Source organism: Bos grunniens, chromosome 3 (assembly GCF_055505025.1).
Source record: "Bos grunniens cultivar Pamir isolate PY7600 chromosome 3, Bosgru_T2T1.0, whole genome shotgun sequence".
Lineage (NCBI taxonomy): Eukaryota > Metazoa > Chordata > Mammalia > Artiodactyla > Bovidae > Bos > Bos grunniens.
This window is the reverse complement of record NC_141167.1, coordinates 3,273,050-3,415,794: the sequence shown is the minus strand read 5'-3', so window position 1 is coordinate 3,415,794 and position 142,745 is coordinate 3,273,050. Positions and strand designations below refer to the sequence as shown.

At 51.3% G+C, this 142,745-nt stretch overlaps 1 protein-coding gene and 1 long non-coding RNA gene across 4 annotated transcripts; one reads left to right on the top strand and one right to left on the bottom strand.

Annotated features, from left to right (window-relative positions):
* Positions 1-80,792: 80,792 nt before the first annotated feature.
* TWIST2 (twist family bHLH transcription factor 2) lies at positions 80,793-133,636 on the top strand. Its single transcript, XM_086394187.1, has 2 exons — positions 80,793-81,440; positions 132,902-133,636. Exon 1 carries the CDS (start codon positions 80,923-80,925, stop codon positions 81,403-81,405), a length of 483 nt encoding a protein of 160 aa, XP_086250313.1. The 5' UTR covers positions 80,793-80,922; the 3' UTR covers positions 81,406-81,440; positions 132,902-133,636.
* A 1,690-nt stretch (positions 133,637-135,326) lies between these two features.
* Positions 135,327-140,119, bottom strand: LOC147374851 (uncharacterized). Of its 3 annotated transcripts, XR_015161472.1 has the most exons (6): positions 139,640-140,119; positions 137,259-137,344; positions 136,205-137,018; positions 135,960-136,050; positions 135,629-135,719; positions 135,327-135,452 (listed from the first exon to the last, which is right to left on the bottom strand). It is a non-coding gene; the product is annotated as an uncharacterized LOC147374851 (long non-coding RNA). The 3 variants fall into 3 exon arrangements; XR_015161473.1 differs by lacking the exons at positions 135,327-135,452; positions 135,629-135,719 and adding an exon at positions 135,741-135,869; XR_015161474.1 differs by lacking the exons at positions 135,327-135,452; positions 135,629-135,719 and having other exon boundaries at positions 135,956-136,053.
* Positions 140,120-142,745: the final 2,626 nt, after the last annotated feature.

Below are 142,745 nucleotides of genomic sequence, written 5' to 3'. Positions count from 1 at the left end.
CGGCCGCTTCCCGGTGTTTGGCACTCCCCCTGTGCTTGACGCTCCCCCAGGGCTTTCCCCAGGCTGCACACCATCCCCTCCGCCATCGGAGGCCTTGCACCTCCACACCTCCTCCACCACAAGGCTCCATCTCCCTGGGGTTCTGCTCAAGGACTTCGGGTCCCTGGATGCACGCCTCATCCTCAGGGTGCACCCTTGGCTGAGCCTGGTTACGGGAGGGCAGGAGCGCCCACAAGAGCCCTCGGACGGCAGTCTCGGGAGTGAGGGAGGAGACAGGAGCTTCGCGAAACACGCCGGCTCTCTCTTCATTCGGGTTCTGTGGGTGCAGTTGAGGCAGTTGCTGGCCAAGGGGTCAGGTCCGTGGTTGGTGGTCTTTCTAAGTGGGCGGGGGAGCATGTCTGCTTCCTCCATTCTCAGTGAGCCCAGACAGTGACCACTAGGGGCTTCATGTGATACAGTGTCAGGAGGAGGAAGCGACTGGTCCTCTCAGTACAGATGGTCCAACCTAGTCACCAGTTTGTGGGTGGCCTGCACCGGCCACGGTTTGGGGCTGCAGCAGCCTGAGACCGGGGTGCACGTTCACAGCCACCGTGCTGGTGCCGAGTGGGCTCAGATGCACGGGTGAGTCAGGGCCTGGGGCCAGCTCTGCAGACCCCGTCTCTGGGCATCCCGTCCACCGCCACATGGCCGGGTGTGCGGGTGTCTGCCCTCCCCTGCCCCTTCCACTGCCCACTGCTATCGAGACCCCCTCCCAGATTCCGCTCGCCTCTGAGCAGGCTCGTCTCTCCTGCCCGCCCAGCTGCGCCCACCCTATCCTCAAGTCCAGTCCCACCTGCCGACCCGTGCCCCACCCTGTGGCCCCGATGACTCCTCTGAACTCAGACAGGCCCTCCCTGCTCCCCGCTCCTCCCCGGCCCCTGAGGGTGGCTTCCCCTGCCACGGGGTCCTGCTCACGGCCAGGCTGACGCCCCTCACTCCCCCACCACGGCCTGTGCCCGCAGCTGAGCCCCGCTCTCCCTTCCTTCCTCCGTGGGCAGCGCTTCCCACCTCTCGGATCCCGTGCTGGCGCTCACTCTCCTAGAACCTCCCTCAGCTCCGATGACCGGCGGAGGTCCCTGCTTGACCCCCACCTCGCCCGGTACTCCTGGTGAGGATGCACCCACTGCTGTCCCCAGGAGGCCTCACACACGTCCCCATGTGTCCCCCTCTGAACTCTGGGTTCCCAGGGGTGGGACAGCTGGGCCCTCTCTGACTGCGGGATCGGGAGGCCGAGCCCAGAGCCCAGTGAGAGGGCATCTGGGACTTGACCTGTGCCCTGGAGCCGGCGGGCTGCCTTCCTTGGGAGTCCTGATGCTCCCACTGTCCCCTGAGAGCTCCCCAAGGGCCAGGCCTTGAGGGCCCGGGGCAGGGGGGCCTTGACCAGGTTCTGCTCTGCTTGGTCAGCCAGCAGGGTCTGCGGGACAAGGCGGGAGGTGAGTCCACATGTGAAGTGGTTTATTTCCTGTCAGTGCCTCTGATCCGTAGCAGGGGGGCAGGGGTGAATCGAAGGGCCAGATTCCGCCAACAGGTGTAGCTCCATCTCCCTGAGCCTCAGTCTCTCCATCTCAGACAGGGGTACTCATCCGGACTCTGTCCCTCGGCGGTGGTTTGAGGATCAACTGACACCAGAAGCGCTGGTGGAGCAGCGTGCTGGGAGCACCAGGGCTGGGAGCACCAGGGCTGGGAGCACCAGGATCAGGAGTACTACGATCAGGAGCAACCCGGAGGCCAAGGTCACAACAGCCGAGGGCAGGAGCATGGACCCTGCTGCCCTGGCAAGTCTGGAGTTGGGTAGCAATATACCTGGAGGGTGACCCGGCTTCTGGGGGTGATACCCGATGGAGGCATCTTGTTCCCATTCATGACTCTCCAAGCACGACTGTCTGCTGTTTACCTCGTAAACATACACCTCTTTCTCTGACTGTCTTTGGTTAGATCTTGTACATGATGTTGCAGGCAAAGTAAAAGCGCCACAGAACCAAAAAGGCGAGGCAGAGAGACCCCGCTCCTCATCGTCCTGGAGACAAGAGTTGGTTCCACTTAACGGCCTGGCCCCGAGCGCTGGCACGGACCCCCGCCCCGGTGCTGCTCTGGTCCACGTGTGAACCTCTGCCGCCCGCAGAGCAGTCACCCCAAGTCACTCCGTAAATCTGCATGACAACCCGGCGAGCTGGGAGGGGCCAGCAGGTTTACGAGGTGCCGTGCCTTTGATTAACGGGCCGGAGGCTGTGCAGGAGGGAACGGGGAGGGGTGAGGGAGGAAGAGCACTGCTTGTTGAGGGCTCATCAGATGCTTATTCATCAGAGGGGAGCCAGAGGAAGGCGTCGGGGACCGAAATGAATTTTTCTCAATTTTATGGTTGAACAGGTATATTTGTTAAGTTTCGGGTTATTAGAAATGAACTCATGTGTGAGAAGAAATTAAAAGATGCTTGCTCCTTGGAAGAAAAGCTATGGTAAAGCGAGACCCATATTAAAAAACAGAGACATCACTTTACCAACAAAGGTCCATAGAGTCAAAGCTATGATTTTTCCAGTAGTCATGTATGTATGTGAGAGTTGGACAATAAAAAAAGATTTTTTTTTTACTGAGTTTTTTTGAGTGCTAAAGAATTGATGCTTTCAAATTGTGTTGCTGGAGAAGACTCTTGAGAGTCCCTTGGACAGCAAGGAGATCCAACCAGTCCATCCTAAAGGAAATCAGTCCTGAATGTTCATTGGAAGGACTGATGCTGAAGCTGAAACTCCAATAGTTTGGCCACCTGATGGGGAGAACTGACTCATTGGAAAAGACCCTGATGCTGGGAAAGATTGAAGGCAGGAGGAGAAGGAGGCAACAGAGGATGAGATGGTTGGATGGCATCACCAACTCAATAGACTTGAGTTTGAACAAACTCTGGGAGATAGTGAAGGGCAGGGAAGCCCAGCATGCTGCAGTCCATGAGATCACAGAGAGTCAAACACAATTTAGTGACGGAACAGCAGCAATAAGACCATGTTATCTGACCACGTATTTTCATCAAATTGCAATTAAGTTATAAATCAATAACACAAAGATACTGTATCTATGAACCTGTGACTGATTCTTGCCCAAACTTGCTGATAGGTGGGCCCAAGAGGTTGAGGAGCCCAGATTCCACCATCCCGTCTACTAATGGTCTGGAGGCAACTGGGGCAGCAGTCAGATCTCCGCAAATGCTATGATTTATTTAACAAATATCAATCAGACATTCTCAAATTGAAAATGCTGCCATGCTGCTTTCTTATTCTTTTATGGTTCCCAGGTCCTCTCTGTACACCAGAACTCAGACTTAAAGTCACCCTGGAGCCTGGGTGCAATCACTCCAACCTGCTTCCATTTGGACCCCCTCCCTGGGGCTGGAGGTCCCAGCAGGCTGTTCCGAGGCAGTCAGTGGGGAGCAGCTGGGCCCCTGTAAGGAGAATTACTCCCAGGTTCCTGACACCTGCTCCCCCCAGGAAACCAGCGCACCCCGTCTCCCCTCAGGCCTGGAGGCAAAACAACTGTGTGGCAAGGTTTCCTGCTCCCAAGCTTCCGTTTATAAGGGATTTATTGGAGAGGCATGGCGTGAGCAGCAGGGTGCATGGCTGCAAGAACCACTCGAAACATCTGCTGAGAACGGAAGAGAATCCTGATGAGTAGCCTGCGTCTTCCTGGTCTGGGCAGGTGGGGGAGGGGCCCCAAGTGCCCATCACCCATCCCCTGGCGCCTTTGCATTTTGGTTATTTGCTGGTTGCATTCTGAGTTTTACCAACACGTGTGCATCCTGATGTGTATCAGTTAGGGATCTCCAGGGAAATACACCCGTAGCATACGCAGGTGTCCAAGGAGATCTGTGAGGGCAGTTGGTATCATGTCATTATGTTGGCAGGGAAATCCTGCGACCCGCCATGTACAGGCTTGAGAACCGGAAGAGCTAGTGGTTCAACCAAGCCACGTGCCAAGGCCTGAGAACCGCAGGGGCCGCTGGTGTGAGCCCCGGAGTCTGAGGGCCTGAGAACCAGGAGCTCCCACGTCCTAGGGCAGGAGAAGACGGATGGCCGGCTCAAGCGGACAGCAAGAAGTCCCCTTTCCTCTGCCTCATTGGTCTACTCGAGCCCTCAAGGGACTTGAGGTTGCCCACCCGCGTAACTGGGTCTACAGATTCAAAGGCCAATCTCTTCCAGAAAGGCCAAACTTCTCCCAGAAGTAATTTCACAGAAACACCCAGAAATGATGTCTGACCGCCCATCTGGGCTAAGCTGGTGCATACAGTTGACCATTCCGTGACAGTTCATTCACTCAGCCTTTCCTGAGAGCCTGCCAATGCCTGGTTCTAGTAAGACAGAGATGAAAAAACGGGGCTCCTTCTTCCTGAGTTTGTGGACAGATCGAGGGGCTAGGGGATAGACATGGGGGGGATGGTCAGCCGTGAGAAGCGCCACCCCAGGGCCTGGCAGACTGTGAAGGCTGACTTCACCTGGTGTGTGTGGGCGCACACGTGTGTGTGTGTGTACACACCTCAGCTGTTACAGATTTTGCAGAAGTGGTGACATTCATGGGGGGATCCTGCAGGGTGACTAGCAGTTTTCTAGACCACAAATGAGAAGAACTTGTTGCAAAGAAAGAAGAACTAAGGAGAAAGATGAAAACCTGGTTTTACAACGATAGATCTTTCAATCATTGATTCGTCAGCCTGAGATGAGCTAGGACATCAGTGTCAATCTATCTGGGGTCTGCAGAAGTGTTCTCTAACAGGATTTTGTATTTATTCTATTTTGATTTACATACTTATTTTTCGCTGCACCATGCAGTTTGTGGAATCTTAGTTCCCCAACCAGAGATTGAACCTGGGCCCCAGCTGTGAGAGCGCTGAGTCCTCGGGCAATCAGTCAGTTCAGTCGCTCAGTTGTGTCCGACTCTTTGTGACCCCATGGACTGCAGCACACCAGGCTTCCCTGTCCATCACCATCTCCCAGAGCTTGCTCAAACTCATGCTCATCGAGTCAGTGATGTCATCCAACCATCTCATCCTCTGTCATTTCTTTCTCCTCCTGCCTTCAATCTTTCCCAGCATCAGGGTCTTTTCCAACGAGTCAGTTCTTTGCATCAGGTGGAAAAAGAATTGGAGTTTCAGCTTCGGCATTAGTCCTTCCAATGAATATTCAGGACTGATTTCCTTTAGGATGGACTGGTTTGATTTCCTAGCAGTCCAAGGGACTCTCAAGAGTCTTCTCCAACACCACAGTTCAAAAGCATCAATTCTTTGGTGCTCAGCTTTCTTTACAGTCCAACTTTCACATCCATACATGACTACTGGAAAAACCATAGCTATGACTAGACAGACTTTTGTTGGCAAAGTAATGTCTCTGCTTTTTAATATGCTGCCTAGGTTGGTCATAGCTTTTCTTCCAATAAGTAAGCATCTTTTAATTTCACAGCTGCAGTCACTATCTGCAGTGATTGTGGAGCCCAAGAAAATAAAATCTCTCACTGTTTCTGTTTTTTCCCCATCTATTGCCATGAAGTGATGGGACTGGATGCCATGATCTTAATTTTCTGAATGTTGAGTTTTAAGCATTTCTTTTTACTCTCATTTTTCACTTTCATCAAGAGGCTCTTTAGTTTCTCTTCACTTTCTGCCATAAGGGTGGTGTCATCTGCATATCTGAGGTTATTGATATTTCTCCTGGCAGTTTTGATTCCAGCTTGTGCTTCATCCAGCTGGGCACTTCCCATGATGTACTCTGCATGTAAGGTAGACATAAATAAATAAGACATAAATAAGCAGATTGACAATATGCAGCCTTGACGTACTACTTTCCCAATTTGGAACCAGTCCATGTTCCTTGCCCGGTTCTAACTGTTGCTTCTTGTCTGCATACATATTTCTCAGGAGGCAGGTCAGGTGGTCTGGTATTCCCATCTCTTCAAGAATTTTTCACAGTGTGTGGCGATCCACACAGTCAAAGGCTTTGGCGTAGTCGATAAAGCAGAAGTAGATGTTTTTTCTGGAGCTCCCTTGCTTTTTCTATGATCCAGCGGATGTTGGTGATTTGATCTGAGTCCTCAGCACTAGTGAAAGTGAAAGTATTAGTTGCTCAGTCGTGTCTGACTCTTTGCCACTCCATGGACTGGTAACCCTCTAAACTCCTCTGTCTATGGGATTTCCAGGCGAGAGTACTGGAGTGGGTTGTCATTTCCTATTCCAGAGGATCTCCCCAAGCCAGGAATCGAACCCTGGTCTCCTGCATCACCGAGCCACATGATTTGGGCACTAAGCACTGTGTTCTCGGTGGAGAGGCATAGGTGTATAACTGCTCAAAGTAAAGAGGAAGAACAGAGGTGATCTGTGACTAAGCGATGCGTTGGCACCAGATGAGAGCCGGTGGAGTCCATGCTTGGAAAGTAAACAGGGGTGAGAGAAGCAGCTTTTCACAGAGCGCGTGGACTTGGGTCTGTGTGAGCCATGGGACCAGGCCCTCACCACCTAGGATGGCGTTCTCTTTAGAGACAGATTAATCTTAGCAAAACATCATTATTTATTAAGGTGATGCTATAAATAAGGATCTCTTTCATCTGTTCTTGTGATGCATATTTCTTTTCATTATTTGCTGTATAATAGCTACTATAAAGCGTCAATACGTTGGCTTATATTTATGCCTATTCAAGCACCATCATAATAAAAGTAATTCAAAAAATGCTGGGCATCCATAAAAATGGTTTTTCCTTAAATGAACCCATATATTCTTCATTTGAAAAACCCTGATCACTTTATTTTTCTTTTTAAAAAATAATTGCATCAATATACCATAACACTAATATTCCATAACATATTGTTTTTTTCTTATTTTTTTTTAATGTTTAAAACTCTGCTTTTCATTATCAAAAAAAAAGCCAGGCTGTTCTCTTCTCAGATCCACACTGTAAAACAAAGAACATGACATTCCATTAAATTTAGGTTTTATAAAACGTTGCGGTACAGCTTTTTCTTTAAAGATGATGAAAAACGTGAAGACATCAATGACTTTTTTATCAGAGAAATTTCTTTCACCTCAAAAAAAGACTGGAATTAATTTATGGAGCCCTGAATGTACAAGAAGGGGACTGTACTGGCCAAGTTCTTTTTTAAGTAGTAAAATGAAAACTCTCAAAGACAAATTTTTGTCATAGTTCTCATGCAGGCAAAGGTAACCTCACGGGTCCCCACCACCCTCTCTAATTTGGAGAAATCACGTAGTTGTCAGGTGAACAATAACTTGTGGTGGATGTGGGTAAAAACCAGCTCACCCCATGAATCGAGCAGATTTCACTTAGAAGTCATTTCAGCTTTTCAAAAGGAGAGTATGTCTCTTTGAAATTCCCTTACAGAAGAAATTCCATCTCTGCTTTTTATTATACCATTGCATTAACTCTTATATGAGGATAAAAAGAAACATATTTTGTTCTTTAAACAATAGAAAAGGGAAATGTTGCTCTCACCCGTCCTTCTTTGGGGGAAATTCTAACACATTCACATCCTCAAAGGCATTTTTATTCTGTGGGGGAGATCTGCTGGCCAATTAATGTTAGCTCCTTGGAAACAGAATAAGTGTGGCTTAAAAACCACCCACACCCTCTCAACTTTATCTTCATAAAGACACAGACACCAGTGAAGAAGCTTGGGATCCAAATGGACAGAGACAAGGAATGCTGAGATCGTTTTGTGTTGAATTATCTGGAAGCAGAACACATACGATGATGATCTAACTGGAAGTGAGGAGGCTTGGCCCTCACGATGCCTCCTCGGTTTACCAGCCAGCCCCACATGGATACTGTGGGCCTGTGGGCAGCACAGGGAAGAAGGATCATTCTGCTTTGATTTTGCTGTGAAAGCCAATCCTGAATATTCAGCATGGGTCCTGATTATTCTTAGGAGAAGAAGCAAGAACTTCTTCGATTAGAAAACTAGTTTTGAATGGAAATATTGGAGGAGAAGGAGACCACAAAGGAAATGGGCTGTGAAGTAAAGCAGAAGGTTTAATATTATTCTCAAGTAACTGTTTTACTGGCAGTGACACGTTTTTGCTTTGATGTGTGGGGCTTCCTGTAATTTTTTGTCTTCTGTTCATGCCTTGCATGGCCATTGTAGAGTCTAGAAATGTTTGTATTGAACATCCGAAGTGCATGCTAAACCATTATCAGTTCTTTTCCTTGGTATATTGTTCATTATAAAATATGTAAAAATGTGTCATTCAATAGATTTTATTCACGCACATTATTGCTGCTTATTGCTGTCCTAGTTGCTAGCTGCATGTCCATGCGTATCTGTTGTGTATGTGTGTGTGTGTGTGTGTGTGTGTCAAACAAGCCAGATCCTCATGGAGTTTATATTCAAGACAGAGTAGAGAGACAGAAAGCAAATGCTCGCATATTTAATTAGGTGACAAGTGCAATGGATAAAAACAAGACAGGGAAGGGGTGTAAGGAGTTCCTGGGGGAACTTTAGATAGGATTATCAGGAAAATCGTGAAACACTGACCTGTGACCTGAAGGAGCCATGTGGATGTCTGAGAGAAGACCATTCTGGAAGGTTGGGACTGGGACGCTCGAGGGCTCCGGGCCCGGAGGAGACAGGTGTCTGGGGACCTGCAAGGGGGCCGCTGTGGCTGTGTGAAGGGGCCCAGGCACAGAGCGGCCCAGGACACAGGCAGATGGGCGCCGGGGCCGGGCTCACGGGGACCGGGCAGATCGCTGCAAGGGCCTCCGTTTTCACTCCCAAATAAGAGAGTTTTCACGGACAAGTGATGTGATCTGACTCAGTTTTGAAAGAATCATACTGGCTGCTGTGTTGAGACAAGAGTTGAAGAGGCCAAAGCAGAGTGGCCTGCATGTGTCTGTGTGTGTGTGCGTGTGTGTGTGTGCCTGTGTGTGCTTGTGTGTGCGCCTATGTGTGTGTCTGTGCCTGTGTGTGCTTGTGTGTGTGCCTATGTGTGTGTCTGTGTGTGTGCGTGTGTGCCTGTGTGTGTGTGTGCGCCTGTGTGTGCTTGTGTGCCTTTGTGTGAGTGTGTGTGCGCCTATGTATGTGTCTGTGTGTGTTGTGTGTTCCTGCCTTGCGATTGGACAAGATGTGAGTCGATTTCAGGAGGAAGTCTTCATCTCCCCATGTATGAAATGAGTGTTTTAGCTTATAGAGTGATTCTGGGAGAATCTGTGCAAGCCTGCTGTGGATTGTAAGACAGTTCACACCCTAAGAGGTCCCAGGGTATGTTAGCTCTGCAGCTGAAGGGGAGCTGTATTGATACTTCTTGAAACATAGCAAAATTTTCTGTTCTTTTCCTGAGATTAAGACCAGGTGGAATCAAGGTTGCTGGGAGAAATATCAATAACCTCATGCAGATGACACCACCCTTATGGCAGAAACCAAAGAGGAAATGAAGAACTTCTCGATGAAGGTGAAAGAGGAGAGTGAAAAAGCTGGCTTGAAACTCAACTTCCAAAAAACTAAGATCATGGCATCTGGTCCCATCACTTCATGGCAAAGAGATGGGGAAACAGTGGAAACAGTGGCAGACTTTATTTTCTTGGGCTCCAAAATGACTGCAGATGATGGCTGCAGCCATGGAATTAAAAGACATTTGTTTCTTGGAAGAAAAGCTATGACCAACTTAGGCAGCATATTAAAAAGCAGAGACATTACTTTGTCAACAAAAGTCCGTCTAGTCAAAGCTATGGTTTTTCCAGTGGTCATGTATGGATGTGAGAGTTGAACTGTGAAGAAAGCTGAGCACAGAAGAATTGATCCTTTTGAACTGTGGTGTTGGAGAAGACTCTTGAGAGTCCCTTGGACTGCAAGGAGATCCAACCAGTCCATCCTAAAGGAAATCAAGCCTAAATATTCATTGGAAGGACTGATGCTGAAGCTCCAATACTTTGGCCACCTGATGAGAAGAATTGACTCACTGGCAAAGACCCTGATGCTGGGAAAGATTGAGGGCAGGAGGAGAAGGGGATGACAGAGGCTGAGATGGTTGGATGGCATCACTGACTTGATGAACATGAGTTTGAGCAAGCTCTGGGAGGTGATGATGGACAGGGAAGCCTGGCATGCAGTCCATGGGGTCGCAAAGAGTCAGACAGGACTGAGTGACTGAGCTGATGTAAGACCAGGTAGCAGTGGGGAGAGAGTAGTTGGCAGTGGTTCAGAGTGACCCTCTCTTAGGATCTGAAACACCATCAATAAGGGAAATGGTTCAGATAACTTGTTAGGATCTCTGCTCGTGGAGTCCCCTCAGTGTAACCACATCTCCTTGTGCTTCCGTGATGGGCAGAGGCTGTGTGTGGGGAGACACTGGGTGTTCTCAGTCCTGGGTAGAGCGGGCGCTCTTACGCTGTTTTTCAGAGCTGTACTCTCACTGCCAGCAGGGTGGAAGCAGGAGACATCTGACTGCCTCCCATGTGGTTCTGACTGCTTGTGGATTGCGGGTTGTTTCCCAGTCTGCTGCAAGCTGCATCTGTTATCACTTCATGGCACTAAGAACGTCAGATCATTCTTTCTCACTTCTCTCTGCCCTCACCAACAGTGAAGCCCATGCTTGTGCATCTTCACAGGGTCCCTCCTGTGAATGTGTGCTGGTAATTAAACTTAGGGCATGGGATTAGAATGTCTTCAGTACACCTTTCAGTTGAAGGCTGGCAACGCTTCAGTCCTCTCATTCTTGTCTTCTGCCTTCTACTGGGGTCACCAGTGGGAAGCAGCGAGCAGATGCCCTGATGCCACGTGAATGCACTGGCAGAGTGGTGAGGCCCTGACTGATGAGCGCCGCTATCCCAGCGGAGGGGCTTGTTTCAGCGTCAGCTCTGCCAAGTACATTCTTGCTGATGCCACACCAGTGACAGTCTCTCTAACAAAGCAGATGGTTGAGGTCATTAAAACAACAAGTCATGGATCATCTACCTATGATTTTGAGCAAGACTTCTTTCAGTTGGATTTCTGGAGCCAGTCTTGAACCTCTCAGCATTCCCCTTTGGCTGCCAATCTGGGGTGGATCGATGGGACCCGTGGCACACCCTTGGCTGCCCACCTCTTCCGAGAATCAAGCTGCTGTCCAGTCTGGGTGCCCAGGTCTTGCTGCGGGAGAGTAGTGCTGAAGAGGACAGCTCCCTGTGGGCCCCTTCGCAGGATGGCAGCCCCAGGCTTCAGAAGGTGGTGGCCCGCTCCCTCCCGAGGTGCAGAGTCAGGAGCCAGCCTCCGAACGAGGAAACAGCACACACCACCACCCCCATCTTCTATGAGCCGAGATGCCCCATTCCGACCTTTCCACAGGAAATCCACACCCTCTGCTCCCAGGCTGCCTGTGTTGCCTTAACCAGAGACATTCTCATCTCAGGTTCCGACCCCAGATCACACGTAGACCAGTGTGTGCAAAATGACTGCAAGTTTCAGAAGAATGCCGTCTGGAAAATGAGTGGGGAGATGCTAGTCCACAAAACTCAGCCAACATCATGTAAACAGAGGCTGCTTTGCAGAAATTAAACCATTAAACTAACAATGGAGACAATTTAAATGCATTTCAAAATAATATCCCATGGAAGGGTATACTAATAAATGTTATTAAATGAACATTTAAATCAACGTATTTTATAAATTATTAGAAGACAGTTGTAAGTCATTGATTTGAGGGCTGCCACAAAAAGCTGGTATTTATCTTTGCTTTTTTATGGACTTTATAAATTTGGATTTGAAAGGTCTTTACAATTCAAACACGAATTGACAGTATATATTTCAGTATCAATGGTCTTGTGGTTTTCTTCTTTGAATTTTCAACAGTTTTAATGATGCCAAAATGAATTATATTCATCTACCAAAAATGTATTAGAGTAGACAATGGAAATTTTGAACTGTATAACAGATGAAAATCTAATTACAGGAGAAGTTATCCAGTGGTTATTCTTCCGAAACACTGTACAGACCCACACAAAGTCATAATTCACTCATTAAATTGTTTGGGGAACCACTGACCAAAATTGCCTGCCCTGGCCAGGCAAGATAGTAACCACTGGCATGAGTTATCTTAAAACAGGAGGTCCTGGTAAGGAACTCGGAACCAAAAAGCTACCACCAACCAGAATAATTTGGGAAAAGTCAAAAGGATAGTGGTGATGCCAGTCCATATATCCAGTCTCCAAGAATCCGTCTCACTGAGATCCTTCTTGCTGAGCAATGCATGGGCCACCAGGAAGGACCTGGAGTCAGAGTGAGTGGCCAGAGAAAGCCTGGAAACTAACCCCATCACCGTACAACCCCAGACTGTGAGCCACGGGGCGGAGCAGTCCTTGTTTCCTCACCCTGCTGCTCTCTGCCTGGGTGCCCCTTCACAATAAAGTCTCCTGCCTTGTCAGCTCATGTGTCCTAGGACAATTCAGTTCTGAGCGTTAGACAAGAGCCCACTCCTGAGCCCCAGCAGGGGTCCCCCTTCCTGTAACACTTCAAGGTCTCACTTGTGTGTCTACTCAACTGAGCATCCACTTTTATATAATTAAGATCATACTGTTATGTATCTTTGCTGTTTAGCCAAATTCCTATTTTTCCCCCTCTCCAAATCCTTTCTTCCTGCAGCTCTGATTGGAGTTGACCCCAGTCTCATTCCCCTACTGCAAGATCCCACCTCAGTGGTCCCTACACCTATAGCCCAAACAGTCTGCCGTAACCTTCTTTAGCAGGAGTCAGAATAAGTTCCTTTCTTCCTCATCCCACAAATCCTCTGCAAATATATTTTATTGGACTTCCAACACTACAGATAGATATTTTCTTTGACCATGGGATAATTCTCTTCTTATATCAAATATAAGGGGCTTCCCTGGGGGCTCAGTGGTAAAGAGTCTGCCTAGAAATGCAGGAGACACGGGTTCAATCCCTGATACAGGAAGATTCCCCAGTGCTGCGGAGCAACTAAGCCCGTGTGTCCTTCAGCCCGGGCTTCTGGACAAGAGAAGCCCCCCAGTGAGAGGCCCACTCACCATAGCTCGGAGAGTAGCCCCTACTCCCTGCAACTTGAGAAGAGCTCCAGTGCAGCCACGAAGACCCGGAACAGCCAAAAGTAAATAAGTAGGCAGGATTATAAAACAGGCAAACTAAAAAGATGGGGCTAAAGACGCTGTGAAGGAACAGGGTTTCGCAGGGGCACAGACCTGTCAGCGGCTCCCTGCTCTGGGAGCCCCCAGGCGGGGAGCTACGGAAGTACCCGGATTTGGAGGAGACACCCTGGCTTCCTGTTTGCCGGTTTCCTTTCCTCTCTCGCCCCCAGGACGGGTCTCATGTGCATAGGCTCACAGGGCAGTGTCTTCTCTTTGTGTTTGTGTACATTAAGTGGCACCCACTCCGGGATTCTTGCCCGGAAAATCCCATGGATGCAGGAGCCTGGTAGGCTACAGTCCATGGGGTCGCAAAGAGTCGGACACGACTGAGCGACTTCACTTCTTCATATATGAAACCTAATGTTACTGGCAGTTTTCAATTCGAACTTCCTCCCAGCACTCCCAAGAGACAGATAAAAAGACTGATTGGACGGCGGTCGGGAAGAGTAACCCAGGTTCTCATCACGCCCGCGGTCTGGTGCCCTCGGGAGGACTTTCCTGGTCCCTCGCTGCCCTCGTCCCTCCCTGCCCACCACCGTCGGCTCCCAGCCCACCACCGTCGGCTCCCAGCCACCACCGTCGGCTCCCAGCCCGGCACCTCTGCCACCTACACACAGGCACTTGCCATCCACCTCTACAAGGATTAAATCATGAGCCGCTGCAGCCGCCCATCTTCAACACCCCCTGAAAGGAGTTCAGGGTCGAGAGCAGAAATGAAGCTCTCTGTGCTCTGGGGAAAACGGGCAGAACAGGTCTTCAGATAGTTAGGCATTTTCAGGAGAAGATTTTATAAGCCCAATTCTTGCATCTCCTCGTGTCTAGAAAAGCACCGAAACCATTAGCAGACATCTGCTCCTAGTGACGAGCAGCAACCTTCTGCCAAAATACGGGCTCGATGCACGTGCCCCTTCATGAGAGTCGCGCATACTGACCTCCCTGCACAGTCTCTTTGGAGCTGTTTCTCAGAACCGTCTGAAACACTGGCTCCTGGGCCATTGTCTTCATTTTGTCCCAGATAAAACTTAATACACAAGTCTCACATTGCACATTTTTTTTTGTCAGTCAACACCGTCATGCCTGCCTAGCTTACCTCTCTTGTCCTTCTCCCCATCTCCCTTTCAAAGCCAGCTATCACACCCCCTCACCTGGTCTGGCCACAGAGGTACATGTCCAAGAAAAAGCTGTGACATGATGACCCTTCCCTCTACACAGGTCCCGCGACTCCAAGGCTCCAGTTGCTGTCTTGCTCCCCAACAATGACCTCACCTGCTCCTCCCTGTTTTGTGAGATGTCACCATGCCTTCCGGCCCCAGTTCTCTCCGCAATAGGAGTCCAGGCAGGCCGGGAGCCTCCTGGGTCCCAGACATGACTCCTCCTTCCCTGGCTTCCAACAGGACTGGCAGGAATGAGGAGGGGCCCAGAGCTCTGCCGGCCCCTAGCCAGACCCACCGCCTCACATCCCCCGACGTCCTTTCCCACCTCCTACCTCTGCCACGGCCTGGACACCTCCATCCACCTCGCGGTGATCAGCACTCACCCCAGGATGCGCTGCTCAGCCACTCCAAGAGCCCAGGATCCAGGCCACCTGCAGACCGGACCCTCCTCCTTAACCCGCGGGGATGGAGGCCTGGCCCCCAGCACTCCCCCATGCCCAGCTTCACGTGCCTTCATAGCACTTAATCAACAACGGCGTGCAAATCTTTGTCTGCATCCCTAAAGTGTGCACTCAATGGGGGCATTTTATTCACGGCTGTTCCCCAAGTTCTTCGATCGGTCCTGGGCAGGGTACGTAGTTACAGTACTTTTGTGATGGATGAACACATGAAAGTTCACTCTGCACTGATGACTTTGCTTCTATTTCTTGAGAAAATAGAAGCAACCAGATGAGAGTGTCCACATGCCCCAGCACTCTGAGCGCCGTGTGAGTGGGCCTGACGTCCTCTGTTTGATTGTGATTCCATCTTGCCTGCCTTGCCGGCTCATTGCTGCGGACCCATGCTGCTGTTTGCGGCACGGATGGGTTTAGCAGACCCCATCTTTGGGCAGTGCTGTGATTCACCCTCACACGCAGCGTCAGCTGACACCAGCCATCCCTCCTTTTACTTCTACGTTTGTTACGAACCCACAGTGCAGTTCGTTGATTTTGCTGACGCTGGAACAGTTAAAGCGTCAAACGTGAACGTACTTGGTGCCATTAAATTGCTTTAGAGACAGTGTTGCCTCAGTCCCTTCTCTGTCCTCACACAGCGCTCTCCCCGAGGGCCTGCGTGTGCCTGCCAAGTCGCTTCAGTCGCGTCCGACTCTGCGACCCCATGGACTGTGGCCCACCAGGCTCCTCTGTCCTCGGGATTCTCCAGGCAAGAATACTGGAGTGGGTTGCCAGGCCCTCCTCCAGGGGATCATCCCGATCCAGGGATCGAATCTGTGTCCACATATTTCCCTTTCATAAGGACACCTGTCATATTAGATGGGGCCATTCTCCTCCACTGTGACCTCATGTCCACCGGTTACATCTGTAACGACCCTGCTCCCAGATGCAGTCCCATTCTGTGGTCCTGGTGGAGTGGGCTTCAGCCTAGGGATTTTGAGGGGGACAGTTCAGTCCGTAGCAAGCGCTGTTTCCGGCCCAGAAGCAAGCTGCCCTGGGGTTTCCTTCTTTTCCACCCCCCATCCCTGGCTCCCCATGAAGGAGGCTGGGAAAAAGGCTGCAGGCCCCAGGCCAGGGGCAGGTGTCAGGGGACCCACCCCTGAGAGAGAGAGAGACCACCCATACCAAGAGACCCACTGGCTGCACCGGTCTCAGCGCCAGGTCCTCTGGAAAGCAGGTCTTGTCACGTGATGCCGCTGCCTCAAGGACGCCCACCCCCACCCGCCCCTTAATCTAGAAAGAGGATAAGGGCTCTGGGAGACTTCCCCGGACTTTGAGAACCAACCCGTTTGTTCCACAGTTCACCTGTCTCCTCTGAGCAGGTGAAGACAGGACGGCAAATGGCCCCGACCTGTCCCAGGCACAGACCAGGAGCTGGTGGTCGCCTGCAGGCTCGGAGCACTTCTCACTCAGCCTCCTTCCACCCAGCCCAGCACCCACTTCCACCCCCCCAAGCCCGCAGCTCCCTCCTGTAACACAGAGCCCCACCCCCACCCCATCACTTCATTAGCCTTCATTACCGAACCAGTGGAATTTGACCTCTGGCCCTCAACCCCGCCCACCTGGCTATCAGGCCAAATTCTAATTTCGGTCTCGGAAACTGCTGAACACTGCCAAGAGGGATCCCTCGCCCCAGCCCCCACTCAATTATAAATACTTCAAAGGACCGTGAATGTTTTCAGAAGAAATCACAGCCAATCGAGAAGCCAGATGGAGAGCCTCTGGGTTAAAACTATCACACACGTGAATGATCCCAGTGGCCAAGTGCACCGCGGAGCTCCGGCCAAGACGGTGGCCTGTGGGGTGCAGCATGCCCCTCCCCACTGCCCCCTAGCTCCTGCTCTGCGTCCTGCCTGCTCCGGACACCCACCAGGGCCTCTGCTGTGGTTCAGTCACTCAGTCGTGTCCAACTTTGCGACCCCATGGACTGCAGCATGCCAGGCCTCCCTGTCCATCACCAACTCCCGGAGCTTACTGAAACTCATGTCCATCGAGTCAGTGATGCCATCCAACCATCTCATCCTCTGCCGTCCCCTTCTCCTCCTGCCTTCAATCTTTCCCAGCATCAGGGTCTTCTCCAATGAGTCGGCTGTTCACATCAGGTGGCCGAAGTATTGGAGATTCAGCTTCAGCATCAGTCCTTCCAATGAACATTCAGAACTGATCTACTTTAGGATTGATTGGTTTGTTCTCCTTGCTGTCCGAGGGACTCTGAAGAGTCCCAGGCCTCTGGGCACAAGTTTTTGAGACGTGAATGGCACTGGCCTGCCTCTGTGACCCCCTCAGGACGGCAGACGTCCAGTCTGCTTCCTTGGGACACTTCGATGACCCAATGCCGGAGGCAGCCACAGCCTCCAGGGTCCAGGAAATCCAGACACGATGTCTTTTCTGTGCAACACATGTCAGAAAAGACCCAGCTTCTGAGATGAAGGCTCCCCAGGTCCCACTGGACTCCCCAGCTCAGGGGCTGCATCTCCAGAGGCGGCTCAAAAAAGACAAGGCTTCCCACGTCCAGCGCTTGACAGAAGAGCAGGAGAAGCGACGAGAGACAGCCAACAGTGCTGGAGCACATCCCCGAGGGTTTCCCTGGGGGGTGATCTCCAAGAGCTCGAACGCAGGGAGCATCAGGGGAGAGATTTGATCGAGCAGGACTCGTTCCCCTGATCGGTAGGTCTTTGTCGTGCTGACTGCGTGCAGGGCAGGCTGCCACGGTTGGGGTGGAGGAAACAGACCAGCGCTGACCTGTGGGCTCCTACTCTTGTAAGAGGAGACCGAGCCAAGACTGGTTATTACAGAAGTAACGGGCAGCTATAAACCACTTCAGGCGCTACTGGCAAGAAACGAAGGCTGTGACAGGAAATAAAGGGCTGGGGGGGCTCCTCCTGAGATGGGGGGTCACAGAAGGCATCCGGAGGGGCTCAGACCTGGAGTCTGGGAGCTGGGGGTGTCCCTGGGGGCCGCGAGGGAAGGGGGGGGTAGCTCCTGCCAGCGAGGAGACGGCAGGCTCTGCTCAGGTGTGCGGGGTGCCGGATGACATCTGCACCTAGCCGCCACAGCTGTGCCCTGAGACCAGCGGAAGCGAGGTCAGAAACCGCCACCGTCCAAGCTCAGGGGTGATGGGCATGGAGGGATGGCAGTGGGGCCAGGAGCCGCCGTGGGTAAGGAACTGACTGGCCGCGGGAGGGAGGGAGAAGGAGAAACTGAGGGCCCCGTGGTTCTGTGTCCAGTGGCTGGGCGGACAGCGGACCGTTTGAAGCGATGGAGTCGTGGGCACTTGGCCTGAGATGCCTTGGGTCCAGCCGAGTGGAGATGCTGAACCGACACAGGGATGCATGGTGAGTCTGGAGCTGGGCTCTGGGACCACCCTGGGGCAGGGGGCCTTCAGAGAAGGGCCTCCAGAGGGGGAGGCAGGCCAGGGCTGCGCCAGGCCAGTGGCTGATGTGCCCAGAAGGCTGCTGAGCATCGCAGCACTTCCATCTGCCTGCCGAGCCAGCCTGTCTGCTGCTGTGAGGGGAGCCCAGTGCCCGCCGAGAGCCACACCCTCAGAGTTGGCTTTTCCTCAGAGCCTAGTCTCGGACCCCTGTGGGAAGGAGGGGGTTCAGACCCTCAGACGACACATGGAGAGCGGCAGAGCTGTCAGACACACGGACCACACGTGAGCGATAAAGCGGGCTCCACACTGCAGTCACGGCCCGGCTCTCCTGCTCTGCTAATTTCCGAGAAGGCCGACTTCCCGGGGCATCTGCCCTGTGGCTCCACCAACAGCACCTTCCAAAGATACCCCGGACACTCGGAGCCTCGACCACAACGCCTGCCCCCCGCTCTCCTGTGAGAGGGGGTCAATCCAAGCTGGAGGTGGTATAGACCTTCCGCAGGGTCAGGAGGCTTGCCACCCTCTCTCTGGCCTCTCAGCTGTGAGGAGGGCACTTGCTTTCCGCAGTCATGTGCCGGTCAATGATTTCTTTCAGGAAACTCTCTGCGGAAGGCTGGAGGGACAGGCGGTCCCCCACCCCCTGCCCCCACAGGGAACGACGGGGCTCTGCCCCGAGCTGCCCTCGGGCATCCACGCGGCATAACCTGGTTAATGAGAAGCACACCCTACATCTTCGCCTAATTTAGTTTCCTGCCAAGACAGGTCGGCCTGAGTGGTTCCCACCTCGCTGGGGGCTGGGGACTCCGGTGAGCAGGAGGAGGAAGGGTCACCTTTGATAATTAACCCGGGGTTCTGCTGAATGGAGTGGGAGTGGGGGAGGGCCACCCTCTCTGCCCCGCACTCGCTGGAAGCACCGGCTAAGGAAGGTCAGGGAGAGAAGGGAGTTGGGAGGCGCTGCGGGGGCCCCACAGAAGTCACAACATGACCCAGATCGCTGTCCCCACCTTCCCGCTTCATCTGAGGCCACCTGGTTCTCTCTTGGAACCCCCTGCTCTCCTGTACCTTAGATGGGCTGGAGCCACACCCCCACTATGCTCAGAGCCGAGGGCAGAGCCAGGGTTCTGCTCAGGGGGTGGGTCCCATTCTTCCCCATGGGGGCACCAGCACCCCTGGCCAGCCCTTTAGGGGTACAGCCACTCTGGGCAGCCTGAGGCCTTGGCTTGGCCGTGCTTCTCAAATATAGCTGCTGAAAGATCCGGGGTGTGATTTCACAGCATGAGTCCAGATGACTCAGAGCCAGGGCCTTGCTCACTTACGACCCGGCACCTGCCCCAGGGCCCTGCCTGGGCAGGAGGCCAGCGAGCAGGTCTCAGGGCTGTGGGGGCTGAGGCTCGGTCCTGCCCCCTCCCACGAGCACCAAAGACCACAGCTGGAGCTGGGGAAAGTCAGCTTCAGTCTCAGGCCAGCAGATGCCCGTATGCCCGGGTGCATCTGGGGGTTTGTGCATCAGCTGGGCATTTCAGATGAAGCTCTGACCGTCGGCTGAGAACAGGGGGACACTGTGTGACTCGCTGCAGCTGGCCTGGGACTCTGAACTCCGGGACTTGTCTGGAGGCTGCTTCAGGCAGAGGAAAGGGCCTGAACAAGACCCAGGAAGAGGAGGTGTGCCATGTGCCGCAGACAGTGAACCCAGAGGCGGGCGGTCCAGCTACAGGTCTTTGGTGCCTCGGGCCGAGATGGGAGGAGACCGCACCACGGTCTGGTTGGACAGACCTGGCAGAACAGCAGTGCAACTGGAGAGGACAAAGTCAGGGTCAGAGTTCAAGGTGGGATGGAAGAGTGGGCGGGTGGGTTAGGCCTGGGGCTGGGAAGGGGTCACAGGTGGGCAGGGACAGTGCTTGTCTGTGACAGACCTTTCTGTGCTTTGCTAATGGAAACTGTTCTCCTGGATTTTGTTGAGTTTCCAGAGGATGCTTCCTGAAATTAACTGACAGGTCCTAGAGCAAACCGTTTCCAAAAGCACGATTTTTCCTTCGCATCTCAGTCTTTTCTCCTTTTGTTCTGGCAGGTCTTTTCTGAACCTCCCTGATTACAAAGCCCCGGGCATTTTCCATCAGCTGATGATCTGGGAAGTGAAGTTTCTGGACTGATAGGTGTGCTATGGTCCTTTCTGGAAATTCTGGGGGCCAGGAGACCGCCATCTTGCAGAGTTTCTGAGTTGAGTGAAGACTTCCTGTTTCTGCAGCCTGTTCTCTGACTTTGGGCAAGGGGTTTCATCTGTGGCTAACCCAGATTCAAGCTCTCATTATCTGTGGTTCTTTTTTCAGAAATCAGTTCAGTCGCTCAGTCGTGTCCAGCTCTTTGCGACCCCATGGACTGCAGCACGCCACGCCTCCCTGTCCATCACCAACTCCCGGAGCTTGCTCAAACTCATGGCCGTAGAGTCGGTGATGCCATCCAACCATCTCCTCCTCTGTCATCCCCTTCTCCTCCTGCCTTCAATCTTTCCCAGCATCAGGGTCTTTTCAAATGAGTCAGTTCTTCCTGTCAGGTGGCCAAAGCATTGGAGTTTCAGCTTCAGCATCAGTCCTTCCAATGAATATTCAGGACTGATTTCCTTTAGGATGGACTATTTTCAGAAACAGCAAATGGAAAACTTCAACCCCCAGACATAGCCTCTCGGGGTCTTTCCCCATGGTTACAGAACTCATTTCTTCAGATGTTGCAGATTTGCTCCTTCAACACCAGCTGCATTTGTTGTTGGAGAAGAATTGCTGAGTGAGCTTTGATAGTTTGTCTTTCAAGGAATGGTTCGCTTCATCAAAGACCGTGAACTTACTGGCATAAATTTTTCATAGAATTCTGTCCTTCTTTTAATAATTCTAATAATCTAGAATGGCTAAGTTCTCTTGATGCATTGACCCTGTATCATTACCATATAACTTCCTTTATCCTGCGTGATATTCTTTGCTTCAAAATGCCTTTGTCAGATATTAAGGTTACCACTCTAGCTTTATGTAAATTAGTACTGGCATAGCATGGTGTTATCTTTTTACCATCCTTTTACCTTCAATCTATTTGTGTTTTTATATTTAAAGTGCGGTTTTTGTAAGCAGCACGGAGTTTGAGCTTTGCTTTTTATCTAATATGGCAATATCTGCCTTTCAATAGGGGCGTTTAGGCAATTTACATTTAATGTGATTACTGACAGGATTCAATTTAAGGCTATTTTCTTGATATTCATCTGTTTTTATTCTCTCATTCTGCCCTCTTTGGAATTAATTGAGTAGCTTTTATGACTCCGTTTTGTCCCCTTATAATGCTTGTTAGCTGTAGCTCCTTGTCTTGTTATCTGAGTGTCTGTCTTAGGGTCTAAACTTTAGATCTTCAAGTTATCACAGTCCATTTTCCAGTGATACTATATCATACCAAGCAGGGTGTAGGAGCCCTAAAAGAGTGCACTTCCATTTCTCCACTTTTTTTTAAATCAAAGGCTTTGTTTTAACTTCATTTTGGAAAGATAATGTAGTTGGGTATAAAATTTCAGGCAAATAGCTTTTCTATTTTTGTAATTTAAACTTGCTGCTTTACCATCTTCCCACTCACATTGTTTCTGATGATAAATCTGTTCTTGACCTACTTTTGTTCCTCTACATAAAATGCCATCTGTCTCTGGCCATGGTGTAGATTTCCTCTCCTTTACTGCCTTTGAGCAGCAAAGAATGTGATGTGATTTGCCGTGTGTGTGTGCACAGATGCACATACTCAGTTCAGTTCAGTCACTCAGTCATGTCTGACTCTTTGTGACCCCATGAATCGCAGAATGCCAGGCCTCCCTGTCCATCACCAACTCCCAGAGTTTACCCACACTCATGTCCATCGAGTCACTGATGCCGTCCAGCCATCTCATCCTCTGTCGTCCCCTTCTCCTCCTGCCCCCAATCCCTCCCTTCATCAGGGTCTTTTCCAATGAGTTAACTCTTAGAATGAGATGGCCAAAGTATTGGAGTTTCAGCTTTAGCATGATTCCTTCCAAAGAAATCCCAGGGCTGATCTCCTTCAGAATGGACTGGTTGGATCTCCTTGCAGTCCAAGGGACTCTCAAGAGTCTTCTCCAACACCAGTTCAAAAGCATCAATTCTTCGGCGCTCAGCCTTCTTCACAGTCCAACTCTAGGGCCTGACAAATTTGTCTTGTGTACTTTGGTCTTTTAATAAATATTTGGCCAATGGAAAGACAAATAGGAGACACACATGTTTGTAAATGAATTTGGGTTGAGGTGAGAGTACCACAGACTTGTCCCTAAGCTCAACAGCTCTGTGTCTGTATTCTCTGCCTGGTACTGTGCCTTCAAAATACCAGTCTCCACCCATGAGCAAAGGGTGACTTGAAAGATGTAGCAGTGCACGGCAGCAGTGCCGTGGTAACATGGTGTCTTAGGCTTTTCAAGGTTCTCCGATTGTTCGGGGATGGAAGGAGCACAGGCTAGAGATAGTGAAAGCAGAAATGTTAGCTGCCACTGAAAACTGGTCACAAACAGAATTATAATGCAAGTCAGTTGGAAAACACAAGTGAGTCTCCACAAGTGGAGAACTTAGGGCAGCCCGGTGGGTAGTCACTGCTTACAACATCATCTGAGATTGGGAGACTGGGGTTAACATGCACACACGGCTGTATGTAAAACAGAGAATTAATAGATAACTGCTATATAGCACAGGGAATTCCACTCAACACTCTGTAATGGCCAATATGAGAAAAGAATCTAAAGAAAGGGGGGATTCATGTATGTATATAACTGGTTCACTTTGCTCTATATCTGAAACTAATACAACGTTGTAAATCGACTGCACTCCAATTAAAAACAAACGAACAGTTACTATAAGCCCAGGCTTTTAGAAAAAACTCACTCATCTCAGGGACAATCTTTCATGCAGGATCCATGACAAGGCTGAAAGCAAGGGCTTCGAATCAGGGGTCCAGGTGCAGGTGTGGGGATGCAGGTGTGGGGAGCTGGTGTGGGGGTGCAGGTGTGGGGAGCATGTGTGGGGGAGCTGGTGTGGGAGAGCCAGGTGGTGGAGCAGGTGTGGGGGAGCAGGTGTAAGGAGCAGGTGTGGGGGAGCAGCTGTGGGGTGCAGGTGTGGGGAGCAGGTGTGGGGGAGCTGGTATGGGAGAGCTAGGTTGGGGAGCAGGTATGGGGGATGCAGGTGTAGGAAGCAGGTATTGGGGAGCTGGTGTGGAGAGGTGTAGGGGAGCAGGGATGGGGAGCGGGTGTGGGGAGCAGGTGTGGGGATCAGGTGGTGGGGAGCTGGTGTGGGGATCAGGTGTGGGGAGCAGGTGTTGACCTCAAAGGAGGGGAGGTCATGATCAACCAGCAGGACACGGTGTACATGCCAACCTGACAGGCAGCTGTACCTTTCAGTTTGGGGAGGAGGGACTGGGACATGAGACACAAACAACCCCTCTGGCTGGACCAAAGGAGGAGTCTTGAGGACAGGAGGATGGCCTGCTTGGGGGAGGAACTTTTCAGTGTATCTCCCCTTACGGACTCATTTTGCCTGTTTCCAGTCTGGTACCAGAATGGCTCACCAGCACAGAGTTCAAATGGTCTGTAGAGCACACTGTGATGAGACCAAGCTCGTGGCAATGTGGTGAGCCAGGGAGAGCCTGACCCACTCCAAAGTTTGGAAGTCTGCAAGTTGAGGGGTATGACATTTGATTTTTAAGCCCTGGGCACTTCCTACATTACTTTGCAGTGAAATCAATGTGTGTGTGTGTGTGTGTGTGTGCAGTTGCTCAGTTGTATCTGACTCTTTGTGACCCTAAAGACTGTCACCCACCAGGCTCCTCTGTCCAGGGGGTTTCCCAGGCAAGAATACTGGAGTGGGTAGCCATTTCCTTCTCCAGGGGATCTTCCAGATATGGGGATGGAACCTGTGTCTCCTTTGCTTCCTGCATTGGTGGGTGGGTTCTTTACCACTGTGCCACCTGGACACACCCTGGACAGCGGTCAATATCTAAAATATTTTATAGCTAGTTTTATCGTTAAATAAGTCCTATTTGGTGAGGATAAGATATCCTATTTTTAAATAGTCTCAGCTCTATCGCTGCCTCAGTATGTGTCCTCAGTCCCTTGAAGAAGCTGTGGCAGGCACTGAGCCCCAGAGAGAGACCCCAGAAGGCTCCAGGAAAGAACAAACAGCAAATCTGGCTTCAATATGTGCTGACCAAATCTGCTGCCCGCACCGCCCTCTTGTGGTCACGCAGGAGATGAAAAACTTCAAAGGCAAGCTACAAGGAGGCCATGATTTTGCACCAATGGAAACACATTCTCCATCAGGGAAAGCATCGCCGCTGGGCACCCGTTTTCCCACACTGTGCACGCACACACAAGTGTAAGCCAGAGAGATGCTTCGTCAGGATTACCTTCCTCTGTCAAAAAGAAATGGCATAAACATGACATTATTATTACTTTTTAAAAAATGTCAGAATGGTAGGTCATCACTCTGGCTGTCCAAAACCACAGGATGTCCAAGCTGGAAGGAATTTCTGAGATGATCTTGTTCAAATCCTTCCTTTGAAAAAAGTAGAGAATTTGAAGTCTGGAGGTATGGGTATCTTCCCTGAGATCGCACAGCGACCTGCTGGCAGTCTCGAGAGTGAAGCAGGAGAGCAGTTCCGGCAGGCAGGCAGCTCCGTCCCTTGCTCTGCCGCAGCAGGAGGCACGGGGGTGGTGCAGTCCAGGGACGGGGGCCAGGCATGGGCGCTTGGGGCAGGGCCTGGCACTGCCTCAGCTCTGAGGCATCCCGCGGGCAGGTGGTCACTCTCGCATCTGCGTCCAGACCCCTTCCTGAGCTGACACCGTCTCTCCCGAAGCCTAGCCTTGTGCAGAGCCTGTGTGCCAGGACCCGACAGGAGAGACCCAAATATCTGGGCAAAGGCCAGGACCCGGGTCCCCGGTATTCTTGGGAAGCCCTCTCTTAGCTCCTCTGACCACTTGTCCTGATCGGAAGATGGCTGCTCTGTGGCCTCATGAGGAACAGTTCACGAGTTCTGGTGCTTTTTTTAACTTGGTCTTTAAAAACATATTTTTATTAATAAATTGTAGTAAAATGTGAGTGCCTTTATAAAATGTGTTGTCTTAACCAACTTTTACCATGCAGTCCACCGGCATCGAGCATCTTCGCATGGTTGTACCACCATCCTTCTCTAGAATCTTCTCACCGTTGCAGCCTGAGACTCCATCCCCACTGGACACTGACTCCCTGTCCTCCTCCGCGACTCCCATCTGACTTTCCGTCTCCATGAATTTGACTATCCTGGGACCACCTCGGAAGCATGAAGTGTTGTCCTTTCGTGACTGTTTTAGCTCACCGAGCATAAGGTCCTCAGGCTTCAAGGTCCTGTGTTGTAGCCTGTACCCAAGTGGCCTTCCCTTTAAGGCTGTGTAATATGCCACCGTGTGCAGGGACCACAGCTTGCTTTTCCATTCGTCTGCTGCTGGACACGTGGCTTGTTTCCACGGTTCCTGGCGAGGGAGCCACCATCGCGTGAACTGCCAGGGACAGGAAGCCGGGCAATCACATCTCCCCTGGGAGGGGCGCGTGTCCCCTCCCAGCCAGGTGTCCAGGAGCCCTCCCCTGAGTCACAGGTGTGCTGGTGCAGCCTGGATTCCTTCCTTCTTGCCTGGGAGCTCGCCCATCCTGGCATCCGGCATGGGCTATACAGCCTAGGATCAGATGCTGTTTGAAATTTGGAATTGGATTTAAAAAAAAAAAAAATCCAGAACGTGAAAAGAAATGTCCTTTCACATGATCTGAAAGCACAGAATAAGTGTCAGTTTGCTGAAAAGGTACTTCTCCAGTGGGCAGTTACCAAATGCACCAGAGGTCATCGGAGAGGGTGGGGTGGGGTGACAGCTCCCTCCTGCACAGCCTGTGGCTCAAGAGGCGTGTGCCCCGTTCCGGGCACTCTCGCCACAGCCTCGTCGTTCTCCTGATGACCGAAACCCTCCTCAACCTGTGCCTTTGCTCACCTCTCCCTGCCCGCTCGTCCTGAATGTAAACGCAGAGCAGGGACAGGACTGTCGCACAGCCCTCACCCTGACCGTGTGCTTTCTGTGTGCACTCGCATCTCCCTGACACCCCAGGGCTGCCTTCCCTGCAGCCTTCCCGCCAGCCAGGCCCCCTCCCCGCATCAGAATCACAGCCTGAGGTCAAAGGGAATATGACATCGCCCTTGCTGCAATTCTTCCACACCTCCTGGCTCTAAGCAAACATCCCTTTTAAAATCCTGCACCCGGCTCACCCTTTCCTATGAAAACAGACTTCCTGTGTTCCTTCTGCATCATTGAGCACTCAGGAGAGACAGGTCCAGCTCAGCCTCCCTCTGGTTTTATTGGACATCCTTGGTCCAGAGAAGGGCAGCGGCCTGGGCAGACCTGCGCCGGGCAAGTGGCGTGTCCAAGCAGGGGACAGCCCAGGACACACGGCCAGCAGCCTCCAGGCACCCCTGGCCCTCTCTCCTCTGCCTGTAGGCACTGGTGGTTTCAGCTCCCCAGAACCCATCAGGCAAAGCCCCAGGGGCTGACCTGACGTTCAGACGAGCTGCTCAAATAGCAAGTAACTGCAATGAGACAAAGTCACATACGGTTAAGTAAAATCCTCACGGGGAACCATAAAGCTGTTCTTCTCTTTATGAACTTCTGAAGCAAATTGCTTCAGAAAATGAAAGTGTCATAAAAGATGGATTTCCGTGGAAAACCTGGGGATGGTCGCTGAGAAGTCATCTGGAGAATGAGCTATTTCCGTGACTCCAAGTTTTGGTGCTGCTTGAAACTGCAGCCTCTGTTAACCACGACTGGATTTTTTAATGAACAGACTTCCAGTTTTGCTACCTAGATGATATTCTCCTTAAGTCTTTGAAAACTAATTTTTAAAACTGGAAATATGTTCTCATAGCAGTTCATTAATTTCTAATAAACTCAGTATGGACTCTTTTGTAGTTGGTGGAGTTCTTTTGAATATGAGCCTTTTATTTGCACTCCTTTGAGCTCTTGGAAAACTGCAAATTGCTAAATTGAAGCTTAAATGAATTTCTTCTTTATAATCCTTCTAAAGGTACTGAGACCTTAGCAAACAATGCCATGTCTAATTAAAAATAAAAAATAATTTAAAATCATGCAGGATAAGATATAGAGCTTTAAATCATAGAGCTTTCTTTAAAAAAACAAAATCTCTGGTTTAACTGAAGGCTCTCTTCAGACTTTACGTTTTGATAGAAATGTGGGTAATTTTGAGTGTATCTCCCTGAAAGGGTTTCCTCAATGAAAAAAGGCTTTCAATCCTGCCTTCCTATCTCCACAGGAGTGTTTCTAACACAGCACGGTGATATTTTTTTTGATGAAAATGTCATCCCAAATCTCTGGGTTTTCCTGAATTTGTCTAGATAAAAGAGAAGGACAAAAATATTTTCCATCTGTAATTTTTTTGAAGTTATAAGGCATTTTTAAAAACCTGCATTAAATTAGCAACAGAAATCACATTCTCTGTCTCCAAACATTTCTAAAATTGAGAATGATTTCATTTTTGTAATTCTGGAATGTATAACTCTTTTAAAACGTGTGTGCCCACACTGACACAGATACACACACACAGGCATTGCAGAGTAGAGCATGTTTCTAATATATATACCCACAGTGTTTAAAAGTGAATGCTTTTGGCTCATTGACTTGTTACACAATAAAGGTTTTATGGGGCAAAAATCAGGCTTCGGATTCTTGGTTCTTTACTGAGCCTTGTTATAGAAAGTATATCTTACAATGAGAAAACTGTATAGCAGGAGTGAGAAGTTTCCTGATGCTAAGTTGATGCAATATTCCAGTGGACATTCTCTGTTTAGGGTAAAAATGCAGATTCAACCCCATCCAGCCTAAACTCTGCGTTTAAGTGGTCTTGGATGTTTGGAGAATGATTGTCCAGGCACGAGGAAGCCAGCCTCCTTGCCTGGACTCGTATGCGTTGCTCTGTCTTCGCAATTTCCTGGAGCTGTCTTCTTGAAGCAGCCTCTACACTCTTCTTCTATCATGCAAGCGCTCCCAACAGATTTATAGCAATGGACACACCTGCAGGGAACCTCCCGCCCAGCCTCCAACCAAGCACATCTGAAAACCCTGCCATGTCGCCTCTATCTTTAAGGGAAAACAAGTTGTGTCCTTTTTCCTGGATGCATTGCAAGCACGGACTGCCCCAACTCAGTCTCCAGCGCGCTCCTGCTTGTAAAGCTCTGCAGGTGTGTCAGCTGTCACCTAGCCCAGCAACGGAAACCGATTCCCGGGTCGCTCGGTAATTGGCAGGGCTTTCTTTTGCTCCTTTAATCAGTTGCTAACACCTCGCTGTTCAATATCACAGCGAGCATACCTACAAACAAAGGACACAGTCCTGAAATAATAATAATTTTTAAAAAGCCCTCTGCTTAGTAACAAACGTAAAATCCATCATTATTCAATACAGAGGAATTATAAGGTTTCCTTGTAACAAAATAGCAATTCTCTTCCTGATGTTTTATTTTGATTGCAGAAACTCTTCTTTTTGACAAACCAAGTTCTCTATACAAAGAAACATTGTATCTCTTGTTTATTTTCATCCCTCTGATCTGACACAAAATAAGGAACAATCTTTTACTCAAGAGCAATTAGTCCTGTCCCTGTTTCAGAAAATGGTTGAACACATGGGCTTAGAGAAGAGAATATTCCTTCAAAAATTACTAGCCATTAAGTCGTAAAGACAACTTAGAGGTTATTTTCCTCTAGCAAATAACCATAATTTCCTTGAAATCTAGTGCTTTATGTAATTAAAGTTATTTATTTAAGGATTTAAATTTGCTTTAACAGTTTAAATGGCCTTAGTGTCTGTGTAAAATTCAGTATTTTGAGCCTGGTCGGTGTTGGGTTCGACTACACATATAATTTTACCACTGCTCTGTAATGCAGCCCGTTGTTCTTGTAATAATAGTTTAAAATACTAGCCTGCCAAGGGAAAGAATCAGGAGATAATTCGAGCTATACCCAGGCTGGGGCTTCTCTTATCCTGGACTCCTCCAGAGTCTCCTAAATGAGTCTGCAAGTTTGATTTCTAATGGCAAGGCAGGGAGAGGGTCTCGAGCATGTTTATTGATACAGAATGTTCAAGATCGACAGCCAGAGCTTCGCCTATGATCAAGCGACTTTCTGTGCGAGTCTTATGGAATGTGGCATTCCAGACTTTAAAGGGAAGGGGAGATTGCCATGGTAACGGCACAGGGGGGTTGGGGCTGGGGGTTCCCCTGGGAGCTTAAAGGCCAGCAGAATTTTAAGCATTTGCAACTTAAAAAAAGAAGAGGAGGAAAGCTCCATCACTCTGCCAAGTCTGTCTACAGAAATGGATACGGTTAGAGGGTTCCTCGGAAAGATCCAAATAAACACAGCCCCAGCCTGTGTGATGTGAGCTGGAAAGGACAGATGCTAAGAAAAACTACAGATCCTGGTCTCCTTCATCGAAGATGGAGCCACTGTGGCTGCCTAACCTCCAAGAAGGAGCAGAGCTTGGTTGGGAAAGAGGCCGGTGACTGGTCCGGGCGGGGGGCTGTCTGCCTCGGCCCCCTCCTGCCCCCCAGGCTCCCGTGGCCCCCAGCTGGAGCACACAGCACCTCCTGACGCTGATGGAGACCCAGGCTGAGGACCGCACGGCCCGGCCAGTGCACCGCTCCAAGTCTCGCAGAGCCTGGCCAAGTGCAGCTAGCGGTTGGTTTGCGGCTCCGGTTGCTGGATGTGTAGAAACAGTTTCGATTACCAGAGAAATCTCCTAGGATTGCAGATAATAAACATAAGTGGAGTGGAGTATAAAAGTGAGCGTAAACCAATGTGATTTGTGGTTGTCGTATCTGAGGGAGGAGAAAAGATAACAGATTTACAAATGGGGCTCAGACACAGTAGAAACTGACCTTTAGTATAGCCCCCACCAAGACCATTCTGAAAAGCTAGAGTCCAGTGGTAGCCGGCAGTCTGAGTCAGCAGTGCTGGCTCCAGAGGGCCCTGTGGTCTGGGCAGCCCTGGCCTCTGCAGGGTCAAGGGTGAAGTTCAACCGGGTGGGAAGTGAGGGCCTGGCTGCCTGTTCCCTGGATGACACAGTCAAATGTGCGGCTGGTCTGCACATTTGAGGGGCGAGTGCAGCCCGGCTTTCCACTGGGTGCTGAGCACGCACCCACACCCCACACCTAACCGGACACTGCCTTTGTTGCACAGGGCCCCACCCTTGCAAATGAGCACGTTCCCCATAGACATGCTAAGCTGGGATCAGGGGTCCAGCGATCTGCTTCTTGGAGGAAGGCAGCCGGGGCTGGGGGAGTGAGGGGCTGGGGGTGGGTGTGAGGGGTGGGGCGGGAGGTTCTGGCCTCCCCAGTAGGGCCTGATGGAGTTGCCTCTCCAGTCTTCAGTTTGTTGTCTGCAAAATGGGCCTCACTGCATTTTGCCCCCTCCATGGAGGACCCATCAAAGAGAATCACAAAGGCAGATGTGAATGGAGGCAGGGGTAGGGAGGAAGGGCCGGGGGAGCGGGAAGAGACTTCAGCAAATGGCCTAGAGCTGTCGTAAAGGTGCGTCAAAAAGCATGGAAAGTGTAACGGAGGAAAGAAAGGTCGTTCCTCATCGAGGACACACCAGAGACAGTATTTGATCATCTCTCTCCTTCCTTCCTTCTGGGCTTGCAAATAGGTTCATGATATAAAACCTCAACATTTTGATAAATGTACACAACAGATATACGTACCATCTCAATCATTTGTAAGTGTATATTCCGTGGCCTTACGGGCATTCACACTGTTGTACAACCATCACCACCACCATCCCCAGAGCTTTGTCATCTTCCCAAACCAAAGCTTGGGCCCCGCTGAACACGACCCCTCCGCCCATCCCCTCCCCTCTTCCCTGGCCCCTGGCAACTGCCTTTCTACTTTCTCTCCCCACAAATTTGACTATTTTAGGCACTTCACATTAAGTGGAATCAGACAGATTTGTCCTTCTGCGAATGGCTTCCTTCACCAAGTACAACGTCCTCGAGGCTCTTCTGTGTCGCAGCCTGCAGCAAAATGTCTTTCCTTTTTAGGGCTGGATGGTATTCTATTGTGGGCAGATCACATTGCATTTATCCACCCATTCAACTGTAGATGGGTTTTGGATCTCTTCCCGCTCTTGGCTGGAGTGAATAATGCTGCTGGGAACACGGGTGCACACCCATCTGCCTAAATCCCCGTTTTAAATTCTTTTGGTTTAGACCCGGACCTGGAGCTGCTGAGCCTACGGTAGTTCTACCTTTACCGTGTCGAGGAGCTGCCACACTGCTTCCCGTGAGCCCCGCACCCTTTGCGTTCCCACCAGCAATGCACAAGCATTCCCATTTCTCCACTTTTTTGCCAACACTTTTGTGTTTGTTTGTAACAGCCACCCTAATAGACATGAAGTGAAAGATAGGAGGACTTGCATGTCCTGAACCATCAGGGATTTTGAGCTTCTTTTCTTGTGCTTCTTGGCCACTTGCACATCTTCTTTGGAAAAACGTCTACTTACGTCTCTTGCTCACTTTTAAACTGGACGGCTTGTTTTTGTTGTTGTTTGGTGTACCTAGATTCGTAGTGGTTTCTTCTCACCTTACACATGGGGAACCTCTTTCCTCGTAGATTAATGAACATCTATTTTTATGGTTTCCAGCTTATTTTTCTGCCTCCTCACTGTGCCTTCGCTCATGAAACAGGGGGTCATGTGGTGGTTAAAAACACAGACATTGCCACAGACCTCACCCCACCCCTCACCAGCTGTGAATTCCTGGGCAAATGGCCTCCTGTTGTACGTCGGTTTTCTCATCTGTAGGATGGAGATTGAGCAGGCGTTGTGTGGATTAAAAGAGCCAGTCTCCATTAAACACTCGGAATCCTGCTCGGAGCACAGACAGTGCCGTGGGAGAGGCAGCTGTGCTGCTTGCCGCTTGCTGCTGCGGCTCCCTATTCCTCGCAGCGGGCCTCAGCTCCAGCTGAGACGCAACCCGGCATCTCAGGCTGAGGGCAGACTCCTGCGTGTGCTGATGCACAGCTCGGTGCCCGAGGGAGGCTGATGACAACACATGCCCGGAGATGCCTCCCTTCTTCCCATCAGCTCCTCCCTTCCTTACACGCACAGCCCCCCTTTAGGTGACCAGTGCTGTCCTCTCCCCCTGTAGCTGGGAAAACCCTACTTATCCAGAGTCACTCAGCTGCCAGGGGCATGGCCAGGACGTGAAGCTGAGCCACGTGCTGCCAGAGCCGTGTCTGCAGTGGGAGTAGCTTGTCCTGACCTTGAATTTACTCCGTGACAAACCAGAATTTATGTCTTGATTGTGGTGGTGGTGGTGGTGGTTTAGTTGCTAAGTCATGTCTGACTCTCTTGAGACCCCATGTCGTAAGTATGTGCATGCGTGTTAAGTCACTTCAGTTGTGTCCAACTCTTTTTGACCCTAGGGACCTAGGGACTGCAACCCATCACAGGCTCCTCTGTCCTTGGAGTTCTCCAGGCAAGAATACTGGAGTGGATTGCCATGCCCTCCTCCAGGGGATCTTCCTTACCCAGAGATCAAACCTGCACCTCTTACATCTCCTGCATTGACAGATAGGTCTCTTTACCACTAGCACCACCTGGGAAACCCATGTCATGAATATGTATTGTCAAAAGTAAAAAGGATGACTTTTACTGAATGCAAACTGTGCTTTAATAAAAAATTGGAAAAATAGGCTACACAATTTCCCTGAGTTTGCAAGAACTCCTTCTTCTAGTCTGAAGGCATATAATGACCTTTACTGTGCTGTTCGCTTGGTAAGAGCCCTTCACCTTGCAGACGTGGAAACATCAGCTGCACACGGCCAGCACGGCCGTTCCTGGGAAGACACAGGGCTACCGGGGATCCCATACGCTGGCGGCAGAGGTTCCAGGCGGGCTTTGCTGCATCACCGGGGCTGCCTCTGCAGGTCTGACATGGAGCAAACACCTGCCAGAGAGCTGGGGGGCTGCATCCTCCTGCTTGCCTTCATGCTGAGTGCTGTCCCTGAACCCAGAGGCCTGTCTTGTCTGCCTCTAGATGCTACCCTTCTTTGAGAATAAAAAAGTTTCATCGGACTTTCACACTGCCTTTACCCAAGAGGTCTCTGTGCTGCAGCTAGGTTCTGGAGGCCTTCATCATGAAAGGTTTGCTTTTCGGGGAACGGCCTTTGCAGAGAAGTCACGTGTGCGATCACACATGTGTGTTAGAGAGAAACAAAAACACATTGGCCAAGTGCTCTCCTGGTGGCCCTGTCGTCATCTCTGAGAGGCTTTACTCAGACCAGCTGGCCGGCTGTGCCTAGGCGGTGGGCGGGGAGAGCTGGCCACTGCTCCCACCAGCATCGCAGCCTCCGCTGGGCCCCTCAGCCCGGGCCCCAGCCCACTCAGCATCTCCTGCCTTCTCTTTGCCCTGATCTTCTCTGGTCCACCCCAGCCCCGCTCTGTGCCGGCTTCTCACCAAACCCCTTCTGCTCCTCTCCCTTCATTCTATAACCTTTCTCCTTTCTTCAGGCGCTAAGGCATTGGTGGTTCAACAGCATCCTTCTCGCCTCCCTTCCCACGGGTGCCTAATCCACTTCCCTCTAAATGGAACTTCTCCTTTGCTCTAAATTCTGCAAAGGGACGTGCAACTCAACCTGGGTGGGCATTTCAAGGACGTGGGGCTGTGAAATGTACGTTGGCAGGAGAGAGAATACTTGGGTGGCTTTTGAAGGCAATTTTGTCGAATTAGGATTGCTGGCGTTAAATACACGCACACATTCATTTACGGGCCCCATTCTAAACTTGTTAAATTTAGACAAATTCAATTATAAATATGATGGAGGAGGACTGTGACTGTTTCTTTACATATTAAATATTTTAAAATGAAATCTCATTTTTTTGATGCACCACTGGTTATAGTATCTTGATTAAAAAATAGGTTAGGGATTTTGGAAGGTGATGGAATTGTTTTATATCTTGACTGTGCTGGTGGTTACACAGCTATATATGTTTGTCAAAACCAAAAGGGATTACTTTTACTGAGTAAAGTATGCTTTTATAGAAAACGGAGAAACAATAGGTTACAAACTGAAGAATTCGATGGATTTGACAGATATTTGAGCCCCAGGACACCAACAAACTATTGGCAACATTTTTTCATTTCATTAACTGACTCAAGCTACTCTGGAACCTTGGAAAGGACCAATGTTCAATTCTAAATACAGACCAGACTGTGGGTGCAAACTCTTCTCCTCTTTCCAGCTCTCCTCCCTTTCCTGGGATCCACCCTCTCTCCTTCTGGGGAACTCATCCTTCCCTCCATGAACCAGTGGCTCTGGAGGGGCTGATCATCCGTGCGGAGGGACCTCAGGCCAGGGGATGGGCATAAGACCCAGCAGAGCTGGTCAAAACGCTTCCCCTGGAGGCGGGAGGGGGCTGGTCTTCTGAGAGAGTGCAGCCACAGCTCTGAGCCAGCAGATTGCTGGGGCCAAAGCCCTTACCAGGTGAAAGGAGACAAGACGAGGGAGAAGGAAGTCCTGAAAGAGAGCCACGCAGAACCTCAGATCTGGTCCAAAGCAGTGGTGGCGGGGGTGGGATGGTCAGGGTATGTCAGAGAAAGGAGGAGATTCTAACAACTACGGGGACAGGGAAGGTGGACCGAGGAGCAAAATGGATGATCAAAGCACGCTTTCCCCCAGAAGAGAGCGGGTGTGATGGGTGAGAGGGTGGAGAGTCCTCCACCCGCGTGGCTCGCCCGGTTACTCCCAGCTCTGTGTCTGCACCAACCGTGTGGATGTGGAGCCTCGGGGGGCAGGTGCTGGGGTGACGAGACTAGAACCAGCTGCTCAGCGAGGGGAGAAGTGGCCGCGTGGAGGCTCCGGCCCCTAGTGGACACAGAGGACCCTGAGGCCCCCCACAGTGGACACAGCAGACGCCGAGCTCCCCTGTGAAAGGTGAACCTGTAGCGAAGAAAATAAGCTTCTGAAATGTTATCTCGAAAGGCAGATTAAAATAAGAAAATTATGAGAGAGAGAATGACAAAGAGACAGAGAATGAAGATCCATGAAACCTACGTTAAAAAATACAGGCAAATAGAAGGCAAATCAAAGTTATAATTGAAGAAAACTTTCATAGGCTCTTTGAAAACACCTGAATAGGCAAACTATCAACTCATGACCCAAAATGTTGCATATATTTGAACGAACATTTTGAAGGAAAAAGAAAGTGTAAGAGTAAACAGCAGAATGAGGGGCATGGAATGTTGGGTTGATTGCACTGTGTTTCTAAATAAAGAAGACTAAATATCCTATAAATAAAATTCCTCCTACATTAATTCAAATTAAAATTCTCACAAGGTTTCTCTAACTTCACAAAAACAGATGCCTCTGGAAAAAAGTTATGTAAAAATGGGAAAAAAGGAAAGAGAAGAAGAAAAAGAAAGTTGAGAATGGGAAGAGAAAGGGCTTTACGGCCATTTTCAATTCATGATAATTAAGTAGATTCTAATCCTTACAAAAGACTCAGCAGTCATGAGATTTGTTCATGCCTGTTCCAAACACTTAGAACTGCTGATTTAAATCTAAAATACTGAGCCAAGATAAAAGCAAGAACGGCAAAATCTCCAGTTCCCAGAAGTAAGGAGGAAAATTTCAGCTAAAAGCAGGAGTTTTGGCCTCGTACTCCACAGGGGGTGTGGGCTGGCATTTTTACAGCAACAGAGGCCACACGTGATCCTAAGCAGCGAGAATCTGGAACCGCTCTTCTTATCTGAATCTAGGAGACGGGAAATTAGAAAGTTCTTCTCCACACATGAACAAAGAGCAGAAAAATCCCTGCATTTGGCCCCACATCATATCCTGGGAGAAAACTTCCTTTAACAAGCTGTGAGATTGTTAGGAAGAGGAGAAGAAACTCAGGCTGTGCTGTGCTAGGTGTGAAACCCAGATTCCCGTCTTCTCCAGGGGAAGCACCATGCTGAAAACGAAGTCACAGGTGAGAGTGGACTGCAGATAAGTCCAGAGTCCCCTGAGATGGACCACATGGAATCCACTCCCCAAAACGGGAACACTCATGTCCAAGGAACTGGACTTAACAGAATAATATGTATGAAACTCTAAACCAAAAGTACTCAAAATATTCAAAGACTCAAAAAAAGTAAGAACATTTAAAACAAGAACAGGTGATAATGAAAGAGAAAAATAAAACTGAAATACGATCAAGTAGGAAGTGTAGGTTAGTGAATTTTTCAAAGTTCCAATAGTAGATATAATGTAGCTGAAGAAAGAAATAACAAACTGGAAAAGAGTCTGGAAACTCATCAGCACACAGCACGGGAAAATAAAGAAGTGGACATACAAGTAAGAAACTGGGAAACTTAAGAGAATAAGATGTTGCTGTTGTTCCCTCACTAAGTTGTATCCAGCTCTTTGCCACCCCGTGAACTGCAGCACACCAGACTCCTCTGTCCTCCACTATCTCTCGGAGTTTGCCCAAGGGCATGTCCATTGAGTTGGTGATGCTAGCCAACCATCTCATCCTCTGCCGCCCTCTTCTCCTTTTGCCTTCGATTTTTCCCACCATCAGGGTCTTATCCAATGAGTCGGCTCTTCGCATCTGGTAGCCAAAGTATTGGAGCTTCAGCATCAGTCCTTCCAATGAATATTCAGGCTTGATTTCCTTTAGGATTGACTAGTTTGATCTCCTTGCTGTCCTAGGGACTCTCAAGAGTCTTCTCCAACACCACAATTTTAAAACATCAATTCTTCGGCACTCAGCCTTCTTTATAGTCCAACGCTCACATCCATACATGACTACTGGAAAAACTGTAACTTTGACTATATGGACCTTTGTAGGCAATTAAGATGCTTAAATATATATCCAATAAGATTTCTAGGAAGAGAGAATGTTGAAACTTGGGCACAGATGGTATACGTAGAGATAACACGTGAAATTTTTCCAGACTTGAGAGAAAACATGAGTTCTGTGATTTTAAAATATGCTCAGAAAGGATAAATATCCTAGACAGGATAAATAAAAGGAAATTTAAATGAGGACAGAGCACAGCAAACTTCAAATATCAAGGATAAGGGGGAAAAAAATCTGAAAAGCTACCAGGGATAAAAAGATAGGTTACGAAAGATGCAAGTGATTGACAGACACTCAGTGAAGAAATAACAGTGTGACAGTTGTCCGTGTCTCATTATGGACCAGATGTCAGAACACAGAGAAGTAATACCCTTAACCATGATGTCGGTTGACTGATCCAGGACAGACAGTCTGAAAGAATAGAATAGGTAACCCAGAAAGAGAGAAGAGACCCAAATATTTGACAAAGAAGGTGTCAGGAAGCAGTGATTGGGTCAGGGTAAGAGTTAGTCGCTCAGTGCTGTCTGACTCTGCGACCCCAGGGACTGCAGCCTGCCAGGCTCCTCTGTCCATGGGATCCTCCAGGCAGAATACTGGAGTGGCTTGCCATTCCCTTCTCCAGGGGATCTTCCCGACCCTGGGATCAAACCCTGGTCCCCTGCCTTGCAGGCAGATGCTTTACAGTCTGAGCCACCCGATGAATGGTGCTCATGGAAGTAGTTAGCTACTTAGAAAAACCCATTCTGCATCTCCCTTATATGGTCATCATCTTTAAGATTAAGGAGTTCATTTTAAAAATAAGGGCAGTACAAAATGTGATATGAGTAAGTTAAAAATATGTTTAACTTTGCTGATGTTCAAAGAAATGCAGATCAAAGCAATGTTATCATAATCAAAAAAATTTTTTTAACATTAATGTCCAATGCTAAGGGCAGGGTGGAGTGAACGGCAGGTATTTTCCTAGGTTTTGGCAGGGGTGGGGTTGCAAATTGATAGAACACTTTAGGAAAGTGATCGGAGGTACATATTAACACTGATCAAGTGTCCATTGTCTTTGACCCAGACTTGCCATGCTAAGTCATCTCCTTTAGAGAAATAATCAAAAATGGAGACAATGATTTATGCCTGAAGATATTAATCACCACCTCATTTATAATAATGACATCTGAAAATAACCACAGAGTTCGTCATCAGAGATACGTCTCCAAATAAATCATGAAAATTAAGTGATGAAATGTTGCACAGGCAGTATAAACAATTTCCTAAGAGTTTTGAATAACAGAAAATGTACCTGGGATAAAGTTAAGTGAAACAAAAGCAGACAGTGATACTGCATAAGGAAGGACCATGAGCACACAGCTGCTCGATAGTTTGGGTGGTCGTCTCTGAGCCTAAATTGTTGAAGACTTTTTTTTTAATCTCTTTACATTTTTCTGCATTTTCCAAGTTTTCTCCCACAAGGCTGCTTTATAATAAGCACAGCAAAATAGTGAATATTGAAGAAAATTAAAACCCCTGATAGAAAGAGAATCCCTTTGACCTGAAGAATGGCTCAATGACCCTGTGTTGCTGGTACCAGAAACTTTTCTCTAGAAGAGATAAGATCCTGTGTGATTTTGAGGACAGCAGGTCCCTGTTCTGGGACTCGTCCCTTGGTGAGAAGGTTCTAGAATAGTAAGTGCAGTTATCCATGAGCTCTCTGCCCTTGACCAAGGCCACCTATCACTTTCTCTCCTTTCTACACAAAACTCAGCCTCAGCTCCAAGAATTGGGGCAATCACAGGGGGTTGCCAAGAGGGAGACCAATTAGTACAAAGCAAACATTTCTCCGCTACGAAAATGGATGAAGGCCACCAGAGCTCGCCTCTGCAGACACAAGACTCGAGGTTTGCTACACCCTGGGCAGCAATGACCAGAGATGGGAGAGACGGGAGGACCCACTGTCTCCCGGCCCGGGCTGACCAGGCAATCAGACCTCAGCATTTATTTATGGAGCTCCCATTTCCGCCTGCAGATAAAAAGCAGAGATAATCAGCTTGGCGCTGGCCATGGCCGCTGCAGGAGCCCTGTGCCGGGACTGCCTTAAAGCAGAAGGATTCCACAGAGCCTGGTTCTGAATCCGGTCAAAGAACGCACTCCGCTGCAGCCTCACAGGCTCCCTGCTCATCATCACGTGCTCCAGCAACAGGTCTGCAGAGGGGGTGTCTGCAGCGTTTCCACCACGTGTGGGAAGCACTTTTGAAAGGAAAAATAAGGCTGTGATGTGCTTTCCTACTAAGAGCTCTTGGCCACCATCATTCCCCCTTAGGTCTCCAGTTCCTCCCTGAGAAGGAGTCAAAGCTTTCCTGAATCTCTGTCCCACCACAGTTTGATCAACCAGCTCCTTTCCTGAGTGTGACTGTCTCAGAGATCATTAACAGCTAACAGGGAGAAAGCCCCCTCCCCAACCATGTTGCAATTTCTCCTACAAACGTGTGTCCCTTTAAGAGTGTTTGTAGAGCTTTGCAACACACCCCCGCGCAGTACAGACGCTGTCCAGCCACTCTGGGGACCACTGGGAGTTTGGTAATGTATAGTTTGTTCTCACAGAATTTCTTCACCTGTCATTGGACCTAATTTTATTAGTATTAAGGTAAATGCTTAAAAAAAAAAAAAAAACTCACACCTTAAAAATCAGTGCAGTAGTAGCTGATGAAATAATTATAAAATTATTTTTGTGCTAATTGAAAAAGAGAATGGTCTTTCCTCCACCCCCCAAAAATAACTACTGCCTCTTCAATCCTGAAATTAAAATACCAGAGACAAAAACAGATTACCTAATATGTTTTGAAATTTAAACTTAATTTTGTTATTTTAAGAATTTGGAAGAGTATTTTTCCTGCTCAAACAATCACATATCCACCTCCCCTAGAAGTTTTCAGAAGTCCCCTCATACCAACGGTATTGCCTTTTTCAGTTAAAACGTATTCAGAGGAAGCATGAAATGACTAGTTAATTCAAACATTCTCTGTTAATCAGCTCTATAGTGAAGACTTTTAATACTGATGAAAACACGCTTTGTGGGACAAACAGACTCCCTCTCCACTACATCTCTCGGGGCGTGGGATCAGATCCAATAACTTGAGAAAATAAATATGACGAGTCTCCTACAGACCTTAAAAGCTGATTTGTGGGAGCTCTGTTGCACTGAAAAGTAAAATTAAATGGGCTTCAGACGTAGAGTAGCCTTGTGATTTGAAGCAGACAAGAAAAACGTGGACGTCTGAAAGAATGAACAGGGACGGTGGGCCAGTAAGCAGTTCATCTCAGTTTGCACGGAGACAGGTTTAGGTGATTGAAAAAGGATACTCTCTCTCATGTTGGTGCATTTCACCCCAAAGCCAAGTAAAGCACATCTTTTACACTTGCCCACTAGCCTTCCAAAACGCACAGGCATGTCTAACTCATTTTTCTGCATTAGCTATGTCACTAAACAGTTGTTAATCATTTTATGGTGGTTATTGTTATAAGCAGACTCTTATCTTAAAAATGATGAAGGAATTAAAAGAAACAGCTGCTTGAAAATTTGGTTGTGAGTATTTTGTAATGAAGTGTCGCCTTGGCTGAAAGCAATCCCCCCGGCTCTCTGTTCATTTAGGGGAGGAAGAACAGCCTCTGAGCGCCTGCTACCTGAGGCGTGTGACACCTCCACCCCACGCACTTCCTAGGTGGCGCTAGTGATAAAGAGTCCCCCTGCCACTGCAGGAGACGAGGAGACACAAGAGACCGGAGTTCAATCCCTGGGTCGGGAAGCTCCCCTGGAGGAGGAAATGGCAGCCCACTCCAGTACTTTTGCCTGGAAAATCCCATGGGCAGAGGAGCCTGGTGGGCTACAGTCCATGGGGCTGCAAAGAGTCGGACATGACTGAGCGACTGAGCACCATCCCACACCCAGGTAAAAATTCTCCCGAGTCTAAGTCTATGCACATACACGGGAGAAGGAGCAAGGGTCCACCGCAGGCTCACCCGGCCTTCGGGAGGGGAGAGCCTCACAAACCGCAGACCCAAGGACCAAGCTGGCTCGCAGTCAGGGCCGGGGAGAGCGCCAGTGCCGTAGCTTGTCACCCCCGCCAACCCCTCGCCCAGCTTTAGGTTCACATGCGTGCCCCAGAGTCCAGGGGCGTCCAGCGATCTGGGGGCGGACAGCGCTGTTGCTGGGGGGCTGACTCCTCCCTCCCTCCCACCTCCTAAAACAGCCCCTGGGAGCAGGCAGGGTGAGGCAACAGTCGGGGTACTGCCCATGCAGGGCAGAAGCAGGGCAGGAGCCCACTCAGAGCAAAGGAAAGGGACTGGCACCCCCACCCCTCTTTGCTTCTTCCCTGGAGTGACTTAGCTGACTCTCACCCACAGTTCTTTCTCCACACTGAGCCCCGGGAGTGGGGTTAGGGGTGGCGGTCCTGCCTGACACAACAGTGCCCCATTGGGACATCTGCTAGACAGCCGCCTACACTGGAGGGCCACCGAGCATTTCATCTGGAGGCAGACGTGTGCGTCCACTGGTGGCTCTAAATCAAGGAGAAGATGATTTCTCTCTAGCCCACCCCATAACAGGATGATACAGCCGACCTCTCCTGTCCCAGAGATATCAAGCTCTGTTCGCACTCTCTGGCATCCACTTTAAAGATGCAGTTGGTGCCACGGTACCCTTCTTAGAAGGTGAATCTTCAGCTTGGCAGGGCAATGAGATTCTCCAACATATCCAGATTTCACTTATGTTTTATTGTTGAAGGACCTTTCTTCATCGTTTAAAAGTTTAATGACACACAGCATACATTGAAAAGAGTACAGGTGTAAATAAAGGTAAACATGCCTCTGAAGCCAGCCATCAGAGCTAACAGTGCCCAGAATCCCTCACACGGCCTCCTTCCAGGCCTTAATGCTGCCCCCCCACCCCGCGAAAAAAACTCCACAGTCAAAACTGTTGATAACACACGTTCGTCTGGCCACAGATTTGTTTTTATCCTTTCTAGGACTGGAAGCACGGAGCATATATGTTTTGTGTCTGGCTTCACTCGCTCACGTTGTATATGTGGGGTTTGTATGTGTAGACACAGATCATTCTTTCTCACGGCGTATAGCACACGCCTGTGTGAATACACCATCATATAGATATTAAGTTGTGCAGCACTCTCAACACCAACATGAGCGGACCTGTGAGCAGGTGCCAGACAGGAGCAACAGCCAAGGCGCTGATGTGACTAAACTGCCTCACTGTTACTGTTTATATGGTGTTGTTCAGTCCCTAAGTCATGTCCAACTCTTTACAAACCTATGGACTGCAGCACGCCAGGCTTCCCTGTGCTTCACCATCTCCCAGAGCTTGCTCAAACTCATGTCCAATGAGTTGGTGACGCCATCCACCATCTCATCCTCTGTCGTCCCCTTCTCCTCCTGCCTTCAATCTTTCGCAGCATCAGGGTCTTTTCCAATGAGTTGGTTCTTTGCATCCGGTGGCCAAAGTATTGGAGCTTCAGCTTCAGCATCAGTCCTTCCAGTGAATATTCAGGACTTATTTCCTTTAGGATGGACTGGTTGGATCTCCTTGCAGTCCAAGGGACTCTCAAGATTCTTCTCCAACACCACAATTTGAAAGCATCAGTTCTTCAGTGTTCAGCTTTCTTTATGGTCTAACTTTCACATCCATACGTGACTACTGGAAAAACCATAGCTTTGACTGTATGGAACTTTGTTGGCAAGGTGATATCTCCTCTTTTAAATGTACTGCCTAGGTTTGTCATAGCTTTACTTCCAAGGAGCCAGCGTGTTTTAATTTCATGGTGGCAGTCACCGTCTGCAGTGATTTGGGAGCCCCCAAAAATAGAGTCTGCCACTGTTTCCACTGTTTCTCCATCTATAGTCAAAAGACTATATATGCCTTTTTTTCCTTTTGTGATTTAAACCAGCATCCACCCATTACCTCATAGTTCCTGTGGGTCAGGAATCCAGGCACAGCTTAGCTGGGTTCTCTTAGCTGAGCTGCATTCTCAGGGAGACTGCAGAGTCCTCCTCTCAGCCCTTTCAAGTTGCTGGTAGAATTCAGTTCCTAGCAGTGGTAGGACTGAGTCCTTAGCTCCTGTGGACAGCAGTTCACAAGAGCTTCTCCAGAGTCATCAGGCACATCTCTGAGCTCTGGACCATCTTTTCCAGGGATCAGCTGGTGAGGTCAGGCTGTCCAGGATAATGGCCCCACCCATTCACAGAAGGTAGGAATAACAAGCATTGAGGCTGTACTGGAATTCTCCCTACTTCAGCTTCCTGTCTTCATGTGGCTCTCTGCATGGTGGTTTCAGAGTAGTCAGATTCTTACTTGCTGGCTCAGGGCTCCAAAATACCGAGATCCAGATTTTTGCTTTTTCAGTTCTTCTCTCTCCCTTCCCGCTGCTCCAAGAGTTTTTCCACTCTTTCTATTTAGAGGAATTCCTTTCTTCCAAAGCAGGGTTGTTGGCAGTCAATCCCTTTAGCTTTCCTTTGTCTGAGTGTGTGTTTCCCCCCTTCTTCATTTCTAAAGGAGGTAGTTTTGTCAGATACAGAATTAGCAGCTGAGTTCTTTTATTTCAGCACTTGGAAATATGTTGTACCATGTCCTTCTGGCTCCCGTGAATTCTGTCCAGATACCCACAGTCACTCAAGCTCTTTTTCCCTGGGTAAAGCATCATTTCTATCTCACGAATTTCAAGATTTTTGCTTTGTCTTTAGTTTTCTGAAGTTTGGTTATAACGTGTTTTGGCATCGGGTTCTTTGAATCTATCTTATTTGGGTTTTTCTCAACTTCTTGAATCTGTAAACTTATATATTTTGCCAAATTTGGGGAATTATTCAGCCATTATTTCTTTGAACACTTTTAGGGCTTTCCGCTCTCTTTTCTCCTCCTTAGAGACAAAAGTCTTAGCTCTTTGGTTGTAAGCCCAAAGATCCCGAGGCTCTCTTTTTCGGTCTGTTTTTTTCTCCAGTGTTCAGATGGGGGTAATTTCTACTAATCTCTCTTCAAGTTAACTGATTCCTTCTTTTTCACTTTCCATCGTGCTATTGAGTCTATCCGTTGTGTTTCTGATTTTGCTATTTCAGTTATATTTTTCAAGCATCATTACTGTGGATTGTATCTTTGTTTTGAATAGATTGCTGTTGTTGTTCAGTTACTAAGTCCTACTCTTTGCCACCTCATGGACTGCAGCATGCCAGGCTTCTCTGTCCTCCACTGTCTCCCCAAGTTTGCTCAAATTCTTGTCCACTGACTCGGTGATGCTGTCCAGCCATCTCATCCTCTGCTGCCCCCTCTCCTCCTGCCTCAGTCTTTCCCAGCATCAGGGTCTTCTCCACTGAGTCAGCTCTTCCCATTAGGTGGCCAAAGTATTGGAGCTTCTGCTTCAGCATCAGTCCTTCCAATGAATATTCAGGCTTGATTTCCTTTAGGATTAACTGGTCAGATCTTCTTGCAGTCCAAATGACTTATCAAGAGTCTTCTCTAGCACCACAATTTGAAAGCATCAATTCTTCAGCATTTAGCCTTCTCTATGGTCCAAATCTCTCATCGAAACATGGCTACTTGAAAACCCATAGCTTTGACTATATGGACTTTTGTTGGCAAGGTGATGTCTTTGCTGTTTAATATGTTGTCTAGGTTTATGAAAGCTTTCTTTCCAAGGAGTAAGCATCTTTTTGTTTCATGGCTGCAGTCATCATCTGGAGTGATCCAGGAGCCCAAGAAAATAAAATCAGTCACTGCTTGCACTCTTTCCCTATCTATTTGCCATGAAGTGATGGGGCCAGCTGCCATGATGTTAGTTTTTTGAATATTGAGTTTTAAGCCAGCTTTTTCACTCTCTTCTTTCACACCCATCAAGAGGCTCTTTAGTTCTTCTTCGCTTTCTGCCATTAGAGTGGTATCATCTGCATATCTGAGCTTGTTATTTCTCTCGGCAGTCTTGATGAAAGCTTGTGATTCATCCAGCATGGCGTTTTGCCTGATGTACTCTTCATATAAGTTAAATTGTATTCCTTTCCCAATAGGGAACCAGGCTGCTGTTCCATGTCTCGTTTTAACTGTTGCTTCTTGACCCACATACAGGTTTCACGGGAGACAGGTAAAGTCGTCTGTTACTCCCATGTCTTTAAGAATTTCCCACGGTTTGTTGTGATCCACACAATCAAAGACTGTAGCGTAGTCTATAAAGCAGAAGTAGATATCTTTCTGGAACTCCCTTTCTTTCTGCATGATCCAACGAATGTTGGCAATTTGATCTCTGGTTCCTCTGCCTCTTTGGAACCCAGCTTGTACCTCCAGAAGTTTTCAGTTCATGTAGTGATGAAGCTTATCTTGAAGGATTTTGAGCATGACCTTGCTAGCATGTGAAATGTGTGCAATTGTACAGTCATTGGAACATTCTTTGGCATTGCTCTTCTTTGGGATTGGCATGAAAGCTTACCTTTTCCAGTCCTGTGGCCACTGCTGAATTAAACAGATTACATATGACTTTTAAAATGGTGTATTTCTCACCATGTCCTTCCAAGTCATATTTCAAACCTTACTTAAGGCAGAAATGCCTTTGAGTGAACCCTGTACACCTTTAAAGCTGCAAAACCAGACCTCCATAAACAGTTAACTCACATGCACTGGTCCACCCTGTAGTGAGGATCCCCCTGTATACACAGGTTACTCAATCCGTGATTTCCATGCTTGAATCTCCGGGGGCTTCTGCTCAGGCACAGGTCCTCCCACCATGAGGCTTGCGGTCTGCCTGGTGATCAGTTCAGGTGTGAGGTCTTCCTCACTATTACTAAGGTTGATTCTAATCTAAGGATCCTAAAAGTAGAGCCTGGAGTCCTGGAGAAACCCATTTTTGGAGATTGGGTGCCTCCCCCTGACAACAAATAAGACAAACTTCCTTTGGTTGCCCGTCTCCCTACTTCAGTTGAAGCCTGTGGATCTTAAGGTAAATATGGCAGCTGCTTCGTGACTCAATTTCTAGGTGCTAACCCTGACAGGTATGGGTTCTGCTCTCTGGGGAGGCTGAGCCCGTAGCCCACCTCATCTGGGTGGTGATCTAGGCCTCTGCTGGGCCCCCTGATGAATGTGCTGGTCCTCCCCATCTGAGCCAGCAGGAAGGTGCTCAGAACAGTCATCCCCTCTCTCTGCTGGTCAGAGCCTGGGCCACCTCCATTCCTTCTCTGCTCAAGCCCCACTTCCTCCCCTCCAGTGGGTCTAAGAGACAGGAAGGTGACCCCAGTGGCTCCTTTACTTACCTATATTCTCTGTATTAGGCCTGTAATAAGTTTCCTGGGGCCACCATAAGGAAGTATTACAAACCTGGTGGTTTCAAATGCCAACTAAATGTTGCAACTTGCCAAGGGCTTGCCTAGTGGCTCAGTGGTAAAGAATCTGCCGCAATGCAGGAGGCCCAGAAGATGCGGGTTTGATTCCAGAGTCGGGAAAATCCCCAGGAGAAGGGAACAGCTACCCACTCCAGTATTCTTGCCTGGGAAATCCCATGGACAGAGGTGCCTGGTGGGCTGCAGTCCGTGAGGTCACGAAGAGCTGGACATGACTTAGTGATTAAACAGCAGCATCAGCAGTGATCTGCCTCCACGAGGGATGAGTCACCAGCCACTGCAGTCTCTGACCTTCAACAGACCCTGAAGGGTTAGAGGTAGATACGAGGAGTGAGGTGCTCCCAAAGGAGTGCATTCACTCCCAGTTCTAGGTGCCGGAACTCCAGAGTCTAGGTGTCAGCAGGGCCATGCCCTTCTGAGGCTCCAAAGGAGGATTCTGCCTCTTCCAACTTCCAGAGGCTCCAAGTGCCTCTTGGTCATGGCTGCGTTGCTCCAAACTCCTCTCCTGCCTTCACATGGACTTCTCTTCCCTCTGTGTCTCTCCTCTTCTGTTTCTTACAAGGACACTTTAGGTTCCGTGGTGGAGAAGACTCTTGAGAGTCCCTTGAGCAGCAAGGAGATCAAGCCAGTCCATCCTAAAGGAAAGCAGCCCAGAATATCCATTGGAAAGACTGATGCTGAAGCTGAAGCTCTAATACTTTGGCCACCTGATATGAAGAGCTGACTCATTTGAAAAGACCCTGATGCTGGGAAGATTGAAGGCAGGGGAAGGGGACAGCAGACTATGAGAGGGTTGGATGGCATCACCGACTCAATGGACATGAGTTTGAGCAAGCTCCAGGAGATAGTGAAGGACAGGGAAGCCTGGCGTGCTGCAGTCCATGGGGTTGCAAAGAGTCAGACACGACTGAGTGACTAAATGGAACTGAATAATCCAGGGTGGTCTCATCTTGAAATCCTTGTCTTAATCTCCACAGTCCCCTTTTCCAAATAAAGTCATGTTCACAGGTTCCAGAGTTTAGGGCATGGATATACTTTGTGGGGGCAACTGTCCACCTTACTCCAAGACCCAATCATACCGAGAGAAAGGTTTGACCTCTGGAGCCCTAATGCCAGTTCTGAAAGCCCTCCTCCTGGGACAGTCCTTTCTTCTCTGGAATTTCATGCTCTTGGTTTAGTTTGTTCCAGGCCCCTTCCAAGAACAATAGAAAAGGCCCCCAGGCAGGAAAGATGGCCTGTTTCATTCTGACAGTCCCCCCTACCCCACCATGTAGCAGGAAGTTTTCACCATCTCCTAAGCCTGATATGATACAGTCCAATGATAAAAAAAAAAAAAAAAAGTTGTGTGCTTTTTTTTAAAGTCATCTGGAAATCAGAACAAGAAAGTTCTCCACTTAACTCTGCCACATCTGGGTGTGAGTGATTCATGAAGACGCAGCCTCGTTCTGGTTTTCATTTCAAATGATGTTTACAAGGAGTTTAAAGCGGTTGCCTCTCAAAGAGTCCTCGTTAATATATGGCCACTTGCTTCTCACAGAGCCCAGCTTCTCCGCTTAAAAGCAGAATAAGATTTTCCACAACCATATCTTAGGAAACATTGAAAGGATTAACAAAACTCCTATTTGCAAATCAATTTCAGATCTACTGGTCTGAGAGTGGAAGATGTTGTTATTTCATTCGCTAATTAAAACCATTTCCCTAAAATTTTGCTTTCCTCCCTAATTTGAATAACAAAGAGACACAGAGATAGAACCACATCTGTTGACTCTTCTCAAATATTTCTGAATAGGGGGTGGAAGGAAAACATGAGACATCAAGAGTGTGACGCACAGACGCGGACGGACTCGGAGGAGATGTAGACACGCTGACGGCAGGCAGTCCGAGCCCCGGGAGCAGACGTCTCCGTTTCAGCTCTGCAGGCTCCAGCGCAGACCCGGGACTTGTGTTCCCTCTTCCTCCTTTTGTCAGGATCAAATCAGCATTCACCCGGCCCACGTTCATTTCTAAGTATTCTTTTTTCTCCCCTCCATCCTCAACTTCAACATCAACTCCAAAAAAAAATGTTGATTACATTAGAATGTCTAAGGATCAAACAGAAAAGGAAACAGATGGACACGCAACAATTCATATTGAGTTAATCCCAGGTTAAACCTAAATATGTAAATGGTCTTGCTGAATACAATCTTTGTAAGATTTTTTTAATGGAAACAATGCAAGTGGTGATTCCATATGGCCGAAGAAGCCAACGGATGTAGCTTTTCCACTTCCCATTTCAGCCATTTGGCATCGTAAGACGCCAGTGCCCTTTCGGATGCCTTTCTTTGCCTTGACCTCAGCCGCATCTGAATACAGCTAGGAAGCACCATAGACCCGAGCGTGCCTGCAGCCTCTCAGCTCCTCATTCCTGCGCCAGGACCCACATTCCCGGAGGCCAGGGTCTCCAAGGAAGCAGCCTCAGCCAGAGGGCTCTTGCTTGTAACTTGTTTGTTCGTGTTTGGAAACCTGAGTAAGAAACACCCCTCGCAGGAGACAGTCCTCTGGAGGGCAGCTATGGACGTGAGGCACGCGAACCAGCTCTCCGGCTTCTTTCCATTATGGAACTGCCAGAGCGGACGGGGAGAGCCGGACATTTGGGAGATAGAGTGGGCAGGATGGAGCTTATGGTGGCGCCCAGCAGATCCTCTTCCTCTTTCAGACAGTGGCAGGAAGTCACACCCCACTACTCAGAGTCCACTAAAAAGATGTACAGCTTGAGAGTTGTGAGTTAAATTTTATTTGGGGCAAAATGAGGACTGCAGCCCGGGAGGCGGCGCATCAGATAGCTCTGAGAGCCTGCTCCAAAGCGGCAGTGCAAGGAAGGTCAGTATATAAGGTTTGGGGGAAGTGGAGCTCAATACCATGAAGCACTCATTTTACAAAAGGTTTTCTGCCAATCCCAAGGATCTGATGTCACCATGGAGGGATTTAGAGCTTCTCTAGAAGTGAGGCGATGCAAGGATTGAGATCATAAAATCTGTTCCTAGAAACATCCAACTATCTAAAGACCTGCCCCACCAGGTTCCCTGGAGCACAGAGCGGGTCACTCCACCCTGAACTCCCTCAGGGGTTGCTGATGGTCAACAGCTATAGCAGAATGGGGTTCAATCTCTGCAGATGGCAAATGCCGTTGTTGTTCAGTGACTGGCAATTTGTAGTCGACATCACCTTGCTCTGGGTGAGACAGAGGGGACCAAACCCCCCGCCTCGCCCAGGAACTGTCCCATCCTTGGTTCCTGTACACATGGCTTCAGTGCATCCATGGTGACCCCTTCTTTCAACTTTGCAGCCACTGAGTCACTGGTCACAATGAGGCCTCCTGGATATGGACGCCAGTGGTCATCTCTGCCCTTTCATTCAGAGCTATGTGCAAGCTATCATCCTGGGCCCTTTACCTACAGCTTCTCATAAAGTCCTTGACACACACATACTTCTGCATGGCAGGAGGGGGAGGAGGGGAATGGGGAGGAGGGGGAGACGAAGGAGGGGGAGGAGGGGGGTGAGGACAAGGGGGATGGGGAGGAGGAGGAGGATGGGGAGGAGGGAGAGGAGGGGGTGAGGAGGAGGGGGATGGGAGTAGGGGGATGGGGAGGAGGGGGAGGATGGGGAGGAGGGAGAGGAGGGGGTGAGGAGGAGGGGGATGGGAGTAGGGGGATGGGGAGGAGGGGGAGGATACCTACATTTTAAAGATGAGGAAGCTGTGGCTCATAGCAGTTGGGCAATCTGTGCTGGGAGGCTGACAGTAACCAGGATTTGGACAAGCCTCCCTCTCTTTCCTCTCCTGCTCACTCTCCTGTTTCTTCCCTCTGTTCCTGCATCCCGGTTTCATCAGACTCCCTCATCCTCCCTCTCCCTCAGGCTCTCCGAGCATCTTCCTGGCCAGTACCCCTATTCTCAGCATTTCCTAATCTAAAGTCCTCCATCCATCATCAGCAGAAGCAGGTCCTTCTCGACCTCTTTAAGCAATTGAGCTCAGAGCCTTGGTCCAGCTTCGCATCCCTCCTCAACCTGACCCCTTCCTGCATGCTGGCTGCTTCCCTTCAGCTCCCGACACCAACTTCCTTCCCAGGGAGATGGTCCTAATCACTATCTCCGGGACAGCTCTCCTGCGCCTTCTCTCAGGAGTCTGGTCCCAAAGGAGAACCCACTGCTGGCCCCTGCTCCTGGAGGAGGGCTTTCCCACATACTCTCCTCCCGCTCCCATCCTGCCCACCCCGCTCCCTGAGAACCCATCTCTGGAGGCCTCTCCCTCAGTGCTCCAGGATGGAGCTCTGGGCATCCATCCTGCCTCACTCTGGGCCACGCCAGAACTCGTGTGATGTGCGGTCTCTGCTCTGCCCTTAGTCTGAGCCTTGCTGAGCTCAGGGTGTAGGCTCCCTTCTCTCACTCCCCGTAGCCGTGTCTCAGCATGCTCTTCGACTATTAGACCCCCAGCCCCTCAGCACCACAGCGCAGCTTTGTGACCCTTCATCTGTGTCCTCCTTGATGTAAGGAGACTCTCTCTGGGATGTTCATCTCTCCTTCTCTCTGTCCTGGAGATTCTAAACTGTGCTTCCAGAGCCTCTGTGTCCTCTGGGGTCCCCTGAGCTGCTGGAATGGGGTCCTTACTGTGGGGGTCTGAGCCTCCACCCCTGACTTCCTACATCCAATCAGAGCAGGAAGTCTTCTTCTCCACTCCTGTCACTGAGCACTTGCCAACCTGCCAGGGCACACGCCTGGCCCAGGGACTGGCCCTGCCTCTTCCTCTCTGCCTGGTTCTTGGGCAACAGTGTTGGTTACACTGCTGCCTCCCTTTCCTCACCTGCAAACGGAGAGAATCGGCCCTGCCTTGAGGGTGCGGAGGGGATGGAGGGAAGCGGAGAACGCTGAGCTGAAGCTTGGGGAGAGGACAAGCCACAGAGGCTGGTCTTGCTTCCTGCCTCCCTCCCACTCTTAAGAGTTCACAGCCTCTTGGAGGTTATGGCACATCCTTGGCAAGGGTTCGGAGTGAGCTGCAGGCCAAGTAAGTCGGCCTCCTTGCTTCCTCTGGGGGAGCTAGAACCAGCCACTCTGGCTGAGGGCACTCAGTGGTGGTGAGTCCTCGGGAAGGCAGAGCCAGTGGTTACTGAGTACTTGTTCTGTGCCGAGTGCTGCCCACCTGGGCATCGCGCACAAGCTCAGGCCACCCCAGAGGCCACACTCTCCACCTCTGATGAGGCTGATCCTCTGATGCCATGCTGGGATCACAGTGCTTCCTCCTGGCCTGCCTCTCCAGATCCTGCTGGGCTGTCATCTGGACCACTGTTGTCCCCTTTCTCTTCCAAGGAGGTGAGTGTGTATCCTCGGCATCAGGGTCAGCTGGCAATCTGATGGCGTGAAGTCGAGATACAACTGGAGATGTGAGTCCGGGGTTGGGCTGAACAAGGTTATGTGTGTAACAGTGGATCGTTCTTGGGGTGTAAGGAACAAGATTCTGCTGCTGCTGCTAAGTCGCTTCAGTTGTGTCCGACTCTGTGTGACCCCATAGACGGCAGCCCACCAGGCTCCCCCATCCCTGGGATTCTCCAGGCAAGAACACTGGAGTGGGTTGCCCTTTCCTTCTCCAATGCATGAAAGTGAAAAGTGAAAGTGAAGTCGATCAGTCTTGTCCGACTCTTAGGGACCCCATGGACTGCAGCCCACCAGGCTCCTCCATCCATGGGATTTTCCAGGTGAGAGTACTGGAGTGGGGTGACATTGCCTTCTCCAGAACAAGATTCAGACTTCAGATAAAACTCACCGGCGAAGCAAGTCCTCAAGAAAGCAAGTCCAGGAACTTATGAAGAAAGACGACTTTATCAGGTTTGGGTGTGACTGACAGGTGGTGGTGTTGAGCGGGGATACATCGCAGACGAGCCACCGAGGATGGTGGTGAGGAAGGCGAGTCGGTCTGAGGCTGGAGCAGGTGCCCTCACGCGCTGGAACTGGTCCAGGACAATCTGGAAGAACCCTGGCTCTGGCTCTCTTGTTTCTTTATCATACTGTTCTGCTTTTCTTGGAGAAAAAATTTCTTGACTTTTATCTTCCAAATATTCTGTTGAAATGTTTATTTCAGTAATCACGTGTTGGTACCAGCTTTTTAATCATTCACACATTTATTTACTTTCGCAGCTCAATCAACGTTTTATTGCCGTTTAGTCCCTCAGTCGTGTCTGACTCTTTGCGACCCCGTGGACTGCAGTCCGCCAGGTTCCTCTGTCCGTGGGATTTCCCAGGCAAGAATACTGGAGTGGGTTGCCATCTCCTTCTCCAGGGCATCTTTCCCACTCAGGGACCAGCACACATCTCACGTCTCCTGCGTCGGAGGCGGGTTCTTTAGCACCGGCGCCACCTGGGAACCCCGTGCTTGGTCGTTAGGAGCCTTCGATTCAAACTGATTCCAGCTCTTGTTGCTTTCGTGAGCCTGGGGAAGTAACTGGATCTTTTGAGGTCTTTCAGTAAAAGGATCTCGACCAGCCCATCTGATCTTAAATGTTACGATTGTAAGTGGTGTCTTGGGGAAGGGATGGCATGGGAGGGGGAGGCGGGCTTCGTGCCCGCTCTGGCCTCCAATATGCTTTTGTTTCCAGGGACCCCCTGTTTCTATCTACAAGGTGTTGTATTAATAACCGAGGCTTCCACGAAAGAAGGCTCATCAGAACTTTAAGAAAGGGAGGCAAGAAGTCATTATTTACTTCTGATTGCATCCTGCTCTGTTATCAAACTCTCACACTGGCTCTTCAAAGCAGACTTTGAAAAGAACTTTTTTTGAACATTTTTATTTGTCCAAAATGGAAAGAATGATCTCATTAAGGCCAGAGCTGTGATTTCACTTTAGGTTCAGGGGAGGATAAACCAGCTCCTTGGTAACAAAGCCAGTGAAACACACACGTGTTCACTAAATAGCCAGTGGATGCTGGCAGAACCTTTCTCATTCAGTTCTACAAAATGCTCTCAGCTCTGTATTGTAGACTTTAAGAAAGAATGTGCCTGGGATATGGTTTCAAGTCGAGGACAGTGTGCTGAGCACGCACGGAAGGCGGGTGCTCGGTGCATTTGCTGGGGGTGTGGAGTGCTGTGTGAAGTGCAAGGCTTTTTCCCCTCTAGGGAGCACCCACCTTGTCTCAGAGATGAGACTACCTCGCATCTGTGTCTCAGTAGTCATCGCAGTGACCTTAACCAGTAGCCAACACTGACTGGACACGTACCGTGCCCAGTTCCTGTCCAAGGCCTTTCCCCAGGCTCACAGGAGGCCTGGCACTTGGGACTCAGTCAACACTGAATTACCATCCTTGAGGCTTTGCTGATGTGCCATGTCCTAGAAGGGGCCAACCCTGACTTGACAGTGACTAAAAAGACCTCAGATATCATCTGGGCCCTGGAAGCAGCTCCAACACTGGCCCCGAAGCTGACTCAGCACTACTGTTTCAGACAAGTGTTACCACTGTGGACACTTTAGCTCCAAAGCCAGCCTCTGGAGCACTTGGCCTGCGCCTGCCTTTGCAGCGTAGAGAGGGCTGACCGCCTGCTGGGAGGGCCCAGGGTGCTGCCTGGTGACCAAACCACACAGATGGCGTGCACCCGAGCCTCCCAAAGGCCCAGGTGGCTCAGAAACCCCTGTCCAGCGACCACTGAAACATGTCCAGTTTGGAGAAGACCTGTTTATCTTGCACAAGACCCTGAGTGACACAGGTTTTCATGCCCAGTTCGCTTCTGTTATTATTCTCAATGAACTGTCAACTCCTCCTAAAGTTGGCAAGGTTTATTGAGTCGTATTCCTCAGTTCTACACCGCTGACAGCAGCTCTGAGTGTCAAAGCTAGGGCAATGCAGAGTGATTGTTTTTATTAATTTTAAAAACATTTTATTTTGACTGCATTGGGTCTTAGCCGCATGTGGGATCTTTCACTGAGGCACATGGATTCTCTAGTTGTGTCGTATGGGTTCAGAAGTTGTAGCACTCAAGCTTAATGGCCCTACAGCATGTGGGATCTTAGTTCCCAGACGAGGGATTGACCTCCATCCTCTGCATTGCAAGGAGGAGTCTTAACCACTCGACCACCAGGGAAGTCCCCAGAGTGATTTTTTAATTGACAATAAATTTTTACATTTCTCTGGGGCAAGAAGTGTACAGCTTCCTTTACCCCGGGTCCTACACTGTTTTTGTAAATATTTCCTAAATTATTTCTCTAATGTGCCTGGAGGCTGGTATACTTAGGAGAAGGCTCCGGGGCAAATGTGTAAACAGTGTTGGAAGGATAAGGCATTTCTCCACAACCCTCATGCTCAGAACCACTGCTGGTATAAATCCAGGGCATCAAGGACAAGCCCAGCCAGATCTTTTTGGAGCAGATTTTGATTGTGAAAGGATAATTATTGATCTTAATGAGGTTTCACTACAGTCCATGAAAGCCATTATCATATTTGGTCAGAGGCCTCCTGGGAGGGCCTGGAGACGGTGACTCCAGGAGGAAAATGAAAGCAAATACAGCAATTAAGCAAATCCAATTGTCTGGTGCGACAGGGGCTCCCCCGGCCAGACTTCAGCCAGAAAGCAAGCAGCATTGACGGGGCTGCAGACACCAAGCCACTTGGCCTCGTCAGCTCGGGCTTAACCTGGGTGATTAATCCCGAGGAGCCGCCTGTTTCCTGTGGCTGCTGTACAGGTTGCCACAAGCCTACAGGTTTTCAGCAGCACACTCCTATTATCTTACAGTTCCAGAAGTAAGAAGTCTGGAGTGGGTCTCATGTGGCTAAAATCAAGGTGGCCACAGGGCACTGATCCTTCTGGACGTTCAAGGGGAGAGTCCATTTCTTCATCTTTTCCAGTTTCTAAAGCATTCTTTGACTCGTGACCTCATCATATCATTCAACTTCTGCTTCTGATGTCCTGTCATCATCTCTCTGACTCAGACCACCCTGCCTCCCTCTTTAAGGATCCCTGTGATTACACTGGACTCACCCAAATAATCCAGGGTAACTTCCCTGTCACAAGACCCTTAACTTAATCACATCTGCAAAGTCCCTTTTGCTGTGTGAGGTAAAGAGTTCACTGGTCCTGGGGATTAGGACATGGCCATGTTAGGGAGCTACTATTCTTCAAGAGAGCTCCAGAAAAACATCTACTTCTGCTTCATGGACTACACTAAAGCCTTTGACTGTGTGAATCACAACAAAGTGGAAAATTCTTCAAAAGATGGGAGTACCACCTGACCTGCCTCCTAAGAAATATGTATGCAGGTCAAGAAGCAACAGTTAGAACCAGACATGGAACAACAGATTTGTTCCGTACTGGAGAAGAAGTACAAGGCTGTACATTGTCACCCTGTTTACTTACTTCTATGCAGAGAACACCATGGGAAATGCTGGGCTGGATGAAACACAAGCTGGAATCAAGATTGCTGGCAGAAATACCAATAACCTCAGATAAGCAGATGACACCACCCTTATGGAAGAAAGTGAAGAGGAATTAAAGAGCCTCTTGATGAAGGTGAAAGAGGAGAATGAAAAAGCTGGCTTAAAACTCAACATTTAAAATACTAGGATCATGGCATCTGGTCCCATCACTTCATGGCAAAGAGATGGGGAAACAGTGGAAACAGTGAAAGACTTTATTTTCTTGGGCTCCAAAATCACTGCAGATGGTGACTGCAGCCATGAAATTAAAAGATGCTTGCTCCTTGGAAGGAAAGCTATGACAAACCTAGACAAGGTATTAAAAAGCAGAGATATTACTTTGCCAACAAATGTCCAAAGCTATGGTTTTACCAGTAGTCATGTATGGATATGAGAGTTGGAGCATAAAGAAGGCTGAGCACTGAAGAATTGATCCTTTTGAGTTGTGGTGTTGGAGAAGACTCTTCAGAGTCTCTTGGACTGCAAGGAGATCCAACCAGTCCATCCTAAAGGAAATCAGTCCTGAATATTCATTGGAAGGACTGATGCTGAAGCTGAAGCTCCAATACTTTGGCTGTCTAATGTGAAGAGCTGACTCACTGGAAAAGACCCTGATGCTGGGAAAGATAGAAGGCAGGAGGAGAAGGGGACAACAAGGGTGAGATGTCACTAACTCAGTGGACATGAGTTTTTGCAAGCTCTGGCAGATGGTGAAGGACAGGGAAACCCGGCGTGCTGCAGTCCATAGGTTTGCAAAGAGCTGGACACAACCTGGTGACTGAACAACAGTTCTGCTTCGTTGGAATGGCGGTCTAAATCAGAGGATGATGATACTCCTTCTGGGAGGGGAATCATGGGAAGTGATGGTCTGTATTGGCTGTGGGCCCAGCTGGGATCACCTGTGAAGAGGGAACAAGGTCAGTCAAGGAAAAGCCTGAAAATCTTCAGGCAGCACGTGTGAGAATGAAAATGAGAACAATATCTAATGCCTACGTTAGGCTTCACTCTTCTGCTTTCTTTTCTTACTCATTGCAACAGTTTGTTGGAGTACATACCATCATCATCCTAATTTACTGAAGAAGAAATTGAGGCTACAAAACATTAAGTTACTTGCCCAAGATCACAACTCTGTGTGCCTCCGTCATAAGGGGCAGAGTCTGAACACAAACTGAGGTGTGGGTACTCAGTTTCCTCTCTCACGATGTGGTTAGATTTTCAGAATCATGAGAGCAGAAGTTCGATCTAATGCAATAAGACAAGAAAAAGAAATAAAGGTATACAGGATAGGAAAATGAAATACACCTGTCTTACTTTGTAGATAACATGACTGTCAATGTAGAAAATACAAATATACCTACCAAAAAATGGAGCCTCCTGGAACTAGTAAGGTATTAATTACAACAAGGTTGAAGGATACAAGGAAGTCAGTTTCTTTCCTATAAATCCACCAATGATCAAGTGGAATTGAAAGCATAGTACCATTCATATTAGCACTCCCCAAATACGAAATACTTAGGTATAAAACTAACACAACATGTACAAGATCTATATGAAGAAAACTTGACGACAGAAATCAAAGAACTAAATAAATGGAGAGAAAGTCCATGTTCACGAACAGGAAGACTCAGTATTGTGATGACGTCAGTTCTTTCCACGTGTATCTATGATTTCAAAGCCATCTTAATGAAAATCTTAGCAAGTTATTTGGTGGACATTAAGAACTGATTTTAAAGTTTATCAGTCAGTCCGTCAGTTCAGTCGCTCAGTTGTGTCCGACTCTGTGACCCCATGAATCACAGCACGCCAGGCCTCCCTGTCCATCACCAACTCCTGGAGTTCACTCAGACTCACGTCCATTGAGTCAGTGATGCCATCCAGCCATCTCATCCTCTGTCATCCCCTTCTCCTCCTGCCCCCCCAATCCCTCCCAGCATCAGAGTCTTTTCCAATGAGCCAACTCTTCGCATGAGATGGCCAAAGTACTGGAGTTTCAGCTTTAGCATCATCCCTTCCAAAGAAATCCCAGGGCTGATCTCCTTCAGAATGGACTGGTTGGATCTCCTTGCAGTCCAAGGGACTCTCAAGAGTCTTCTCCAACACCACAGTTCAACAGCATCAATTCTTCAGTGCTCAGCCTTCTTCACAGTCCAACTCTCACATCCATATATGACCACAGGAAAAACCATAGCTTTGACTAGATGGACCTTTGTTGGCAAAGTAATGTCTCTGCTTTTCAATATGCTATCTAGGTTGGTCATAACTTTCCTTCCAAGGAGTAAGCGTCTTTTAATTTCATGGCTGCAGTCATCATCTGCAGTGATTTTTGAGCCCAAGAAAATAAAGTCTTTCACTGTTTCCACTGTTTCCCCATCTATTTCCCATGAAGTGATGGGACCAGATGCCATGATATTTGTTTTCTGAATGTTGAGCTTTAAGCCAACTTTTTCACTCTTCTCTTTCACTTTCATCAAGAGGCTTTTTAGTTCCTCTTATACATAGAGACAAAAAATCCAGAGTAGTCCGTACCATACAGAAGAAGGACTAAGTCAGAGGGCTAACAGTACTAAATTTCAAGACTTAATGGAAGATTTTCAGAACCATGAAAGTGTAAGTCCTACGAATCAAGACAGTATCTAATTGGTGAACGAAAAGACAAATAGATCAATGGAATGGAATACAGAACACAGATAGGCTCCACAAATATAGTCATTGATCTTCAATCAAGGGGTAGAGGCAACAGGATGGAGCAAAGATGATCTTGTCAACAAACGGCGCTGGACCAATCGGACATCCACAAAAAACTGAATCTAAGGTCTGCGTGAGGCGCAGACCTTACACCCTTCACAAAAACCAACTCCGAATGGATTGTAGACCTAAACATAAAACGGAAAACTTTGAAACTCCTAGGAGATAAAATAAGAGAAAACTTAGATGACCTTAGGTATGGTGATGACTTTTTAGGTACAATACTAAAAGCACCATTCATGAAAAAAAGAATTGATATGCTGGACTTCATTAAAATTAAAAACTTCAGCCGTGCAAGTGTGTTAGTCACTTGGTCGTGTCTGACTCTTTGTGACCCCATGGACTGTAACCCACCAGGCTCTTCGGTCTATGGGGTTCTCCAGGCAAGAATACTGGAGTGGGCTGCCATTCCCTTCTCCAGGAGACCTTCAATGCAGGGATTGAAGCTGGGTTTCCTGCATTGCAGGCGGATTCTCTGCCGGCTGAGCTACCAGGGGAACTCAAGGACAACGTTAAAGGAATGAGAAGACAAACTGTGGACAAGAGGAAAATACTTGCAAAAGAAACATACAGGATTGTTTTCCAAAATGTACAAAGAACTCTTAAAATGCAGCACTAAAAACGCAGTCAGCCTAATTAAAAAATGGACCAAGATGTTAACAGACACCTCACTAAAGATGTGCTGATGACAAGTAAGTAGAGATACCCCCATCATAGGCCACCAGGTAAATGCAAACAACGAGATACTACCACATAGCAATCAGAAAGGCAAAATCTGAACCCTGGCAACAGCAAATGTGGCCGAGAATACGCAACAGCAAGAACTCTGATTTACTGCTGGTGGGAATGCAGAGTGATACAGCCACCTTGAAGACAGTTTATTTTCTTACAAACCTAAGCATACTCTAGCCATAGGATTCAGCCAACATTCACCTTGATATTTACTCAGAGTTGAAAACTCACGTTCAGATGAAAATTAGCACAGATATGTATAGCAGCTTTATTCATAATTGTCAAAATGTCCCTTAGCAGGTGAATGGATAAATACACGAGGGTACATCCAGACAATGAAATATTATTCAGTTCTAAAAAGAAATGAGCCTTCAAACAACGAAGTGACATGGAGGAAACTTAAATGCTTATTACTAAACAGAGGAAGTTAATCTGAGAAAACTACGCACTGTAGGATTCCAACTTTATGTTGTTCTGGAAAAAGCAAAACTGTGGAGATGATTAAAGGACCAGCAGCTGCCAGTGGGTGGAGGAGGCATGAATGGGAGGAACACAGATAATCTTTAGGGCAGTGAAAATGCTTTGTATGATATCATGTATATAATGATGATACTTGTCCAAACACACAGAATACGCAGCAACAAAAGTGAGCCTTATATAAGGTATGGACCTTGGGTAATTGCGATGTACCAGCATAGGTCCACTGAAGATGGTGTCTGCAGCCATGAAATTAAGAGACGCTTGCTCCTTAGACAGAAAGCTATGACAAACGTAGACAGCATATTCAAAAGCAGGGACATCACTTTGCTGACAAAGGTCTGTATAGTCATTGGTGGGTTAGTCACTCAGTCGTGTCTGACTCTCGCCTCCACATGGACTGTAACTCACCAGGCTCCTCTGTCCATGGGGTTCTCCAGGCAAGAATACTGGAGTGGGTTGCCATTTCCTCCTCCAGGGCATCTTCCCGACCCAGGGATCAAACCCAGGTCTCCTGCACTGCAGGCAGGTTCTTTTACCAACTGAGCTACCAGGGAAGCTGTATAGCCAAAGCTACGGTTTTTCCAATAGTCATGTATGGATGTGAGAGTTGAACCATAAACAAGGCTGAGTGATGAAGAATTGATGCTTTTGAACTGTGGTGTTGGAGAAGACTCTTGAGAGTCCCTTCAACAGCAAGAAGATCAAACCAGTCAATCCTAATGGAAATCAGTCCTGAATATTCATTGGAAGGACTGATGCTGAAGCTGAAGCTCCAATCCTTTGGCCACCTGATGTGAAGAGCTGACTCACTGGAAAAGACTCTGATGCTGGGAGGGATTGGGGGACAGGAGGAAAAGGGGGTGACAGAGGATGAGATGGCTGGATGGCATCACTGACTCGATGGACGTGAGTCTGAGTGAACTCCGGGAGCTGGTGATGGACAGGGAGGCCTGGCGTGCTGCCATTCATGGGGTCGCAAAGAGTCGGACATGACTGAGTGACTGAACAACCACACAAAGCATGGGTCCATCAGCTGTAACACATGCACCACCCTCCGGTGGGGGCTGTGGATGGGGGAGAGGCTGTGCTTGGGGTGGGGGGCAAAATGTACATGGAAATTCTCTTCCTCTCTATTTTATTGTGAGCCTAAAACTGCTCTAAATATAAACTTGAAAAAAATAAAAGAATTGGGAAAGTACCCTTTCATTTTTCGTGATGCTTTCCAAGGGGCAGTCCTTACTGGAAGAAGCCATCAGGGTAAGACCGTCAGAGTCTGGAATGAAGCATTTTGCCTGTGATGCAAAGATCTTTCACCCATGATTCATGATGCCAACAATTTCCTGCTGATTCCTCTAAGTTTAAATCAATCTGACAATACGCATTCTCTGTCTCATGTGTTCTTCAGATCCAGTCTCTTCACAGGACCACGCTTCATGATGTAAGCCACAGACAATGCAAGTCTGTGAAGGATGATCAATGCGCCATGTGTCAGAGAAAGGATCAAAGGTTGTGTGTGTGCGTGCTCTAATATGATAGGATGTCCTTCCAAAAGTCCAGAGCTCGGGGGCTCCCTTCCCTATGGAGAAGAGGAGGGGGGAGACAGCTCCTCTGAACAAAGGAGAAAGACTCAAAGGAAAATGTACATCGTATGAAATCTCTTTATGACCCAAAAGATAAGGAACATCAGAACGAAGAGAGGAAACGTGCCAGAGGATGATGTGAGTTGCCATGTGACTAGCATCAGGCGCCTCTCTCTGTTCATCCGGAAAGAAGGGAAGATGCTTCATGGCTCCTGGGTCTGTACAGATCCCTAGCTCAGAGCCGCCCTCAGCATCCGACAAGCTTGGATTTCAGGATAAATCCACAAATGTGTGGGCCAGCTGTCTCACTCAATGCAGACTCTGCACGTGAGAGTTCTGCCTCTCTGGGCTCTGGATTCATCATGGCAGCGCTGAGCCAACCCTGTCCCTGTGCAGGAGAAGCCTGGGTCACTTGAGTCAGCCCCTGGGAAGGGACCTCGAGGCAGAGGGGAACAAATAGGACCCTTCCCCAAGGCTGCCTCCAAAAAAAGTGTCATGGCCAAGAAGAGTGAGGGTCTGCCCTGAGCGGTCATCACTCAGGGTGACAATGGGACCAAGCAACAGGCTGGGGGTTGGGAGAACCCAGGAGCAGTTCAAGGGCAAGACGCACCGAATGCCAGGGCGTTCCGGCTGAGTGGGGCCACCTGATCCCCGAGGACAAGGGTGCCTGCTTAATATATTGTCCAAAAAGTGACACTTCTGAGAGCAAACGGGAGTGTTCTAATTGTCGCACTGGGATCCGTGATTCACACCTCCTGCGAGGTGGTAGCCCCGGATGAGTGTTCTGGGTGGAAGGGGGAAGGCAGAGACTAGGGACCTCTCTGGATGTGCCCATCTGAGTCAGAGATGGGCAGACACAGGCAGAGAGAGACACGACTCATCCATCTGGGTCCTGGATAGGACGAGGGGTGCGTGGATACAGTGCACTTCCTGATACTAGATTTCACACGGGAAAGAACTCTCACTTGGAGAGCTCCCACCTTTGAAAATTTACAAATTAGTTTCCCCTAAGCCTTGGAAGACTAACAAAATTACGTTGACAAAGAGACTCATGAGATGCAAGTTGAATATAAGCTCTGGTAACAAGTGATGTGGAGAAGGCAATGGCACCCCACTCCAGTACTGTTGCCTAGAAAATCCCATGGATGGAGGAGCCTGGTAGGCTGCAGTCCATGGGGTCGCTAAGAGTTGGACACAACTGAGCGACTTCACTTTTACTTCTCACTTTCATGCATTGGAGAAGGAAATGGCAACCCACTCCAGTGTTCTTGCCTAGAGAATCCCAGGGACGGGGAAGCCTGGTGGGCTGCCATCTATGGGGTCGCACAGAGTCGGACACGACTGAAGTGACTTAGCAGCAGCAGCAGCAGCAACAAGTGATGTAAAAGGCAAGCTAGATGCTTCTGTTGACCACAAACAGCCATGAATGGGTGAGGCCACCACACGGCATGTCTCATGTATGCCTATAACAGTGACCAGCAGGGGGACAGTGGCGGTGAGACATGGCTGGGGAGAGCTTTCAGTGGAATCTGCTTCCATCTGGGGCTTCCCAGGAGAGGCAGGGGTAAAGAATCCGCTGGCCAGTGCTGGGGACACAGGAGACCCAAGAGTTGTGAGTTTGATTCCTGGATCAGGAAGATCCCCTGGAATAGGACATGGCAACTCACTTCAGTATTCTTGTCTGGAAAGTTCCACAGAGAGAGGAGTCTGCCGGGCTACAGTCCGTAGGTTGCAAAGAATCAGACACGACTGAGCGATGGGGCAACTGAGCTTGCACGAACTGTTTCTACTTGGGTTATAAAAAGTTGCCGGGACCACTACTCTTACTCTGACAGTGAGAAGTTGGATAATCTACAGGATCATCATGTTCCTTTAGTCCCTAGTGAATTGAATTCAAAAGGCCACAGAGAAACTAAATCCCAAGTGTGAGGAGAGGTGGGCCACACGGATTACCCTATGTTTGTTAGAGCATAAAAAGAGGTAGTCAGCATCAGTTCAGTTCAGTCGCTCAGTCGTGTCCGACTCTTTGTGACCCCATGAATCGCAGCACGCCAGGCCTCCCTGTCCATCACCAACTCCCGGAGTTCACTGAGACTCACGTCCATCGAGTCGGTGATGCCATCCAGCCATCTCATCCTCTGTCGTCCCCTTCTCCTCCTGCCCCCAATCCCTCCCAGCATCAGAGTCTTTTCCAATGAGTCAACTCTTCGCATGAGGTGGCCAAAGTACTGGAGTTTCAGCTTTAGCATTATTCCTCCCAAAGAAATCCCAGGGCTGATCTCCTTTAGAATGGACTGGTTGGATCTCCTTGCAGTCCAAGGGACTCTCAAGAGTCTTCTCCAACACCACAGTTCAAAAGCATTAATTCTTCGGTGCTCAGCTTTCTTCACAGTCCAACTCTCACATCCATACATCACCACTGGAAAAACCAGCCTTGACTAGATGGACCTTTGTTGGCAAAGTAATATCTCTGTTTTTGAATATGCTATCTAGGTTGGTCATAACTTTCCTTCCAAGGAGTAAGCATCTTTTAATTTCATGGCTGCAGTCACCATCTGCAGTGATTTTGGAGCCCAGAAAAATAAAGTCTGACACTGTTTCCCCATCTATTTGCCATGAAGTGATACAACAGGCAAAAAGAAACAGTTAGTGAAAGTTAATAATTTCTTAAACTCAGAACATGGTGCATTAGGTTGAATGTGTGTACTCAGTCACTCCGTCATGCCCAACTCTGCGAGCCCATGGACTATAGCCAGCCAGGCTCCTCTTTCCCAGGCAAGAATACTGCAGGGGTTGCCACTTCCTCCTCCAGGAGATCTTTCCGGCACAGGGATCAAGCCCTCATCTCTTGCATCTCCCGCATTGGCAGGCAGATTCTTTACCTGCTGAGCCGCTTGGGAAGCCCCAGTGGTGGGCCCCAAAAGCTATGTCCACATCCTGATTCCTGGAACCTGTTTCCTTACTCAGAAAAGGGGTTTTTGCAGATGTGAGTTGAGGATCTTGAGATGAAATCACCCCAGATTATTCAAGTGAGTCTTAGATCAGATGGCAAGTTACCCTCTAAGAGACACACAGAGAAGACAGACACAGAGACACAGAGGCGGTGTGAAGGCAGTTGCTAAAGTGCGGCAGCCATAAATGGAGGATGCCAGCAGCAGCTAGAAGCTCCAGGAGGCAAAGAAACAAGGTCTCCCCTAGGGCCTAAGGAGGACTTCTGTCCTGTAGAACTGCCAGAGAACAAATTTCTGTTGTTTTAAACCAACAAGCGTGGTAATTCCTTAAGGCAGCGCTAATCAGCTAATACAATGGCTCAGAAGGCAGCTCAGCATCCCTGGTGATTCCGGACGCAAGGGGAGTCTGCACTCGGTCCCCAGCATCTTCCCAGGAGCCTTTACCAAGTTCTTTCTAGAAAGGTCGGGGGAAGGCTGGAGGGGGCAATTCCCTGGCAGTCCAGTGGTTAAGACTCCATGCTCCCAATGTGGGGGGGCGTGGGTTTGATCTCTGGTGGTTTTTCCAATAGTCATGTATGGATTTGAGAGTTGGACTATAAAGAAAGCTGAGCATGGAAGAATGGATGCTTTTGAACTGTGGTGTTGGAGAAGACTCTTGAGAGTTCCTTGGACTGCAAGGAGATCCAACCAGTCCATCCTAAAGGAAATCAGTCATGGGTGTTCATTGGAAGGACTGATGTTGAAGTTCCAATACTTTGGCCACCTGATGTGAAGAGCTGACTCATTTGAAAAGACCCTGATGCTGGGAAAGATTGAAGATGGGAGGAGAGGGGGATGACAGAGGATGAGATGGTTCAGTGGCATCACCGACTCAATGGACCTGAGTTTGAGTAAACTCCAGGAGTTGGTGATGAACAGGGAGGCCTGGATGCTGCGGTTCATGGGGTCATAAAGAGTTGGACATGACTGAGCCTGAACTGAACTGAACGGGGAACTAGGATCCCACATATTACGTGGCCAATAAATAAATAACATGTAAATTACAATTTCAACCTTCCCATTTTAAAAATAAATATTAAAAGAAAGATCAGGGGCAGAGAAGGAGACCTAGGAGGGTCTCTCAGTGGTGCAGAGGCATGAAACCCTTCCTGCTTCCTTTTCTGTGACGAAGCAAAAGACAAGCTGGGGGGAGGGTCAGCCCCCAGGGCCCAGGAGAAGATGCTCTGCCTCAGAGACGGGAAAGAAGCTAAAGCTGTCTCCCCCGTAGAAGGGGCTAGATCAGCTCAGTAGGAAGAGGGTCAGGAAACTCTCCAACCCAAGAGCCTCCCCCATGCCAACAAGGGAGGATCTGGCAGTCAGGAGGGAAGGGCAGGAGTGCTGAGAAAGCCTCATGCCTGAGACCTCGGTGCAGACGTAAGACAGACCCAAGCGAGAGAAGAGAAACCTCTCTGAATCCTGCCTGCAGGGTCTGCAACCACAGACCACCACGGGGAGAAGGTCAAGAAAGCTCCTCTTTGCGGAGCAGAAGTACAGGGAGAACGGAGCTGAGGGTGCAGTGTGAAGATGGGAGAAGATTCCACAACACTGCAGGCCTGAAGTAAAGAGAGGGAAGAGGCCCCCTTCAGGGAAGGGAGTTTAGCAACAAAGACTCCACACCTAACTCAACTACTGAACAGAAAGACTCAAATCCCCTCCCAGCAAGTCTCTCAGGAGATGCATGCCCATTCCCAGTCAGAGCTGCTGTTGTTCAGTCACTGAATCACGTCCAGCTGTTCGTGATCCCGTGACCTGCAGGCTGCCAGGCCTCCCTGTCCTTCACCATCTCCTTGAGTGTGTTCAGACTCCAATCATCTCATCCTCTGTTGCCCCCTTATCATAAATACTATTAAGTTCAGTCTCTACTGTTCCTTCTCATACAATGTCCCAAATTTAAAAGCGTGTCTTAAAATTTTTTATTTATTAGAAAAACCTTTTTTGACATAGAAAGATTAAAAGAGATGACTCACTGTCAAAAGATAAATAATCAGAAAACCAGACCCAGAGATGATCTAGATGTTAGAATTATCAGATTGTTGTTAAGTCATGTCTGACTCTTTGCAATTCCTTGGACTGCATTGCTGGAGAAAGCAACGGCACCCCACTCCAGTACTCTTGCCTGGAAACTCCCATGGATGGGGGAGTCTGGCAGGCTGCAGTCCATGGGTTTGCTAAGAGTCGGACATGACTGAGCAACTTCACTTTCCCTTTTCCCTTTCATGCATTGGGTGTTCTTGCCTGGAGAATCCCAGGTACAGGGGAGCCTGGTGGGCAGCCATCTATGGGGTCGCACAGAGTCGGACATGACTGAAGCGACTTAACAGCAGCAGCAGCAGCAGCATCCATGTATCTGAGGTTATTGATATTTTCCTGGAAATCTTGATTCCATCTTGTAAGTCATCAAACTCAGGTTTTCACGTGATGTGCTCTGCAAATAAGTTAAATAAACAAGGTGACAATAAACAGCCTTATTGTACTCCTTTCTCATCCTGAATCAGTCGGTTGTTCCATACAGGGTTCTAACTGTTGCTTCTTGATCCATACACACGTTTCTCAGGAGAGGTAAGATGGTCTGGTATTCCCATCACTTAGGAGTTTTCCACAGTTTGTTATGATCCATACAGTCAAAGCTTTACTATAGCCAGTGAAACTGAGGTAGATGTTTTTCTGTAATTCCCTTGCTTTCTCTATGATCCAGCAAATGTTGAAAATTTGATCTCTGGCTCCTCTGCCTTTTCTAAACCCAGCTTGAACATCTGGAAGTTCTCGGTTCATGTAATGCTGAAGCCTAGCTTGGAGGATTTTAAGCATAACCTTACTAGAGTGGGAGTTGAGTGCAGTCGTCCGGTGGTTTGAACACTCTTTAGCACTGCCCTTTTTGGGAACTGAGATGAGGACTGACCTTTTCCAGTCATAGCTGAATATTTAAAAGCAAAGATAAAGACAAGATCTTAAAAGAAACTGGAGGGAAAAAATATACTTTGTATACAGAGGAATGAAGATAGGAATTACAGAAGTTTCCTTGTCAGAGATTTTAAAAGCCAAATGACAGTGGAGTGACATCTTTGACAGATGAAAGGCAAAGCTGCTGTCCACCCAGGATTTTATAAACTGTGGAAATATTAATACCTTTCAAAAGAGAAAGCAAAACAGACACTTTTTAAGACCAATTACAACTGAGTCAATTCTTTCCTCATCTTCTTTCACTACAAAAAAAAAATATATTAAAGAAAGTTCTTCAGGCAGAAAGTGTGATGTCAATGATGCCAGATATATATCTGAGTCTACACAGATGAATGAGGAATGCCAGAACTGGTACAAATGAATACATGTAAAATTATATTTTAACCTCTTTCAAAAGTAAACAACTGTCTAAAACAAAAAACAGGAGTGATATGGCAGGGCTTTTCACACACATGGAGGTAAAAGGTATGACAACGAAAGCACAGGGAGTGAGAGGGAAAAGGGGAGATAAACCATTGTGAGTTTCGTGCAGTAGTGTGTGACGCGGAAAATGGTATTTGGAGACAGACTATGGTAAGGTAAGGGTGCATATGGTAAAGCCTAGGACAACAACAGAGAGTTGGGGAGAGGAAAATAAGCCAATTGTAAAGCAGAACTGAATACACACCAATATTTAATTAATCTGAAAGAAGACTCAAAAACAGGAAAAAAGGAAAGAAGTACAGAATAGAAGGAGAAGGCAATGGCACCCCACTCCAGTACTGTTGCCTGGAAAATCCCATGGACGGAGGAGCCTGGTAGGCTGCAGTCCATGGGGTCGCAAAGAGTCAGACACGACTTAGGGATTTCACTTTCACTTTTCACTTTCATGCATTGGAGAAGGAAATGGCAACCCACTCCAGTGTTCTTGCCTGGAGAATCCCATGGACGGAGAAGCCTGGTAGGCTGCAGTCCATGGGGTCACACAGAGTCGGACACGACTGAAATGACTTAGCAGACTTAGCAGCAACAGAATAGAAAACAAGATGCAAGATATGGATTTAAATTCAGCTATGCGAATGGTTACATTAAATGTAGATTCTCCATTTAAAAGACAGAGATTGTAAAGGCGGAAAGAAAACAAGACAACTATATACTTAAAAAAAAAAACCTTTTAAGTATATTGCCACAGAAAGGTTAAAAGTAAAGAGACAGAAAAATATATATATCATGCGACCACCAGTCAAAAGAAAGCTGAAGTGGCTACTTGACTATTAGAAAGACTAAAATTTAGAACAAGGACTATTACAAAGAAAAGGGGGGACCTTATAAATGGACACATTAGCCAATCCATCAAGAAGACATAATCTTAACTGTGTCTCTCCCTGCTAACTGAGCCTCAAAATATATTCAGCAAAAGCTGAGAGAATTAAAGTGAAAAATGGACAAACCCACAAAGATAGCAAGAGATTTCAACACTCCTCTCTCAGTAGCTGATACTAACAAAATATACAAAAAATTAATAAGGCTGTAGAAGATTTGAAAAGATCAACCAATTTGAACTAACTGACATGCTTTAGTACACTGCACCCAATATTATTTTCAAGTGTCTACTGAATATTCACCAAAATAGAACATACAGCCATAAAACCAGTCACAACAAAATTTAAAAGATTGAAGTTGTACAAAATATGTACATGTTCTTAACTGTAATGTACCTAACCCAGAAACCAGCAACAGAACGACATCTGGATATCCCAATATTTGACTGTTAAGCAGCAAATAATGCAGTCAAAGAAGATACACGTGAGAAATTAGAAAATAATTTGAATACTCGGAAAGGAAAATATGTTAAAATTTGTAGGATGGAGGTACAGCAATGCTTCAGGGAAACATATATCATTAATTACTTAGATTAGAAAACAGGTGGGGTTCCCTGGTGGTCCAGTGGCTAGGACTCCACGATCCCCTTGCAGGGGGTCTGGGCTCAATTCCCGGTGAAGGAACTAGTCCTACATGTCGCAACCAAGAGCTGCAGGAACTGAGGACCTTCTTTGCTGCAACCAAGACTGGGCCGCTAAATAAACAAAAACACAAACAAATACTGAAAAGAGGAAACTCCTTGAACCAACTCCCCAAGCTTCCAACTTAGAAAACTATAAAAAGAAGAGCAAATCAAAGCCATAGCAAACAGAAGGAAAAACAAAGACAGGACCGGAAGTAAACAACACAGAAACAGAGGAGCAATGGGGAAAATCCACAGAAGCATTAAACGGATAACCACTTGTACAGAGCGAAGAAGAAAAAAGAGTATACACAAGGTACCAATGTTAAGGGTAAGGCAGATAGCACAGAAATTGAAGGAACGATTAGAGAATGTTATTAACAACTTCACAAATTTTACAAGGCAGGTGAAATGAAACAATTTCTTTAAAGGCACAGCTGCCAAAATTCTCCCAAGAAGAAATAGATAATCTGAATAATCTTACGTCTGTAAGAGAAATCAAATTCATAGTGAATTGAATTTCTTTGGATTCTACAAAGAAAAGTACAGACTTAGATGTCCTCATGAGCTTATATTACCAAACATTTAAGAAAGAAATGGGGCTTCCCAGGTGGCACGAGTGGTAAAGAATCTCTCAGTGCAGGAGATGCAAGAGACGTGGGTTCAATCCCTGGGTTGAGAAGATCCCCTGGAGTAGGAAATGGCACCCCGCTCCAGTATTCTTGCCTGGGAAATTCCATGGGTAGAAAAGCCTGGCAGGAAGAGGTGGACTTGACTGAGTACAGCAAGAAAGAAATAATATCCATTCTCCACAAACTTTCCCAGAAAATACAAGTGGAGGGGACGCCTGCCAACTTATTTCATGAGGCCGATATGATCTCCACGTCCAAACCAAGGAAAACAGCTACATTAGACATAAAAACTCTTAACAAAATGTTAGCAAATTAAATCCAACAGTATATAAAAAGAATGATCAATCATGTCTAAGCAGACTTCACCTGAGAGATGCAAAATTGGTTCAACATATAAAATCAGGGAATGTAATTTGCTGTATCAACAGACTGAAAAAGAGAAAACAAATGATCAACTCAAGAGATGTAGAAAGAGAATTTGGCAAAATCCAACACCTATTTATTACAAAAACTTTAAGAAAACTAAAAATGGGAGGGAATTTCCTCAACCTGATAAAGAGAACCTATGAAAATCTTACATCTAATATTATACTTGATGGCAAGAATCTGAATATTTCCCTCCTGCATTTGGGAAAAAGGCAAGGGTTTCTGCTCACAACGTTTTTTTTTTCTTTTCAGAATTGTATGGAGGTCCTGCCCAGTGCAATAAGACAAGAAAAAAAAAGGCACATAATAAGAAAGAATGAATGCAAACATTTTATTCAGAGACAACATGACTGTCTACGTAGAAATGCAAAATACAGAATAAAATTTACCCTTAGAAACAATTAGCACATTCACAATGCTGAGCAGCCATTACCACTACCTAATTCCAGAATATTTTTATCAATCCAAAGGGTAAACCTATACACATTAAAGTCACTTCCTATTTCCCGTTTTAAATGTTCCTGGGGTTTGTTTTAATTAGGTGAGCTGAGGCACATACAAACAGATGCGACTGTCAGGAAGCAGGGACTCTTTATACTCCCAGATTCAAGGAAAGAGACAGCAGGGCCACTGGAGAAAACGCCGGGGTGGTCAGGAGGCAGGTGAGAGGGGACGTGTGGGCGGGAGCCTGTGTCCTGGTGCATGCGGGACTGGTAAGGCACGGTGGGGCAGCAAGTGGAGCAGACTTCGGGCTGGAGAGTGAATCGCTTTGAGCAGCTGGGTCTTGAAGATGGTCCTGAGTTGTTGGTAACTGGTCCTGGGGTGCTTTAGAGAAGGAACCGCGTTCCAGACAGATGATCTGGGTTGGTTTACATATCAAAGGGATGTCCTCAGGCAAGCTGTTTGCTATCTCCAGGAATCAGCTGACTCTGGGAGGGGCAGTCCCTCTCTGCGCCCAAGAGGCCTCAAGATGTCAAAGCATTATAAAATACAGAAAATGGAAAACACGATTAATACATCCCCTCCTCCTAACCCCTGGCAACTACTAATCTGATTTCTGTCTCTATGGATTTGCCTCTTCTGGACATTTCATATAAATGGAACCATACAATACGTGATTTTTTTTTCCTGGCTTATTTCATTTGATATAATGTTGTTAAGGCCCATCCACTTTGTAGCATACATCAGTATATCATTCCTTATTTTTAAGAATTCTGTTACATGATGTTGAAAGGTTACTTTCCATTTACAGTTATTACCAAATATCAGCTGTATTTTCCAAGCTGTACAATACATCCCTGAGCCCATCTTACACCCAGCAGTTTGTGCCTGCCACTCCGCCAATGCTAACTTTCCCCCGCCCCCAGGGGTGAACGCTGGCTTGTTCTCTAGCTCTGTGAGTCTGCTTTTTTGTTATTGTCACTAGATTGTTATATGAGTGATGCCCAACAAGTACTCCACTTTTTTTAAAGACTAAATAATATCCCGTTGCGTGGCGGCACCACGCTTGGTAAACCCGTCCATCCATCAGTGGACGGTTCTGCTGTTTCCACGTTTTGGCAATTTCGAATAACTCTGTTATAAACATTTGTGTACAGGCTTTGCTGAACACCTATTTTCAATGATTTGGGGTATTTAGTACCCAAGGGTGGCATTGCTGGATCACGTGATCATTCTATATTTAACCTATTGAGGAATCACCAAACTGTCATTCTGGGTAGCTGAGCCATTTTACACCCCAATCAGCAAGCTGTGACTTTGTGTCTGGAGACTTCCAACGTCTCCACATCCTTGCCCACTCTTGCTGTTTTCTGGGGTTTTGTTGTTTATAGCCATCCCCAGCTGAAATTTCATACATTGCTGGTGGGAATGCAAAATGGTCCTGCCATTTTGAAAAAAAGTTGAGCAGTTTCTTCTTAAGTATCTACTTATATAGGATTCAAGAATCCCACTCCTAGGTATTTACCTGAGAGAGAAGAAAACAGACTTAAACGCAGCTTTATTCATATCACCAAAAGCCAGATACAACCCCCACGTCCATCAGCTGACAGATGGATGAACAGACTGTAGTGTCTCCATACGACAGAATACTCAGTGTGCATGCACCGTGTGGATGGATCTAAAAAGCAGTGTTCTAAGCGTAAAAAGCCAGACACAAAGGGCTGTGTCCTGTACAACTTCCTTTTTATGACTTTCTGGAAAAAGCAAAACAGGCACATAAATTAGATCTGTGGGTGCTGGTGGCTGGGGAGGAGGAGGTGATTGACTGCAAGGGCATAAGGGAACTTTCCAGAGTGATGGAAATGTTTGCATTGAAGAGATGGTTCCGCATTCATCAAAAGGCACCACATTTTAAATTCAAAATGGATGCAGTTTATTGGGGTAGGTGATCGGTGGGCCATGTATAGTCCATGAGGCCGCAGAGTCGGACACATCTGAGCGACTAAGCACACACACACATGCCTTCAAAAAAGGATAAAGACCCAGTTCTTCACTCCGTAACTTAGAACCACTTTCCTGCTTGAGTATATGGAATATACTTGCTTACTGACTGGGGGTCTCAGTGTCTCGAACACACATAAAGGAGCCAGAGAAGGACATGGGGAGGGAAGCTGGACCATTCTCCATCCACCCCAGCGACGAGAGCTGGCAGGCTGGCTTCTGTTTCCCATTTTGTTTTCTTTCTTAATTAACGTAACCAGCACCTTCATCCTCTTCTCTCCTCCTCCTTCACCTTGCTCTTCATCAGTCTGATCAGTAAGAAAACACCTAATTACTTGAGGATCTCCATTCTTTGCATTGCTGTCATTTGAATATTAGTATATCCAAAAACTTTTCCTGTGGGATTTAAAAAGCACAATACTCCACAGTTTTTACATGAAGACTGTAAAAATGGAAAATGAGTGCAAACATTTTCCTCTTCAGCTGCAAACCTCTGTACAGCCAAAAATATAATCGATTATGATCCAGGCTGTTCAGCCGTGAGCCAGCAAGCCACAGATTTCAGAATGGATCCAGAGTATAGAAGTCACACCCAAAAGATGTGCCATGTTGGGGCACAATACTTCCTGTGTGGCCCAGGGAAATAAAGGTAACGCCTCCATCCTTTGATATCAGTGTCCATGAATTGTTCCTCAGTGCGGGGAGGGGGAGTATCCGTCAGAAAAATAAAACAAAACCAGCTTTCCTTTATATTCAGAGTTCAGAGAGCATCTCCTTGGAGTTAGGTGTGAGGGCCTCTTTGAAGAGGAGGAAGGGAAAGTCAGCAGAGCCAAGGAGGGGGAAGGCGAATTAGAGGGGGAACCTGGGGTGGGACTCAGGCCCCTGCCAGCTTCCGACCAGACTTCCACCCAAAAGGAGGGAAACGGAGGCATTCTTGGTTGTTATTTACCATCTTCCCTAAAGTACGAGATAAAGAAATGAAGCAGGAACATAAAGTCAAGTAAAATAATTAAAAACGCTTAAAAAATGTGTAGCCTGGGGAAGTTCATCTTGCCCTTTATCCCTACGTAAACACACACACACAAACACACATTTTCTTCTTTAAACAAGGGCAGCCAATCGCTCCGTCTCCCGGTCACTTGGGAGAGCCCTGCAACCCACTTCCTCACCGCTCTGGTGACCTCTATAAAAGAGAAATTTGCCATACACCCTGAAGTGTTTTCCCTAGAAGACTTCTTTGATGAGTTTTTATATTTAAGATATAATCAGAGTTTTAACACACACATTTAATTCCACATGTGTTCTCTAAAACATTTGGGGTCGAATTTGTATGTTTATTTAGATATGCGTTCAGGACCTTATCGAATTTTCAACTTGTGCATTTCAAGTTTCCCAAAGAACATTTTGAAACATGTATACAGTTTTAATTTAAGATCTGCTAGAACTCAAAAGTGTCATGTGGAAGGGAGACCGTAGTTTCTAATTATAAAGTATTGGGGACGATAAATTCACATGACCTTTTCAGGAAAGTTTATGACCAGGCCACAGGAGGGCAAGGGCTTTATGAGGGGTCAGGGCATGTGTGGTCACCAAGGCTCCCCTGCACATTACTTAAAGAAAATCAGAGTCCCTAGGTTCTGGAAGTAGCCACCCTGCCCCTGCCTTTCTAAAACTCCACAATGCATCCAAGTGTGACAAGAAGCTTACATTACCAAAGTTGGATTTCAGTTTCTGAAAACAGAGCCTAGACACTGCCATGCTCAGGGAACCTCAGGAATCTTTCACCCCAACCTATTATTTCACAGAGGGGATACTGAGTCCCACTGAGAGGAAGAAACTAAGCCAAGTCCCTAATCCAAGGACTAACCTTGGCCCTAACCCTGGTCAATGGCAGGACATCGAATCCTGACTCCTCCTCAGAATCAAATCCTGCAGCCTCTCTCTCTTAAATCCCTCCTCATCCTCCCCACCTCATGCCTTGCCTTTTCCTGGTTCCCTGGTCCCTTGGTTCCATGATCCTTTGGTTCCGGGTCTCTTGAGTCCCTGGTCCCTGGGTTCTTGGACCCTTGGTTCCTGGTCCTTTGGTTCTGGGTCTCTTGGTCCCCTGGTCCCTGGGTTCCCCGTTCCTTCAGTTCCTGGTCCCTCAGTTCCCTGGTTACATTGGTTCCCTGGTCCCCTCGGTTCCCTGGTCCCTGGGTTCCCTGGTCCCTTGGTTCCCTGGTCCCTTGGTTCCCAGTCCCTTGGTCCTCTGGTCCCTCGGTTCCCTGGTCCCTTGGTTCCCAGTCCCTTGGTCCTCTGGTCCCTCAGTTCCCTGGTTCCTTGGTTCCCAGTCTCTTGGTTCCCAGTCCCTTGGTCCTCTAGTCCCTTGCTTCCCTGGTCCATTGGTTCCCGGGTTTCTTTGTTCCTGGGTCAGCTGGTTGGGCTTTTTCAACAGCCTCCCAGTTGGCTGTCACCTCCGACTTGGCTGTCAACTTCTCTCAAAGTAAAAGTTGGTCATCACATCTTTCCTTAGAACCCTGTTTTGATCTCCATCACCTTCAGAAGGAAATCCAACCTTGGTAACTGCTCTTCTGAGACTCTGGAGAGCCTGGGCCCAAACTTCATCCATGGTGCTGCTGCATCACGCCTTGCTCATGGGCCCAATGTCTCTTCCAGGGGAATCTACCCACTCTCAGGGCCCTCAGCCACATGGTGGAGTCCAGCCAGATTGGGTTCCATGCTCACCTTTTATGCTGAAGCAAGAGGAGAAAACTGTCGAATCAGCGATGCCACCCCAGGGGGATATGACCCTGGAGTGTGATGCCTGTCACCCTCAGGCAGAAGGGGGAGGCCCCCCTGCACCAAGACAGAGTGAGGCCCACACACAGAGGGAAGCACAGCTGCAGGGTGGAGAGGGAACAGAGAGACACAACATCACTGAAACCTCTGGGTCCAGCTAGCCCTGAAGCCTGCTGGAGCCTGAGCTCCCCGAGGAGTGAGCAAATTCTTTTTCGGTTAAGCAGGTACAGGCTATACATGTATCACCTGTAACCAGGAGTGCCGGCCACTGATCTTCTGAGCTCCCAACTGCAGGAGCCCACCCACAGTGGGGGCACCCATTGCTCTTTCACATCCTCACCTCTCCTGGTGGACTTGCTCACCCTTTGCTGATGTCTTTCCCAGCCTACCTGACCTGCCGTGCTCTCCCTTCTCAGCCTGGGTTCACCACTCCACCACACCCCTCGATGTGCTGCATCATGAAGTCTCTGTTATGGGGTTCCTACTCCCCTTCTTAGCTTCGGTGCTAAGCACACAGTCAGTGATAGTTAAAAGGCCTGTACTGATACTCCTCTGTCTTCTGTTCATTTTTCTCTGCAGTGTACAACAAAGTGCATGTTTTTATTAGAGTGTGACCACAAATCATATTATCTCTGCACCCATCAGAGTCAACAGGATCTGCTGGGCTCCACTGGAAAGTGCAAAGTCTGAAGAGCAGGGTTTGATGGTGAGGGGGAAGGAGAGGGCAGAAGATGTATGTAACAGATTTTAAGATTAAAAACCAACAAGACAGGGCAGTGAGAACTCAAAGGAACTATTTAAAAAGGGTGGGGACGGGGAGAGAAAACAAGCCTTCCTGAGTCATGAATTAAAGTGAAGCTCATTAAAGTTTCGTGCTTTCAAACTGTGGTGTTAGAGAAGACTCCTGAGAGTCCCTTGGGCTGCAAGGAGATCAAACCAGTCAATCCTAAAAGAGATCAGTCCTGAACATTCATTGGAAGGGCTGGTGCTGAAGCTAAAGCTCCAATCTTCTGGTCACCTGATGCGCAGAGCCAGCTCATTGGAAAAGACCCTGATGCTGGGAAAGATTGAGGGCAAGAGGAGAAGGGGGTAACAGAAGATGAGATGGTTGCATGGCATCAACAACTCAATGGACATGAGTTTGAGCAAACTCAGGCTGGTGTGCTGCAGTTCATGGGGTTGCAAAGAGTTGGACAAGACTTAGCGACTGAACAACAACTCCTAGAACCACACTGGATGATAGCTTTGCCCAGTCCACCATGGTTGGGAAGCTCTTGTGCAGTGACAAGATCCTTGCAAGACCAGGAGTCGCCGAAAGCTCCCTTGCTCTCTAGTGGAACAGATGCACCCTGTCCACCTTGTCCACACCTTGCTTCAGCCCTTAGTTCAGCTATTTCTTCAAGGAGAGACCATCAACTGGACACCAGTGGTGGTCTCTGCCCCTGGGTCACTCAACACTTCTGTGACTTTTTAATGGCCAGGGTCAGCAGATGCATGATTTAAGAGGAAGTACTAAGTGAGCTCACACTGATATTTCCAGCAAATTTAGCAAGACACGTTCTTACTTCTTTCATTGTATATTTGTATCTCTCTCCTTTTAGGCTGGAAATCTTGACTCTCAAAGATGTAAACATAATACCTTGCTTCAGCTCACAGTTTCAGAATGACAGCAGCAATCCCGTTCCTAGGAATATGAACACCAAAAACAGATTCAGACTTGATGCGCTTCTTTCCTCTCTCCTTTGCAGTGTACCCCTCCAGGGATGCGTGCAGTCAAATCACAGCGTTTAAAGTGATCTTCAGTTATTCCTGCCTGCTTGGGTAAGCCACCAAGATGATACAAAATTAGGTACATCTGTCTGATTTTGCTTTTGACTTTTTAGGGATTTCTATTTTTTCCTCATTTTGCTTCAATTTTTAAATAATTATGTGGAACACTTACATGGTTCCAAAGTCAAATCTACAAAACAAGGTGTATGCAGAAGAGACTGGCTTCTGTCCCAGAGTCTTACACGCTCTTCTCTCTTTCCGTTCTTTTTAGGCCACTGTTGATCTTTCCAGTGTTGGTTTTAAATTGAAATTTGGTGTGTATGTTCCACGCGAAAAGAAAAAAAAGTCAGAGCGTGAGTCGGTTGTTGATTTGACCTTAAAGGCATTCCTAAATGTGCGGCAAAGGCCCGGGTTATCTCATGTTACGAGTGAGTGTTGTCAAGAAAACAAGGCCCCCCGGGGAGAGCCCTGGTGTTTGTCTTCCACACCCCAGTCCAGAGTGGGGGTGCCTTGGGGTTCTTTGGCAGAGAACAGGGCCCACGCTGTGGCTGGTTTCTGTGGGAAACAACTTATTAGGACCATGACATAATTGCAGTGGGACTGATGACAGATTCTACGTAGAGCGCTTTGGACTGACTTGCAAACTGTGGTGCGGAGTGGAGCCCTTAACTCACCGTATCAGGAAAACTGGCTCCAGAACCCGGCTGGAATCAGGGAGCGACTGCCACCGCCACCTCTGCCAGCCCCCCGGGCTGCTGGGTTCCGCGCCAGAAAAGTGACGCCTTCCCTCCCCTCTAGATGTGACCAGACACTGCATTACCAGGAGCAATCAAACACCTCCACCCTGGGCTCACCAAGGACGGGGTAGGCAGGGCCGCGGCCCTCGTCCCTCCCACACCCCATGAGATGACATCTTGCAGACCAGGGCTGCCAAAGGCCGAGCGAGGTCATTCGCAGCCTGTCATCCCCTGCGATTCAGGAAGGAACAGGAGAACAAGGATGCAAAGGACAGTGAGCACCTACCTCTCCACCATACCCACCGTGTACAGCGGGAACCATGCTTTTAAGCCTTGTTGTGCTATGACTGGGAAGATCCCCTGGAAGAGGAAATGGCACCCCACTCCAGGATTCTTGCCTGGAGAATCCCATGGACAGAGGAGCCTGGTGGGCTGCCGTCCACAGGGTCACAAAGAGTCGGACACGACTTGGCGACTTAGCATGCGAGTGTACAAGGCAAGGGCACAAGTGTCATAATGAGGGCTTGTCCTGTGCCCTCCTGAGCAACTTTTCAAGGAGAAATTTTTAAAGCGTATTTTCCTACAGGAGAATCTTACCTGTGCACAACAGTGTTACTTGGACACCAGTTGTCAGCCCCTCACAAGCCCACTCCACCTACTGCGGCAGCTGAGGTACACGACTGACTCTTAGACCCCAACTGCCAGACATTATTCTTAGGCCCAAGCGCAGTGAGACAGACAGCCCGGTGGAGCAGGCTACCAGGCCGACTCCTCTTCTCCTTAGACCGCCGGGTTCAAGGGTAGGCGGAGGGCGGAGGGATGTCTCCGGACTTATTTAAGCTGGGCGGAAGCGGTGCTCTGGCACTGACTCCCCACACTGAGTGACACAGAGGAGGTTAAGAGCAGCAAGTCCTTAATGTCTCTGGAAGGCCAACGTCCGTCCTTAGAGGAGCCAAGCCTCGGCGAGGCTGGGGCCCTTCGAGGCCAGATCGCTCCCTGGGCCTTTCTCGCCCTCTCTTTTGTTCCTTAAGTTTTTATTTTAGACTTTTTTTTTTTTTTTAAAGAGACAGGGAAAGCGCTGCTCTAGATAATGTGAGGGCTATAGCAGAGCTGGAGAAGGGGGCGGGCGGTCAGGCGGGGCGGACGGGGCGCGGCGACTCCCAGGACGCTGCAGTCCTAGGACCCTGCGGCCCGCGGGCCCGCCCGGGAGAAGCTGCAAGCCCAAAGAGCCGGGCCGCGGCCGCGTTGTGCTGGGCCTCGCCCCGCTGCTCTGCCCCGCAATCGCCGGCTGTGGGGCCGCCCTGAGCCGTCCGGCCGCAAGCACAGCCCTCGCCCTCGGGTTTCCTAAGGCGGGGGTCGCGGCCCGCCTAGGAGCAGCCGAGGCCGAGCACCCCCGGCCCCGAGTTCAACTGCAATATAAGGGCCCAGCGCGCTCTTGATCACGAGGCTCGCCTGACAGCCCGCTCAGGCCCGGGCCTAATTGAGCCCGGCTCACCTGGGAATAGGTTCAAAGGCATCCAGGCCGTAAACCACCTCCAGGCCCCGAGCCAGAGCGGCCTGGCGAACAAAGAGCCCCCGAACCACTTCAAACGCGCCCGCGCTCGGCGTCCAGATGGCGCGGGGCCGGCGGCCCCCGCCCGAGGTCGCCCGCTGAAGCCGGGCCGGGCCCCGCGCCGCGGCCGCTAGGGCTGCCCGCAGGCGCCCAGGGTAGGGGAGGCCGGGCGCCTCCCCAGACCTCCCTCCGTCCCCGGCCGATTCGCAGAGGGGGAGCCCCGGCCCCGCGGCCTAGCCAGCGCCTTCGCCGGGCTCTCGTACCCCAGGCTGGGCCAGGCAGGTGGGCTCTGTGGGCACTGGGCGCTCCAGCGGAGGCGCGCGCTGGTGCTGAGGTTTTAATCCACTTAGAAGGACAGCCTGCGAAGGGCGTCGGGGGCCGGGGCTCCTCAGCAAGTTGGGGTGAGACACCCCCCTCCCATGTAACAGCTGGGCAAAGCGGGCCGCGCGCCTCCAAGGATCCCCGCGGCGCGGCCGTAGGTAGCCGCGTCTCCGAGGGCACTCGAGTGTCAGCCCGCCCGCGGACCGGGCCACTGGTCCCGCACTTCCCCCTCCCCTGGCCGAACGTGCGGGCCACCTCGCCAACTCTCTGTGCGCCCGGGGACAGGCAAGGCTCACACTGGCCCGGGCGTCCCCGGGGGCTCCCCGCCGCGTCCTCACCTCCTGGGAGCGCATCTAGGGTAGGACTTGCCTCCCGTACCCCTCGCGCCGCGGGAGAGACCCCGCAGCCCGGCGGGGCCCGATCTCCAGTTAAGGAGCAGACAAAGCGGGATCGGCTGAGCCCGCGGCGCGGCCGGAGAGCGGTCAGAGCCCGGGGCGGAGGCGCGGGCGGCGCGCGCGAAGGCCGGGCAGTCCCGGGTGCCCGCCGCGGCCGGGGCCGAAGGGGGAGGCAAAACTGAAAGTGCCGCGCCGGGGGGCGGGGGCGGCCGGCGGAGGCCCCAGAACTCGTCCTGCCCCCGGTCGCGGCGACCAATCAGCGCGCCGCCCTCGCTACTGACAACTATTTAGCAACCCAGCCCGGCTAGGGTTTCCAAAAAAGTTAGAATAACTTCCTCTCCCGGAGACCTCGGTTTTGCACAAGCCGGCCTTGAAATCAGAGCCTTTCGAGCAACTCGGGGAGCGTGTGCTCGGCGACCGCGGGCTTGGCCAGCGGCGCGCGCTCTGCGCCCGGCGCCCCCAGCCCCTCGCGCGCCGGGCGGGCGCCATGGAGGAGGGCTCCAGCTCGCCCGTGTCCCCCGTGGACAGCCTGGGCACCAGCGAGGAGGAGCTCGAGCGGCAGCCCAAGCGCTTCGGCCGGAAACGGCGCTACAGCAAGAAGTCGAGCGAAGATGGCAGCCCGACCCCCGGCAAGCGCGGCAAGAAGGGCAGCCCGAGCGCGCAGTCCTTCGAGGAGCTGCAGAGCCAGCGCATCCTGGCCAACGTGCGCGAGCGCCAGCGCACTCAGTCGCTCAACGAGGCCTTCGCCGCGCTGCGCAAGATCATCCCCACGCTGCCCTCGGACAAGCTCAGCAAGATCCAGACGCTCAAGCTGGCCGCCAGGTACATAGACTTCCTCTACCAGGTCCTGCAGAGCGACGAGATGGACAATAAGATGACCAGCTGCAGCTACGTGGCCCATGAGCGCCTCAGCTACGCCTTCTCCGTGTGGCGCATGGAGGGCGCGTGGTCCATGTCCGCCTCCCACTAGCGCCGCGCCACCCACGTCCGGACCGGCGCGCCAGGGTAGGTGCTGCGCGCGCGGTGGGCGCAGGCCCGCAGGCCGCGGCTGCGAGGATGGGGTGCGCCTTTCCTCCTAGCCAGAGATGGGGGTTGGTCGGGAAGCTGCCAGGTCCCAGGGGCACCCCTGTGGTTTGGGGCAAGCTCCCAGGCAGGGTATCGGTCGGGAACGGGCGGACTGGTGACAGTCGTTATTTTCCATCCTTGGTGCTGTGGGAATGGTGGGTAAAGGTCTGTGGTTGACCGTCGGGGGAATGGACATCAGAACTGCCTGGAGCCGGCTTGGGGCAAAGGGCTGAGGACCAGTTGTTCTTTGCGTCCCTCGGAGCTGAGGCCGCCCGCGAAGTTGCCGGGCCTGACGGTGCTTTGCCCGGTTCCCGGGGAGAGGCAGCGCGCTTTCGTCGTGCGGACACCCAGTTCTCCTTGGCTGCTCGTGCAGGTACCCCGGCCCGCGCCTTGGGGACCCGGCAGTCGGCGCCCTGGCTGCCCAGGTGGGCGCAGAGGCGCGGACCGGCGGCGCCTCTGTTGGCCTGGGGAAAGCCGGAGGACCCTGCCCCGCGCGGGCGGCGCCGGGGCCGGTGCAGCACGGGAGCTGAGGACCGTCCGCATCGGAAAGGCGGAGGACAGGGCCGAGGCGGAGGCGCGGAGACCCGAGCGTGGAGGCCGGAGGCAGACATCGCCACGGGGAACCCCGGCTGCCAGCAGGCAGGTGGAGTGGACTTCGGAGCTGGCGGGCTCTGGCCCCAGCTTTGACCCTCGAGAGTCTGGGTGGGGGCCGAGCATTCGGTCCAAAGGGTCCAGGCCGGGAAACAGGTTTGCGAGGGGAAAGGGAGGCGAGGCGGTGCAGCGGGGGCCTGCGCGGGAGCCGGCGGAGTGCAGCCGCCGAGCCCGGCGAGTCCCCGCTTTCTCTAGGGGAGCGCTCGGGGTGTCCCGCGCCGGCCCCCTTTCACCAGACACTTCTGGAGACCCTCAGACCTTCCCTAACCGCGGAGATGCTGTTCTGTCCCTTCCAGAAGGCTCTGTGACCGTGGCTCTCTCTCGGGCGATGAAAGGAAGGGCTCACGATTTTTGGTGGGGAGAGGGCCCAGTTAAAAATCCCTCCCTCCTTGGTCTGTTGGACTTTCCTGCTCATCTTGCAGTGTTTTTCTTCACGTCTCCACTTCACACAGAAGGAATTTAGATTAATCACGGGCGTGCAGCCGCCCACTCTCCCAAGCATATCCACTTCTTTCCTATGTGCTCTATGATATATGCACATGTTTTTGCTGTGGAGAGGAAAGGCTCCTCTAGCACAGGTGGATTTTATTTCTTTTTCTTCTTTTTTTTTTTAGTTTTTATTTCTGTGCCACGGAACATTCATTTGTGAAATAGGCCCCTAAGATAATAATTATTTTATAGGCTTTTTTTTTGTTTGTTTGGAAGAATTTTTAGTAGAGAGTCACTTAGGGGGATCTTCTCCGATCTCTGTCGAAAGCAGATGGAAAATGTCTCAATCACATATTTTCCCAGGAAAGAAAGTTTGGATTGGCGAGTACTAAAATGCTACAGTGGGATAATACATTAATTCTGGTTTTTGCTGCCTAAATTATGAGCGTCCATTAGTTAATTCCATTTACCCTTTCCACCATGCATAGTTTATAGCACATCTAAAATAAGAACAAACAGATGAGGAAGGTCATCTTTTTAAAATGTACACATATATAGCCTTGTTTAAGGAAAATGTCAACACAATTATCATTAAGGCTTCCCTCCAGAAAATTATTGAAAGCAAAAGCAAGAGGTATTACCTTAATGCAAGAATTTCTTAGGATCATTTAAAATTCACTTAAAAAGAATTGCATTCCTGAAACTTATCAGACATAGATCACAACTGAACAATATATGCAATGAAAGGTATTATTTGTAATGAATAAACGAAAAGCGTTAAAGAGTTTGCTCGGGGGAAAAAATCTGCAAAATGTAAGAGAGAAACACATTTAGCTGGAGAGCAAATGATCTTTGTGGGACCCACTATTTACTTTTATATACTTGAGTGTAACTGACTAGGTCTGATAAAGCAGTTTCCTTAGTAGACAGATGCCCACAGTGTACAGGACGAGAAGGGAAATGTGAAAATTGCTGACACACGGATGATTCTGGACTTGCCGTGTTTTTTTTATCAGGCGTGTTCGACCAACTTTTGCTTTCTTTCCGTTTTTAACCCGTTCGTCTGTATGAGTGTAGATACAGGCATAATTGGTTTGATTTCCTGCAAATGTTGCTACATAGGTTATGTTAATGTTAAAACATAGGCATATGTATTAGTAAAGACTTTCTAGACCTTCCCATCAGAGGTATGCGATTTTAGTGTCTGCTGAGATACATGAGAAAGTCTGTGTTGAGATGAGCAGCAATGCTATTAAAAGCCGAAACTGTCCCTTAGTACAAAGAGACACAGGAAATGTTGAGTTTGGCTGGTGCTAACGTTTATCCTGACCTTCTTCTTTGGCCTGGTATTTAAAAATGCAAATACACAATAAATCAGGTGTCTTTGGACAGTCATCTGCGTTCATCTAAGCAGAAAATCTCTAAAGGAGTTTTCCGTTTTCTCAATAAATGCCAGAGTCCCAGTGCATGGTCAGAGGCACCTGGGTGAGGTGGCTACTTACTGGACGTTTTTCCTGTTCCGTGCTTTGTGGATAAAGAAGACATCTCTCTAACTTCAGCACCATGTGCAGGTTTCCCATAGGTCCCTACTCTCAACATACTAGCTTTGTTTCCCTAAGAACTTTTAGTTACTTTGGAGAACGGAGGGTGACCCTCTAACCATCCAATACATGTAAGCCTTTTCCTCTCTTCAGAAAACTGACTTCTTGGAGATACCTGTCAACAGCTACATTCGGAATGCTAGCTGGTCTCGAAAGAAAATGAATTGCCTGTGGAGAATGGAAATGCAGAACCCTAATCGACCTTTTGCTTGGTCACGGGAAGAAGTAGAATGAATGACCCAGCTACTTGAAATATAGGCAACATTTTGTTATAAAACACCCATTGAAAAGATCTGATGTAGGGCTGACCTCCCTTTCTGGATATTGTTCCCTTAAATGTCTGTAGTTACTCTTTCCATCTTGCAGGAAGCAGGTCTCGCTGCCCATCTGGCCAGAGTGGGGGCTGGAAGCTTGGGACTTTGAGAGTGGCTGTTTGAGGTCATTTGAAATGTAGTACTTTATTGAGGTTTTCTGAGGGCTGTACTCTTTTCAGACAAGTCTTGAGCCTGAAAGAATTGAGTTTTCATGCTCGTTGCTTCTCTATATTTTGGACAGACGGCAGAGATGCCAGATCCCTTTCGCCTGGCAGAAAGATCATAAAGTAAACTCTTTCTGAGTGGAGTACTATAACTCATAACTGCAGTTTAAATCTGGGCTTTAAAAAAACAAATATTTTAATAAGCCAATTTTAAAGGCTGAACTTTTATGACAGTTTTTAAGCTTAGTATTTATATTAATCTCTTCTCACTGGTGTCTTAAAAAACCCTGTGAATGTATGCTGGAATGTCTGTTTATGTTTGTGTCTTGTCCTGGGAAAGGATAAATGTGCTGCAAAAAGCAAACCAAAAACAAAGCCTTCTGCGAGAAAGAGTTCATGGATGAGGCAATAAAATTCAAAGAAGAGATGACTAAGTTAGCGTAGCCAAGATACAGAGAGAGCCATAAAGTAGACATAGAATCTGAGGGAGACGGACATGGATGCACTCAAAAGTAAAGCCAAGATGGAACACTAAAAGCAGAAACTGCCTAAAAGCATATTTTACATGGTCACCTGAGTCTACATATGTGATAAAACTGTGTAGAATGAAATATGCACACAACGTGTGTGCGCACACACACACACACATACACACATGGGTACATGTAAAACTGGCGAAATCTATGTAAGATCTGGAGAGTGTATCAGTGTGAGTCTCCTGATTGTGATATTGTATATAGTTTTTTGAGATGTTACACTGGGGGAAAGGGAATGAAGAATGTAAAAGAATCTCTGTGTATTATTTCCTACAACGTCATGTGAATCTAATATTGTCTCAAAATAAAAAGTTTGAAAGAAAAGATATTCCAGGGGACTTCCCTGGAAGTCCAGTGGTTAACACTTTGCCTTCCAATGCAGGGGGGTGTAGGTTCCACTCCTGGTCGGGGAGTGAAGATCCCATGTGCTTCATGGTCAAAACACCAAGTGTAACAACAGAAGCAAATTGTAACAAGTTCAATTAAGACTGTAAAAAATGCCCCAATTAAAAACACTTTACAACAAAAGAAAAGATACTCCACAAGAATTTTAAAAGTTTCTTTCAAATGAGCAAATTATATAAGGAAGGATTATACCCATCTCAGAGTAATAAGCCAAAAATACGCTTTGAGCTTTTTTCCTGATGTCATTAGCATTATTGCACTTTTCAGAATATAAGGGGACTGCTCATATTTTCAACGTGTAACTATTTAGAAGTGGTTCCTTATCATTCAGAAACAAAGAGTAAAAATCCTAGAAATCTGAAGGAGAAATACCAATCCATATATTTATTCCTATGCTAATCAAGAATATATTTTTCAGAGGAATTTTAGGAAATATTCATCGAAACTGACACATTTCCTTGAAAGATACTAAGTCTGAAACTGATGACATTTGCTTGTAAGATAACTGTCTATATTGACTTACATTTCTCTCTCACACATACAACTGTTCTAAAGGCAATGACTTATCAAATTATTCATCCAGGAAGTGGAGAGATTGAAATGTTAGTATTTGGAGTCATACACAGTTGAGGGGTGGGGAGAGAGAGAGAGAGAGAAACAGAGAGACCCAGAGAGACAGACAGACAGAGAAAAAGAAAGACAGACAGGTATCAAATCCTAAACTCAGTCATGTTTATTTTACATTAGGGTTTGTTTGTTGTTAATAGGGACATATTTTGTGTGTAGGTTCAGTAGTAAGTCTTTGAATGCAATTTAGTTGTATTAAATGAGCTTTAATTTAATGTTTGTTTTGGAGTGAGACACGGTGACATTAACAGTATGATTTTCATGCTGATGTCAACTAAGGCACGGTGGGATTTTTCTCCCGTGATTGCTAGCAGTTGTCACGCTAAGAGCAGACTCAAATCAGAAATTGGAAAAGTCAACATGTAACTTTATTCCGACATAAGAGAAATGTTTCATGGTTAGTTGAAAAGAGAGTCATTTTGAATCAAAACAATGTCTTTCGTGCTTTGAATATCTGTATTATTTTATCCACAACTCTCTCGTTCAGAATAATATGATCCTGTGATTATGTGTAAGAAGGGACCTGACTGGGAGAGTTGAGGCATGGTGTCTGTGGAGGCTGTTATTTATTGCTCAGTTTCTTCCCATCATTTTGTTTTCCTGTTACTTGATCAGGGAAAGACTAAGATGACCCAGCTTCTCGTGACAGCTCCTGTGGAATGGTCATTTCACTTTTCCCATCCTAAGAGCGGTGCCTCTAAAACTGGGCACGTCTCTCCTTTCTTTAGACCAGAATTTCCCGTCGGTTGAATGAAGGGCGGGGTTGAATCCAACGAGCTTTAAGTCATCAAATTCGGTTATTCTGAAAAATACTCCTTTCTTTCTAGCTTATATTCAGCCTTGAAAATAGCCACCTGCATCTTTGGGGTGGGAGGAATGGTCACCTGAGTCGTCTGACATTAAATTCCTTTTTCTCGCTGTTTATGATGGAGAGTTTGCATTTGGTTTTCTGGACATGCACATCTGGCATATGACTGGCAGGAAAGATTTGGGCAAAGACCTTAATTCGTATTAACCCTTTGATGGTGACCAAACATCCAACCCCAACCTCAGGGGCTGAGGTTTCTGGAGGGGTCACAGCCAGAGTCTCTCTGGAGAGTCAGGCAGAGCAACTCAGAAGGAAACCTAAGGGTGGGCGTTTCGCCTTGTGCTTGGAGAAGGAGGCGCGGGCAGCCTTTCTCCGCCTCCCCGTGGAGAACAGATGCCCCAGCTTTTGTTGTTCCTGTGGTCTTCTGTGGCTGTACAAATAAAATGTCACAGTGGCCTTTCTGTTACAGTCTCTCTGAGAGTCTCCCTCTCCTTAGAGAGTCAGGAGACGTTTGCCTGCTCCAGAGACAAGTGAGGGCTTCGTGAGGGACAGCTTGTGAAATAAACAAACTCCCTGAAAGAAAACACAGGCCTGTGGTTTACCGTCTCTGACTCGGCTGTCGCGGTGGGTTTCTTTGTGTGTTCCGCGTTAATTTAGCATCCTGGAAGTCAGAACGCGAGCAGGCAGCGTGCTCTTTCAATCAGGAAACCCAGAAATGGACACTGAGCTGCTATTTCCCTTCATTAATCTCAGTCCCTGAAGTAGATTCGTTTGCAGGGAGTGCAGTGGGATCAGAAGTCAAAAGCTGTTTGCTTTGTTTGACTTGCTGGCCCCGTGGGTGCAGAAGTGCCTGCTCCCTGCTCGTGTCTTTTCCGATCTCGGACACTCAAGTCCATGGAGGAAGAACAAGGCGAGCTCGCCGCAGCGTTAGCAGGATCGATCCTTACTGGGTCACTTCCGGAGGGCCGGTCACATTGAAAGCCCTGTTCTTAATGAGACCACCTTGACCAACACACAGGCGCTGACTGTTTCTTTGGGAAATGCCTGCCTCACTGCAAATTGGAGAGGAAAGGAGGGAGGAAGAGTCCTTATTTTCTGTCTCAGGTTGAGCATCAACACATCTCTGTTCACATGCATCTGTGCGTGCTAAGTCGCTTCAGTCGTGTCTGACTCTTGGCAGCTCAGTGGACTGTAGCGCCAGGCTCTTCTGTCCATGGGATTCTCCAGGCAGGGATACTGCAGTGGGTTGCCGTGCCCTCCTCCAGGGGATCTTCCTGACTCAGGGATGGAACCACTCTGTTCACATAATTTGGTTCAACTGACAAATAATGTCTTCCCTGAAGATTAATTTTCCTGAATTTAAATCATTCCAAACTGCATACTATACGCTGGGGCCTAAACTGTTCAAAGTCTTCAGGATGCAAACAGCCAAGCGGCTGTCCTCTTTCATGGTATCTGTGTGCGCAGGTGGAACCTGAGACAGACTTGGTCCTTTGTACATTTTTTCTTTGTCTTGTGAGCATTTCTTCTTCAGCTCCTCCCCCTCCCCGACTCCCACAACCCCACACCCTTTCTTATGCTTATTCTTTAGCTGAAATCTATCACGATTATTGACTGGAGTCCACATAAAGGTTTTGTATCATAGCAGGTGAGACAGGAGGAGCGCGAAGGCCATCATCACATCCCCACAGTCTCACGCTCGGGCACAGGGAATAAGCGTGCACCTCAGGTTCTCCGAGTTGAGCGGTCCCGGGTGTTCTGGAAGTCCAGTGGGCTCAGCCATAGATCTGCAGCCAGATCCCCCCGCCCCCGCCACACACACCCCTGTGCTTGGCGACTCCTTCTCCTTAGCGATTGTTGCTCACATTTTCTAGGAAAATTGCTTCACTGATACTGGAAGTCCCCCAGTGGAGATCTGTACCCCAGGAAGCGTGCTGTGTCCTGTTTTGTTGATTTCTCTTGTGTAAAATGACCTGCTTCAGCCGGCCAGAACTGCATGGACCACATGGTGATCCCACCAGTGGGAGCGTGCGGGGCTGGGATTCCGTGGAGCCCGTGTCAGCGCTGCACGGGATCTCCACTTACCTCCCTCTCGTGTCAAGAGTCCACACAGTCAGGTATCTAAGGGCGGAATTACGTCAAGGCTGTTTTGCTGGATGTTGAATTATTGCCAGTTCCAGAAGTCTCTTTAAGACAATTTTTTGAGGATAGAGATTCTCTTTTAATTAAACAGTAAGCAAAAAGCAGGGACTATGATATATTTATCCGCTTATTTCAAAGATCGCTATTGTCTACATCCACTTTTGTTTTATTACATTGAACAATTGTATCTGAGTAATTCAGTGTTTGTACGCATCTCCAGTGATGCTGTAAGCTTGAGCCAATCACTTAGAGCTTTATAACACGACAAAGGTAACTTCTTCAGGAGTGGCAAAGAAAAAGAGAAGGCGAAGGTGTGAATAGGAAAAGTGGTGTGTGGAGAATTTCACATGAAAATAGGGCGATCGAGAGGATTGAGGCCCCTTAGGAAGGAAACAGAAGCTGGACCTCCCTCTGCTGGTCCCTGCAGACCCATCGCCACCCCCCCACCCCCCCACCCCCCAGGCTCCCTCAGGAACCTAGAAAAGAGTGGTTTATCAGAGCCACACCCTCCTGGTCTTCCCAGAAGGTGGAACTTTGTAAAATCCAATAGGGCCCCCTCAGCCCTGCTGGGATGACACCCCAGGCCAGAGGTTGCAGGGCCTCTAAATGAAGACCTGAAGAGCCTTCACCTGCCACGTGCCCCCAGAGCTCAGCATCACCCCAGACGGCATCAGAGGTGTCCCAGAGGTGGCCCCCGACTGCAGGACCCTGCCCCCATCCCTGGGTGCCTCTGGTGCCCGAGAAAGCAGAGGTCCCTGAGAGCTCTGTGGCCAGGGTTGTCCCTCCGCCTAGGGGTGGGGACCCCAGGTGGCGGTCTCCACAATGCGGATCTCTGCAGTGCTCAGCTGGACTGGACGGGTCTTGGACCTGCTCCTGATCCACCCTCAGGTCATGCGGACGGATGCCTGAGCGTGAGCCCAGTATGGCTCGGTTTTTGCCAAGGTTAACCGGAGGCACCGGGAACTCAGCATTTATTTCCTTCTCCTGGGGATCCAGCCCCTCCGTCAAATTTCACTTTCAAGCTCCCCCTCATCTAAAGACACTTGCCCACCTCCGAGGGTTTCGGGGGAAACAGACAAGCCTGGCTTTGCCGAGAGAAGCCGAGCGACCACACTGTCCATCTCGTGAAGTGTCCTTCTGCTGGAGTGGCCAGGCTCCTGACGGTGATAAAGTGTTATTTGCACGGACGACGGAGCTCAGCTCCTGGCTTGTCCCTGGCAGCGTGTCCGTGTCAGAGTCTATGAAGCACGCTCTTAGACCATCTGCTCGTGTGGTGTATTTTTTGAAAGTGACGGCGAGTGTCATTCAGTGTTAATCACATAATCTCACTTTTTCTAACCAGAAAGAGGCAAAGGGGACGTGAGGACACAGAAGGCAAAGCTGGTGTGTCTCCTTCACATGCTGAGCTCTCTTCTGCTTGACGCTTCACAGGGTGAAGCAGATATTCATGAATTCTGAGGGCTTTAAATGTCCGTGACTGTATGTGGTCACCGTGTCTCTCCACAATGCGTTTTGCTCTTCAGTGAAAATACCGTTTCTGGACTAAACCATCTGTAATTCTTTCCCTTAGAAAGAACTCCTCTGACATGGCCTTTTTCTATTTGGGGAGACTATAATTAGAAAGCAAAGGCTTTGCTCTTGTGGGAGCAGGTTAGGTCTCCAAGTGAATCTGTTGGGGGAAGCCCATTGTCCTGTGTCTAAGGGAGGGAGCGTCTGAGTAGGACTTCCTCGGAAGTGGCCATGCAGTGGGCACCGCTTTCCTGCTCTCAGGCCTACAGTTCTGGGCTGAGGCATGTCATAGCCTCGCTGGGACTCAGTCTTCTTGTCTCTAAAAAGGCGGAGTAAGGTGCAGATAGCTCTGTGGTTATCAACATTCCAAGAGCCAGTAGGACCCAGCCGTTTCCTCCTGGGTGTATACACCAAAGAATAGAAAGCAGGTGTTCAGACCGAAGTGTTCACTAATGTTCACAGCAGTACTGCGTGCAGCGGCCAGAGGGGGAGGCGATACAGACGTCCACCAGCTGAGGGGGGTCAGCGTGCTGTGCTCTGTCTGTCGAGTGGAGTATTACTCGGCCGAGGGAACGGCGCTCTGACTCAGGCTGTTCATACAACACAGGCGGACCTTGGAAACATTTTATGCTGAGTTAAAGAACTCAGACACAAATGACCGGAAAGTGTGTGACTCCATTTGTATGAAATATCTGGAATAAGCAAAAGCCGATCCGTGGTTGCCGGGGACCAGGGCTGGGTGGGGGCGGGCTGGGATGGGACTGCTCCACGGGTGTGGGATTGCTATTTGGGGTGATGGAAAAGGTCTGGAACTCGATCATGGTGATGTTTGTACAACAGAGTGAAATTCTATTGGATTGTATACTTTAAAATGGTTGAAATGATAAATTGTATATTATGTGTATTTTAGCACCAAAAAAACCCCTATGAGTCAGACCATGGGCCTCTCTGGTGACCAATAAGCCTCGAGGGTGGAGGTGGGCTAGACCGTCTGCTTTCGTCCACTTTCCCAAGATGTTATCTGCTGGTCCACGTGGTTCAGGCCTTATCAGAGGCTTCTCATCTCGTCAGCTGTGCAGCCTAAAAGCGTTTTCCTTTCGAAATCTCTCTTTTACATCTTCATCAGAAAGGCTCCTCTAACAATTCTGACAGCACACTTGGCAGCCTGTCGATTGTACCTTTAGAAGCCTCTGCTTGGGGGCCGGGTGCTGGGGTTGGGGGGCAGGGGGCAGGGGAGTGAGTGGCCCCAGGGTTCTGCCCTGCTGGCTGGCGGCCCAATGGACCAGAGCAGAAGCATCTTCCACACCCATGCGAGTGGCTGGCCCAGAATCCCTGGAGCCTGTTGCATCCAACACTGGGCTCCCCAAAGCCCAGGGCCCACCCACTCATCAGACCATTTCAGTCCAGTTCGCAGGCTCAAAGGGGACGGATTCTGTGGCTGTCCTGATGTGGCGATTCCTGAGAAGGGGGCCTCAGGCCCTGAGCTGCTCTTGTGGGTGAATCCCTCTCTTTCTCCAAAGTCGCCTTTCTCAGGGCCGGGACCCTGGCCCAGTGCAGAGTGGACGTGTGACCAGCCTCTTGGGGGCTGCCCGCAGAGAGAAGAACAAGGGGAGGAGCGGGCAGGACATCGTTCAGGGCCAGCTGGGGGGTCGTCTCTCCTTCCCTCGCTGATGTGTGTCCGCTGTCCTCCCTCGAGTGTTGCCCTGGTGTCCACAGGGTACGGCACCCAGGGGGATGCAGCGAGACCCTGGTTCAAGTGCTCTGAACAGAGGCGCTCGGACAGCAGAGCAGTGTCCCCGGGCACAGCAGTGCCGGGCTGCCAACGGGCATGGTGCCCTTGTGAATGCATTCACCCCTCACCTGCTTCCTGGCCACCACCCCAGGGACCCGCTGAGAGGGCTGGAGGATGCATGCTCACCTGGGGCTTCCTCTGCCGGGGTTCGGGTCCGTTTCTAAAGACACCACTGCCTTCGTGGTGTCGCCCAGTCCACACGTTGACTTGCTTGCAGAAACCCCGCAGGTGGGGCTGGGCTCACGGGCAGGGTTTGGAGAATCCAGACGAGAGGGCCCAGGAGAGCTGGCAGCTGAGGGAGAAGACTCTCCCCAGGAGGGGTGCAAGCAGAGACACTGCTGCTGTTCCCCCTTTCCTGGTCCCTACACCCGCCCCCCAGAAAAGAGAGCCACCAGGAGGGGAAGAAGGGAGGCAGACAGATCCCCCCGAGCTGCTCCGCGAGGACTCACATGGAGACACAAGGCAGGACCCCGGCTGCCCGCCGGCTCCCCAAGCTAAGTGGTTTGGTTCCCTGACCAGAACCCGGGGCCCCCACAAGCCAGATGCATCCGGGGACCCCGATGCCTCCCTGCAGCATGTTTCCTCCTGCAGGTGCGAGCACAGAGCCCGGATGCCAAGGGCGTGAGCTTTGATTCACGAGGGCACCGTGCACACATGCGCTCCAGCGCCGCGGTGCCTGGGGACACTGCTCTGCTGTCCCACCACCTCTGCCCTGAACGACTGAGCTGGGGGCTCGCCGTGTTCCCCTGGGGGCCACTCTGTGGACGCCGGGCCAGCACTCCAGGGAGGGCACTATCCAGGGTTGGGGGGGGGTTCTCCATCCTTCCTCCAGCTGGGTTCAGAAATATCAGTTCAGTTCAGTCTCTCGGTCGTGTCTGACTCTTTGTGACCCCATGGACTGCAGCGTGCCAGGACTCCCTGTCCATCACCAACTCCTGGAGTTCACCCAAACCCATGTCCATCTCGTCGGTGATCCCATCGAGTCAGAGATATCAGGTTGGCCAAAACGTTCATTTGGGTTTTTCCACAAGACGTTACAGAAAATCCCGAATGAAATTTTTGGCTAGCCCTGTACCATCAAGGGGATGGGTGCTAAGCTGGTACCCTTGGATGCCCACAGCGGGGAGCACCCTCTATCCACCTCGTCCTCCCACTGTGCCCAGAGCTGGTCAGGCGTCGCCCAACCTCTCCGTGAAAACGTCTGCCACCAAATTGGGCCTCCCGGTGAATCCACGGGGACACAGTGAGCGTGGTTTGTCCCATCAAGGTCCACGGTTCTATTCGGCAGGAATCCCTGACACGCATGCCCCCCACCCTGGGGTGCACCCGCCCCAGAGTCTGACGGGACACGAAGGGGGCTGAAGTCACTGCTGATGGAGCCTTCACAGCCTGGCTCCTGCGTTCAGAGCTTCGTCCGGGAACAGCAAACAAGTCACAGAGAAAAAGTCTAAAAAATTAAACTTCCAAGCACCAAAGGACTAGGACATCCACAATTTTGAAAGGACCTGGGAAGTATTTACAATCTGTTTCATAATGAATCAATATTCTTAACAAGACAAAGAACCCTTAAAGATCCATAAGAGAAAAGATAATTACCCAGCAGAAAATAAGGGCAAAATATATGAATTTATAAAAGAGGAAATTCAGTTGCCCAGTACACATAAAAAAGTGTTGAACCTCAACAGTAGCCAAGAAACTCAAAATAAGAGGACATGACTTTATATTAAAGTGGATTTTCTGCTTTTTATACATTTTATTATATGTTTTATGCATTATATAATTTATTATTTATTTATTTATTTATTATATAATAAGATATATAATATATGATGATAATTCCCATTATTGAGGAAACTGTGAGGAGCCAGGGCCTCTGTCCCTGCCAGGGAGAAGATAAATTGTAAAATCTTTCTAAGAGGTTTTGACAGTAGGTAAAAAAGACTGAAAAATTGGAAAGCGGCTTGCATGGAGCAAATCCACTTTCAGGAGTTATCTTGAGTGAATCACTGCGGCTCTGTCTTGCAACAAAGACACTCTTATCAGCTTTGCTAACACTAGGGAGTGTCCTGGGAAGCTGTTGAATAAGTGGTTTATCCCTGTGCTGGAACACTATACAGTCAGCAAATTTTGTGGCGTCTGCAGATATGTAGGGCTTCCCTGGTGGCTCAGCTGGTAAAGAATTCGCCTGCAGTGGAGGAGACCTGGGTTCAATCCCTGGGTTGGGACGATCCCCCGGAGAAGGAAACAGCCACTGGCTCCAGTATCCTGGCCTGGAGAATTCCATGGATTGTATAGTCCATGGGGTCGCAAAGAGTTGGGCACAACTGAGCGGCTTTCACTTGGCTTCACCTCTCAGCAGAGATGTAATGATGGGAGGGAAACAGGCACAGACCCGACACGATCGCAGGTTGGAGAGTCAGTGTGTGTGCTCGCCTGGGTGTCGTTGTCCAGAGAAAGGTTAAGGACAGATGTCTATGGACTAGAATCAACGGAAGAGCCTCGAACTCTCCTCCTTATTTGTATTGCTTTCCTTTATTTTCCAAATTTTCCGCAAATGCCGTGTATCTCTTATGCAGTTTGAGAAAAGCCACTGGGACTTTTTGAGAGAGAGTGGAGGGCTCATCCCAAGCGCCCCTTCCTCCAGACTCTGTTCGCCCTCCACCCCAGTCCCCCGGTGAAGCCCTCTGCCCTCCCACAGACCTGCCCTCCTGGAGCTTCCTCTCCGAGTCACAGCTTCGGTTCCTCTGGAAGTAACTCCGAGATAGTTTCTGCATCTTCTGCGATCCCTGCTCCCCATCCTGTCCCTGGTCCTCTGTGTTCACACCGCAGTGCCTTTAATGCCGTGATTATCCGATGTCTTCTCCCGGAACCGGCCAACCTGGCCCAGCTGGGCTCCCTAGCAGAACCCTGGACCAGCTTGTGGGGAGCAGGGGGTGGGCATCTTTCCGTTTTCCGCCCTTTATCTCCCGGACAGATCAGCACAGGCGCTTAGCTCATCCTCTGCCCCCGTGGTCGCCCCCGCCCTCGGTTTGGGTTCAGCCTCCTCATTCGTCTTTCTTTTCTGTTCGTCTCTCTGTTCTGGGAGATATCTGGTCTAAATCATGAACCACTTCAGATTTGAGTTAATAGAAGCAAGTGGAGAAGATACTAGTGAACAGGCAGTCCCCCTAATCCAGACTCAGAGGGACCCAGAGAGGACCACTTTCCCTTCTGGGGGCGCTTATGTTCACCGATCACTGGGACTCAAGACAGAAATCGCTCACCCCTCACTCCTGGCCTTCGGGGACGAACCTCACACATTCAGGACCCAAGGAGGGGCTGGTGCTGCTGGTGGGTTTCCACCCCCTCCCATCTGGGCAAGTCAGATTCTCTGGAACCCTGGAGCCTGGTTGTTTATAGCCTTCTCTAGGGTTTGAATTTACCTGCAACCTCCCAACCAAGGGTCCCCAGGCTGAGCCCGGCTCTGAGCCTCACGTTTCCTTTCCGATTCTGAACCGTAATCGAATTTTCTCTGAGCCTGTCTTCTTTCACACCCGGGGTTGTGTTGGTGCATACTTCTGGCACATTCTGGAACCACCCTTGTCAGATGGCCCAATCCTTTGCAGGACGATGATTGAAATGTTTGTAAGTTTCCATCACTGCTGGGTGAGGTGGCTCTGAGGTGTCCAGGAGGGGAAGCCCGGGGCAGGCCCTCTCCTGCGGGCCGCCCGTCCTCAGCAGCTCGCCCACGAGCACGCGGATGCAGCGGGCCGTGCTGAATTCTCAATCTGAAACCACACATGCCTTTGCTGTAGAGACATAAAGAAACCAAGAGGTTAACGGCCGGGTTAGTCCCCGCCGTGGGCCTCCTGCATGAATCAGAGCCGACTGGGGAACAGGAGTGACTCAGAGCGATGGCTTTTTGTCTTCTGGCTGTGCAAATAAACAGAGCAGGAAGGCTTGAATGGGGCGCCAGGAGCCCGGGGCAGGAGGCAGCACCCAGCTCCTGAGGGTCGGCCTGGGCAAGGGGTTGAGGGACCCAGGACCCAGGCTGGGGCCAGGACTGCATGGGATGTGTCAGGGAGGTCTGGGGGAGATGGGCGCTGGCCTGGGCTGCTTTGCAGAGATGCAGGGCCCAGGGCCCACCCTGCCTGGGGTCCACCCGCCCCTGGGTACCTCCGGCCTGGCCCGCTCAGGCCTAGATGGAACACTGCTCCATGCCCTGCATCCCACCCTTCAGAACTGCCTTCCGGGCACCTCCCTTGAGCAGTCCAGAAGGGACTATTGTGCTCTAAGGGATGGGTCCATGGGGGTCAGAGGCCCCCAGGGAGCAGCTGAGTGAGACCAGACTTGGGGTTGGCTCGGGGGGAGGGGGTGCGTGGGGGTGTGAGGGCCCCCCTCCAGATTGGTGTCAGGGGCAGAACCACACGGCTCAGGAGAAGCACAGGGAGCCAGGGAGACCAGCGAGGGCCCGCCAAGGCCGTGAGGGCAGCGCTCCCCTCCGGGTCCAGCACTTGATGAGCAGCGTTTCTTCTCCGCCTGCAGCCGCCCCTGAGTGGCTTCTCCTCCTGCAGCCGCCCGTGAGTGGGCGCTCTTCCTTTTGGGCTTTGGCGGAGGCCCGCCGGCTGTGGTGTGTGTGGCGCACCCCATGCCCCGTGCTCCCCGCACTGGCCCTGGCGCTAGAACCCTCTCCAGCCTGACCCTCAGGATGGCCTGAGCGCCTTGGGGACCACGGCTTGCTTATGTGTGCACCCGCCTGGCCCAGCCCGAGGCCCGGCCTGTGGCTTGCACACAGGGCGTGTCTGCATGATGCGAGAATACAGGCGAGGGGGTCGCGGGAGGGCCCTCTGTTTCCTACCAAGTGCACATAGAAATCACGCTGCATCTGTGACACAAAAGCGCAGGTTCCCTGCGACAGGATGAAGTGCTGGTGATGTGCAGTTCCCCGGCTACTGGCTGGGGGCCTCGGGCTTGTGGACGACAGAGCGCTGGCCTCGTCCATCTTGGGAGCCGGTGATGGTTTGTGGGGTTGGGGGTGGGCTGTGACGTTGGAGGGGACGCAGCTCCTGAGCCGCTCTCTGCGGAGGGGGAGGGACAGAGAGCTGCCACAGTGCGTCCTAGCCGGGGCGGGGGGCAGGGGAAGACACACATTCCGATCTGGGGGGCGCCTGGTGATTTTGGGGTGTGAGTGGTGATTTTTTATGATATTCAGAAGACACACATCCGGACCTGGGGGTGGGTAATTGGTGAATTTTGGGTGTGACTGGTGATTTTCGAGAACTGAAATGCTCTACACTGTGTGATATCTCCTCTGACCTCAATACACTGTCTCTCACACACACACACACTCACCAGGCTCTCTGCAGTGGCTTTGAGGGTCAGGGCACAGCAAGGGGAACCCAATCCGGCTCCTGGAGTGGGGCGGCTGCAATGGGAGGGAGGTGAGTCTGGGAAGCCGTGGAGAAGACAGAAGATGCATTTGCTGCAGAGGCTACAGGGCGCCCTGTGTGCCCGGGTGCACGGGGTGGGCACTGGGCAAGCCGCCAGCAAACAGCCTCCAGAGACGGAGGCCAGGGTGGACAGACTGGCCGCCAGGCGTGGGCTCCGGGTCATCCTGCCGCACCTGGAATGTGCCTCGAACCCAGGGCTGAAACGCAGTAGCATCCTCACCAGAAAGCTGATGAGCAGGCTGGGCAGCCTGGGGTGGGATGGCACTCCCCCTCCTCCGAGGTCTCTGGGCGTGTCCCCAAGGGCCTGGATGATGTGGGAAGGAGGGCCAGTGGGACCCAGAGGGTGGGGTGTGCCAGGTGGCAGCCAGAAGGAAGAGGAGCCAGAAATGACGCCCTGCCCTGCAGGACTGAGGCAGGAGGTGGGCTCGCTTCCCGCCTGAGTGAGGCTCTTTACGTGGAATGAGAGGATGGCTGAAAGAAGGGGCGGAGGCAGCGGGAGCCCCGGGCAGCAGCTGGTGCCCCTGGACCACCTCCCTGACAGGCTCGCACCGGCACAGCGTGGTGCGGACCGCGTCCCTGAGACGCAAGCCCGGGTGCCGGGGCTCCGCTGGCTGCACCAGCCCGAGGGTCCCGGGGGACTCAGGGGCCTGGGCATCATCTGGCACATCGTCCTGTTTAGAGTGGGGCTTGGTGGAGCTGAGAGCTGGTGGGCTCCAAGCCCCCAAACGGCCATCTGCCTAGAGCTGACCCCTCACCCCAGCACACGTGGGGCAAAGCTCCAGTCCAGTGGGTTTCGGGGCAGAGATGACGCTGCAGGTCTGCCAACGGAGGGGAGGGGGCCGAGTCACACAGCAACTGGGGGCAGGAGCAGCCCGGCCTGGGGTCCCTTCCCCTTGATGGTGTCACTCTGTTCTGCCATCGCTGGCTGGCCCACAGGAGCCCCTGGCCAGTCCCCCCAGGACAGAAGGTGCTGTCCTCTGGGGTGGGCCGTGGCCTGGTCTGTGAGGCGAGCCGTGTTCTGAGCTGGCTGAGTCTCCGGGCCCCAGGCCCCCAGGCCGTCCTCTGTAGCTCACACATGCAGATGTGGCTAGCTGGGCTCAGCGTGGACGGGACACAGGCTCGGCGAGCCCCTGCCTGCCCAGTCCTGCACCCACCAGTCCCCAAGACAGTCCAGCCTCTGGGCAGGGTTGGGGTGGACGTGGGGATGAAAAAGGATCAGAGGCAGAGGCAGAGGATGAAAAAGGCTCAGCATGGCCGCGGCGGGATGCCCCGCACCCTGGTCTCTGCCCGCTCTGACCCTGGTGATGGGGGTGCCGTGCGGTCAGGCGGGGGGGCGGGGTGGACCACGCTGACTGTGGGCAGTCAGATGGCATGGATTGGGGGATGCAGACGCCTGAAGGTTGAGTTGTCTCCTGCAGAGGCCAGGGAGGACTCTATGTAGAAGTGGCTAGGCGGGCACAGCTCACGGAGGAGGGGCATCATGGGCTGAAGGCACAGGACGGAAGCCAAGCAAGTGTGCGAGGAGCTTTCTGGAGGAAGGGAGTTTGCGAGAAGCGCTGGCACTGGCTGCTGTTGCCGCGGCTTGTTTACCCTGTGGAGACGGAATCTTCTCCTTCCAAAAAGAACAATCTGGGCTCTGGCAGTAAAACTTTCAGGAGACAGGCAAGGCAGGCAAAAATAGGCCGACAGGCCCCCATCCACTGGAAGGACTTCTGTGCAGGACAGGACTCAACAAACAGAGTGAAAAGGGAGCTACAGATGGGAGACGACATGTGCCAATTGTGTGTCTGATAAAAAGCGTGCAAGTCCAGGATACGTGAAGGACTTCTGACCTTAACAGCAACGACTGAGATCTGATTTAAAAATGGGCAAAATACCTGAACAGACGTTTCTCCAAAGTTGATACACAGGGACTCCCCTGGCGGTCCAGTGGTTAAGACTTCACCTTCCAATGCAGGGTGTGCGAGCTTGATCCCTGATGAGGGAGCCAAGATCTCTCATGCCTCAGGGTCAAAAAAAAAAAAAAATCATAAAACAGAAGTAAGGTTGTAACAAACTCAATAAAGACTTTAAAAACTGTCTGCATCAAAAAACATAAAAAAGTAGAACTGAAAAGATGATATACAATGGCTGACAAGTACAGGAACAGATACTAACGTTACTCGTCATGACATAAATGTAAATTAAACCCACGGTAAGATGCCGCGTCACCCCTGTTACGGCGCCTGCTTCTGGGAAGCAGAGACCAGCAAGCGTTGGCGAGACTGTGGGGAAGCGTGCCCCGTCAGCGGGACATACGATGGTGCAGCGGCTGCGGACGCAGAGGTTCTTCAGAAGCTTGCAGGATGGCCGTGCGATCCAGCAGCTCCTTTTCTGAGTAAATCTCCCGAAGGACGGTGAAGCGGCGGGGGCCCCCTGAGTATTCACTGAGGGCCGAATGGATGAGCAAAATGGAGCTTATCCCTGGGGTGGAATGTCGCTCGGCCTTGAGAGGGGAGGACCTGCTGACACAGGCTCCGCTGTGGATGGACTCTGAGGATCTTAGGCCAAGAGAAATAAGCCAGACACAAAAAGACAAAAACTGTGCCATTCCGCTCATGTGAGGTCTCTGGCATGGTCGGAGTCCTAGAGACAGACACTGGGCAGAGGAGGAAATAGGAGAGATGCTGCTTCACGGGTACAAAGCTTCAGTTTTTCAAGATGAGAAAGTTCCAGAGGTTGGTTGCACAACTGTGTGATATTTAAATGCTACTGAACTATACACCTAAAATGGTAAAGATGCTAAGTTTTATGCTGCATTTTTCCCGCATTTATTTAAAACATTGAAGTATAGTTTATTTACAGTATGTTAGTTTCAGGTATACAGCATAGATTCAACTATGCACATACGTGTGTGTGTGTGTAATCTATTGGAAAAGGAAGTGGCAACCCACTCCAGTATTCTTGACTGGGAAATCACAGGGACAGAGGACCCTGACTGGCTGCAATCCACGCAGTAGCAAAAGAGCTGGACACAAGTTAGTGAGTAAACAACACGCAGTCTGTATTCATATACAAAGCTGAATCACTGTGGTGTATGCCCAAACTAGCAAGGTATTGTAGATACACACACACATATATCCTTGGAGTATGCATTTGTATATCCTTGGAGTGGAAGCTCCAGTACTTTGGCCACCTGATGCGAAGAGTCGACTCAGGGGGAAAAGACCCTGATGCTGGGAAAGGCTGAAGGTAAAAGGGGAAGAGGGAGGCAGAGGATGAAATGGTTGGATGGCATCACCGACTCGATGGACACGAGTTTGAGTGAACTCCGGGAGATAGTGGAGGACAGGGGAGCCTGGCGTGCTGCAGTCCATGGGGTCGCAAAGAGTCAGAGATGACTTAGTGAGTGAACAACACCAATATATCCTTCAGAGTTTCTTCCCTTATAAGTTATTGTAAAACGTTGAGTATAATTCTCTGTGCCATACCATAGGTCCTTGTTGGTTACCTGTTTTATACATGATAATGTGTAATGGTGTGTATTTTTCATTACAATCTAAAGAAAGCCTTTCAGCAAGAGGAACAGATCCTGGGTGGGGGGACGTGCCTGGGGGCAGGCGGCCTCGCCGAGGCGGCAGGTGCGTTGCGCCCAGCAGGCGCTGGTTCACCTTCCTGCAGGTGCAGGCGTGAGGTCTGGGACGTGCGGCCCGGAGCACACGTTCTTGGGCTAGCCCAGAGGCGCTGGCGTTCGGAGCCCTGTCTCCACATCATGCACACGTTTATTGAGCCCTGGCTGTTCGGAGACTAAAGGTGATCATGATAGAGTTTCTCCTGTGGAGGACCCCCCCACCCAGTTGGGGAGACAGACGTGCGAGCCCCCACTTGTGATGCTGGACGTCAGCGTGGTGTGAGAGTGGTTTGCAAACAAGGGAGCAGTGGGTTCGTCTCCTGGGAAGGCCAGACAGAGGTGTGGCACCCTGTGGACTCGGCCCTTCATTGGGGCAGAAACTGGTTGAGCTCTATCTGTGTGCTGGGCTCCTATTAGAGGCTGGGATTCAGGGCAGAGGAAAGCGGTTTCCGCCTCCATGGAGCTTGGTCTGATGGGCAGGGGGCAGCAGGCAGGGCACACACCATGAGACTTCAAGTCGTTGTCGGGGGCTGTGCAGGACGGCAGAGCTGGGGGTGCAGGGAGTGGTGACAGGAGGCTGGCGTCACCCTGGCCACTTGTGAGCAGGCAGGACACACACCAGGAAGCAGACTTCAAGTTGTTGTCGGGGGGAGCCTGTGCAGGAAGGCAGAACTGGGGGCCCAGGGAGCGGTGGCAGGAGGCTGGTGTCACCCTGGCCGCTCGTGGCTTCTCTGAAGAGGCGGCTTGAGCAGAGGGTTGCCCGGAGCGAGGGGGTCCTGCCAAGGTCGAGGGTTAGCAGAGCTGAGCAGGGCGTTGCCGGAGGGGCCCGGGTGCAGGGGATGGCAGGCATGGGTGTGAGCATCCAGGGTGTGGGGTGCGCGTGGGGGCGGGGCGGGCTGCAGAGCCGGCTGGAATCCACACCTGCACGTCCCCCCCTCAACTATGTGCTACCAAGTCCGCCCTCCCCCAACCCCGCCTCCCGGGAGGACAGAAGCCAAACTCTACCCGGAGTCCCATTTGTCTTTGAAAGACTTGATAAGTGAGCCTGTAAGGAATGTTCTGGAACGTCTCAGTGCCAAAAACAAAATAATGAAATGTGTTTTTTTCACATCACTCAGATGAGCCTGGAAACCTAGGCTTCTCTGGTCTACGGTCCCTGTCCCCAAACCTGCCCTGAAAACAGGGATGCTGTGTCACCCCAAAGCTGGGCTGTAACTCGCTCGAACCTTGCTGATAATCCCTGGCTGTTCTCTACCCGGCTGAGACATGATCTCTGTCTTGGAGAACTTAGGAGCCCTTCTGGGAGACAAGGGGGCTGGGCAGGCTGGTGAGGGGTGGCACCATCTTCCCAGAAGACGAGTTTCCTGTGGCATGGCAGGCCGAGACGGCAACCTGGCGGGGACGGGGGCGGTTAGTGCCCTCTGTTGTTCAAGGCAAGCAAGGATATGGGGACACGGCTGTCTCTGCAGGCCCTTGGTGGACTCCTCCTGCGTTACTGAGCCCAGTAGAATGGAAACCTCATTTGCTCAAAGCTCCCGCCTTTCCTCTTGTGGTTATCTTAATTGCAAGCACAGTGTTCCTCTTCAGTCCCATGTTACTGGGGCTTAAAGTGTCCAATTTAGTTATTTAACGTTCGCCTTTTGCAAAAGAATGGAAAAAATGTTAGGATATAGCCCAATGAGACATTGCAATGTCCCTTGCCTCCAAACAGAAGGCTGAACTTTTGCAGTGATTTGTGTCCTGGTTGAACCCCGGCCCACTGACTTTCTCCCTGGTGGATGCCAGTCTCCACCAGCTGCCACCGCGGCCCATTTCCCACTGCCTCGAGGTAGTTCACTAAAAAAATCGTACATTCCGGCCCTTTGCTCCACTCCCGGAGCACCGGCAGGGGCCGCCTCCCTGGCAAGGTCAGGGTGGGCATCGTTTGGATGCTTGCTGTGGTCAGGTAGAGAGGTATCTGCCCTGGGCTCCCGTGCACCTGAGCCGTCCAAGTGCAGGGGCACGTGCCCCTCTGTCACTGGGACGTGCTCCCTCTCTCTGCCACACTGCCACACCCCTCCCTGCGGAGTGCCTGCGCTCATGTAAGCTCTGCCTGTGACTTGGTGCTGAATGCATGAAAGCGCAGAAATGAGTGAAGGACGGCAGGGTGTCTGCAACCTCACACGATCTCCTGTCTTACAACCAGAGGACTCGGGAAACAACTCAGAACTGTCCTTGGCTTTCCCGCCTCTTCCATGGCTTGATTCAAGTGGGCAGACCCCAGCCGCGGACAGGGGACATCTGGAAGCTGTCACCGTCTCAGGCCACAGTGGAGCCAGCTCTGTCTTCCTTCTGGGGTGGGACACGGCTGACACTTGGCCCTTCAAGGAGCCCTGGTGACAGATGAGAGGGAAGGTCCAGTTGCAGGGCTTAGCCGAGGTTCAGAAGGCCACTTCCCAGACTCCTCCAGTGGTGCGACCCCCTGGGACAGACTCCCACAGCCTCCTCCCTGGAGGGGAGAACAAATGGACTCAAAAGATCAAAGAAGAGCAATGAAAAATTTGTGTGATGGCGGCCAAGCCTTCCAACCCAGGGTGCTACCTGGGTGCTCTATTTTCGCACGGCTGGCACTTGTTCCTTGTTAGGAAATTGAAGAATTGCACATCACCTTGAGATGGGGACTGGCTTGCAGTGAGCTGGACGTTTAGGAGTAGAGGGGCGCCAAGAAAATGCTGTGAACTTGAGCTTCCTGACCTGGGTCACGGGAGTGCCGTAAATCAGCTGGACCAATTCCCATGGTGACTCCCTCGGCCCGCTTTCTGGGGGTCATGGGTGTCTGCACATTTCTACCCTGTCCCCAAGCACCAAACAATAAATAAACAGATGCAAACGTCACCTCGCAGATCTTTGGCAAAGACCCCTGGAATCGCAAAGCTCCGTCCCAAACGCTCATTTGCTTCAGAAGATTCTGATGCAACAGAGAAAAGGCAGGAAAAGATAAGGGGACCCATCTCTCGTGGGGCTCCCCTGTCTGGCAAGGCTGGAGGGAGGCGCCAGGATCGCAGGAGGTAGGGGGGCTCCTGAGGCCCACAGGCCAGGGCTTAAGTCCAAAATTACTCACTGCCTGTGGCAAGGGGGCCGGCAGAACTTAGCCCCAGCCGCCCGCCCCGCCTTGGTGCCTTGGGTGACTGTGAGATGACTGGGGGTCCCTCCGGAGACACAGCAGCTGCTGAGCCCTCACTAGAGGGGAGTCCAGGGTCAAAGTGGACATACAGGCAGCTCTGTGCTGGGGACCAGGAGGCTCTGAGTGGCTCTTAACTTCCTCCTAAAGAATTTCAAAATTGAGAGGAGCAGAGAAAAGAATGGCTGTCAGATGTTTCATGAAGAGCCTCCGGAGACGTCAGGCACCAGGCGAGCTCTATCCAGGTGACTCCTTCTACTTTGAAGCATCCTTCGGACAGTAAGTGGGCACCCCAGTGTACCCACTTCCCCTGGGGACTGAGGAAGAGTCCCCCCTCTGGGGACCACCTCCATCACCCAGAAACTAGTTAAGAAAAAGAAAAAACATCTCAGTGTTTGTCATATCTATAAACAAAACCTGTTGGAGATTTAAAAAACAAACAGACCCACCTCCTTTTAGATCACATTCCATGTAAAGTATAGGAAAAATAAATTCAGCAGTATTTCCAAAGATTAAGGCCCACTAGAAGGAGGCTTCATTTATGGACGAGAAGGCCAGTTGAACATTTGGGTCTCTTGGCCAGGTTTTGGGGCTTCCCCAGTGGCTCGGCGGTTCAAGAATCCACCTGCAATGCAGGAGACATGGGTTCGATCCCTGGGTCAGGAAGGTCCCTTGGAGGAAGAAATGACAACTCACTCCAGTATTCTTGCCAGGAAAATCCCATAGGCAGAAGAGCCTGGCGGGCTACAGTCCGTGGGGTCACATTCAGACGCACCTGAAGCAACTGAGCACACACGCACGCCAGGCTTCTGGACATCCTGTCAAAATGTGTCAGAAGCACTGGCATCGTTCCTAATTCTCCCCTGAATCACGCCTTCCAGTCCACCCATAGTCAAAAAGGAAAATAAATATAATCATCTCAATAGATGCTGAAGACGCATCTGGGAAAATGTTATGCATTTCTGATATTCAGATCTCTTTTTCTGGTATTTCAAGTCTCCGGAAGCGACAGTAAGATTCGTCCTCACCCTCACCAAGCGTACTTATTCCAGAAGCTGTTGTGGCCGTCACTGCCTTGGCATGAGGGTCAAGAGCATCCTCAGCAGCATTCTGTATGGCAGCACTGCCTGGAACATGGACACGGACCTGTGAAACAGGAAAAAGAAATAGAGACAGGAGGATCGGAAAGCGGAACAGCAACAGTGTTACTATTCAGAGAAGACACAATTATCTACCTGGGACCTTGCCCCACCCCTCTGCCCCCAGCAACAAAAAAAGAAACCAATTCAGAACCTTTAGAACTAAACAAGCATTTAGAATGGAGGCCAGTTACTAAGGGAAGATAAATGTTAAGAATGTCCTCATACACACTAGGGATAAACAATCAGATTATATAATGAAACAAAAAGATTCCATTTAGAGAAACAAAAACTAGACAATACCGCCCATATCCTTAATGAGAAAAGTGAAGGGCTTTTTTGAACAAGAGCCGAGAAATTTTCTGTGTGCGCCTTCATGGTAAGAACCACGACTGTGCTGCGTGTTTGTTGGATTTTTTAAAAACCTCTTGGTACTTAACATGGGCTTCCCTGGTGGCTCGGCTCAGCAATAAGGAATCTGCCTTTAATGCAGGAGATCCAGGAGACATAGATTCGATCCCTGGCCTGAGAAGATCCTCTGGAGGAGGAAATGACAACCCACTCCAGTATCCTTGCCTGGAGAATCCCATGGAGAGAGGAGCCTGGAGGGCTGCAGACCATGGAGTTTCAAAGAGTGGAGTGCATCTGAGCACAGCAGCCCACCAGTTAACACACACGCGTAGATTTTTTCTCCACACGCATTCTGACGGATCAGTGGCTCTGTGCTAGTCCTTCCCCAATTCTTTCTTTCTCGCTCTTTCTTTTGTGCTGTGTGTAGATTATCTCTTGATAAGGCACATCTCTCAGCTGGGGAATCCAACACAATATTTTTTTGAATGAGAAGCCCCACTTACTGTGAGGCTATTTGGAAACACATACGATAGTGAAGGTGCCTTTTCTTTCCCAATGTAATTAATATTTTTTAATATAATTTTTAATTCAAGAAAGTTGTTTTTGGGGAAACACAGATGATGAAGATGGCAGACACAGCCAAGAGATTTTTGACGAGGGAGAGTGTGGAGGATGGGCTGTTGTAGCCCGGGCTGGGGTCTCCGAGAGAGCCCTGGACTGGAATCACAGGAGGGGTTGAAGACCAGAAAGAAACGGCATGAAGCAGAGCCCTAGGGAAAGCTCAGAGGCACCCCAGGATCTGTTTCCCCTGGTACAGGCAGAGGGGCCACTATTCAGAGTGTGATTCCAGAAAGGTGGGGCTTGCCAGGTCTCTGTAGGAATAGCCATGGGGTTGTGCAGAGCCAGATTTTCTGCCAGGGAGCACGGCCCACAGCTCTAGGTGAGCACGTTCCCCAGCTGCACCCCACCTCGTACACAAGCTGGCGGCTCAGCAGTGAAGGCCTGGGTGTCTGCAGGATGCAGGCCCCACGGCTGGCCTTTATCAGGCCCTGTCTGGAACCCCTGTGCCAGCCCATTCACGCGCTCGGATTCGCAGTGTGGGGGGTCTGTGCTTTCAGCTGGAAACCCCACGCGCCCACCCCTGGAGGAGCCACTTTTCCTCTGCATGCTTCATTAAATGTTAGTGCTGGAGGCCGCAGCGAGCATTTGTCGATGACACATACCCAGTGAGGGCATGTCATCGCCGGAAGGACTGCAACACCCAGGGTAAACCTGAGGCCATGATTGTGAAAAGAATTCTAATTGTGTAATACCAGGGGCGCTGGGTGCTCTGCAGAGAGGCAGGAGGGGGTCGCCGTTGTGGGTGCACTTGCACGGACGTGTGCCTGCTGGGACTGTGTGTCTTGCTGGAAATCGAGCATCTTAGGGAGGCGCGGGGCTGGTGTGCCCATGATGAGGTCGACCAGCATGGCTCCTCTGGGCTGAGGCGAGGCTATGGCCGGGGGGAGCTAAGAAATGGATGCCCTGTCGATAGGATGACTGTCCCTGCCCATCTGCCCGGGGTCACCCTGGCTCAGCCCTGGTCAGTAGCAGTGCCTGTCACTCTCAGGAGTGTCTCAGTTTAGCTGATGTGCCCTGTGGCCATCCTATCAGTGAGTGCATGTGCACGCACACGTGCAAACACACACATGTGCACACACACATGTGCGTGCGCACACACGCACATACAAACACACACAAATGTGCACACACAAACATGCACACACATGTGCGCACACGTGTGCATACATATAAACACAAACACACAAATGTACACACACATGCATGCGCACACAGATACACAAATGTGCATGCGCATACAATCACGCACACGCACACACAAATGCACATGCACACACATGCGTGTACACACATGAATGCACACACAAATGCATGTGTGCACACACATGTCATGCACACATTTGTGTGCACATGCACATACAAACACACACACAAACACATAAATGTGCACACACAACACAATACAAACATACACACATACAAACACACAAACACACACATACAAACACACAAATGTATGTGCGCACATGCGTGTACACACATGCGTGCACGCACACAAACACACAAATGTGCACACACATACAAACATACACACAAACGGGCACAGACACAAATTCACACACACAAATGCACACACGCACATACAAACACATACACACAAACACAAATGTACATACACATGTGCACACACATGCACACACAAACACACAAATGTACACACTTCACATGCATGTGCACGTGTGTGTGCACACACACGTGTACACACATACAAACACACACACAAACAGGCACAGACACAAATTCACACACACAAACGCACACATGCACAAACGTGCACACACACACACAAACACGCACACGCACAGCCTCCTTTCATGGCTGTTGAGCTGTTCTCTGATGCTTGCCGCTCCCGGGGATGTTTGCTAGAATTGCTTCTCACTTTCTACAACACTCTGTCCTCTCTCTGCCCTGCTCCTCCCCCCCATCCCTTCCTGCCCAGCTAGAGGCATGCGCTGAAATCCCAGCCCGCCCCCCAAGCCTAGTGCTGCCCCCACCCCGTATAGCATCAAGCCCAGTGTTAGCAAGACCCCATCCCGGGCTGTGCTCATCACAGCCACACTGACCGAGCCCCCGGTCAGGCTGCCCTAGTGGGAAGCCTGCTGGACACGTGGAGGGAGGGCTGGGCTGGGGGTTAGGACAGGCACCCAAGAGAGAGGGCACTCCACTCCCACGAGGGGGAGCAGAGATCCGTCACCTTCTTTCACAGGGCTCTTGTTTGCAGTCGTCTGCTCAAGACAGTGTGGGTCTCCGCGTGGAAGGTCAAGGTGGGGTGAGGGGCGGCAACCAGATGGGGAGTGACTGGAGGCCCAGAGGGAGGGAAGCTCCCAGGCAGAGTGTGTGCCCTGTGGGCAGAGTCTGGGGCAGCCAATGCCTTAGGGCAGGGGCAGCAATGGGGCATTGCTATCACTTATTACCACTGTTGAGTGAGTGGCGGGCGCTCACTCCAGTGAGCCCGGAGCATGCACATCCCCCAGCGAGGGTTGGGGGTCCAGAGGGCAGTCAGGACCCCTGCCTCTCTGCTCCTCACTCATCCATGCCCTCACTCACCAGTGCCCACATCCTGCCTCTGTCATAGGGAGGATTCCCGGGATCCTACCTGGGCTGGGCTGGGAGGACATGCCCACCTGGCACAGGGCTGCTGCCCAGAGCTGGGTTGGACTCGCCTCCCTGGCCACGAGCTCCAGTCCCCAATACGCTCAGCTCCGTGCAGCAAGTGTCTCCTGCGCATCACCTGTGCCTGCAGTTCTGTGCAGATCCAGTGGGATCCTGTGTCTGCGTGCTTTCTGGGGGCTGCTCAGCCTTCAATGGGGATGCTGGGCATCACAGGGCTGGAGGGGGGGACAGTGCCCACCCGAGCAGAGCTGGGCTTCCTGTCCATGTGCACCACTGGCCCCACTCCAACCCATGAATCAGGTATCCTGTCTCTCTCTCTCTCATACACACACACACTCACATATGCACATACACGCACACTCATACACACACACAGACATGCTCACACAGACACATACACATGTTCACACGTACACAGGCACCCACTCACACAAATACACACAGAGACACAGACACACACACTCTCATATATACACACACAGACACTGTTACACACTCATACACACACATTCTCTCTCATATACACACAGATACACACACAATCATACTTTTACACACACATGCTCATACACACACGCTCACACAGACACACACACACTGTCTCATAGACACACACACACACGCTCACACAGACACACTCTCTCTCATACACACACACAGACTCTCTTATACACACACACGCGCTTACACAGACATTCTCTCATACACATACACGGACTCTCTCATGTACACACACACAGTTACATAGACACACTCTCTCACACACACAGACACACACACTCTTTCATACACACACACAGAGACACACACATACACTCTCTTACACACACACACTCTCTCTCTCTCACACACACACAGACGCACACCGTCTGCTCACGAGCACACAGGGTGAGGATTCAGGTTCAGGCCCCGCTGGCCTTGACCTCTGTCCGCACCGGGCCCCCTCTCTTCTTCCTCCGAGGGCTTTCTCCTGCCACCCCAGCAGCAGCCCGGATCCCGCAAGCCTGGGGCGGGACACACCCCTGCTGCGAGCTCTCCTGGGAGCCCGGGGCCCCTTGGCACCAGCGCCGTCGTCCGCCTGCACTGACTGACCTTCTCCGAACTGCCGGGACCTGAAATCAGATAATGGCTGGAAAACAGATCAGGACGTTTTTCCACTTTTGTGCCGTGGCCCAAACAGAAACGCAGAAGCCCCGAGGCCCTCCCTGTGCCAGGGTGCCCGGCCTCAGAAAACAGACAGCGCTCAGAAGCATGTGCAAATTTCATTTGGCTGAATGTTGACACATGTTACTATGATTTCAGAGCTTCTTAGGCCGACTCTGATTGGCCTTCGGGGCGGCAGCCCCCAGGACCCCAGCTCAGCTCTCTCCCTGCTCCAGCCCCTCGGCCAGGGAGTCAATGACCTGTAAAAGCACTTAAGTTCAGGACGAGAACTCCTTGGGAGGAGCACATTTGTTTGTAGCTCACGGATTCACTTTGTTTTGTGTGAAGGAGCTTTTGGGGAGCGAGTCTGTTTGAATCACTGAGAAGTGATAACTCAGTTTTTAGAGTTCTCCAAGGACAGAGCTTCTTTTAGCAAGTAGAATATGCTTCTGAGGAGCCCTTCAGAAACTGGGGCATTGGGGACAGTTCCAGCTGCCGAGAGCCAGGGCAGGTGACGGCCGGGGGGACAGGTAGACCGGTCCAAGCGTGCGCCTGGGGAGATTTGTGTCCAGGGACCTTGAGGTTTAACGGCAGAGCCTCTTGTGATGGGCCAAGGGCATCGTCCAGTGTGGCCCGAGTCTCAGAACCTGAGACAGTTGGAGCTGCCCCCCCAGGTGCGGGAGTCTGCCCTATCCTCAGACCCCGAACCCAAGGATGTTCAGAGAGGGCTGGACAGCGTGGCCCCTGGGGATCAGCCCAGGGGAGGTCTGGGGTGAGACAGACCTGAATGTCTCTTTGATGATTCTTTCTTTCAAGCATCTATTTTTCTAATTTGAGAGAGCTCGGGTTCCTGGGGCTCCATTTTCTGCCTCTGATGCCTGCTGTCCCTTGGAGGAGAGTGTCGCGTTGCTGAGAATCCTGCTTTACTGTGAAGATGGAGCTGGGGGCTGCTTCCTCGACCCCTGAAGTTGCCCTGTGCCTGTCCATCCTTGCCCAGAAGTGGGGGAGCACGGACGGTGACCGCGTCCCTCTTCTTAAATTCTCTGTGATTTAAATCCGCCTCCCGCTCCCTCCTGCAGCAGCACGTCTCTGAGGGGCCGGGCTGGCTCTCCTGAGTTAAACAGGAGAAATAAGGAGAGAAAAACCAGGAGCCAAGGGGGAGGATGGAGACAGGGCGGAGTGAGGCCGGCTCATCGTCACCACGCACCCGCCTTCCGTTCCAGCAGAAAGAAAAGGCTGGGGTTTTGAAGACAGAGTGGGGAAGCCGTTCAGCACTGGAGCAGAAGAGTTGTCTAGAGGCTTGGCCAGGGAGGAGCTCTGATGCAAGGCAGGAGAGGGGTCAGCGGCACCCCAGCTCCTGGGGCCTCCAGAGGGGGGCCGGGGCAGAGGGCACCGGCTCTCGGGAGTGGGTGGCTGAGGGCTGCGTGTGGCTGGTCTCCCGGCTGTGAGGTGGACGGAACCAGCTTTTCTCTGCTTGTGCATCTGCGAAGCGTCAGGAAGCGATGGCCGATAAGGGCCGCTGTGCGAAGCCAGGACTGTGGGCGGCACATCTGGCTTCAGTCCATCTGGATCCACAGCTTCAGCTGCTCCTGGCCTCCCCAACCCCTCAGTGTTTATCTGGGTTCCTTCTAGCCTCTTGCTTCCCTTCAGAAATCTGCTGTTTAAACCAGCCTCCTCCTCAAGAAGGGGGTGTGTGTGTGCTTTTAGTGCTGAGCGTCTTCCGGGAAAATTGAGAATTCCACAGCTCTAACCAGGTCTTCAAACAGGTTTATCAAAGGCTACCTGTGCCCCCGGGGTTTCCCTGCTGGCTCAGAGGTGAAAAATCCACCTGCCAGTGCTGGAGATGCGGATTCGATCCCTGGGTTGGGAAGATCCCCTGGAGAAAGGAATGGCAACCCCCTCCAGTATTCCTTGCCTGGAGAGTTCCACAGACAGAGGAGCCTGGAGGGCTGCAGTCCACGGGGTCACAAAGAATTGAACACGACTTAGGGACTAAACAGTGACCAGCTGTGCCCCCACGGGACAGGCGAGTGAGCTTCACATCTCCCTTGAGATTCTCAAAAATCAGCAGACCCCCGGGGTCATGGAGACCTCAAGCCAGGTGCCCGCTTCCAGCCGGGAGATGTGAGGTCCAGCCTGGGGATGAGCCGTGACCAAGATCATCAGATGGCCGGGAGGCGGGAGGGCTCAGCCGATGGAAGCTCCCTCTGTGAAGCTGCCTGATCCCCGAGGGCAGCCCCAGCTCCGAGGCTCTGCAGCTCCTCCTGGACTGGACTGCCCCCGCTTTTTACAGATGATGGCTGAGGTGGAGGGCTCGGGGTCAGGCAGACGCGGCTCGGGGTCGGCAGAGTTGGGCCAAGCGGGGCCTCCCCGTGGGGCTGGGGTGTCGGCGGGGGGACTGCTGGTGGGGGCTGGGGATGTGCTCCCTGTAGCCAGCTCCCAGGGGCCTGCGCTGAGCACTTGGCTTCCCTCCCCACATCCCCCTTCCTTGAGCGGGGTGGATAAAGGGGCAGAGGGGCTGCGGCGTCATCCGTTGAGTTTCCCCCATGAAAAAAGACATGGAGGCCTAGGGTACACGTGAAGCTGCACCCCTGAGATGCTCGGAGTAGTTTCGGGCGGCTTCTCGTGCCTCCAGTGCCCAGAGCCTCCCAAACAGGGGACACAGGGTGGTGATGGGCAGCTGTGCCGTCTCCTTCTCGGAGCCCTCGAGGTCTGGTCCCCAGCGCCCCTTCCTCGCTTCCCAGCTGTCTGCAGGGCTGGCAGGTCGCCCCCTCTGTGCGTGGCGTCCACGTGTCACCCTGAGCTTCAGTGGCCCACAGGATGCTCTGCCAAGGCCCTGACACCTGCTGCCTGGCGTGGCCGGGTCTGTTTCATCCAGACAAAGTGACAGAAGGTGAAAAGCTGAGTTTACTTTGCACAGTTGACGAGGGGACGGATTCAGGCGGGAGGTTTACTGATGACTCTTCCCCTGTGGCTGTATGGCATCCTCAGGGTCCACTGTGTCAGCCCCCAGCCCAGCAGGGACATCAGGGTCTGGGGGCGGTGCCTCCCGGCTGCCCCGCATGTCGGTGCCAGTCAGCGGGTGAGGTTCTGTTTGAAGAGCTTGAGGGTGGTGAGAAGATTTCACCAGGGAGATCTCCGAGAATCCTGCAGACCAGGTCGTCAGTGATCCTGGTGGCCCTGGGGCGGCGGAGGGAATGTTACTGAATGCTGTAGGATCACTTCCTGAGGAAACCAAGGTGATTTTACATTTTCTATGTTTGTGATCTTCACTGTCTGAACTTCAGTTCAGTTCAGTTCGTTGCTCAATCGTGTCCGACTCTTTGCGACTCCATGAACTGCAGCACACCAGGCTTCCCTGTCCATCACCAACTCCCAGAATTTACTCAAACTCATGTCCATAAAGTCAGTGATGCCATCCAACCATCTCATCCTCTGTTGTCCCCTTCTCCTGCCCTCAATCTTTCCCAGCATCAGGATCTTTTCCAATGAGTCAGTTCTTCGCATCAGGTGGCCAATGTATTGGAGCTTCAGCTTCATCATCAGTCCTTCTAATGAACACCCAGGACTGATCTCCTTTAGGATGGACTGGTTGGATCTCCTTGCAGTCCAAGGGACTCTCAAGAGTCTTCTCCAACACCACAGTTCAAAAGCATCAATTCTTCAGTGCTCAGCTTTCTTTACAGTCCAACTCTCTCATCCATACATGACCAGTGGAAAAACCAGAGCCTTGACTAGACGGACCTTGATTGGACGTCTTATTGGGAAAACCATTAGCTTTTGTAAATCCCCACTAAGACAGCCACTGTGTCGTGAATTTTATTCTAAAGACCAACAGAACAACTCCCATGCTTCCCAGCTGCCTAGAGCCTCTTCTGGGATCTGAGTGCCCAGCTGCTAGTGAAATGACATTAACCTCTGAAGCCCTGTAAATATCCCAGGTCACAGCTTTACTTAGTGTTAATTCTGTCTTCAACTCAATGATTAAAATTCTTGAAACTCAGACTGAACTATATTGTGGGGGAGGAACTGGTTTCCTTCCACATCCTTTTGGTTCATGAAAAGCTTTCCTTTATGCTTGCCTAGTCTCCAGGACAAGGTATGAGAGAGAACCGAGTTCCCTCCCAGAATATGCTGTAGGGTTCCCGGGTCTTTGAAGCTAGATGAGTGCGGTGTGTGTGGTGACCCCTCGTCCGGCCCCGACTTCCCCTCACTCAGAAGGTCAGAGAGCTGGCTTTCAGGTTGTTTTCTGGAGCCAGAGGGATGTTGGGTGTGTGTGAGGCACCCAGGCTGCGGTTTTGTGCAGGGCTCTCGGAGGTCCCCCTGAGCTGAATGGGGCTAGCGGGCAGGGGAGGTGGGGGAGTCGAATGTCGGGTCAATGGGAGCTCTGTCTCCAGCACAGAGAAGCTTCACCAGGAAGGACATCCTGAGTGAGCTGCCCAGCTACACCTCCTGGTTGTGATGGGAGTGAAATGACCAGGGTAACAACCAGGAAGAAGCGGGGAGACATTCCAGAGCCCTGGGATACTGGATTTGGAAGTAATGAGTTAGCAGTGCCCCGTGGAGCTGTCTTCCGAGCTCAACAAGGAGCCTTCACAAAATCCTGGGGCATCAAGCAGGGACGGCTGTTCCCTCCGCCATGACGAGCCTCCTGAGGTAACGGTGGAGCTGTCATGGCAGCACAGCCGCCCCCATCCTGGGAGCCAGGGGGCCCGTCTCTTGGAGGGCGGAGAGGAAAGAGGAGGCGGCACCTGGGAGCCCAGTGCTCACCCTCCTCACCTCCCTTCCAGCCGCCACATCCTCTCAGTTCAACAGGCTGTGAGTCAGTGAGTGAGGCCCCGCTGAGGCGGGGTTTGCGTCGTCGTGTTTCCTTGGTGTTTTGCTATTACGGCCGATCGTTGTTGTGGTGGTGGTTGTTGGTCGCTCAGTTGTGTCTGACTCTTCGCAACTCCGAGGACTGAAGCACACCAGGCTTCCCTGTCCTTCACTATCTCCATGACTTTGCTCAAACTTGTCCATTGAGTCGGTGACGCCATCCAAGCATCTCATCCTCTGTTGCCCCTTCTCTCTTTGCCTTCAGTTTTTCCCAGCATCAGGGTCTTTTCCAGTGAGTCGACTCTTCCCATCAGGTGGCCAAAGTATTGGAGCTTCAGCTTCAGCATCAGTCCTTCCAATGAATATTCAGGATTGGTCTCCTTTAGGACTGACTGGTTTGTTCTCCTTGCAGTCCAAGGGACTCTCAAGAGTCTTCTCCAACACCACAGTTCAAAAGCGTCAGTTCTTCGGTGCTGAGCCTTTTTCATGGCCCAGCTCTCACATCTGTACACGACCACTGGAAAACCATGGCTGTGATGCTTAGTCGCTCAGTCGTGTCCAGCTCTTTGCGACCCCATGGACTGCAGCCCACCAGGCTCCTCAGTCCCTGGTATTCTCCAGGCGAAAAAACATAGCTTTGACTAGATGGACCTTTGTCGGCAATATCTCTGTCTTTTAATACACTGTCTAGGTTTATCATAGCTTTTCTTCCAAGAAGCAAGCATCTTTTAATTTTATGGCTGCAGTCACCATCTGCAGTGATTTTGGAGCCCAAGAAAATAAAGTCTGTCACTGTTTCCATTTTTTTTCCCATCTATTTGCCATGAAATGATGGGACCAGATGCAACAATCTTAGTTTTTTGAACGTTGAGTTTTAAGTCAGTTTTTTCACTCTCCTCTTTCACCTTCATCAAGAGGCTCTTTACTTCCTCTTTGCTTTCTGCCATGAGGGTGGTATCATTTGCATATTGGAGGTTGTTTATATTTTTCCCCGCAATCGTGATTCCAGCTTGGCTGACCTCAGTGACTATTTTCTAAAAGTTGCGTTCTTTCACACTTCATCCAGTGCCTGGCTCTCTGCACCTTTGCCCTCATAGGCCTGATTTGGGCCTGATTCTGCCACGTGTGAACCTTCAGGACTCCGAGGCCCACGTTTAGAGAAAGTTGTGTAATCAGGGACTGCCCTGTAGCTCAGATGGTAGAGAATCTGTCTGCAATGCAGGAGACCTGGGTTCAATCCCTGGATCAGGAAGAACCCCTGGAGAAGGAAACGGCAGTCCACTCAGGTATTCTTGCCTGGAGAATCCCGTGGACAGAGGAGCCCTGGTGGGCTACAGTCCGTGGGGTCACAAAGAGTTGGACACGACCGAGTGACTGACACACACACAGGGGGTGTAATCATATGATCAGATGGTCTCCCAAGTGACTGTCTGCAAATTACTGTTTGTGTTTTGGAGAACCTTTGTTTAAAACCTTGCCTTGGCCCTTGGGGTGGATTCAGTGGCACCCCCAAAGCTTGGCTGTCCCTGCTCCACTCCTCAGACCCTGTGGTCGGGCCGGGCCAGGTGACGGGCACCAGCTGGGGGGCTCCTGGCGGAAGTGGGAGCAGCGTGTCGGGTGGACATGTGCAGGAGTCAGTGTGGACAGCTTAGGGTCTGTGTGCCACCATCCCGAGTGGCTGGGGGGCTGTGTGCCCCCACAGGGCAGCTACAAGTCAGCAGAGACTCTACCAGCCTGAGTCTTGAGTGGCCATGTGGAGTTGAGTCCAAGCCGGCCTGGAGGAGCAGGAAGACCAGACCGAGGCCCGGCGTTGCCCCAGGAAAGGCGGCGCGTGCCTGTGGCTGCAGCCTCACCACCCTCGCCGCGACCGGAGCCGCCCCGTGACGCGAGGGAAGACAATCGGACAATGCAGGGGTCGGTCTCGCTGGTGTCCTGAAGCCTCAGACGTGTTCACTGTACTTTGTGAAGTGGGTGTGTGCCTGCTGCTGCTGCTGCTGCTGCGTCGCTTCAGTCGTGTCCAACTCTGTGCGACCCCAGAGACGGCAGCCCACCCGTCCCTGGGGTTCTCCAGGCAAGAACACTGGAGTGGGTTGCCATTTCCTTCTCCAATGCATGACAGTGAAAAGTGAAAGTGAAGTCCCTCAGTCTTGTCCGACTCTTAGTGACCCCATGGACTGCAGCCTACCAGGCTCCTCCGTCCATGGGATTTTCCAGGCAGGAGTACTGGAGTGGGGTGCCATTGCCTTCTCCGGTGTGCCTGATAAAACTGTCTAAATGAACTCATTTCAGATTCATTTGGGAGGGCGGCTCCATTTCTAAAGAGGGCACTTTTCATTCAAGTTCTTAACAAATCATAAAACTTTTTCAGATTGTAACCATGGCTTCCTTTCTTTGTTTACCAAATGTGAGACCCCCGATTTCCTTGAAGTGACTCCTGTTAGATGTTGAAAGTGTTTTCGGTCTTTTTCTGTGCTTTCGCTAAGCATTATTCAAATTCTTGTTTCTGGTTCAAGGTGTATTCACTGATTTTCGGAATCCTGCCTCCATTTCGGGTTTTGTTAAAGCTTTCTTCAGTCTGTTAACTTCCCTCCTCTGTACGTGATGGCTGGGTAGTGTTTTATTTTAAAGTGGATTCAACCTGAATTCTTTAAAACTCCACAGAACATCTGCATCGCATCTATTTATTGACAAAGCTTGATTAAAGAGCGTCTAGAGGGGAAGGTGGATTGCTGGGTCTAAGACTCAAAGTAGAAGCTGAATTCCTTTATAAACACTGACACACACACTGCTTTCCTTATTCATGGGTCTGTCTCGGCAACAGAAATTACTGTAGGATATTAGGCTGGAGTCCGAATGGCAAATAAACGTGTTTAAAGTGGGCTGACTATGGAAGGGTGATTCCCTTTAAGGAGCAGTAGCCTTTGGTTTGTTCAGAAGCATGAGATCAGACTTTGAGAGATTGACCTACTCTGCTTTGACCCCAACTCTGCAGTCTCATCCCCTATCTCTGGGTCTTGGCACTGCTGTCTTTCTAATAAAAGTAGTCTTTTCTGGCTTGCAAACTCAGGAATAAGGTTGCAATCAATGAAAGACTACAGAGGAATATTTGGTGAGTACACAGGTCTGTGTGGCACGTGGACATCTGTGATTGCCACGAGTGACTGTCAGGCTGACTCGACCAGAAAGGAAGAGATGGGAAGTGTTAGCATGAGTGATCAGAAAGGTACTTTTAAGAAGAGGGCATCCCGTGTCCTCCTTGGGCAGACTCCAGGGCGCAGAGTTGCCCCTTCTCCATCTGCTGTCCACGCCCAGCCACCCCAGGGCTCCTGGCCTCAGCGGAGGAGCCGTGGAGGCACCCTGAGCCATCACGCCCAGGGGAGTGGCTGGGTGTGATTGAAGCCGGCCCTGAATTCCTGCCAACATCTGTGCGGTGGGCCATCAGGAGCAACGTGAGCGCATGATCTCAACCCCCAAACCATTAAGTCAGCAGCAAACTGGGGACAGAGGTGAGCCCTCTCAGAGATGAGTGTGGCGGTACGCATACGTGTTTGTATGTGATGTTGGTATATGTGTATCCGGTGCATATACACATAGGTAGGTGGACTATGGTGACATGTGTGTACACACAAATGCACATACGATCCAGGTACCGAAGGCCTGGAAGCCTCCCGGCCCTGCTCCCCGCCCCTGTCCACTCCATCTGCTGGGTCTGCAGCAGAGCCCCACGCACGCTCTGTGCACCATAGACCTTTGTTATACGCGGTTGCATGTCAGAGAAACGTCTATTTGTGTTTGTACCATCCAATCCGGCCACTCGAGTTGCTCAGCCCGTGCTGTACGGTCATCCCGAATCTGGGGGAGCTGGAGCATGTGACCTGAAACGGGGTTCCGTCCCTGCAATGCCAGCCGGCTCATTCATTAACACTCCCCACAGACACAAAGTGGGCATCTGTCATATAGCAGGTGTGCACTCACCTGGGCAGATAGAAGCAGCCCGTGCTATAGATGAGAGAGAAAGGACCAGGCTGCAGGCTCACAGACCCCAGGCCCCAGCCTTGCACGACGTCCCCAGGTCAGGCCTGGTCACACCCCTGGGCAGAGGTCAGCGCCTCCCCGTCAGGGCATCCAGGGAGGGGGTTCGTTTATTTTCAAATGCTTCACTGCAACAGCCCTCAGCTTGGGAAGAGGCTCCGAAGAACCAGCTGTTCCACAAAGCCTTTAAAACAGAGGCGCCCCTGGGTCACCGCACGGCCTAGGTCAGGCTGTCCCGCTGAGGTCGGAGGGCAGAAGCGTGTGTGCCCGCTGGTCACTTCTCATTCCTGTCACTTTCTGTGGGAAGACGCTGGGTAGGAAAATACAGAATAATTCAGGGTTTTCTTTTTTTCCTATTCCAAAATATTTTAAAAACACAGTCTATTCCGTAGGATTTGAGTCTTCTATAATTTATAAATGTGGGATTTCAGTCCAGGAAAATTGAATTTTTAAAAATTGAGCAATAATGAGCATATTTCTGTGTCTCCATCCTTGGCCCCAGGGGCCGAGAGCTGTCCTAGACAAGGGCGTGACCCAGAACTATCTCATGGAAGCCAAGGCTGAGAAGGGCTCCCTCCCGGCATCGGTCCCCCAGAACCCACCCTTCCCAGACTGGACTGCTCAGCCCCGCAGTGACAGTCAGCAGCGGGCAGTTACCAGTGGCCTGGTAAGAGTCTCACACTCAGGGAAGTAATTCAGACAAAGACTAGTACCTCATGATGACACTTACTGTGGAATCTGAAAAAGTGATACAAATGAACTTATTTCCAAAAGAGAAGCAGACTCTTAGACCGGGAAAGCCACCTTATGGTTACCAAAGGGGAAAGTAGGGCAGGGTAAGTTAGGCGTTTGGGATTAACAGACACACACAGACATATATTAACATGTGTGCGTGAAACCCACAGCCCACAAGGACCCACTGTATAGCACAGGGAATTTACTCAATGTCTTGTGAGAACCTGTAATGGAAAAGAATCTGAGAAAGACTGAATATATCTGTGTATCACCGAATCACTTTGCTGGCCAACTGAAGTTGCCACAGCATGGTGTATCAGCAGCCACTCAGTGTAAAGAGTCCGTCGCCCACACGCACAAGCCCTTCTAGGTTGGGTGGACCTTTGTCTGTTCAGCAGACGGAAGAGCCCTTAAATTTGTGTGTTGTGAAATTAGAAGTTTGAATCTCCAAATCTAATCGTTGGGAATTGGGCTCTTTGTTGGAAGGAGAGTGATGGATGACTTTGTTTTGGAGAAATTATCTAACACATTTCCCAGAGGCAGCAGCAGCTCCAGGTTCTTTGAAGATCAGCAGAGTGACCATGACTGATAGCTCAGCTGGTGAAGAATCCTCCTGCAAGGCGGGAGACCTGGGTTCAATCCCTCGGTTGGGAAGATCCCCTGGAGAAGGGATAGGCTACCCACTCCAGTATTCTTGGGCTTCACTTGTGGCTCAGCTGGTGAAGAATCCTCCTGCAATGCGGGAGACCTGGGTTCAATCCCTCGGTTGGGAAGATCCCCTGGAGAAGGGATAGGCTACCCACTCCAGTATTCTGGCCTGGAGAATTCCATGGACGCTCAGAGTTGGACAGGATTGAGCGACTTTCACAATCTCACACACACACACACACACACGTTTCTGGAGGGCTGGGACCCCCGGCTGGTCCTCCTCAGCTGACAACAGAGCCCCCTGTTAACGCCCCGAGGACCCCACTTCCTTGCTGCCAGGAACTCGAGTGTCTGTACAAGCCAGGGTGTTGGCTTTCCCACCAGCAGGAGGCCACGGTCATGAGCAGCATGTGGAAGTCAAGGGATAAGACAGGGTGGGAGCCATGGGCCTGGGGTCACCCTCTCGCTGCGGGGCTGGCGGGCTGCCAGGGAAGAGTGGCCAGTCCAGAACCCCCAGTTCTCAGTGTCTGCACTGCTCTGGCTCTCTGCATTTGCCCTGAGACACATGAACACCTGTCCTGCAGGCCCATCAGGTAGGTGTCTTTCGGTCAGAGTTAGTGACCAACGGGGGCAGGGGACCGGGCTCTGCAGGGGCGGCTGTCACCATGCACAGCTTTCCTCTGGACCCCAGGCCTGGCCTCCACCTGGAGGGGCAGTGCTGGCTGCTCACAGCTGCCTGGCCGGTCCGGCCTGGGGTCACTCACTCACCCTGCCCTGCTTCTCTGAGCTCATCTTACCCAAACGCCTGAGGGCCTTTCACGCTTAAGTGAGGACCCGTTCATTTCTGTCCTGTCTCTCTCTCTCTCTTTTATGGCCATGTCCAGAGGCATGCAGGATCTTAGTTCCTCAACCAGGAACTGAACCTGTGCCCCCGGCCCCTGCTGTGGAAGCGAGGTGTCTTAACCGTAGGATTACCAGGAAAATCCCTGGTCCATTTCTAAGTATGATGTTTCCCAGCAGAGATCAGTTGTATTCAGGTGGTGCTGAAGCTTGAGAACAGGAAATGGGCTCAGAGCACCCGAGTCTGGAGCTTGGGAAGCAGAAGGGGTGGGTTGGCCAAGCCCCCGGCTTCTCCCCAGCACCTGGGGTATCCCCATGCCCAGAAGGACACCCTCCTGCCAGGAGCCCCTGTGTGCTACTGGTTTGTCCACATCAATCGCCAGACTCAGGGCTCCCAGAGACGGGGCCGACTGGGGACCGGGTCACAGTAGGAGTCTTCCTGCCGCTTTCCTGGGTTTTGTTTTTTTCCTGGGTTTGCACACCTTTGCACATAATGTTTCAAACGTAGCAGGTTTTTTCTTGGTGGTTGGAAGAAAGAGTGTCCGGTAAAATACATCAAGGTGAAGCTATTTCTGTAAACCATTTTGCATTTTAAAAATTGCCTGCTCTTCTGAGATTCGTCTGGGAACTGAAGGCCTGCAGTAGTCAGGGAGAGGTCGTCATCACAGCCGACGTGTTCCTGGAAACAGTTTTCTGTCCCCCATTTTCATCATTCATGGGAAATGTTCTTTAGCGTTTTCCGGGCTGTGCTCCCCTGAAAGGGATGGGGCGGCGGCCTCTTCAAACAGCGGGGGTCTCGGTTTCCTTCCCAGCTCTGGCTCCTCTGCTCTGACCCCAGCGGTTCACACGGTGTGTTTACGTGGACGATGTGGGAACGAGAGCAGAATCGCCTGTGGAGAGCCAGGTCCTGGCACGCCCTGTTCCTTCCAACATGCAGAAGACCGCTCCCAGCCAGCCCCGCTCACCTGGGGACTCCGAGGGCCGGGTGAAAATCGTAGCTCTCTGCTGCGATGTGGTCCTCCCGCCAGGAGGGGGCACTGCTGGCCAGCTGCGCACACTTGTTCAGTCGCTCAGGCGAGTCCGACTCTTTACGACCCCATGAACTGCAGCACGCCAGGCCTCCCTGTCCATCACCAGCTCCCGGAGTCCACCCAAACTCATGTGCATTGAGTTGGTGATGCCATCCAACCATCTCATCTTCTGTTGTCCCCTTCTCTTCCCGCCTTCAGTCTTTCCCAGTATCAGGGTCTTTTCAAATGAGTAAGTTCTTCGCATCAGGTGGCCAAAGTATTGGAGCTTCAGCTTCAGCATCAGTCCTTCCAATGAATATTCAGGGATGATTTCCTTTAGGATGGACCGGTTGGATCTCTTTGCAGTCCAAGGGACTCGAAGACTCTTCTTGAGAAGACTTCTTACAGAAGATTCAAGCTCAGCCCCACGCGTTCCCTGAACATGTGACCTTAAAGGCCCGTGTCCCCTGGTTCTGTCCCCGACAGGATGCACAGGAATGGAGAAGGGCGCCTGGTTTGGGATCCAGAGGCCTGGTTCAAATCCTGGCAAAGCAAGGTGCCCTCATCACTTCCAAGGGGAGGGTCTTGCTCCCAAGTCTGAGGCCCCTAGCCCTCTCCTGGGGCCGGAGCCGCACATCCTGCTGGCTGAACTTGACCTTCAGGGAATCCTGAGACCACCCACTGCTCACAAGACTAGGAAACAGACCTAGTCTTGTTTCCCCACAAAGGCACCTTCTCCCCTGACCCCCATTTAGTTCCTGGGATCACGGCCCCTCTGTAGCCCCGGCCGCCTCACCTCTGGCCAACTCTCTGCAGCTGCTGGGGTCCTCGGCCCCTTCCTCCTGGAAGCGCAGCAGGGGCCCAGCCGGGCTCCTTCCCCACCAGGCCTCCTTGGGGTCTCCCCACCACAATCTCCAGAAAGCCCAACTCGTCTTGCAGGGCGCTCCTCCCTGTCCACTCCCTCCCCACTGCCCCGTGGGGTCCTGCCCACCTCTGACCCCCAGAGCTGCGTTTGCGTCATCCCCAGTCCTCCCCACCCTCCAGCCCACCTGTCCGTGCCTGTGTGCCCTCGCCTCCGCCCACAAGACCCTCCCCCTTCCTGCCCAAGACCAGGCTTCCTGAAGACCCAGTGCCAGCCCCTGACTCTCTGAAGAGCTCCCAAAGCCTGGAAACTTGCGCTTTGCTTCCTCTCTGCTTTCACTCAGTGCTGTTATAGGTTTACTTCTGTTATAACATTTCCCATGTGCATATGTGTTCAGTGACCTCAGTCGTGTCCAACTCTTTGCGCCCCTGTGGACTGCAGCCCGCCAGGCTCCTCTGTCCATGGGATTCCCCAGGCAAGAACACTGGAGTGGTTGCCACACCCTCCTCCACGGGATCTTCCCTTCCAGGGATCGAACCCAGGTCTCTTATGTCTCCTGCACTGGTAGGTGAGTTCTTTACCACGAGCGCCACCTGGGAAACCCCAACATTTCATATATTTTTGTATAATCATTGATATTTATATGTTTGTATTTTTAAAGTGAGGGCTTCATGGGTAGCTCAAACAGTAAAGAATCTGCCTGCGAGGCAGGAGACCTGGGTTTGATCCCCCGGTCAGGAAGATCCCCTGGAGGAGGGCATGGCAACCCACTCCAGTGTTCTTGCTGGGAGAATCCCATGGACAGAGGAGCCTGGCGGGCTACAGTCCATGGAGTCACAAAGAGTCGGACACGACTGAGCGACTTTGACTGAAATAATCGAAGACCTTTTTGTACCTTTATTATACCTTCATTAGAACACACTGCAGTTTGTGATGATGTCGGTCTGTCCCCAAGCGAACTGTGAGCTGGCTGGAAGCAGGGACCAGGTGCCGCTGGCCGTCACACAGCAGTGTCCACAGAACACGTAGCGTGGAACCTCAGTTAATGTTCTCTCGAGCTGGTGCCACTGTCACGAGGACACCTGTGCTTCCACACCCTCACTTGTCAAACACGGAAAGACATTTATTAAGTCGGTACCCCCAGGTTTGGACCCGAGTGAAGGGTGTCATGGGAATGAAGTTGGCAGTGGGTGGGGGAGGGTTTCTGACCCAGGGCTTAGCTGACCCGAGTTCTGCGGGTCATTCCACACCCGCCCCGCCCGGTGACCTGGGGTAAGTCACCCCCAGGATCCTTCTGGTCACCTCTGAAATGATGCCCCTGGATGACCGCCTCTAAAGGCACTTGCTGCACCTCCAGGCTGAAAGGGGGCACCTGCAGGGTGGGTGTCTGTTCCCCTCTCTTCCATTCGGGAGTTTTATGCGGAAGCTGGATGCAGTGGCATCTGAAGAAATGCTGGTTTACTGGTTAAAGTAGTTCCAGGGCGGAAGGCCGTGTACCAGGAAGAGACTGCGCCCTCCTTGTCTGCTGACTTACTCCCTCTCTGTCTCTGAAATGTGGGAGGACCCTTGGCAGTGTCTCGTGACTCATGGAGAAGAAATGGGACGGCCTCCCTCGGAGGCAGGCTGCACGGGGTAGTGCTGAGGGTGGGTCGGCGGGGACCCAGGGCCTTCCTGCTGCAGCTCCCGGGGGAGCTGGGCTGGCCCTGCGGAGGCACAGGCTGCCGGGGTGGGCTCCACAGGGTGGGCCTCTCCAGGCCTGGATGCTGGGAAGCAGCCAGCGGGAGGGAGCTGCCGGGGCACCCAGAGGCAAGCTCTCCCCCTCCCCAGCCTGTTCTCAGGGCGATCTCCCCTTGGCAGACAGGCCACTCCAGACGCAGTCAGCCTGAGTCACTGAGGCCAAGTCCAGGGAGAGGATGAGGGGGAGAGACAGAGAGAGAGAGCATACGCAGCTCCGGTTCTAAGTGGATGTGAAGTTCTCTCTGCCTGCAGGAGCAAGGCCAACAGCTCGCCTGCAGGCACCAGAGAGCCGTAGAAGTGCCCTGGCCTCATAAATACGGCCATTCCAGAGGGGAATCCTCTTTCTCATGGGTGGTGGATGGGCTGGGCTCAGTCGTCTGAGTCCCAGAGTTTGGAGAGAGGGATCCTCACACCCCTTCACTCTCCCACTGACCCCAGACCCTGAGCAGGGCAGGGGCCCCAGGCAAATAGGGCCTGCAAGCTGGGGGCTTGTCTGGGAGGCTGAGAGGGGACAGAGAGCCCCTGGGGGGGCCAAGGTCACCAGCACAGACGGGCACGGTCCCTCTGGAGCCCACAGCCTGCGCTGGGGTCGGAGTGGTGGTCCTGAGTGTCACTCTGGAGCTGGACACACAGATCCTGGAATCTTTGTGGTCCCAGCAGAGCTGAGCAGAGTGGCCAGGGCCCGAGCTTATCTGCAGAGGAGCAGAAGCCCTTACTCCTGCCAGGAGTCCTAAGAGCTTCGAGGTGTGGTCAGGGGATCCCACCAACCCAGCCAATCCTGAGTGAGCAGGCCTGTCCAGAGGGGATGGGCCAGCCCCCGGCTCAGAAACTTGGGGTCTTAGCTCTGGCCCCGTATGCTGCCAACTGGCTGATGGCTGGGCTAAGGAGACTCACGTGGCCACGGCCTCGTCCCCCCCTCTGACAGGGGCCTGCAGAGAGAGACCGGGGTGTCCTGCCTCTTAAAGCCACTGCCTGGTTCAGGGGCCACTTGCAGTCCCTTCAAAGGTAGGGAGGACAGGGAGAGGGAGTGAGGTGCGTTCAGGGGAAGCTGCTAACAGTGCAGTGTCCTCACAGGCCAGGTGCTTTTTGATTTCCATTTGCTGGAAGAGGAAGCAGGCTTTGCTTTTGTCCCTCCTTGGCCCACCATCATCGCACAGGAATGTGTCCTTAAACATCTCTGAGAACCAAGTCGCAGTTAATAGGGTCGGACCTGCAGAGAGTGGCTTCCGGGCCGCTCCTGCCCTACTAGGTGTAGGTTCTCAAGCAGTCGTGGGATTAGATCCGTTTTGTCATTTGGCATGGCCGTTTCTCTATGCTTCCGCCCCTCTGGCCTTCCAGCCAGGAGAGGTGCCCAGAGGTCGCAGGGAGGAGGGGGCCCGAAAGGCAGGACGCCCCACCTCTGAGCCACCCTCGCCTGCCCAGCACCCAACAAGGACAGCTGGACCCCCGGCCTCTCCGATGGCCCAGGGGAGCCCACCCCGGTCCCGGTGGGCCTCGGCCCTGCCCCCAAAAGGGCAGTGCTGTTTACCGCCTGCCCGCTTTCCTGTTAGGGAGGCCAGATCGGAGCTTGATGCCAGGAGCCCAGGCTTCCCATTCTCTCCCGTGGAAGCAGAGCCCCTATCTCCTCTCATCCCTGGACAAACATGTCACAGAGACGACCTTGGGGCAGGCACGCGGCCCTGGGGCTGAGCTTTGCTCTGGCCGCCCACTGACCCTGCCCATCCCAGTCTGGCCAGGAGCAGGCAAGGAGGCGTGCAGAGCCTGCTGCACCCGGGTCCCTGTGGTCTCTTAGAGGCCTTACCCAGCGGGAAGAACAGAACCCGGCCAGATCAGTGGGTGACCCTCAGACTCCCCCGGGGGCCCGTCACTGGCACCCTGCTGCCTGCCTGTTCAGGTGGGTGATCATCTAAGTACAGTCACAGCTGGACATGGGTTGGCTGCATGGCTGTGTCCACTGGGTGTCGCGGGTGGGCCCCAGGGGTCTCTGGGTCTGGAACTCTCAGGCAGGATTTCAGCGGTGGGCACAACCTCGAGGCCTGGCTGCCCACGGTGGGCCCCGCCCCCAACAGGGAGCATCACGATACCCCAGTTCTTGCTCTCCACTCAGCCACGTGCCCCTGGCACGCCTCTGCCCATCCCAACTGCGGTCTAATCTCTGAACAGGGATACAGGTGATACAGGCTGGGCACCCCCACCCAGTTCTCCCTGCTCGAGGAGCTCTCCAAAGAGCAGCGATTTTGCCTGAGTGCAGGTGCTGAGTCCTCGGTTCAGGGCAAGGCCTGCCCTCTGCACTTCTCACAGGCTTCCGTGTGCTGGTGCCACCACGGCTGGTCTTGAGGAGAGATGCTTAGGATGCTCGGGAGTCCGAGTGCTTTATGTCAGGAGGGCACTGCAGGGAGCACGGAATGTCACACCCGGCTGGCCGACACACCTGGGCTTTCAAACCATGGCGCCGGGGAAGACTCTTGAGAGTCTCTTGGACAGGAAGGAGATCAAACCAGTCAATCTGAAAGGAAATCAGTCCTGAATATTCATTGGAAGGACTGATGCTGAAGCAGAAACTCCAATACTTTGGCCACCTGATGCGAAGAACCAACTCATTGGAAAAGACCCTGATGCTGGGAAAGATTGAAGGTGGAAAGAGAAGGGGACGATACAGGATGAGATGGTTGGATGGGATCACCGACTCAATGGACATGAGGTTGGGTAAGCTCTGGGAGTTGGTGATGGACAGGGAGGCCTGGCATGCTGCAGTCCATGGGGTTGCAAAGAGTTGGACACGACTGAGCGACTCAACGGCACCACACCTGGCTGACTGTCTCCTCTGCTGTCAGTCTGATTTCTTCACTGGAGTCCCTTTTTCAGCAGGTATTTATTGAGCACCTACTGTATGCCAGGTGCCACACTAGACCCTAGGGACCTGGCTGGGGAAAAGATGGTGCCCAGCCCCCTCAGGATTATAAGAGCGTTGAGCACAGTGTCTTGTCTGCTTGTCTGGTTTGCAGCAGGGAGACTGTTAGGTCAGTCGTCACCGTGCCTGCGGAGACAGAGCCCAGACTGCTTTTCATCCAGATGGGAGACGTTTCCTAGCAGTGTTTCCCAGAAGTGGCATTGGAGAGGGGCACTTTCTGAGGACTTGAGTGCCCCATGTTTCTTCTCCTTCCTGGGGGTCTGCAGATTCTCGGGGAGCAGCGCTCCAGGGACACCACCCTTCTCCGTCGAACCTTTGGGGGGCCTGGGATGGTCAGTTAGCAAGTGGTGTGAGCACGGGGCCCATCACCCCAGTCCGGCCGGGTCTTCTTATGTCTGGAGGCCTGTGGGAATTTCTCTCCAGTCTTAGGATCCAGAACTTTCTGTGTGCTGTGGCTTGGTTGCCTGTCTCGTTGGGTGTCCTTTCCAGAGCTGGGTGTTCCTTCTAACCTGAAGCCCCTGGTCTTTCCTGAGCCCGGGACCCTCCCCTCTGGATCTCGTGTGTGATAGCATCCGCTCCCTCCTTTGCATGTGCCTTGTCTTTTGGCTGAGATGCTGGGAGACTCCAGGGGTCAGTCTCCAATTTAGGAATGGTTTTTCGTCAGTGTCTGTCTTGCTATTTTGCTTCTATTCTTTCCGTGATTTCCTGGAGCTCTTCCCTTGTCTCCTGTTGCTCCTTCTCTTTCAAAGCAGAGTATCCCTGTTTCATCTTCACACGCTCCCCTGGCTTCTCCCGAGATGATAATTTCCGCTTGTTTGAGGGTTTGGTCCCTGCTCATGGGGCCGTGTGTGTGCGTGCGTGCGTGCGTGAGTGTGTGCGCGTGCGTGCGTGTGTGCACGTGCGTGTGTGCATGTGTGTGCGCGTGCGCGCATGTGTGTGCCTGTGGGTGTGTGTGTGTGCGTGTGTGTGTGTGTGTGTGTTACTGAGCAAGGCCGTTTCTGATCTACGGCCCTCAGTCCCCTGTTGTGAATCGTTATTTGTTTTCCACCCGTATTGATGGCACATTTTGTTGGTTCTCTCCTTCCAAACCGCTCTTGGGAGTTGTGTTCAGATGGTCAGGAGGCTGGGTCCAGGCTCGGCGAGGGGCCAGAGGGCCCCAGCTGAAGGACAGTGCCAGACAGAGCCCCAGAGGCAGGAGGACCGACCTGCGCAGACTGGGTGAGGCCCGCCGGGGTGGGGGTCGGGGAGGACCGACCTGTGCAGACTGGGTGAGACCCGCCGGGGTGGGGGGCAGCTGTCAGCTCCTCCACCACTGCGCCTATTCCTGCCTGTCTCCCGTGGCACCTCCCACCCCACCCCAGTGTCCATGGGAGCCCAGGAGTTGAGGGTCTTTGTTTTAGGTGCAGTGAGTGGGAGGAGGGAAGAGTTGTGGCAGCAGGAGCAGCCTGGCCCCTTCCATGGGTACCGGGGTCCATGGAGGTGAAGGGGCCTCTACTTTTTACTCGGAAGGGGCAGTGAGAGCTGGGGCAGTGCCCTGGAGGTCTGCTCTGTGACGCGGTCCACAGCCACAGCCCTGGACTTTGGAGAGCAGCTCCTGGCCTCCTGACCCCCCTTCTAGCCTTCAGTGTCCCGCTGGCAGCCTTTTTTGGCAGCTCTGACAGAAGTCAGGGTATTTTGTCCTTTTCCTTCTGGTTGCAGAGTTTTAGCTACACTTCCTGTAAAAAAGTTGCCATTGTCTAGGTTGAGCTCTAGTTGTTTATCAGCACGTTTATCCTCCCTTGATGGACTTCTCGGATCCATGCCTGGGCTTTTTAAACAACTAGCAGCATTCTTGGCACGTGAAAGGTGCTCAGTGCCTGTTGGAAAGAGGGCTGGATAGATGGATGGGTGGATGGATGGATGGGAGGAAGGGTGGATGATGGATGGTGGGTGGATGGGGGGATAGATGGAACAGAGAGTGGATGGAAGGGAGGAGAGAAGGATGATGGATGGATGGATGGTGGGTGGATGGATGGTGGATGGATGGGTGGATGGATGGTGGATGGATGGATGGTGGATGGATGGTAGGTGGATGGATGGTGGATGGATGGATGGATGGTGGGTGGATGGATGGATGGTGGGTGGATGGTGGGTGGGTGGATGGATGGTGGATGGATGGTGGGTGAGTGGATGAATGGATGGATGGTGGGTGGATGGTGGGTGGATGGATGGTGGATGGTTGGATGAGTGGATGGATGGTGTGTGGATGGATGGATGGTGGATGGATGGTAGGTGGATGGATGGTGGATGGATGGATGGATGGTGGATGGATGGTGGATGGATGGGTGGATGGATGGTGGATGGATGGATGGTGGATGGATGGGGGGATAGATGGAACAGAGAGTGGATGGAAGGGAGGAGAGAAGGATGATGGATGGATGGATGGTGGGTGGATGGATGGTGGATGGATGGATGGATGGTGGGTGGATGGATGGATGGTGGATGGATGGTGGGTGAGTGGATGAATGGATGGATGGTGGATGGATGGTAGGTGGATGGATGGATGGTGGGTGGATGGATGGATGGTGGATGGATGGTGGATGGATGGATGGATGGTAGGTGGATGGATGGTGGATGGATGGATGGATGGTGGGTGGATGGATGGATGGTGGATGGATGGTGGATGGATGGTGGGTGAGTGGATGAATGGATGGATGGTGGATGGATGGTAGGTGGATGGATGGTGGGTGGGTGGATGGTGGGTGGATGGATGGTGGGTGGATGGATGGTGGATGGGTGGTGTGTGGATGGTGGGTGGATGGATGGGTGGATAGAAAGAAGGAAGAAAGGAAGGGAGGGAGAGAGGGGGGAAGGAAGGGAAGAACTTGGGTGGAGGGATGGGGGGGTGGGGCTCAGTGAATGAACGGAAGACCCTAGAATGAGCGCTTCCCCCTTAAGCCCACCTGTGTCTCTTTCTGGAGAACTTTCGGCGCGCCCCTCCCCGTGTCAGGCCCTCGGGACACAGATTGGAGTAAGACGCTCCGCTGCTTCTCAGTGCCCTGTGGTCTGGCCTGGGTGAGAGAGGAGGGCGCCCACCCTCTCAGTCCAGCCGCCGCCTGGCCTCTCCGCCTGCCCCGCTTCTGGACCGGGCAGACTGAGCCCGGCTGAGCTGTGCACAGGACGCACGCACAATTTCAGGTGGCTGTCCCACGCAGGAGGCAGTCGGGGCCCCAGCTGCCTCACATTTGTGGCTGAGAGTGCCGCCCACATCAGCAGACCCGGCCAGGGTCAGGGTGACATCAAGGGGGCGGGCCCGGGGGCCCTCAGCCAGGAAAACTAATGAACCTGCCGCTTGCTCCCGCCTGAGCCCTGGGCCCCACGGGCGTGCGGCACGAACCCCAAAACCCACACTGCTCGGGGCGGCCCTGCCGTCCTGGCTTCCACGGATGATGCCGTTCCCCTTGGAGGGCTGGCGAGGCTCATATATCAAAACCTGTTGTAATGACTTCCTCCCGCGGAGGAAGGCTTCCATTTAGCTTTCTCTAGCTGCCCCCCTTATTAATTATCTAATTACAACCACATTCTCCGAGAGAACAGCCTTTGACTTTCTGCCCAGGACCACTTTAAACGGCTGACATATTTGGAGTGCTCAGAACTTGGAAAAAAGGAGTGCGTGTGTGTCTCCAGGCGCTGGGGTTCAGGGAGGCAGGGTCTTCATGCTTGCAGGGGTTTGTCCAGATACAGTCAAGGGTCCCAGAGCCCCCTGAGCTACAGGGCCTCGGTGTGGAGCCCAGGCTCCAGCGGAGGGCGGGGCACGTCCCTGCTGCTGCCTCCTACTGCCCAGCGGGGTCAGACCACACACACACACACACACACACACACACACGCACGAGTGAAGTGTGAGTCAGCCCGCCAGCCACGCCCAGGCCCCTCTTCTGGTTGAGACGCCTCACTTGACTAGTGCAAGGTGATAAGAGTGTGGGAACCCAGTGAGATACATGTGGGACCTCCCTATACATTCTTTTTGCAGCTGTCTGTGAATATATGGTTATTTCAAAAGCACAGGTTTAAGGACTGACTGGTGGTCCACTGGTTTAGAATCCGCCTTGCAATGCAGGGGACTCAGGTTCGGTCCCTGGTCGGGCAACTAAGCCCACCCACCACCACTGCTGAGCCCGTGCACTGCAGCTAAGACCCAAGCAGAGTAAGTAAGTAAGTGCATTTTTTTAAAAGCTCAGGTTTAAACAGTCATCTCCCTCTGCCAGCCCCGACTCCACGGCTGCCCCATTGCTCTGCATCCTCACTCCCCACCCCCACCACGGCTGGCTTTGCTCTCACCGTGACCTCGCAGCCCCAACAGTCACCTCACCCTCACCTCCTTCCCTTTCCAGGGGGGGGCACTGTTTCTGTCCACGGGAGCCCGCCTGGGGCTCCTCCATGGGGCGGCAGCAGCCTGCGGGGCACCGTGTGGGACGAGGCTCTGGTGGGCGCGGGAGACAGGGCATCCGGCCCTCGGGGTCTGGGAGTGGCAGCAGAGGGTGGAGGTGGGGAGAGAGGGAGCCCTCTGGGCCGGGCCTGGGTCCCTGGGGGCAGCGGCCTGCAGGCGCCTGGTGGCCCTGACCATGGCCGCCTGTCCAGCTTCTGCCGGGAGGATGGGGCAGGCAGGTATCAGAGCAGCTCACAGCTGTCACGTCCTGTCATGGGAAGGCCACGGGGTGAAACAGCCACGCGGTCCCAGGACACAAGGGCTGCGGCGGCTTCTCAACCTCCCTGTACCTTGTCTTCCAGACTGTCTTGCGGGGCTGAGTGCAACTGGCATCGGGGAACGTCCGAGTCTGCAACTTCTGAAACCCGAACGACCTCCAGAAAGCCCCCCGCCCCATCATCTCGGCGCTCCCGCACGGCGTCCAGACAAGGGCCCAGCGGCAGCCCCCCAGACCACGCGGCCTCCGCCCCCGAGACGCCCCTGCCCAGGAAGTGGCGCTCACGGTCCGTCTAGCCGGTCCATCTCTCATGGTGCCATCCTTGCCGCTGTTTGAGAGTGTTCATAGACCCAACCTTGGGTTCTGTTTTTTTATTTTTTTTTATTTTTTAAGGGGGCGGGGATTGATTCTGAAGATCGCTGAATTCAGGAACACATTTACAAGGATTTTGATTTTGTATTTCCCTCTAAGTGCCTTTTTTTTTTTTAGTGTATATTTTTACAAAAATAAACCAGAAATGCCTTCCTGTACATTCTGTTTCAACTGGACCAAGGCTCTTAACAAAGGAACCTCGAGCTACACTCCCCACCCCAGACCCCAGCCTCTGCATGACTGTCTCAAGTTAGCCTGGAATTCTCACCTCTCCCCTTTCTCTTCCTCCATGATTCGCTCAGCTAACCATTTTTTTTTTAATATTTTCTGTTTCAGTGTATATGTTGCTTATTTGTTTTATTTATTGAGATGTCTTTAACGAGCTCAGTGACTGCAGCGTGGCTGTGTATACTGCTCCCCTCCCAGGAACAATAAAGACGTCCCTGCAGCCCCCGTCTTCCGTCTCTTCTCTACACTGCAGCCTGAGCACGGCCTGAGAACCTTGGAACCGGTTGCAAAAATAACAATCGCGTCACTTTAAAGGGGACCAGCAGGGATGTGAGACGTGTTAGGCTGTGCATGACTGTAGAACTTTCTAGAACCACCAGTGCTGATGTGGTTGAGCGTGTTCAGCAGGCCCAGGTCTGGGAAAGCTGGCCTCAGCCCCTCCATGTGCCCGTCTGCTACCCCCGACCCCCATCAGCCACCCATCCTATGTCCTACCCCCGCGATCTGAGGTCATTGCCAGCCAGGGCCAGCCCTGCAGAGCCTCCCCGGGTGGAATTCCTTGCCTGCCCCAGACACGACCTCCGTGCCCACTTACGTTTACCTCCTGGTGGGTCACTGTCTGCTCTGTGTGCCTTTGGTTTCCCTGATGACGAATTCCACGGCAGCTGTCCCGCCCCCTGCAGCCCAGTCCGTGCGGCTGGGCAAAGGTGAGGGTACTATGCCTGTGAGTGCAGGTAAGGAGGGAGCCTTGGGGCAGAGGCCCCATGGAGGCCATGGTCTGCAGCCAAGAAGGAGACTGTGGCCCTGGCGGGCAGGGGGATGGTGCAGACACGCTCCACGTTGGGCAGGAAGTCCCACTCCCCACCTGCTGGCCTCCTTACTATGTCTGTGGGCATCAGTAGGAGCTGGGGTGATGCCCAGGTAAAGGGTTTCTGGCCAGGGAGCTGCAAGTCCCCTGCTCACCACCCTGAGGCTCCAGAAGCATGGCTCATGGGGGACAGCTGGTACCTGGGTCAGCTGGATGGAGCTGTCCATGGGTGAGAGGCCATGCAGACCCCGTGCCGCCTCCAGACAAGGTTCTGGAGACTGGGGTCTGGGCCAGAACGTGCTGGACCCTGAACCTTCTCACCCCAGTCTTTACTCCTGTTCCCACAAGAAAGGCAGACGCTCCAGAGATGCCAGCCTGTCCTCAACTTCCATCACTTTGCTGGCTCCTAGAAGTGACCTTGGTGCGGCGCCCTGCAGCCCGAGCCCCAGGGGCCTCTGCATCCAGCAAACACAGACAGACAGCTGCACGCACGCGCATGCCGCACACACACGCATGCTGCACACACACGCATGCTGCACACACACGCATGCTGCACACGCATGCTGCACACACACGCATGCCGCACGCACACGCATGCCGCACGCACACGCATGCTGCACACACACGCATGCTGCACACACACGCATGCACTTGGACTCCTTGCCAAGGCCTTGGAAGGCAGAGCTGCTGTCTTGGCAATGAAGTCCCGCCCTGTCCTGTGCTGTCCCGCAGGGTCCTTGAGGCCTTTGGAGGTCATGAAGACTGCGAAGGTCACGGTCGTTCCCCGGGGGCTGATTAGAGGCATGCCAGATCAAATCATCGGAAACTTACGGGTGGGGTGGCCACAGAGAACGTTCTTGATTTCCGAATTGCAAAGTCCACGCCCCCTCCTCCTAGAGCTGGAGGGGTATCTTTCGTCCCTGCAGACTGACCAGCCCCTCGGTCTCTACTTCCGGTGACCAGGCCCTGTGAGCCTCCCACGCCCAAGCCCAAGGCAGAGGGCCTGGCCAGGGGTGACCACAGAGGGGGCAAGGAACAAGGAGTGCCCATGCAGGTGGGCACACAGGTATCCACACCGGAGAGTCAGGAGACCCCGAGGCCAAAGTTCAAGGAAAGAACCCAGTCATATCTGGGGACCCACGAAACCCACTCTTTGCCTCTGGATCCCTCCCCTGTGTGGACACATGCTCAGAGGAAGCCCACTTCTCCAGGTCCAGGCCTCCAGGTCCTGTGATGAGAATAGTGATCTCCAGTTAGCGGTTTGATGGCCACTGTCTACCTACTGTGTTGTCTGAGGGCTCACCTATCTATGTCTCCCTCCCTGTACCTAATCAGGTAGAGTTTCTTAAATTAACATTGCCATCCACAAGTTTTCCATGGAAATGTGGAAAGAGGTAGTAATACCTAGGCCATGAGAGGCATCTTTCAATAGCACAAGTGGTGTCCATCTGGGTCTCTGGAACTGACAAAGCCAAGGGGACCATTCCAGGGGGCCCTGAACACACATCACAGAAAAGGCTCTGGATAAAACTGCTACACTTCCGGGTTCCACTTAGTAACAGCTGGAGGAGGCCGTCCGTCTAGGCAGCTCGTTCTCCCGGCACCGCTTCAGGTCTCGTGCAAGGAGAACCCGCTGGACTGAACCCTCCCAACGGAAAGTAAACGTCACCATTAGCAGTTGAGCCAGGCCGCCTGGCCAACAGCAGGATCATTGACCAAAAGAGAGGCCCTCTACCTCTTAGTGAGTGTCCACTCCACTGCAGGTAGGTGTCCAGCCTCTCTGGCCTCTAGTTCTGCGGTCACCTCTCCCTTCAAAGCAAAATGTCCTGCTTAGAGTGAAAAAAAAAAAAAAAACCTGAATACAGGCACAAATCCTTCACAATCTGAGCCCCTACTTTACAATGCCCCCTTGGGCGGTGGGGAGGGGGCAGAAGCCGTGACCCCACTCCCAGCCCAGGCACACCCTATAGCCCTTCTGACCTCAGGAGTCTTTGCAAAGTTCGCCGCGGTGTGGGAGTCCCTTCCAAGGGGCAGCCAGAGGGGTGAGCAATCCGACCCTTCCCTGCTGTGTTCAGAGCTGCCGGGGAGACTCCCGGCCTCACTGAGTCCTTTCTTGGTCCCTTCAGGTCAGTTTAAATCTACAAAACTCAGGGCTTCAAAGATCAAGGTTTGATTCAAGGGAGGAAACTGCGGGATTGCAGGGGCCGTAGAAACTCAGTGTTCCCCAGAGCCCAGCACACCCAGGGAGCAGAAGGGAGGCGGCCCGCTGCAACTGCAGGTCCCTTACCACCAAACCTGAAGCCACCTTTGGGTGTTTCTACACAAGATGTTTCCAGCTGGGATGTGGCGGTTTGGGCATGTCTTCTCGGGCAACGATAAAACCCAAGGGCATTTGGAGATGAGCTTACCAGAATCCTGAGACACCATATCAGAGGGGCAAGGAGGAGATGGAAGCTTTGAAGTCCCGACATCCCTGCTGTTCTAGATTATGCTGTAAAACATGTCCCCTTCGGTGGACACTTTCGCTCTTGCATGTGCGTGAACAGAGCTGGCGGGTGATGAGTTTCTAGGGACTCTGACTCCTCGGTGTTGCTGGAAGAGCTGAGCTGCGACGCTCCCAGCCTTCTCTCTGGGCTGGATGTCGGATGTGTCTTGCTTCCCATGCCGTGGTCCAGCTCTGCTCACTGAGACGTTCCAGGCCGAGAGGTCTCCAGACATCATTCATGGGAAGAGAGGCTCAGAATTGGCGCCAGGTGGACTTGGGCTGGGGACTCCTCTGATAAGACTTCGGCTGCTGCATCCATGAATATGTAAAGAGAAAAGGTCAGCAGGTGTTCTGACCACGGGGGTGGCCGAGCACCCAGCCCCTCCCCGCTCCACACCTTCCAGACTCCCCCTGTCACACTCAAGGGGCAGGCTCCTCCCAGAGCACCCCTTGGTGTGGCCTGGGTGACAGTGTCCCCCCTTGAGTGGACAGGGACCAATCCTGGGTTCCTTAGTGGGCTTCCGGTGCCCAGCTGTGCTCAGCACTCACTTCTTGCCGTCTGGTGTCAGCATCAGTCTGCGTGCTTCACCCAGGTGTGTGAGTTTTTCCCGGCATCGCCACGCAACCCACATCACCTATCAGGAAGGCGGCAGATTGAGTAAGAGGCGACTGGAGCTCTGAGCGCCCAGCCCGGGGAGGTGGCTGCCGTCGGGTGGATGGACGTCCTGACCCAGGAAGTAGGGGGCTGTCTGTGCTCCCCGCAGGGTGCAGCCGGCCCAGGCCAGGGGCTGGCTGTCGGCCCTCATGCTCCAGGCTTGAGACGAGGACAGAGGAGGGCACAGAGGCCCCAACCCTCCCCCGCCTGAATAAGGTCCCCCGCCCCGAGCCCCGGAGGAGACAGCCTGCCCACCAAGCCGTGAACAGCTGGGGCCCCAGAGAGACGGGGTGGTTCTGGTTCCGTTTTCTCTGGTGCCTTCTCTCTCCTCTGGTTGGTCCACAGCTGTTGTTTGCAGCGTGTGTGATACCACGTCCCCAGAGCAAGCAGACACAGTCCCCGTCGGGAACTGGCTTTGAGGTCTCAGTCTCCCCAGCTGTGAAGTGGGGATAAAACCCCACTGCTGCCTTTCTCGTGGGGCTTTGTGACAACCGGCAAGGCCGTCTGTGTAAAACCGTCTCTAGCCTCGGCTCACTGTCCGTAGGTTGCCCACAGGGTCCCGGAGTGAGCAGACATGGGACACCGCCACGCTCTGCTGACCCCACGGAGTGTTTGTGTGTCTCTCCGGTTTATCTTTTAACCAGCTGATTGGATTTGGGGCAGGGACCAAGCAGAAGGGAGGCTGGGTCTCCCTTCACACGTGCCTATTCCCACCCACTCCACGGAGAAAGTCAGGGAGAAGGTTTTCTCTGCACAACCCCAGCTCCCCACAGTTCTTTAGTTTCTGTGCGTGGTCAGAAGCTCAGCTGAGCCAGTGGGCTGGGTCCCCGGTTCTCAAACCAGCTGAGAGTGAAGTTTCAGCCGGGGAGGGGATGGGCCGGGAGAGACAGCCCGCCCCCCACATTCCCGCCCCTCCTCCACCCGCCTGGTCCCCTCAGGAGGTCATGCAGAGTGACTCGTGGGTGCTGGGGGCAGGCAGAGGCCGCGAGACCCTTGGCTTAGTCAGACATCTGAATGAGCTCAGAATAAGAGCCCTGGGAGAAGGCGCTTTGGAGGAGGGGTGCTTTCCTGGAGGAGCCCCGGCTAAGCTCAAGAAGGTCAAAGAAACCGTGGGAGAATGGCTCCAGGAACAGCGCTGTGCCCGGGAGGGCCAGGTCCTCAGGGCGGCCGGGACGGTGCCTGGCCTCAGGGCCCAGGAACGGACACGGGGGAGGTAGCCACGTGGCCGGCCGTCTTCCCCAGCTCTGAGCAGCAGGTGATTGGAGCAGGTGCTTGTGGCAGCTCCCAGAGAAGGTGCCGGCAGGGTAGGCCTCCTCTGAGCCGCCCTACCCCGTAGGGTTCCAAGCCTTGAGTTTCTAAGGGGAGCCCTTCAGCAAACGGCCCCCCTAGACGAGTGCCCCCAGTGCACGGTCCTGCAGGGCCCATCACCTGGGAACCTGGATGCTGCAGGAAAACACCCGTGGGTCCTGGAAGAGACAGGAAGGAGGCTCCGTGAAGCCTGAGACTCCTGCTGGGGACACCCTGCTGGGGACAGTCGCCCTTCAGGGCAGAGTGCGGGGTGCAGAGAGGGGACCCGAAGATCCACCAGCTATGACAGAGGAGCAGCGTGCCTGAACGCTGATCCAACCTCGCCACAACCCCGTCCTTCCCCCCGGGGTGAGACCAGGGCACGGGCTGTGTCGTTTCCCCCTTCACAATTGTCACGATTTCAGAATTTTACAAGGTGAAAAAAAGAAAAAAAGAACCTTTTGGACATACTGGCATCATTCATCATAACCCACTGCCAAGTAGTGACCTTCACAATGACCCCCGGGAAAGAGCGCCGCAGCCAGGGTGACGGGTGGGGATCCAGGGGAGCGCGAGGGGCACCCTCACGCCTGCCCACGCCGGGGGGGCCTGCGTGCATAGAAGCAGAAAGAACCAGGAGACCTGTCTCTGATTTGATGAAACATAACACAAAAAAACGACGACAGCAAATAGCCTGTTTTCCCCGTTTCCGCATCTGTGAGGCAGGGGTCCTGGAGACCAGCTGCAATCCGCAGACCTCTAGGGGACACAAATGTGGCAACACAGGAGCCTGTGTCCTGGGAAGGGCAGCCCAGACGTGTGCTCTCGCTGCGGGCTGTGGGGGGCCGTGTCGACACCCACCTTCTCAACACCCAGAGACCGGAAGAACCTCCAGGAGAGCGTCAGGAGCTGAGTCCAGCCTCCAGCATCCTGATCTCAGGACCAGGTCATGAACCCGGATCTGCGAATGGGAAGGCAGACGACTCACCTCCGCCTGACCTGCTAAAAATGCACATCCTCTCGGGGTCAAGGTATCCAAAACCTGTGCTTGATTGAGCTCTTCTCCATCTGTGGTGACATTCCGTCTGCTGCAGCCCTCAGGAGGGCGGGGACTGCATGGTACCAGGCAACGTGACCAATGAGTCATGCCAAGGCCTCAGGGAGGGGGAGGGGTGATCTGCTCATCCTGAGACTCGTCTTCTCATGTCCTGGTCAGATACTCCATCTCCCAACAGTGTGGGGGGCGGGGGGATAAATGTTTACTCGGCACACAGAGTGTTTTTTCTCACGGATTTTTTTTTAATCAGACCCTCCATAAAACAGGATGTTGCTTCTTCGTCTTGTTACTGCTTTATTTTAGTTCCGATTTCGAAAACATCATTTGGACGCCAAGATGAACAAAACCTGGCTCTTCATGATGTTGGGAATTGACCCAACAATTCACAGATTAAAAAAAAAAAAAAAAAAACGAATCACACTGGAAAGAGTTGCACATTCTGTTCATCAGAGGATCTGCTGACCCTGCAGACCCGGTTCCTCCCACTGTCCGCGTGGGGAGTTGTGAGAATTAATAAAAACCAAAATGAAAGCTCCCTGCCTGCGCCTTGGTGTCTTCTGTGTGGATAGCGCCTTCCTGCCCACAGCTCCTCTGGGCAAACGGCCATCCCTCTGTGCGGCCACCGTGGTCCCAACCCCCGTCCCCTGCCCAGGCCATCTGGAACAGGGTGCATGTTGGACCAAGTGCAGCCGGCTGCTCGGATGCCAAGGGCATGTGGCCTGGGTGGCCGTGGTCAAGAAGATGGGCCAAGCAGCATCCTCCTGGGAACTGGGATGCAGGCGGGTCTTGGTGGCAGTGGGAGCTGAGGCCATAAGCCTGCATCTCTAGAGTCACAGCTGGGATGAAGGTGCGGTGACTTCGGCCCCCAAAGAAGCCGGAGAGAGAAAGGGGCCGGACCTATGAGGGAGGAGAGAGAGCTGGCCGGCAGGGGAGCCCTGGAGAGAAGTGGGGATGACCGCCCCACCCCAGGAGCAAGTAGAGAGAGGGGCCATCTGATCCTCAATGTCCTCACCTTCCAGACCGTGTGCCCTGTGGTCCAGACGTCTCTCAGGGCCTTGCTCACTTCCTCCTGCATGCAGGATAAGTCACTTCTGTCGTGTCTGACTCTTGGCGATGCTTTGAGCCGCAGCCCGCCAGGCTCCTCCATCCATAGGAGTCTCCAGGCAAGAACCTTCCAGACCCAGGGATCAAACCTGCCTCTCTTATGTCTCCTGCATCGGCAGGGGAGAGTTCTTTACCACCTGGGAAGCCCGCATCCTCCTGACCCAGCTCTTCTACAGTCCTGTGGAGAAATGAGCTGTGTGGAACCCTGTCCTGACTGTGTGACCTCGGGGCTCAGAAATTCTCAGCCTCTGCCCCAGGGCTCCCAGCCACTTGTCCTGGACCCCTGGTCCCCTCTGGTTCGTGCTTTCAAATGCACGGGAGGGAGTTCACATTCCCTGGACAACACTCGACCCACAGGACGCGAGCTGGAGGAGAAACATTCCCCTTCTGTGGCTCGGGAGGACCGCTCTGCTCAGCAGGCCCTCGGCAGCATGGAGCCCCCGTCCACCACTCCCCCAGCACAGCCAGGCACCCTTGGCTCAGTTTCCCCTCCTCCCCGGCTTCCTTGTCCCAGGGCCCCCATCTCTCGTTCCCTGGAAACTTAATAGAATAGGCCACTTGGGCAAAAAATGTCGACTCAGACTCTGCTTTGCAGGGGACACCAAGCAAGGACAACCCTTCTCCAGAGGCGATGTAAGTGAACCTCTCTTCCTGGCTACACAAGCCACCATCCATAGGGTGCTTTACAAGGCAGTTTGACACTTCGACTTCCCAGAACGTGACGAACTTGGTGACTCAAACCAAATTCCTGCTGATAACCAGTGGGATGGGAAAAAAGTCTTTTAAAATCTTCTTAAAAGCAGGGAAGAGCAAACGAGATGCTGAGAAATTGAGAGCCTAAAATGGAGGCGGAAACGGGGCCCCAAGACACAGAGCGTGGCAGCGGCTTGCGGCCTGAGGGTATTTGGAGACTCAGGATGACGTGGGCTGCGTGGGTTTACGTGATGCAGAAACCTCTAAAAATGGGCAGTTGAATAAAAGAGCCTGTCTTCATGGATCTGAGACCCCCAGATGGACCCCTGCTTTCCCAGATCACACTGAGGGGCTTTAAGGTGACTTGGAGCTGAGTAGAGAGGGAGACACACCCGTGAGAAGCTGTAAACACGAGCCAACCCTGATGTGTGTGCACCTTAAATTTGTATTACTCTGTGGCCAGAACAAAATGAAAATGGAATTCTGAAAACATGTCCAAGTAACCCACAGGCAGCAGGAGAAAGATAACAGGGAAAGGAAGACCAGTGAGAACAAACAGCAGCTGCCCCCAAATGCAGATTTAAAGGCAAAGCAGTGTTGAGAGGAAAGTTTATAGCACTAAGGGCTTAGGCATGAAAAGAAGAAAAACCCCAAATCAGCATCTGAACTCCCACCTGAAAAACCCATAAAAACAACAAAAGAATTCAGAGCAAGCAGAAGTAAGAAATTAATAAAGATAGGATAAATCAGCATCATTCGAAACACAGCAGCAGAGAAACTCGTAAATAAAGGAGGGAAGGCGCTCTGAAATAATTGGTAAAATCGGCACTCCTCCAGAAGTACTAGCAAAGAAAAAAAAGACAAAAATTGCTAATAAGGAAACAAAGGATTTTATTCTAGAGACTTTAGACATTAAGAGGGTAGTAAGCAAATCCTGGGCTTCCCTGATAGCTCAGATGGTAAAGAATCCGCCTACACTGCAGGTGATCCAGGTTTGATCCCTGGATTGGGAAGATCCCCTGGAGAAGGGAATGGCAACCCACTCCAGTATTCTTGGTCACCGAGCAGCCTGTCAGGCAACAGTCCATGGGGTCACAAAGAGTCAGACACGACTGAGAAAATACTACAAACACCTCTATGTACATTTGCCAGCTTAGATGAAAAGGACAAATTCCTCAGACAAAAAATGTACTGCAATTCACCTAATAGGAAATAGAACTCTCTGGCCCAGGAGGCTTCA

Excerpts from the sequence above, each read along its gene's own strand:
- TWIST2 (XM_086394187.1), top strand. The coding sequence starts at position 80,923 with ATGGAGGAGGGCTCCAGCTCGCCCGTGTCCCCCGTGGACAGCCTGGGC.